The following is a 144179-nucleotide window of genomic DNA, read 5'->3' on the forward strand; positions in this document are numbered from 1 at the left end:
TTCCTGGCCCAGAGGGAGAGGAGTAAGGAAAGGGAGACAGTGTACTGCTGCTGTCATATAAAGACTCCAGAAGTGTAGTTTGGGGAGTTTGGGGGTATTATGCTTTGATTCAATTAAAGAAATGTATGGTCCTCTATGCCTGCAACACATACAAATGTAGATGTATCCATGTGTCAGCCAAAACAACTAAATATTTTTGCTTTATTGCAAAGAGTTAGACGAGAAGATCGGTACTGCTCTCATGTCTGTTGCTATGGGCCCTGAGCCAGGAGTCAATTAGAGTAGCTTAGCATAAAGACTGCAAACAGAGGGGAAACATTGGTCATGAGAAATGTCTATCTATTCCTTTGAACGTGCCATAATCATCATCAGCTTGATGCCATTACACATGCTTCCACAGGGGGAAAGTGTATGCTAAAAATGCATTAAACACATCATTTATTTCTGTGAAAAGAAAGTGAAGGGTTTTAAGTGGTTGCAGGTGCAGAACAGACTGATAAAGTGTGCTGAGGTTAGCTAAACTTATCTGATTCACTCTTCATCATACACACCGGCATATTTGCATTACTTTTCTTACATAAAGCTAATACAAATTCTAAACTCAAATCTTTACCATAATTTATCTTTAACCATAATGCTTGGCCTAACTTAACCATGCATCCAATCATGCGTGGAAAGACATGCACACATGCAGACACACACACAACATGCACCTGTGGGCAATAACTCTACTGTATGTATAGTGGAGGAATCCAAAACTTGGAATTTGTACTTTGGATACAATCGTTGAAATCAGGATTTTAGATGAAAATCAATGATTAAAGGACAGAAAAGCAAATGACGCCAGTTTCCAGCCAAGGAGTCTTAAAAAAAAGTACTTTGGATGATAAATAAATTCTGGGTCTGAAGTGAAAACCTTTTACTTGATTCTGCAATAATCATGAATAATATATCTTTGCTGCATTAATGTACATGTGTGTGAAGCGGTTGCACACAGTAAGCAAACAAGTAGAATAGCTAGCAAGGGGCAAAGTCTGCTTGCAGAAAAACTTCAAAAGGCGTTCTATCTAATCTACAACTTGAACCATGCTAACTGATAGTGGGGACACACAGCTAGCATGTAGAATAGAACAAACTGTCACCGTCTTGAACAGACTTGAAAGTAGTTTCCATCCCATCCCCTCTCATCCATAAACTATCTATTGATCCAAACTGAGACTGCTGAAACCAACATGGTTCAGCCCTAAGAAAAGAGTAACAACAATGCAACAGTTCCATCCAATTGCACTTGGTGGATTAAGATCTGTCCTTCTCTAAACAGTGTCACCGTTTCTTCTTACCTGTAATAGCCACACAATAAATAGTACCTTCATTGCTATTCTTTACACTCAAAATGTATTTAATTCTTGTCTTCAAAGTCTACACACATTGGAAAAGTCAATTATCAACAGCTGTCTGTATATGAGTCCCAGCATAAATTGATAACTGTGGTTAATGTAATCTCTGTAGAGTAGATAAATATATAGAGCACTTCACACTGCCAGTGCATTGCAGACCCACTTAGCTGCATTTTCTATGTAATGTGTATTTAATCCAACCCTCAATCCAATTGCTCATCTCCTTTTACTCATCCAAACCTTTGATCAGTTCTCTGTTGCAATGGATGAAGGTCTGGAGGAAGCAAAAGTGTTCTAATATAGCTCTCATTTATCTTAATCCCTCCAGTGAACGGTTGCTCTCATCAGCTCTTTGATTATTTTAATTATTGGATTTTATAAACTAGAACAGTACTCTGTTGATGCAGATCTCGCCTATGTTAACAAAACTGAAAAATAATTTGTGTATGAGCCCCCTGATTCGGATCCGCTCCAAAATTCAATTGTTTCCCCTTGGCCCATGCTTCACCCTTCCACCAAGTTTTTCTATAATTCCACTGACAAACAGACAAACCGAAAACATATACTCCTTGGCAGAGTAGAAAGACACTTGGTTCTGCTCACCTCCAGCCACAGCCGGGCCACGTGCAGGCGAAGGGCTTCTCCCCTGTGTGCCTCCTCAGATGGGCTTTAAGGTGGCTGCTCTTGGTGTACATCTTATTACAGCCGGGAAAAGAGCACTTGTGCATTTTAATGAGGTCTGCTACTGCACTCTTCTGGTACCTCTGACCTGAAACGAGGACCCCTGCAGTTGAGCCTCCACATAACCCGCCTTCCCCAAGCCCAATGGGTTTTGCAGCAATAGGCACAGGCGCAATCCGTACAAATTTGGGTGAAAAGGTGGTTCCGTTTTTGCTTGAGCTGGTAATGTTTGTTGGGGAAAGCAGCTGAGGCACCAAGGCAAAGGTCTGCCCCTGGATGTTGACCAGGAGTTGGGCGATTTTGATATCTGATGGGGCCTGGTTTGGCTGGGATTGGGTTTTTGGAGACTGGGTTTGCTGGGTGACCGCATCTGATACGGCGGTAGGGTTAGGCTCTTGTTTGATTTGTATGGGCTGGATTTGTAGGATGACAGGCACACTGGAGGCACTGGTACCTTCTGATGAAGTTAGCGGTGAACCACAATCCTCCTGTTTGATCCCATCAACACTACTGGTAGAACTAGCTATACAACTAACATCCACTACTGATGGTGAGCTGTCCATATCAGATGCACATGGTGTATGTTTGGTCTCTGTGTAGGATGACAGTGGAGAATGAGCCACCGGCACAGTCTGATCTGAGTTCTGTGACACTGATACGAGTTCTCCTGCTAATATCCTTGAACTTTTTGCTTCAGCATCTTCTGACATTGACGACATCGCCTCATCGCTCACCTCCTCTTCTTTCTCGATTGCTAACACCATGTTCTCCTCCAGGAATTCCTCAATCTCCTCCAGTGTTGGCTGAAAGAAGAGCGCCGTAGGGTCCTGCAGCTCGTCCAGGAAGACAGGTAACTCGTAACAACCCTCTTTGGCCTGCTGGTGGAGGAGAGTCAGCCGTTGCTCCTTCTTGGACTCCCAGGCCAGGCCCATGGGTAAAAGAGGGGCAGATAGGATGAAGAAGAGGGTGCGGAGGATAGGGATGGAGAAGAAGAGTGAGAGCTGCTGCTGGTACTAGAGCTTAAAGAGGTGGTGAGGGAGGCCTGTGAGAGGAGGAGGTCCAACAGGCTGTCTTGACTCTCCCCCCCTGAGGAGCTACAGCTTCCACAGCTCCTGCTGCTCCTGCTTTCGTAGCTGGAGCCGAGAACGTGCCGCAACGTCAGTGACGAGGACTCTGGGCTGGAGCAGATGGAGGAACGAGGGCTGGAGGAGTCGCTGAGGTCATCCTCAGAGACGTGAGGGGAGGATGAGAGCGTCACCCCTTGGTAAGGGTGGTGGTGGTGATCGTAGATGCACGCGTCGGTTACCATGATGCCCGGCAACGCGCCACCATTGCCGTGGTGACACAGGCTGTTGTAGTCAGACCCCGGGGTGCCGGTATAATACAGGAAGGTCTCCTCACCAAGCGGCAAGTGATCCACCATTCCTGTACGGATAAATGGCAGCTGGTCTCTGCTCTGCTCTGTAGATCAATCTGTTTTTCTGGTGATTGTCTGAATGTTGATAAAAAACTTCTGTATTCTACCTGCAAAAAACAAATGAGTGTATTATTGCAATGGAAGAAATGTGTCTTGGAATTGCATTGAATACCAGCCAAAACAACATTGTTTTTGTAAAAAACGAGGTTTTGACCTAAATGTAACTTTACAGTTAACAGGTTTGTTAACAGCACAGCAACACTCAGTCAGGTTAGTCTGACCTGGGGGTTAATGTTTTACAAGACAATCCCCCAAGTTTATACTGGATCCAAAATAAGTAAACCAGCTGAAAGACTAAAATATATTATTATGATTTGGTCTCTATGTACTACCTGCTGCTGGTTCCAGAGGTCTGCAGCTGATGGCACTTCAAAAGGAAAGTTAACCACGTGAGAAGGAAGTGGAATTTGAAGACTGTGTGTGTGCGTGTAGACGCTGCAGCTGCTGGTTCAGACTTCAAGCTGACCATGTGGAATGAGGGGTTCCCATTTCTCACCACTTAGAACATTAAAACCACATGGTTCTGCTGTCATTTAATGATGTGTTGTATTCCCCTCTAGTGGTTCTCATTACAGTTTATCCTGTTAGAAAACAACAATTGCAATGCTACATATACTCTCAAAAATTAGAATCAAACTATACATTTCACCTAAAAACCTCCTGCAGAGTACCGGTAAGGTAAAGGCAGTGGTTAAAGGGGTGATATTTCATCACAGTCATTCAGTGTAAGATCAGCAGGTTTCAATGTGATGATGAGTGTAGGATTAAGTGTCTATTTATATCCAGCAAACAGCCCACAAACAATGCACCACATTACATTTACATGGATTAAAAAATGCTAGACATTATCAAATGGCCTTAGATGCAATGAGTGGTTTATGATGATTAAACAGGACGATAAAATCCCCTTTAAAACCTTAAAAGGCTGCATATGTGTGTTGCAAGAACATAAAAAAGAGGCTGAAAACAAAATGATTGTGCGCCCTCTTCTGTAAAGCTAAAAAGCTGCCATTTCCAAAGGGAAGCCTGTAGACCTCCAGAGGTCCTCACAGAGATTTTAGGTGGCACAGGGAAAATGACTAGATTAATTGGATTATTATTATTATTATTATTATTATTATTATTATTATTACTTTATTGACTTTGAGTTAGGCTATCACAACCACAGGACCTTTAATACAAATGTTCTGGCACTGCTGTTGTTGATCACCTGATCTAACACCAAAATGTGACTTAAATATGGTTGCTTATGTGATACAATTATATGACATCAGGGGTTGATGTGGTTTACTGCTGCTGAAGTTTGGGAAGAGAGTGTGTTAACACTTGGCCTGGGCAAGTCTTTAAGTCATTTGCCCTATGGTTACCCTGCCGCCGTGAAACATCAAAGAGGCTTTGACAGCATGATGCGCGCCTGGTCTTCACCATGTGTAATCAGTTATGGAGGTTAACTCGCGATTTATGACACGTTTAACACCGTGACAACTAGTCAGAACACAGAAAAAAAAACTATAAGTCCCAATATTAGTTTAACATATTATAGCAAGCAGCAGCAGCATGTTCCATAAAGCATACAGTGTCGCTACAAGCGTGCATATGTACTATAGATTTAAAATGCCTCCTCATTTACTCAGCAGAGTCATGCTGTACTCGACAATGCGAGACAAAAAACACACAAATAAGCAAACTGTATGAAATCACAGCAGCGTTCCCTACTTACACTCACTTGTATATGTGAGGAATCCAACAATCCGCTCCTCTGCGACGTACGCTCTTCTCTTGAAAGTATCTGTCAGTGCGTAATAGTGCGTAATGGCAATGTAACTCCACGACACGGTCTTTGCATTGCTCTACTCCTCCACATTATCTCTCCTCTCTCTCTCTCTCTCTCTCTCTCTCTCTCTCTCTCTCTCTCTCTCTCTCTCTCTCTCTCTCTCTCTCTCTCTCACACACACACACACACGCACACACACTCAAACACACACTATCACTCTCTCTCCAGAGGGCTGGTAGTTCGCTTAACAGTCACATGATCGGAGTTGGGTATATTATACCAGGCAAATTAGGGGGTCGGCTCATGAAGGCTCGCCTGTTTGGCGCGCCGCAATTGGCTCTGGGTAGAGGGAGGCCGGCCTCAGGGTCTGGCGTCAAGGAAAGAGGGAGTAGTTAGAGAGTGTGTGTGTGTGTGTGCGTGCGTGCGTGCGTGCGCGCGTGCGCGTGGGCGACCAGATCATAAAATCACTTTCATCATTACCTGATATTAACTATAGAGGACTTGAATAGGTCATGCAGGATTTTTTTCACATTGTGTTTTACTCTGTATTTACATTTTGTTATTTGTATACTATTCATATTAGAGCCTCCAGTGAGTGTTAAATGTGACTTATTGTAATGTCCTGTGGTATAATATTTTATGTTGCTATTTAAAAAATGAATACAGGCAAAATAATTCACATAACAAAACGACAATATGATGAAATACCAATATAACAAAAAAAACAAAAAAAAACAATTGGACAATAATAAAAGAAAGAAGATCCCATTTCCAGTCTCATTTCATGTTGTATTGCAATTATTTCCTTCCAAAAAAAATTGGCTTTGTTATGTATTTAAGAAAGTTAGCTTCAGTTTTTTAATATAAATACTTTACCTAACAGAATAGTTGTACTTATTAAATGGTGCCAATCTTCATCCAGAACCCAACACGTAATGTTTAAAGGGCCTACGAAATGATAAACATGAATTTCTACTGATGATAGTAAATGCTATTTGTGGTGTAAAATGATATGTTATTTATGACATAATGATCGCAGTATTTAATAAATCATGATTTAGTATGTCGACCACCGATGTTTACATTGTTGCTACCGGAAACACCCAACGCCGTGTTCTGACGTCACAAGTAGAAAATAGTCCACCAGTTGAATACACAGACATACACAGGCAGAAGCGGCAGACGTGGTGATGTCGGACTCTGGCTCGGATATTTCGACAGAATCGAGTGACAGTGAGTCAATAGTCAATAGACTCGTTGCACCTTCAAGAAGAGGTGTTTATTGAAGAGGATGCCGGTGTCGTGGATTTAGATCATGCGGACGAGTTTATCGTGGTGGAAACAGAGCAGCGCGAGACACAGTATTCAAAATGGAGACACAGACGGGAGCGGACAGGCGGATGAACGTGACGGTGATCCTGGATTTGGCAGAGATCCTGTGCGACAACAGAACACAGACAGGTATGTACATTTGACTATAGTTCATAGAACTTGTCCGCAAATTACTCATCCCTAAATATTCAATTACTTCTCTACTTGGACATATCGACGTCTGTAAAGCTTGATAACTTGATTCTGTCTCGAAGTTTCTGCGGTTGAGGTTCTATCGTTGTGTCTGATGTCAAACGTCATATATTACGAGGCTGTATATAAAGCATTAGCTATGAGCTAACAAACAGACCGGAGGACAGCGCTGTTTTATAAAGTATAGTCTGTATACTGACCGTCTCACCTATAGTGCTTACGAGCCTGTTGTCAAACACAGGCATATAAATAGTATGAAATTAAGATGACGTTAATATTGGCCTTTTTTTCTGGATATTGCATATTGTGTACATGTCCTTACCACTCTTCTTTTGTACATTTAGGTGTACATGTGAAAACTGTACAATTATGGAAGCAATTGAAGAGCTGCTGCCAAGAAAAGGATGTCGTGGAGGAATTCAATGAATATGATGGACATGGTGCAAACACTAACCTGCATAACAGATCACCCAGGATTCAAATCAAATTGTCTGGATGTTTGTGTGTTGCAGACAGCCTACCACAGGTATTCAAAGAGAGACAGACAACAAGCAGGTGATCAGCCACGTAATGAGTAAGTTACTTGTGTGGACAAATGTGTAGAGCTCAGAAACTTTGATGTATTTTTGGGAAGTCGAATGGTCAGAATGTTACAGAATACATAGATAAATAAGCAAATAAGGTTGAAGTGATTACAATTGACATAACCATAACGCGTTATATGCTATTTTAATCCAGCTATTATACAATTTTAATTCTGCTATATATTATTTTAATCCTGCTATTTTATCTACTATTTTATACTATTTATTACTATTTTATTTGGTATTTTATCTGCTATTTTATACTATTTTAATTTGGTTATTTTTATAATGGTACTTCAGACTCATTTACATCTACACCTTGATTATTGTACTGTAAATGCTCTTATTCTGTCCTTGTACTAATTGTTATGTTTTTGCTGTGAAGCACTTTGGGCTGCAATTCTTGTATGAAAGGTGCTATACAAATAAAGCTTATTATTATGTATTGTCTTGTATTTTACAGAATGTATCACTATATGGCATACCGCCAGCTGGTGATGTGTTGTTGGGGAATACTTGGTAAGAACCACAGACTGCCATCATGTGCCAAAAGATCTGTGCTACGTTTCCATCTGACAACTACACATCGTTCAAGTATCAGCACTTTATTAGAGTCAATAACAAAACACAATGTCAGTTCAGTGATTGAATCTGCTTCTATACAGCACAACAGCATCCCTCTGGTTTGGTTCTTCCACCGACTGCTGAGTGGAGCTGGGACTTTGAAAGATATATATATATATATATATATATATATATATATATATATATATATATATATATATATATATTATATATATATATTTATATATATATTTATATTTATATATATATATATATATATATATATATATATATATATATATATATATATTATATTTATATTTATATATAAATATATATTATTTATATATACATATACATATACATATACATATATATATATATATATATATATATATATATATATATTATGATGCTGATCTTTGGAACAACCAACTTGGATTGGAACTTGCAGTCCAGCTGACCTGACACGTGGTCGCGCCTGCATGGACTTGTGGTGTGTCCGTGGAGGGGGATCCGTCTGCACAGCAATTCCTTTCTGACATGTCTGAAATGTACAAGACACAACTTTACTAACAAATCATTCAAACCAGCTTGAAATTGTATTGCATGTTTATACATGTCTGCGTGAAGAAAATATCTAATAACATTCATAATAAAACATGTGGTTGAATTGATTGAGAGAGCAATGATATCAAATTAAACAAATATATGAATTATGTACATGCATGTGGTGATTGTATTTTTAACACGTCATGTGCAGGTCTACTAGTACTACAACTGTAATGTACAGATGACGTACAGTCTGTATACTTACTGGTGTACACACAGCTTCCTCCCCAGTGTGGATGTCCAACAGATGGTCGCTGATCGTACAGGTATCCTCAGTTCTGTCAGTGGCTTCATTCACCAATGTTTCAATACCTATGTAATAATAGGGTGATAGTTAAAGGTTAAATAGACTCACGCTTTTACTCAAACTACGGAATAAAATGGGATTTTTGTTTTAGTTTGTGGATTTGTAAATTAAGCCATGGAGCTTTCTTTATACTTAATTAAGCTAATGAAGTGTAATTAGTTAAAGTTATTAATACTACAAACAATAACACAGATATTGGCTAGGGCCTGGTGCAGATAGATAGATTATTCATCCCGAGGGAAATTTAGGAAACATTTACATTAGTTTACATTTGTATGTCAACTCGTTACATACAGTAGGCCTAGACTGATTATGGCTTTATGCTTTAAACAATAAATACAGTAAACAAGTAGCACGGCTTACCTTTGCTCTCCCTTTTGTCGAATGCATTTCGTCGTCTCTTTGGTGGAGGACTCTGCACCGGCGGACATGTTTGAGTCGGCGTGCTGGCTTGTGCTGGCTGGGGTTTCGGTATTATTGTAAGCACAGCATCTTTTAAGCAGCTTTAAATTATTTTTGAATCTCATTTCCTTGGCGAGCATAGTTCGAAACACGATCTCTCAAAGTGCTGCCCACAAATTGTTGGTTTCATCGACGCACTTGTCTTGTCTATAAACGCAACATTTTATCCTCTTTTTGCCACAGAAAGCTATATAGAAAGCTGTAACGCAGACGAACACGGGCGGCGGCTGTATTCTACTTGCGGCGGCTGTATTGTACTTGTGACGTCATCGCCCGAACATTGCTGAAGTGGATGCTCTCAGCGCAGCGATCGATTGTTGTTAGCGGAAGCCATTTTTATGCTGTTATGATCGTGATTTATTACGAATACATCAATATAAAAAAAATATATATGGCATATTTCACAATAGATATGCAACCTCTATCATATACCAAGCCCAATAACACTGACAAAATATCATTTCGTAGGCCCTTTAAGGGGATTGGCTTTAGCCAGTTTAGGATATTGGTCTACAATTTGCAACATATTGTTCAATAGAAAAATAAATGCAAGTGGTCCTCCTCTTAATCAGAAGCTACATAATGATAATTGTTCAATGTTAAACATGTTAAGTTGTTTTTTAGTAGCATTAATCATGTTGATTATCTTCAATTGAAAGATTCTGGAGTGGGAGTAACTTGTTGTTTTTTAGATTGTTCTGAAAAAGTGTGTAAATGTATTTAAGAATGTAATTGATCTTTCCAAAAGGAACAGACTATGAGGGAAAACAGTATAATGTTTCTATAATGTTCTATAATTTTAGTTAATAAGGACAAAAGCGTCAGCTAAATTAACTGTAATGTAATGTAATGTCCTCTGCTGCAGAGAAGGCACACTTGCCTGTTTCAGATGACCATGACTGAATAGGTGACTGAGTGACTGAGAGAAAGAGGGAGCCATTGAGTAGGTAAGTGACTGTGTTTATATGCTGCCTAATAACATCAGTAATAGAAGTTTTGCTTTCACTCCAGCTGGGCAGACCTCATATAAACACCTTCGTTGGGCTGAAGTCACTTTACTGGCTCCAACCTAATTAGATTTTCCTGCGTAGGTTAGATTACCTTTCACTGTGTTTGGATAAATGATCCACTCACAGCCTGCTTGTAAACATTAGGAGAGAGAGGAGAGAACATCAGTGTGTACTTGTATATAGTAGAGACCCAGTGGAAATTATACTGTGAAAAAGGATACACAGTGTCACACTGTGTATCCTGTGTACTATTACTGCTACCTGCTGCTGCTACTGTTACTACTGCTGCTGATGTTACTGCTACTAGTACTGCTACTAATGCTGCTGCTGCTACTGTTACTACTGCTTCAAACTGTACTACTACTACTGCTGCTGCTGCACACTTTACTACTGCTGCTAATACTGTTACTCCTACTGTAACTGTTACTATTGTTGCTGCTGCAATTGTTACTACTGCTGCCACTGCTGATACTGCTACTAATGCCACTGCTAATAATACTACTTCTGCTGCAAACTTTACTACTTTACTACTGCTGCTGCTGCTACTCTTACTATTACTGCTGCAAACTTTACTACTACTACTGCTGCTGGTACTCCTACTGCAACTGTTACTAATACTGCTGCCGCTGCTGCTACTCTTCCTACTACTGCAACTGCCAATACTGTTGCTGCTACTCTTACTACTAATAGTACTGTTGCTGCTACTGATACTATTGCTGCTGCTGCTAGATCATCATATATTTGTAGCTTTGTTGCTGAGAACCACGTATCTCTAATAGGCAACTTTTCATGAGTTTCCCAGAAAAACAGCCCTGTTTTCATTTGTGTGACAATGCATTTTTCAACCAGTCTAAGATTCTTTTGAAAAAGGTTTACATATGAACACATAACACAAAGGAAGACTTTAATATCAGCTCATCAAAAAAATTAAAAATCTACACATCTGGAGTTACAGTACATGGTTATCACTGGATGGGAAGGGGATGCAATATTGTAATCTAAAAAGTAACTAAAGCCGTCAGATAAATGTAGTGGAGTCAAAAGTACAATATATTAATCTGAGTGGAGTATAAGTATAAAGTAGCATAAAATGAAAATACTCATGTAAAGTATTAGTACCTTGAATTTGTATTTAAGTACAGTACAGTACAGTACAGAAGGCCTACTTGAGTAAATGTTACATTCTACCACTGAATATTTCCAAACCTACAGAGACTGCATGCACAACAACTTTTCTGAACAGGCCTTGGGTCTTACATGCTGACTCAGGGTCAGTTTGTGCTCAAAAATAAATAGTTTATACAATGTGTTGTCCAACCACGTCTGTCCTGGGGGGCATTGGTAATGTTGCACATAGCCATACACACAAAAAGTGTTGCAAGTAGTTTGTGTAACAAATAAAAAGGGATCTTTAATTCCAATTTACTCCCCCCCCCAATCCAATGTTGGAAATATGTGGGAGGATGGGGTTTCTGAAGTTATTGAACTGTTCGACAAGCAGTGATAGTGTCACACTGTTGTGGTATACTAGGACACTTAAACAGAAAAGAGCCATTGTTAGTGTTATTGGTAACACCTGTGCTTTTCCTTCTATAACCACTCCAAATGTCTGCTGGGAAAAATAAATGTAAATGCTTATTGTGATTTTATCTGTGATAACATTTTAAGTTAAATGTTTCCCATCTCAACACTTTTGCCTTCCCCACAACTGAAATGGACCACGGCCCATTTACCAAAGTCTCAGCCTGTCTCTGTTGACCTGAACTCTGACAGAGGTCCTTCCTGTAAGGTTGTTGCTTACAGAGAAGCAGGGCAGCTGCTGTTCACTGCATCCAGTCAACACTTTCTTCCGTTTACTTAAACAGATTACATCTTTGCTCATATCAATAGTCAGCTTGTTAAATACATTAGAAAGTACCAGTAATGTGTAAGGCTCTACAGGAGTCTCTGTGACCAATTTAAGATCCCAATATATATATTTTAAGTCTAATTTGATGTTATATTTGAGAAAATGTAGGATTTGTAGTGATTACTCACCAACAGATTCTAATGAATTCCTCAGAGGTTCTTTTCTCTGCCCCACAAAGTAATTGGATTCTGCTGCTCTATTCAAACTCACAAACACCTACACTTGCATATTATGTAAGCCCCAGATGGACCTAATGAGTCAAATTGATTTATTTCCTCTGGTAATGCTTGCAATGCGCCAAAAGTGAAATGGGGAAAATGTGTGCTTCTTGGGTGTATTTTTCAAGGTTGTAACGATGACAGAGGATACCAACAAGCACTGAGAGGGAGATATTGGTAACTACCTTCTAGGCAGTATACATTTATTATAGATTATGGAGAAGGTAATTATCAATAACATGGGACCCAAAATTACATAAAAAAAAATAAACTTAAAAATTGTGAAATGTTTGTGATTTGGGAGATAGTGGCAGCTGTGTCTCTGTGTTCAATAGGAAATCTCCACTCAGGGACAACAGTTTTGTTTACCCATCTAAACTGTAACCAGCTTAAGCCTGCCTCACCATCTGACCCAGACCCCTGCAGTTTTAAACTCTGCCATGTAAACAGGAAGCTGCAGCAGTTCACTGGGTGATTGGAGCAGGACCGAACTTACACTGCTGTGTCAGAGCTGATTACTTACCTTCACCTAGACTCACAAGATGTAGGCTGTGCTTATAAGCATGCCATTGCCTGCCTTATTTAGACGGAATTCTCTTCCCCTTCCGCTATCTGTTTCAAAATCCTTTTCGCTACGTGAATCAACAACTTCCAAGCTAACAACCTACACATTGAAAGTTTGGACAAAGATTTGCATTGTGCCATAGGTAGGCCTGCTTGGTTATTTCAATGAATGGGTTAAATCCATCCATCTTCATAACGTTTTATTGGGCAATTCTTTTGGCAGAGATTTAGTCATTTAAGTGCCAGGGCTCACAACCTCACATGCAAATGTTCCACATTGAACTGTTGGCTATGTGAGACTACCACTCACCTGACAAAATAAAAATCTGTGTCTGGTTTTCTTTTCATGTCCTGATGGCTTGTAAGATGACCAAATCTGGGTTTTGTTAAAAATACATTTCCAAGAAAAGTGTTTTTGTGAATGATTACATGTATTACACAACGCTTCACCCTTTACCTAAAGTTGCTGTTTTTCTCAAGTACCCAACACACACACATACATACATCTATATTCAGACTCCCCTGATACACTCACAGTACCAACAGCACTGTGAAATATTTGTAAAAACCCAGCTTGTGTTTGGGAACAAAGATTCCCTCCGAGAATTACGCAATGAGATTTTGATAAAGCTGCAAAGAACCTCAACCCTGTCACCCCCAGCAACTCATTACCATTACCACCAACACAACACAACACTCACACAAACACACCTCCTGTGTCTAATGCACTAGTTAGACAGCTTAGTTTACTTTTTGCTACACTGGCAGGTCTCATCCTATTTGAGGGATTAAGTGTCCTCGTCTTTTGCCTAGATACTGACTGAATAATTTATACAGAGCATCAGTGCAGCATATGATCTTTGTTCTTTTTATTTGGTATCAGTTTTAAAGAATTGAGTATGCATTTAGCTCTATCAGGATTTTATCTTCTAATATGTGGGTCTTGGTGGAATATGGCACTAGCTGTAGAGTGAAGCAACACATGATACTGTGGTCAGGAGTGAGGTCAGGTATGTTTTAAGGTTAAAGAGTGGGAGAGAGAACTGGAGAGTCAGGTTAATAAACCATGACTCCAGAGACAATGACGCACATGCTATGTAACAGAGTTCACTGTTTCACGCCACATTTATTACGTATATTTAACTGTTCTGACCATACATCCTGCACTTATTTACTCTTCTTCCCTTTTTGTTTGTTTAACCTATGAGAACATGTCCAGGCCAAACCTGCTTTTCAAGGTCGCAAACCATTTCTGTCGTCATCAAATCTCAGGGGTCAAGCGTTTATCGGCAAATGCCTGCCTACGTATGTTTAAACACACACACACGCAAACACACACACACACACACACACACACACACACACACACACACACACACACACACACACACACACACACACGTTTGTGGGAGAAAACCTTTTTGATACTGCAATTTTTTAAACGTTCTGAATTATCTTCTCCACAACAGAATTCCTTCCTATTTTTGATTTTTTTTGTGAATGTTTAATGACATAAAACTGGTGAAATAGGGTGTCATCTCTCTCTGTGTGGGTGTGTTTGATAAATACCCGATGCTAATCAGATTATTCAGAGCAAAATTCCACGGATGTCACCAAAGTATGGAAAATCCCCATAATGTCTGCTATGAGATTAATTTCCCTGCTTTGTTGTCTCTGCTAATACTTTCCACTTACTGGTGGATCAGGTACATTCATTGCATTTCATTTGACTGTACTCCTCAGTCCATGGTGTATTAATGAAGTGAAATAAAGGACTATTAAGTAGCACTAGTAGTTTAGCAAACTAGTTAGTTTCATTTAAATGTTCAGGTAAAATGTTACTTTCAAAAACACCTATATAATTATTACTTGCCATTTCCCTCAGCACCACAGACCTTTGTTGCACCTTAAAGCAGGAGTTTGTCATTTTGAGAAATTTGCTTATTCAGTTTTGAGTTTTGAGTTCTCTCTTTGTCCTGTCCACTAATTATAAAGCTACGGCCAGCAGAATGTTAGCTTAGCGTTGCATAGAAACAGGGGGGAAAAGCTAGCTTGGGTCTGTCCAAAGGAACCAATTTTTTTTTTATCTGCTTATCTGCACCCCTAGTGCTTTTGTTACTTGAGGTAATGGCAGATGTGTTCATTCAATATGACAAACCCTGTCGCCTAAAAAGTTAAGTTTAAAGGGAAACTAATTTTCTTCCGAATTACGATCACATTTATAAACACATGGTTAATGTCGTGAATTGAAACAAAACTACTTGGTTTGGTTTAGGCATCAACAATACTTGGTAAGGTTTAGTAAAACATCATGGTTTGGCTTAAAATAAATATGTTTGTTACCTCGCGTTACTGAAGTAACTTACATACGCTACGTATTTATATACGCAATTTAAAAATAAGTAAAAGTAAGATTTTTGATTCAAATGCGATACAATCAGTGTCCTGTTTGAAAATTCCATGTTTTTCTTACCTATCCACCCCAGGTTGGAAACGAACTTGTGATACGTCAAAATAATCCAGGAGAAAATATGTTTCCCTCAATACGTGATTGACAATGCAGTTTCATTGTATGGGAATCTTTAGAAGACCGTGCTGAAATTACAAATGTATTGCATGAGCAGCTCCAGATATTCAATAGAAGATCGAATTGTATATTGTTAACAGCTCTCCCTGAGAAGCCATGGGCTGAGAGGGTTCATTGTGTCACTATGTCTTAAACGTTAAGGATTGCACGTTTAAAAAGGTCTAAGATCTACTACATTGTAAAAACTAAAATACATTCAGTCATCACCATTGTTTTCCAAAACTACCCAGGTCCCAGATACTGCTGTTTTTCCAGGACAGAGGCTGCAGTGTTTAGCGTTGCTGTCATGGCTACTGCCATGCTCCACAGAGAATATTATGCCTCCAAGTCCTGGGTCTGTAGTCCTAATGCAAACCGTGGAGAACAAAGCTTTGCCTTTATTCAAACTCCAAAACAGGGGTATTATATATCCCCTTCTTTCTCTGTCTGTTCAGAGCTAAAAATGGTTTGCTTCAGTATCTACATGATGGTGGCCAAGTCATGATTTATTGGCTTTAAATTACGTCTCTGCCCATTTACAGATTCCAGTGACGGGAAGAGACTGAGAGATTATGTGATGAGAAGGAAATGTATGTCAATCAAACAGTGGACTGCCTGCTCACATTGAGATAATCAGTTTAAGTTGATTTAAGTGAATTAACTGAAATGAGAAAAGTACAATATGTGAGACGCAATGTCATCCAAGTATGCTGTTAGCATAATTGTAGCTGCGCTGGTGGCAGAGCATACCAGCCATTTAGTGGATGATTTTTGTCCAAACGACCAGCTCACATTACAGTAAGTGAATATAGCAAGGAGGTGCAGTGGAGTGCAGCTGAGTTTGTCATTCAGCGTCATACCACAAACAAACGCATACTCTTCAATGGTATACTATTTATTGCCATTAAAATGTAAACGATTAAAACAACAGTTCCACTTTTTAGGACGTGCATTTTGCATTCATTGCTTTCTTGCAGAGAATTTGATAAAAAGATTGATACAGAGTGTAAAACAATAACTAAACATTTAGCGAGGGCCTAGAGCAGGGGTGCCCAAAAGGTCGATCGCGAGTGTAGTGCGGGTAGATCGCGCACCGTTAAAAATAAAAATATATATATTCCCCCAACGGAACCCAGCGCCACCTGAAATTCAAGTTTTTTGTTTTTTTTCTTGCCTTGCGCATTCACATTCCCTCCTCCGCTCTGTTTTGCTCCTGCACACACCTACAGTCAGAGACAGAACGGATGAAAGGAAAGGAGTGAACTACGCACCAGCACCCCTCCTCCCCCCCCCGTCGCACAAACCTCAGACAGCACCCCCCCCCCCCCGTTGCAGCATTTTTAATACAGGTAGATCACTTTAAAAGTAGTTCACAAGCCAAAAAAGTGTGGGTAACCCTGGCCTAGAGTATTTCTTGCTCAGACGTAGAAGGTTTTTGGAGGTGCTCGTGGGGGGATCTTTTGACTTTAGACAGAGCCAGGCTAGCTGTTTGTCCCTGCTTCTAGTCTTTATGCTAAGCTAAACTAACCAGCTGTAGCTTCAGATTTAGCATACAGACTGTACAATAATGGTATCCATCTTCTCATATAACTCTCTGCAAGAAAGCAAATAAGCGTATTTCTTCAAATGTAAACCTGTTCCTTTAAAAGGCTTCGACCCTCAAGAGAGACATTACATGGGTTTACACAACGTAGAATTGTGCCGACTCTGGCCATGTTTCTCTTTGGTTTATAACTCCGTCCACAGCACCTCTCAGCTGTGACAGCATAACAACAACAAAAAGCTGTTTTGTAAAGCAGGTCAGCAGTGAGGTAAGTGGAAAAACAGAGGACACATTGTTGTTATTGGGAATACTAATGGTACTTTTATTGAGTTTTTTAAAATTCGACACGATTACGTCTCCTTGATTATTTACTCAGCATTTATTTGCAGCGTTACGGCCGAATCTGTCACTTTGAGTTAAGCATGGTCATTCTGTACTCTCGTAACAGATCATATAGCCTTGTTGAGCTACATTTAAATTTGGTTCCAGTTAATGTTGGAGGAAACCACTTTGGAACACGCACAAAACCCTCAATATAATTTGAGAGACCATGAGTTAAAGCAGTTGAAGTGTTGAGCACAATTCTACAGTAGCCTGTCCAACTCCAGTAGCCCTCAAGTGTGCCTCTTTTTTCTTCCTTTTCTTTTTTCAAGCGTTCACTTCTGTTTGCCCAAACTTTCCCTGAGCTAAGACTCTCTGACCTATTAGCCAAAGTCCCACAAAACTGGGTTTGTTCAAGTCCCTTTAAAAAAAAAAAAACACACGTTTTTTCCAGATGTTGTTCCTTGTTTCTTTCCACATTCGCTTATAAAATAAAAAATATAAAAAAAGAACATTCTAATGACATCATAATCAGCATGTTGTTGTCCAGAGCTGCAGGAGAGTGATGTGCTAGTACGTAAATGGAAATAAAATCATTTTTGGTGAACGCACCAACAGGAAAGGCAGTTCAGTCTTTCTGCCGTCTCATTCCACCATGTTTAACATTTCTACTTCCTGAGCTGCTTCTCAGTCTCTCTGAATGAACCCTCCTCCTGTTTGTCTTTGACTCCTGCATGCTTCAAAACACCTCTTTTAGTGGCATGTTTACATCCAGGCAGAGATACTCCTCTGCCTCTTTAAGTCATTATGTTTAATAGGTCTTTACAGCGTGCCCAGCACCGACTGTTCCTCTGTGCAATTAGAGTGATCTGTTTATTCACTTTTTCTCCCCTTTGCTGGTCAGCCTGTTTGGCGACACATGCACATGCTTTTTGTAATATACACATAAAAATACTGTATAACTAACCATTTTCCAAATCAAAAGTTTTTAGATCAGTTTCCTACCCTCCAGACACTCATATTTTTTATTAAGTAATTTAGTATGGCTTGAAAATCAACTTGCAAAAAAGTCCAATTAGGTTGTAATCCAACATTGTCATTATTACAGTAATGTGAGTCGGGACTGAAAACTTTCATTGTTGGTGCTTTCAAGGACAGGCAGATCTCCTTGTGGACAGTTTTCAAAGTCTGTAGATTATCCAAAGTAGACAGGACATTTTGCTTGTTAGATTCATTTTGAGTCTCACAAATACAATTCTTCAACTATTTAACTACCAAAAACAACATTTTAGTCACCCACTGTATTGGGGTGGGGGGCAGACACCTCAGTTATCTCAGAAAGTAGACAAATTAAACCAAAACTATGTGCATCGCCGGTACCGAAAACAGCCTACGCCATTTTCTGACGTCACAAGTAGAACACAGTCCACCAATTGAATACACAGACAGCACGGCAGACGTGGCAATATCGGACTCTGGCTCGGATATTTCAACAGAATCGAGTGACAGTGAGTCGTCAATAGACTCGTTGCACTTTCAAGAAGAGGAGGAGTTTATTGAAGAGAATGCCGGTGTCGTGGAATCAGATCATACGGGCGAGTTTAACGTGATGGAAACAGACCAGTTCGAGCCACAGTATTCAAGCAGCGATGGAGACACAGATGGGAATGAACATGCGGATGATGGCGGTGGCGGAGATGGCGGTGATCCTGGATTTGGCAGAGATCCTGTGCGGCAACAGAACACAGACAGGTATATACATTTCACTATAATAGTAGTCTAGTATTATAGTAAATAGATAATAATAAAATGTAACATTATCCTCGATCGTGAATAGATCGCAAGCTATCCCATATCGAGTCGATAGCTTGGTTTCCTTGAATTGTTATGGAACCCGACTAGATGTCCGCAAATTGCTCGATAGCTAAATATTCAATTATTTCTCAACTTAGACACATCGCCGTCTGTAAAGCTTGATAACTTGATTCTTCCTCAAAGTTTCAGCGGTTGAGAATATATCGTTGTGTCTGATGTCAAACGTTATATATTACGAGGCTGTATATAAAGCATTTGCTATTAGCTAACAAACAGACCTAGAGGACAGCACGGTTTTATAAAGTATAGTCTGCCTACTGACCGTCTCACGGCCGCCTATAGTAGCCGGAACACTTACCCGATTTTCATGGAAGTTACGATGTCGAAACTTTACGAGAATTACGTGAAACGGGTAAAAGTTGCTACTAGATAGATCCGACCTCCATAAGACCATATCAGGCTTATTAGCTGCTTACGAGCCTGTCGTGAACAGGGCCCCAGGCCTATACATAGTATGAAATTAAGATGACGTTAATATTGGCCTTTTTTCTGGATATTGCATACATATCCTTACCATTCTTCTTTGTACAATTAGGTGTACATGTGAAAACTGTACAATTATGGAAGCAATTGAAGATGCCAAGAAAAGGATGTTTTCATCAGGAGGAATTCAATGAATATTAGGGACATGGTGCAAACATAACCTGCATAATAGAGTACTCAGGATTTCAATCAAAGCCTAGCATAATTATTTGAAGAGGGACAGACAGCAAGCAGGTGATCAGCCACGTAATGAGTAAGTTATTTGTGTTCACAAATGTGTAGAGCTCGGAATGTATTTATGGGAAGTCGAATGGTAACAGAATAAATAGATAAATAAGCAAATAAGGTTGAAGCGATTACCATTGACATTTATTATCTTGTATTTTACAGAATGTATCACGCTGTTTTATAAAGTATAGTCTGCCTGCTGACCGTCTCACGGCCGCCTATAGTTACCAGAACACTTACCCGATTTTCAAGGAAGTTACGATGTTGAAAATTTACGAGAATTACATGATTCGCCAGCTGGTGAGATTTTGTTGGGGAATACTTGGTAAGAACCACAGACTGCCCTCATGTGCCATTCAAAAGATCCGGGCTACATTTTCATCTGACAACTACACGTCGTTCAAGTATCCAGCACTTTATTAGAGTCAATATCAAACACAATGTACATATACACACACATATATATATATATATATATATATATATATATATATAGATATATATATATATATATATACATATATATATATATATATATATATATATATATATATATATATACATATATATATATATATATACACATATATATATATATATATATATATATATATATATATATATATATATATATATACATATATATATATATATATATATATATATATATATATATATATATACATATATATATATGTATATATACATATATACATATATATATCTATATATATATATATATATATATATACATATATACATATACATATATATATATACATTGTGTTTTGATATGACTCTAATAAAGTGCTGGATACTTGAACGACGTGTAGTTGTACATATACATATATATATACATATATATATATATATATATATATATATATACATATATATATATACATATACATATATATACATATATATATATATATACATATACACATATACATATATATACATGTATATATTTACATATCTATATATATATATATATATATACATATATAACTGATCTCTACCTCTCTTAAGCCCTAAAGAAAGGGTTTTCATCACACTCTGATTGGCCTAGAGGGGAAATGCATCAAGCTGCTCTAAACTCTAAAGCCAACAGGTGATCTGAATAACCTCCAATCAACTCAGGGGAATCGGGATGTTCCGCCAAAAGGAAAATGGTAATTGCTCTCTTTTCCCTTTTACCAAAGAATGAGGGACAGCTACAGTATAAAGGCTAGAAGCTATTTATTGCTAACAAAGTGACGCCGACAATCCCAAAGCAGCGACTTTACACCTCCAAAATGCAGTAAGATATGAATGAACTGTTAAAGCTAAACCTTAACAGTGTTCGCCAATACTGCAGTTGCTTTACTGATGCTCGCTACTTACAAATGTAATACTTGAGGAGGGGCAGAGCACGTTTAGCATTTCCTGCTCAGGGCGAAAAAGTAGATTTAAGCACTAAAGCTGATTAATTTACCCCAATGTTTTCTTTTTTGATGATTTACACACACAAGTATGTGTATATCCCTTTCCCACTCGTCCGGCTTCTAATAGTGAGCTTCCAACTTTGTGGCAACAGTTTGAAGAAACTACTGTCCCTGTTTGTAGAGGAAAATGCCCCTGTGCAACATAAAGACATGTTTTTATTTTTATTTTACTGGTCAGCTCGAAGCCCTTACTTACCTCAACACCAACATCTTTGTCCTGCCAGAACATAAGTATAGCATCAGGTTAATGACCAAAGTTTTGGAATGAAATACTTATTTCTATTCAGTATTTAATTTCCTTCACTCTCTCTTTACCTGACTGGCTTCTCACTCATTCAACCAATAGAATAATTTCCGTGTTGACAGCTTTGATGGCCTCCACCTCATTTTAACACTGACTTTTCCCTGTGTAAATTCATAGTAAATTCTAAACAGTGTCATGAAGGTGTTGGAGGTTTCCGCTACATTACTGCTTACATTCGTCCTGCTGGCCCACACAGATAAAGCCACTACTACAATTTCAGACTTTGTATCTATAACATTTATATTTGCATTGCTCCTCTCTGTTTCCGTTGTGTGTTGAAAATAAATCCCGACAGATACAAGGGATCGTGATGAATCCATGAGGCAAACATTATGTAAAGTTCTTTGTATGCAAGTGCTTCAATCTGTTTAGTGAATCAACCATTTAAAGCCAGAAACTATTTTTCACGGCAGGAGACTCAGCACTGTGTAGTGTTATAGAATGAATCACTACCAGGAAGAGAACTTTACACCAAACAACAACAAAAACAACACACAATAATCAGATCGTGTCGCTTTATGTTTGATATTACTATAATGCAGTTCATTAGGAGATATGAGTAAACACAAACAAAGTTAAACCTCATATCGGAACACAACGACAGATTTGTCAAAACAGTTAACGGTTTGTTACGGAAGCCCTGAGAGGCAAAATATTCTGGTAATCAATTTCCACGTTTAAAGTCTGATCTAAATTCTGTCCTGTGTTTGAGAACAGAAGGGGAAAAAAAGGTGTACACAGGTTAAATATACACACCTTGTGTTTAGAGTGCCTTGAGAAATTAAATAACGAACACTGAAAATGATGCTGATGAAATAGAAAGTAACTTGATCCTGGCAAAACTTTCTTTTCTACTTGTTCTTAAGTCCAAATCACAGGAGAGAAAACAACTTCGACCAGACTTAAGCAAGTGAGATGGTCATGATCCACTTTCTCTCAGGGCTTTCATAGTTTCATAACTTCTACATTCTTCTAATTGGACATTCATAAAAATGTCAAGATACAATATAGATGTATTATTAGAGACACAAATGTAAAAGGCTCTACTGTAACCAAAGGGATGGTAAACATATTTCATCATGTACTGTATATACAATGAAAATTATCATTTCTTAAACACTATGCGCTGAATATACATATATTCATACAGTCATAAGACAAAGAGACAGACAAAAATGCTCTTGTTGTACAAAATTCACACTAAATGCCATCAGAATACTTTTTGATACCATTGGTGTCTTGCAGAGACCTTATTTCTCTATTTCTTTATGACCCTGGGAACATTCAATATCATTGCAAAATATCAAAAATACATGTCTCTCGATGGGGAAATTCCACTTACTGAATATGTTCTGCAAGACACTGCACACAGCAACTTCTGAAATCTACAAAAGAAAATGTACAGTGACACAAGAAAAATGCATATTATTTCGAGATATATTTCTCTTTTCTTTTTTTTTTGACAATCAGTTGCAATGACACAACAACTACTTGAACGCCGGGAAGGCATTTATTTCTCCACATGCGAAAAACATAACACTTAAACTAATGATCGTACAAGTTTATAAAAATCTATATACTTACACGACACATGAAACAGCATAAACACCCCTCTAAGCCACCGTCGTCACACTGATATTAATAACGAAACGTCTTCAAAAAGTGAAGCCACATTTCACACAAGGACGTACTTGAGTTTGTAGTTCATTATGTCGCTTGAATTCACTGCGCTTACCGTCAGTTATTATCAGTAAGTACAGTTGCATCAGGTCATGTTTCTGTACTATGTGAGTTAGTATACGAATGTACAGTAGTCATGCATATTAAAGATACCCTGCTATACAAACGATGAACACTAGGTGGCAGACTTTGTCCACTTGGTACACAGCTCCAGTCTGCCTGGGAATAAAATGTCAAGTCATGGCAGGGGGAATGAGGGACATGCATAGGGAAGACATTACATGGGGAGTCAGGTATATTGCTTTTTCGGAGAATGTGCATTTATTCTTCATTGAGATTTATTTCCCAAAAAAATATGCATACAAAGACTTCAGAAAAACTCAAAGATTGTCTTCCTCTCTGTTACTCAGCCTTTCATCTGCTGCCTAATCTCCTCTTCCCTTCGTCCATGTCTCTCTCCTGCTCGCTCTTATGACCACATTTATTTTCTTTCCATTCCTCCCGCGCTATCTGACACCTTCATCTCTTTTCCCTTTAACCCCACCTCCTCCCTGTCTCTTCTTTCCATCCTTCCTTCCTTCCTCCTCCTCTGCAGGGCAGCCGGAGAGACTGGCATTTCTCTAACAGCAGGAGGGGAATCTGCACCCAGCCTCGGCCCACGCTGGGCAAAGAGAGGGGGTTGGGGGGCGGTGGGGGTGGCAGACAGAGGTGTGTGTGTGTGTGTGTGTGTGTGTGTGTGTGTGTGTGTGTGTGTGTGTGTGTGTGTGTGTGTGTGTGTGTGTGCGTGTGTGTGTGTGTGTGTGTGTGTGTGCGTGTGTGTGTGTGTGTATGTGTTTCTCTGAGTACTGTGTGAAGGTCTGTGACTGGTAATAATGGCGATGTGACCGAAACCCCCATTTTATTCCCACAAACGCTACGCTCTGTGTAACTTCCACATCAGAATACTGCTCTCGTCACTAACCCATCTGGTTGGATTAAAGCAGGGGATTTCAAAGTCGGACACTGTGGCCCCTCAAACAGAATCGAGAAAAGTATACCCCCAACCCCCTGTAATATTAATGGATTATGTCACTCTTGTTATTATTATTTGCCGGACTTCCATTTGGGGAACAACGAGGCTCTAATGTTAAAAACTAGGCTACAGTTCCTACAATTTGGGGAAACGTATAATGTTGTCACGGAGTCAGTTCACCGTGTGTTACAACTTGAGGCCCGTTTTTGTTTTGCACCTTTATTTGTTCACATTTTGAAAAATTGACACAATTAAAATGATGCCGAATCAGCTGATAGCAGTCCCTGTTTGCAATGTACTCACGGATGTACGGACAACTATTACTAGAGTACTTTGTTACTGAAGAAAACGTATAAACGTGAAGATTCTGAAGTTCTGCAGTTTGTTTTTGATTTGTCACAAATACGCTTTTAATCAAAGTCCATGGAAGTTTAGGTAGGGAGGAGGAAGGGGTGTCTTGACCTATTTAAATTTACGTCCGTACCTTCAATAACGTAACAAAAGTACTTATTTTAAGATTTACTTGATGTTTTCCCATTCAACTCTCCTGCTTCCCCTAGGGAGGGACGCCTTACAGTTTGAAAACCACTGGATTGAACTAAATTGCCTCTATTTCAGTTTCAAGAGATTTGGTACAGCTTGACTGATAATGATGATGGTAAAGTATAAATCACAAACACCTGTCCTCACAGTGGCCAATTACTACAATGGATTACAGTCCAAGCTTGACCAAAAATACCCACAAAGCAAGATACAAGCTGGCGTCTATTGCTCATCAAGAGCTCTGCTTTCATTTGGAGACTAGCTTCAACTTGATTTAGTGTCTTGCCAAATGTGACCACACTTGCTGAGGAAAAGGATAAATGCAAAAAATAAATCTGGTGAGGGGAATTAACAGACAAATTCAAAAAGTCAAGCTGTGAGTGACAGTCAGTGGGAAGCAGGGGGACAGTTGTGGCTCACTCTGACTGCTCTGTAGAGTAATGCTATATAACAGGGTGAGTTAGAGAAGAGAAGATGAAGAACAGCAGCAGGTGAGTCAGGGATGAGCGCCCGCTGCGTCGGTGTGATGTGCCTGTTTGGCTTCACTGGTGATAAGAGAGGAAGAGGGCGAGTCATGGGTCGATCCATCTGCTCCATTTAAAGTGACAAATGACTGTATGGGATGTGAGCGTAGATAAGCAGAGGGAGGGTGTGGGGGCGAGAGTCAGGGTGGAGAGGCAGAGACGAGTGGCCATGGCTATGTTGGGGTCAGATGTGCCGGTGTAGCTCCGGTAGCGGCGAGGAGGAGAGGGCCGGTCGCGGTTCAACTCCTCGGCTCTTCATAAAAGACAGCAGCTGGTCGGGGATCTCGGCGAGGACGTCCTTAGCCAACCGGGCCATGCTGAGGACCTGGTTGCCAGATCTATCGATGTAGTCTCTGAATGGAACAAACTGGAAGAGGGGGGAGTGACAATAGTTTAGACCTTTTGATATTCTTTGTATACAGATGAGGTCATAATGTCAGTTCAATGAGCCCTTTTCATACATAACATCCATTCGTTAACTTATGATATGTAAGTGTTGAGTATGGCTCCATTAATGTGGACTCTTGGAAGTTGAGCCAATAAGCTATAAAAAAGAGATCCAAAAAGAAATCAAATCAGTATGGCTTCACCCAGACGTGACCGGATGGCTACGGAACAATTAAGCACAATGCTCGTGAGACGTTTGGCACCTGGTGCATGCATGAGAGGGAGCAGAGTTGGGAAAGTAATGACATCGAGGAAGAAAAGTGTTTTCTAAATTTCTCACCGGCTGCGTCAGTGATGGATATTTAAACGTGGAAGCTTTAATTAATGACCACCATGAGCGTGAGGGACGCTCGCCCCCTCCTCATCTCACAGTGAATCCACTTAATCATTTTTTCATTAATTTAATCTTTTATTTGAAGGCAATTTGTGTAGCTTTTGTGCATGGATATTGTTCATCCATGCATTTGGCATAAAAAAAGGTGAACTATTTCTTTAACAGACTGACCTGACATAAGAAAGATCTCTTTAACACGTTGGTTGAAATTGTTTGGAGATATATTAAAATACACTTGTTTCCTTCTTTAAGCAAAAGAGATGATTATGAAATCATAAATTCAAGGGTTGCAACTAACCGGTATTATTTTATTTAATGTACAATTTGCCGTTTCATGTGCCGTGTTGGAAGTGTTGTGAGAATCTTGTGACAGCTGAGTAAGATCTTTGGCTTGACTTTTCCGTAAAAAGGTGCACATTTAGACATGAGACCGATATGTAACCTCTATCACATTTTCGCACGAGGCTGAATATCAAAAGATCAAACAATCTATGAACCCTGTCTATTTAGCAGCAACACTATCACCAAAGGAGGATTATTAAAACTATGTGTGTACATTTAGATATGTATACTGCAATTGCAATCAAGACCCACATAACAGTAATAACACATTTTGGTAATAATCCTATAATTAACACACCTCTGTGCTCGGACACAAACTACTCTCTGGTAAATAAAGTGTACATCCAATACATACAAAGCTTTCTTCCTGGTAGTAGGCTGCTAGAATTTTAAGACGACTGTATTTTGAATTCAGTTTAAAATAGGAGATAAATAATAAATGTCCCCGCAGTGAAGGCAGCCATCATCAAAAACAACAGGAATGCATGGAAATGTAAATTGATTTAATTGAATTGATAGATTTTTTGGCTCCGAGTGTAAACATCCTGATTGAATTATTGTCATAATGAGGTTAAAGACAATCCAGGGATTACTGTGAGCATGCAAATGTGATTTCTGCTGTTAGTGAAACTAAGTGGAGGGGCAGCACTGTGAAAATATGATCGCAATATCAATACATCTTGGTGTGGGGTCAGGCTACATATTTCATGCCTTGTTTTTTCATCATTATAATGTTTTACAAAACAGTTGGGCGTGTTCAATAATAGAAAGAAAACAAAGCAATTAAGTCAAAGCGTTTAACTATTTAGGAATATATTAATGACTACTGTTGCTTTAGGCCGCGTAATATGATATTTTTGTTGAAATTACAACAAGACACTCTGTAATTAGCCTCTGCCACTTGGTTATAATTACATTCTTGCTATCTATATACTCACAAGCCTCCTCTCAACTACACACTAGACATTAATCATTGCGTGCGTTTTTCATTGTACCCTATGCTCTGCCAGTTGCCTTCTTTACCACTATACAAAAAGTGCATTGTTATCAGAGGCCATTTTATTTGCTACCTGTTTGTGTTCTCATATCGGGCTTTCTAAAATTTCTATTTACTGTTGCCAGATCTGGTTTTATCAGCCCCTGATGGGGTTGCTGCTCGCTATTTATAAAAACTCTCTCGTTGACTTTAAACATAAAGATGGATGTGGAAGTGCTTTCGAGGGTCTTGGTAAGGAAATGTCTTGTCTCTTTTTTCGCATTATTAACATACAATATTAAGTATATATTACTGTATCAGCTTGTGTTGAAGAGAGTTGAGTAGTGTCACCTGTTTAGTAAAAAATTAAAACATGACCACAGCTGTAAATGTGCAACCCGGTCTCCTAAAAATTCCGGAAACATATTTCCTTTCTGATTACGGTCTCAGTTTTAAACACGTGGTTGTGAATTTGGCTAGGTTTAGTAAAGATCATGGTTTGGGTTAAAATAATTCTGTTTGTTATGTAATTTACGTAGAGTACATAAATGAAGTGTGTAACATAAGTGAAGAACGTAAATAAAGAAAAGTCAAAAGCAACTTTCGGTTTCAGACACAGACAGCGGCCTTCTGGGTAAAAGTCCCGTGTTTGTTTGACCCATCCATCCAAACCAAACAATTAGTTATTAATAGAACAAAACGGATGTAATACAGGAGAGATTATGTTTTGCTTGAAATGTTTTTGACAATGCAGTTTTGTTGTATTGGAATATACAGTTTTGGAGACTTCAAAGTGAGGATGAAGTCTTCAAAGAGCCAACACAGAAGGTTACAAAATTATATTAGTTCGATTCAAAACCTTGTTTTGTAGATACAATTTTTAAAGGAGCTTTACATTTGCAAGATTTGTATTTTATATATTGGGACACAAATGTGTTTTTGAGTAGTGTGTACAATTACAACCAGAATCATGGTATTGTACCTTGTTCAGTGTCCCACCTTAGCTGGCTACTGTAGTGTAGTGTGTGTTTGTTATGAATGCCAGCCGTCCTCCTGCGGGGATAACTCCCCCCATGCAGCTGCTGTTGACATAAACATGCTGAAGTTTAACCTGCAACGTTAAACAGAATTATGGTAAGTACCTGTACAATGTCTCTCTCTGCAAGGCGTCCTCTGGAGGACACTCTCACCTCGTCTCCATCCAGCTCCTCCATAGCTAAAAGGAGAGAAAGCGACAGAGAGAGCGTGACTCAATACTAGATCTACCAAGGAGAGTAGAATGAACGTACAGGATGTTCTTTTGTATTTCTACGACTTAATTGCCAAAGTGGAACACAGCATGGCGAGTAGAAACAGCAGAGCATGGTAAGAACACAGAAAATAATTCTGGCCACTTATGGGGAAAGTGTAGCTACAGCAGGGCTTCCTCTAACATTCTGAGAGGTTTTCTAAAGTAGCACCTGTACACTGTGTATACTGTGTATCCTGCATCTGGAGACACTCTTGCAAAGACACACAACTGCCTGGATGTGCGGCGCTGCCATGGACATTATTTTCCAGCAGTGAGTAAACTGACGACTCCTGATTAAGTGACGTATACAACAATTGATCAACTGTACAATTAACTCAAATAGTGAACGCAATAACAGAAGGAAGTTTGTGTGCAATTTAAAATATTTCCTGTGAATATTGCATCACAGATGAGTTTTCCTGCTATATTTTTAGGAACTTTTAACACAATTCTCTCTCGGTATTGTTATTATATTATTTTAACAATCACACAAACTTAATAGGCTTCTTTTCTGTGACAAATCCGGTGGCCACTTTTCTTTTCTAATGCAGGACGAGGATGTTTAGCAGAGGGAAGGCAGCGAATACAGCAGCTGGTGCTCAGGTCTTCACCATGCCCTGATCCTGTAAGATTTTTTAAAACTGTAAATCTATTGGTAACCACTGTGCTAGGAGATTAAAGACAGAGAAAATAACAAACAGGCAATTAGGCCTGGCATTAAGGTAAACACACACACACACACACACACACACACACACACACACACACACACACAAAGGTGCTATTAAGCCAGTTTGACCTTGTGATCCCCGAACATGGCTGAGTGCCTTAACAACCAATTCATTCAGTTTCTTAAACAAGTGGAAAATGATGGGGCATCCAACACAATGATGAGACGTTAAGTCGTCACACCCTGCTGAGCAGTGACAGACTACACACACACACACACACACACACACACACACACACACACACACACACACACACTCACACAAACAGTCCCCTCAGAAAAGTAATTGATCTGTGGACTGTAAAAGACCGGCACACTTGACTCCATTGACTTTCGGCAGTAACTCTCCCAGGAAGTGGCAGAGCGCACTGGTTTAAATGACGAACACATTTATAATACAGCGGCTAAAGTGGTTTAATGTTTGCTCACAAGAGTCCCATCAAGTCAGCTAAAAGCCAAGGTCAAAGATAAATGCTGCCTTTCATATAAAACATTACACATATTTGTTTTCTTAACAATGTCTAGGTTGTTGAATTGAATTACTTTTAACATTTCGAATGTATTCAGTGCACGAAGCAGCTGCTTCCTGTGTGTCGGCTATCAAATTCACTGGAGAATTTGAGCACGAGTTGCCCCATATTAACATTCAGTTTTTTTGTAAGAATACATGCTATGTGTATTGGTTAGGAACATTAAGGCCTACTCCACATGTACACAGGTATTTTCGTAAACTTTTTCTTTTTCTTTTGGCCTTCGTCCACAACCAAATGTCGTTTTAGGTCACTACAGTAAAACAGAAAAGACTTTAGGTAGAATTCCGGCCACGGTGGAGATTTTCAGAAACTGTGAGTTGATGTGTCGACTCTTGTAATGTCAGAGTGTGTGGCATTATCTTAAATGATGCGCCAAATAACCTTTTTACATGTTTACACATAAATGTATAGTTCCTCTTCCGGTTTACAAAAGAACAGAGGTGTCAGTATGCTGCTACATCCAACACTCCCACAACTCAGACCTTGCCGCCAATGTCGCTGGTGTGTGTGTGTGTGTGTGTGTGAAAATCTGAGAATCTTGATGTGTTAAGGTATTATTGTAGATGCTTGTACAGCTCTTTGGTTGTTTTAAGGCCATTTAAGTTGTTTTTCGGATTAATCTTTGACTGTATAAGACAGGGGTGGGGAACCTTTTTCATGTCAAGGGCCATTTCTTTTTTTTACAACATCCTTCGAGGGCCATATTAATTATTGAACTCATAACCTCTGCAAATCTGTTTTAGGACACAGCCCATTCATTTCACTTTTCTTATATGCTGTGCAAAAAAGCAACTTTTTTATCCATGTATCTTTCTGTTTTATCAGAAATCAGCAATCCTTTATTAGTCCCACAACGGGGAAATGTATCTTGTCACAGCAAAATAACATATGAAGTAAAAAGGCAGTACACAATAATTAAATAGAATAAAAAATAATATAAGTACCAAGAGGTTGATAGAAAATAAAGTAAATAGTGCACATGGCAGTGATAATTGCACAAATGATAAAAAGTGAGTATTGTAAATGGCGGTGATAATTACACAGCAGTGGTGGAATAGTCTGTTCTTGGTGTGGTGGTCTATCTTTCCATGTTTGTATGTTACGCTCTGGAGAGAGCTGCTTGTTGGGCCAAACTCTGCCCAAGACCGTTAACTTTATCCAAACGCACTCGTCCTTTCAGCTCGTGCAGTTTTACATGTTTCGTGTTTCACCGAAAGCCCGTCCGCACAAACTAGGCACACTGGCCTTTTAGTTCCTCAAATAAATAATCGTTCGTCCATTTCTCCTGGAAAGTGCGACATCCCGCATCCACCTTTCTCTGTTTTACACTCGTTATGCTGCGTTCGATGAAGTCAATGACAGTCTCGTTTAATATTGAAGTTTTTTGACATGACGTGACCGCGTGATGGCACGTTCCGCTTGTGTTGTGTTCAAGGACCCTGACCTTGGCCAGGAAAAACAGTCAATCGGCCGTCTATTTTTAAAAAAAATGTATAGTTGATTTTTTCGCGTGTATTTATGAATTACCTTGAAGTCCGGATCAAATGGTTTCGCGGGCCGTATACGGCCCGGAGGCCGGAGGTTCCCCACCCCTGGTATAAGAGATGTTATTCAGGGTTTTATAACTGCATTTCACTTTGATCCTGATTGTGAGGAATATTTTGTGTTCATCTGTTTTATTTACACTTATTAGCTTAAGCCTCTGGCATTTAACACTGCATAAATTAGCCTAGCGGCGAGCAGACTGTTACTTACTCAAAGCTCTTCGACTCTTACTTGGTTTAAATCGCTATATCTCTCCCGACAGAACACCGCGGTTGAAGTTCAGCCTGCATGCATGGTGTTTCAGCCTTAAATTTTGAAACTGAGCAGCTAATATTGGTACAAACACAGTAAAGTATCTCATACTGAGCGGAAATAAAAAGAGTGTACATAATTTAAGTAAATACAATATTTTGTTTCTTTGGGGCGATGATATGGGAGACACTGCTTGAATCTTATTGTGATCCATTAGACTTACTAATCCATTCATTTTCTTCATGTATCAATGTTAATATACATTCTTAACATAAATGGACAATATCATCAACAAGAAAGGTGCAAATTTAAAGGACTGTCAAGTACAAGCAGATGTATCTACGAGGTGTATCTCCGTTCATCAAATGGTATTCCATGTAGATCCCATAGTGCAAAAACATGGCTATCATGATCTTGGTTCTGTTTCCTGTTTTATTTTGAAATTTCACTCCCCCTTGTGTCTTGTCTTGTTTTACTTCCTATCCTTGTGTTTTTTCACGCCCTCTGTGATTGTCAATTTGATCCTCCTGTATCCATTCACCCTGCCCTTGTGTCTTTGCATTTCTCCCCCAGCTGTGTCTCGTCCCCTCGTTTAGTGTCTGTGTGTATATATCCCTGTCTGTCCCAGTGTTCCTGGTCAGTTTGTCATTCATTACACCCTTGTTTCTGGATGTTTTCCTAGTGCCACCTGGTGCCACCTAGTGCCTCCTTGTGTCTCCTCGTAGTGATGGGAAATTAAGCTTTTGTGAATCACTGAACCACTTCAGCCAATTGTTTCGAAAATGGGTTCATTACTCGAAGCTTCAGGTACAGTGACCTCTACTGGCGAAGTGCAAGGCTGCAGTGGATTTAAAGTATCTTTGCCTTGAAAATTCTTTGACGCACACATCTAAGACTGAATATCATGTTCTATTTAAAAATAAAGATTGATATTTATGTGGCCACGTGTTAGATTCGAACCCCGGGCCAATGCGGGTAGCCTTTGAATGAGGGATGCCTGCTCTACGAGCTTCGCCACTGGGTCAGGGCTTAAAAATGTGGGATGTAGATTTGTTTTCTTTACTTGCTCACAAGGAACAGATGATGCTGGCGTGCATACAAATTGTTTCGCTAGTTGGCTGGATGCATAATTATCCAATACAAACGCAATACCAACAACTCAACAGCAACAACGCATACTATGACAACAACCCACAAATTTGTGGTTATAAAGTGTTGAGGCGATCAAATTTAAAACTGTCTCAACCAGTCAGAATCGAAAATAGGCAATGCCAGCGAATCACCTGATTGCACCGCGAACCAGTCCGGTGATTCATTCAGGCAATGAAAGTTACTGCTTCGGACATCATATGTCACGTGATGTGAAGCAAGCTTTGAAGCAGTGGTTCTATGGAATTGTAGTTCTGGGTTTGAAGCACGTATTGAAGCTTCAGTATCCCACTGCCATCACTATCTCCTCGTGTCTTCCTGGTTTGTATTTTCAGTTTACTATTTTACCTTTTGTATTTTGATAGGCTGCCCCTTCTGTTGTTTTGCTTTTTTTGAACCTCACTTTTTGTTAGAATCCTCGTCTGCTGAACTGCATTTGGGTCCTCTCCTAAACCCCATCGTAACAATGGTGCAAACAAATCAATAAATAGATTTTTTTTACACTGGAAAAAGAATACTGACTGTCAACTGTCAATTCAAATATCTTTTTAATGGAAGTGTTCTCTGGACTTGATTTTCAAGATTGGCCATTTTGCTGAAAAGTGAGCCTTTTTCTTTCTATATTATAACTATAATTAGTCTTTGGAAACATGGAATATTGGAACATGGAATATTCTATATATTTCATTATATTTTAGGAAAAAACAGTGGTCCCAAGGGCCCAAAGACTAAATATAATATGTATCTCAGAAACTACAATGAACAGAGTCAAGTATTTGGTATCTTCTAACTCATAATATCTGATATATGCACACATGCGGTGTAAGAAAACATTTAATAAACACAAATTGAGCCTTTTCCCTAATTTATCAAAAAATCACATTTTTTTCATGTGATATAACATGTTGAAGGTTTTACTGTTAGATACTTACTTCGAAGTATTTCCATAATAGATTTCAAGACTTCAGTACACATTTTGTAGCCTTTTTTTCTTGTCATAGTAAAAATAGCACAAATGGGTTAAGGGGCATCTCTGCGCTGTGACACTGATTAAACGTTTTGTCTTCGGTAGATGTGACTCCCCTTCCTCTCCTCATGTCATGTTTACTCAAGTTGACATGGAAAATGATAGACCTGTTACTAAAATGAAACACTCACCATCAAACTCAGCAGGTCCAACACCCACGATAATTATGGACAGGGGGAGTCCTGCTGCCTGTGCCGGAGACAAAAGGAAAGACGAGGAACAGTCAGATCAGCTGATTTACTCGATCCTTTACGATGCATTAAGGCATATATAATAAGCCTGGTGGGAAAAACAGAGCTCTCAAGAGAGTTCTATTATTTTGGTGTAGGTGAACATTATGTTGATTCATTATTTAAATCTGAAAGGTGAGACTATTAACCTGCCCCAATATCCTAAACGTACAGTAATTACCTTTATTTGCCAAACCGTAACTCTCCTTGACACCAAATCAAAAGTTGTGCACCCGGAGAACACTCAGCAAAGAAGAATTGTATCATTAAGAGGATTTAAAGCAATTAGGAGTGAGAAAATAAATAATTTGCTTTCAATATTCTACACTGCCTGACAGAACCGACCTAATTACATCAGACACCTCTCAAATTCTAATTTGACATCTCACTGAAACACTATTGACTTCACCACAAAAGTGAGATCAGTGACAATTAGAGCAAACAATATATTTTCCTCTCCCTGACTTGAATCTTGAAGAGAAAATTTGAGATGTATTTCTACTTATGTGTAAGAGTGTGTGTATGTGTGCGCGAGGTGTGTGTGTTTCTTTACTCACATTGACCACAGCCTCTTTGGTCTGGACCATGTCGGATATCACTCCATCTGTGATCATCAGCAGCACAAAGTACTGAGAGCCATCTGTAATCTCCGCCGCACAGCTGGGGAACGCACGCACGCACACACACACACACACACACACACACACACACACACACACACATACACACACACACACACACACATACACAGGTTAGAGCTAACTTAGAGCTAACATTCTGCCTGTGCACCTGAGTAGCAGACTACTAATGAAAACACGAAGCACACCTGCCTGTTCGTCTCAAACATGACCCTTTGCCCTTACTCAAGTTATGTTTGACTCACCGTCTCTTCTTTTTTCCTTTCTGCTGTCTAGATGCTGAATTATAAATGACTTTGGGAAAATACTCCCATGATGTTCCCATTATTGGAGAGTTAAAAAATATATTACGCAGTATTCATGTTAATAAGCTCAATTTTTCAATACATTCAGTCAATTAAAGTTGATAACATTTTCTAACTAATGTTAGTTGATGTGTTAACAAGCCCCCCTCTGATTTATTTTTAGGCAATATACCTCAAAAGTATGAGTGGCCCAGCCCTTTGTATATTTTTCTGTATGTGGCCCTCAGTGAAAAAAGTTTGGACACCCCTGGTGTAAACCAAACCCTATGGCACGAAATCAGCCGATTCCGTCTGTACTGAGCAGAGGAAACAAAGTGAGATAATGAGTGAAGACCAAAATGCATCACTCACAACTAACTCCACTAAAGTGTGCTGACTTGAAGAAAAAAAGGACACCAGCCGCATGAGGTGGAGCACCAGTGCGCAGAAACCTTTTAGCATGTAGGGCAAACTATATGCATTGTGTTTTCTCCACGGGAAGAGCTACATTTGCATATATCATCATTTATAGTACAAAGGCACATGAATATATTTCACACATGATTTGCAGAAATAAATAGGGAGTCACAATGAAATATGGAAACTCCATTCCAATCCAAATACCATTATAATAACCTAAAAATACATATTTAACTTTGGGATCTCTGGGATTAAATACCTTTGGATTTAAATGTAACCTGAAAACAACATTTTGAATGGATTTGATCTCCTTCCACACACCATGGCCAACCCTTCGTTCTTGGATGCTGTTTCCATGGCAGACAACAGAGTTGTTTACTACCTAAAACTACCTTCAGCAACAGAGAGACCCTTCAAAAATAACAAGCACGGAAACACAGTGCATGAAGAAAACATGTGACCCTGCTGCTTGTTTTTCCACCGCTCTTCATTTCCCTTCGGGCATGGGGTTCGATGAGAAAAACAAATGAATACATCCACATCTCCAAACTCATCTGGCATGATATCAAGCCAGAGCTGATAGTTGGCAGTGTTTCAACACGTATGTGTATGTGTGTCTGTATGAGTGTGGGTGAGTGTGTCCTTCACCTGCTGTTTGTGTATTTATTGCAAGGAGATATAATCTAATACCAGCGACTTAGCTGTTCCACCTGGCTGAGCACGACATTGATCTGTGTGTGTGTGTGTGTGTGTGTGTGTGTGTGTGTTTGTTTGTACAGTTACAAATGTATGTGCATGATTTAAACATCATGTTAGGGTGAGCCTGTGTGTGTGTGTGTGTTAGCACCTATTGCATGTCTTCTTGTGTGTGTGGTTTCCACTTGACATAGTGGTATCTGATAATTCAATGCAGTGAAACTTTGGCTAAACTGTCCAAAGCTGTTCTGGTCTAACATCCTGGTTAATCCATTTTCTACACAACAAAAACATGGAATTACCTGTGGGGGTTTTTCTATTAACCTTTTATCAACCTTTAAACCTGTCATATTTTAGGTCTTTATACATTTTAAAAAGGTGCAAAAATAGACAAAGACATCAATCAGTTAATTCCTTTAACTTGGCATTGGCTCCAATGCTGAATGTCCATAGACTAAAAGAAGAGGATGAGGAATATTAGTGGCTAGTTGTGATTTTTTTGTTCCTTATCTTCCCCTTTCAACCATAATTGAGAAGGTATATCTTGTTTCACATGCACAAGTAGTGCTCCAAACTATGAAGGCCAATACCAATTAAAACTAACCATCATAACATTTCAAAATCATCATGAACTCACAAATGAAAGTGTTTCTGAGCGAAAACAAATACTTTAATTTGGTGTAAGCTTGACCCCAGAGGCTTGATCAATCTCTGTGTTTTATTTAGAATATTATGATTAGGAACTCATCACTGTCATTTATGTGCTAATTCAATGAACCTCACTAAAAATACAGAGGTATGTACCTTTTCATCTTTAAAAATATTAAAGGTTCGCTGTCCACCTTTTTCAAGCAGCTAAGAAAGACCAGATCTATCAATCATCTGGATCAATGGATCATCTTCAGTGTCTCCAGAATCTGTTCTGAATTTGTCAAAACTGTATTTTTGTACTATGCACCCTGAGCCTGGAATAACTTAAAAGGCTTAACTTGGAAACACTACCTTCATACGATGTATTAAAAGTTGTATTGATATAACTCTATGTTAACTGCTCTGCATGTCCATGTTCGGCTGATATCTCTTGTAAATTACATAATGTGTTTCATATGGGAGACACATGGAGTCCAGGTTCATATTACTTAATTTAAGTCTTTGTTTCGCAAAATAATGTCCTCACCCAAAATGCATGGTATCCTTTCAGTCAGCACAAACTCTCATATACTATTTTGTCAATTTAATAAAGAATAAAGCTTCCAGGTGTCATGTCCCGTCAGATTATTTAATGTCATGTATGTATGTTATAGTTTAGTTCATGTTCAGTGTGTAATACCTCACAGGTCAGGTTATGTTAAGTTACAGTCACGCTTGTCTAGTGTCGTCTTGTACTTCCTGTTTTGTTTTGAAACTCACTTTTTCCTCTCGTTCCAGGTCACTTAACTTCCTGCCTTGTGTGTTTTCCCGCTTCTGTGATTGTCTGCTCCGCCCCTGATTGTTGTCACCTGTGTCCCCTTACCTCATGTATAAATTGTCCTGTCTCCCCATTGTCTTGTGCCAGTTCGTCTTGTAAACTTAATCAAGTGTATGTTTCTTGTTAATGGGATTTTGGATTAAAAGATCTTTTGGTTTGAACGTCGCTGTTTGAGTCGAGTATTTTGGATCCTGTGTTTTTTTCGTTCCGTGGTTCGTGACACCAGGAACCTTACATAGAAGAAAAATGTCACAGTTGCCGATAAACACATATTTTGTGATAAGTCAAAACAATTTGAGGTTGTAGAAATGCTTTCTATTTACATGTAAAGGGATTTCATCCCAACTCATTATTGGGATAGTCTATATATGCCCTTGTAAGTCACTGTAAATACTGTATATATGATTGTATGTGACAGAATTATGGTGAGAAATAAATCCTGTGTGAAAGCCCCACATCAACACCTTCCAACTAGTCTCTAACAACATTGTTTTATGATCTAAGAATGTCCAAACCATACAAGGAGAATGTGTCAGCAGGCAGTCATTGATTGGCAGATGTCTGACTGTTTCTCTGAAGCAAACATTAGATTTTAAATGTAAAATTAAATATACAAATAAAACAAATGCAGTCATTTTTCCCTAAAATAATCATTTTTTTATGAAGCCACACTATGATGCATAAACAACTGACAGATAGGATGCTGTAACCTCCATAATCTGGCACATGTTGAATTGCCCCCCACTGTTAATGCTCATAAATCAAATAAAATCTCTAATCGGGTGTAAAAGCTTCTTGTGAGTCATGTCACTAAGCTTTGATCAAGACCTATAAATACAAACAAATTAAATAAAATCCTTCAGGTTTGGTTGAAAGAAAACAAAATGGTATAATTTTACCCGAACTCTAACTAACACACACACACACACATACACACACACACACACACTTTCAAACTTACTTTGCCACTTTGCTGATAACAGGTGCAAAGTTAGTGGGTCCATACAGCTGCACCGTCCTCAGGCTCTGGAAGTATGCCTCCAGAACCCCCTCTATGCCCACACAGTTTGGATTCTCAGCATCACCGCTCTGCAACAAACAGCACACAGCACACAAATAAAGTACACAGAGTACATTCTCACATCCAGTCTACAAACAGTAAGAGCAGAGTGCAATACACAAGGAACATCAATCCACCCAGAGCACATAACTGTCTTCACATTTGACATAGTTCTTCCAATTAAAGATAATTAAACATATCTTAAATATGCTGCTATTATACTTGATAATATATAATCTATCTGCACGTAATGTACCATTATGTGATACACTGTGTACAAGGAAACTGTCCGTGATACAACAAATGTTCCAACACCATAAAAGAGAACCAGGAAACCCAAGAGGCTACTCCCAATTAAATATGGTTCTTCTTAGACTTACAGTTGGAGCAATATCTAATTAAATGTTCTGTGAGCTTACGGCTCTACGGAGGGAAATACAGAAGAATTTATCACACAATTAGCCAGTTCACGGAAGTACAGTAAATTAGTAAATTTACAGTTGTTCATGTAGTGGGTGCAAAACACAGTGTGGGCTCTAGAGGGGTCTGGCAGAGATTTAAGACTCAATTAAACTATAATATTACAGAAGTAAAGTTTTAAAGGTGAAGTTTTAAAAAAGGCTTCTTATTGAAAACTCCACCTTTAAACTTTATTACTGTAACATTATGATTTATTATTGAAGTTCCATAAGGTACAGGGACTCAAGAGACACAGGTCTAAATCAAAGCACCCAAGGCCAAACTAGTGAGTTAGCTTCACTTCAACTTAGCATCCAGCAGGTTTATAACTGGTTGCGCTGATCCCTCAGGAGGAAGTGGAGGGGATGCTGGGAGATTCCCGCTGGCAGGCAGATGAGCCAACTTCTCAACTTGTGCGACCAGCTGTTGCCGCAGTGACAGCTCCTGGTTCAAACCACACCCTGCTTTAGGTGGACTGTGTGTGCTGGCGTCTTGTATGTGTCAATTCATTATGTTTGTGTGTGCGTTCACATTTGTGTCTTACCAGTGGGAAGCCGTGGGAGATTTTTCCGTCAGGGGGCAGTTTAGCTCCGAAACCATAGGCGGGAAAGAGCTTGTCACTGTCGTAGTCCTGGATAATCTCACCTACTGCTTTCAGGGCCATGGCATATGCATTCATCTGGTAGGGACTCATATAGTGAAGGGAGGTGGGCTGGGAGGGGTTACCTTGGAGAAAGAAACACACACACACACACACATAACACAGTGAAGTGACTGATATATTTCTCCAGTCTTCTCTCTGTGTGGTTTTCACCTGCGCAATACAAAGTGCATTATCTCGCCAGTGAAGCACAGGAGATGATTCATACTAAGAAAACACTGTGCGGTTCATATCCTTCTTTCAAACAGGTTTCATAAAAGTTGCGTCTAGAATTTACATTTTCAATTGCTATAGAGACAGGCTATGGCTGTGATGAACTAGTTTTTATACTTGCAGGGAAGGACAATCAAATAGTCATGTAAACAGGATTATTATGGGGAGTTATCAGTTTATGTAATCATGGAAATGTCTTACAAAATTGCTTCAATATTTTAAGCAGTATACTTATTATACACAGTCAAACATAGCCAAATTGGACTTATACCCTTGGGATAAGCAGTTGTGGAGTTATGAAACAAATGCCCTGCTTTAAAGGGAATGAAAGGAGTTGGATGATTTGATCAGTGGCGGGCGGTGCATTTCACACCTAGGCCTTCAGTGATGTCCTACACAGTTCTACCTGAATTATTCCACCTCTTAATACCATCATTATGACGCCATGGCTCTAGAAACTATACATTTAGACAGAAAACCAAGTATAACCGGGCGTTGAATCACCCTAACAACAGTTATATTAATATTTACGAAACATTTAGTTGTAAATAGCAGGCATTCCCAGCAGTACAATGTACAGAGCCTCTCGGAGGCTGTGAGCCGGGGTACCGCTCGAAGTTAGTGACTTGAAAGTGGCGGACAAACCCTTTTCCCGGCTGTGATAGGCTCGCTAGCATCGGGGTTGGCCGTTCTCTTCTCACAATGTCTATCTTTTCTTGAAAATGGCATGGTAATCATATCTGCGACCAAATCGATCTCTTCTTCTCCTTCAGCCATTGTGGGTTGAAAAGCTCGTTCAAGGTTGATAGCTCTGCATAGCTCTGCCTCTCAATAGTGCGTATCCAATCAAAAGACGTGGACGTGCTGACGTTATCGTACGCCTGCTAGCTGGCCCCGGTGTCCCCAACTCGAAATCTGATTGGTCAACGCCACAGTTTTGTCTCCGTTCACTTTAAGCGACAGGCGCCCGCACTGTTGATTCTGAAGGCCTAAGGGCAGATTTCGTGGACCCTGGCAACACATTATGGCTGAAATATGATTGGATAAAAGCTCTAACATAAAGGCCAGCCCTCCAAATCTCGATCTGAGGCTGGCAGCAACGCAACCAAGAGGAAAGCTATGAAATGAAGAGAATAAACTATGGGGAATAATTGAATACTGATATTTGTTGAAAAAAAATATAAAAATTAAATTTATATTCTGATGATGTTTAGGCCAGCAGAGAAGGCTTTGCTGGCCCTGACGGGCCACCACTGGATTTGATTAACCATGAACGAAGCCAGCTCCTAACACACCTACTGATAATGTATTTCCCCTAATCCAATCTAGCGTCCAACTGCGCCACAGGTGTACCCCGCGCCTCCGGATATCAAAACACCAAACACATTCCCCACGCCCTGTGCACCTTGCACGGTCGACCGCACTTCCCATCATGTGGAAAAATTAGCCTAAATGTAACAATCTATTCAAGACAGCTGTGTGCTCGCCATCACGAGTTCAGTGTGTCTGCCATGAGAAGTTAAAAAAGGTCATGTTACATTACGGAGGGGGAAAGGGTCAAGAGCTTTTCACAATGAAGTGCTGTATTTAAAAAAGTTAACTCTTTCCTCAAAATTCAAATTGTGTCATCTTAATAGTTTCAGACAGAGAAAAATACAGTTATGAGAGTACAAGTGATATAAATGAAGGGTACAGTAGCTCAGTGGAGTAAAGACATCTAATACAGGGTTTTTTTTTTCTAATGTGATCTTGGTTGTTTAATGCATTATTGAATTATTATTGAGGGATCATGTACAAATAAAAATAAAAACTACTATCATATTAATGACATATTTAGCTACTAGCTACTTTACTTCTGCAGTGCTTGGGCAGGTAAACACTACAACATTGAAAATCCCCTTTTTTCTTTATGAGCTAGATGAGTAGAACGAGACTAATGAAACTTGTTTGTTTAAGCCAAACAAAAATGTAAAAATTACAAATAAGGAACTGACTTTTAAAAACTATACCAAACTATTCCTCTACTGTTGGTTATGAAAGACACATGAATAATTACTGGAAGCTACAAGGGCTTCTTTTTATGTTGAAATTATGGTTGGGAGATCACATCTGGTCTAACTGTATGTTGACTTAATGGAAGGAAGGCAGAGAAGAGTTATAAAACACACATGTGCACCACAATGAATCAAAAATACATGCCAGACAAAAGGCATGTATCTAAAAACACACCAGTACATGACTTACCATTGGATGCTGTGAAGTCAATAGCCACTGTGAAGTTCAGTTGTGTTCTGTTGCAAAGAAAATGGGAATTAAAAAGATCACACACTTCAGTACTCTTAATACACATCACACATACAGACCGACACAAACAAGTTCAATATAATCAGTTTTCTGGTTCACTGGCTAATTAGTCATTATTCACTGGTATTTATAAATTAGGTTTATCAATGCAAATCCCCCCCCCCCAAAAAAAATAACTTTGCACCTTAAGAGCCAATATGAGTTCAGTGTGATTCAGTCTAGTAACAAAATGGTGGCTATTGACGCTCACCGTGAGAGCGGGCTAGTAATTATTCCACTCACCCTCCTCGGATGAAATCCACAAAGGTATACTCGGACTCCACTTTGAAGGACAGCAGAGTTACCTGGAAAAAATACACACACATACACACACACACACACACACACACACACACACACACAGGAGGGTGGAAAGGGACCGGGGGCCAGGTAGACGAGACGGGGAAGGAAAAAGACAAACAGGTGGCCAGACAGCAACAGAGTCAGTGAGAGAGAATCAGATGTAAGAGGTGATGATACCTATATAAAACAGAAAATGGTACAAGGGAGAGGTAGGTGTACTCACAGTTCCAGAATTGACGTATTTCTTCTTTTTGCCTTTCTTCTTGGGATTTAAAACCTGTCGGTGATGGGGAAAAGTAAGTTAGTGATTGAGAGGGTACTTGTGAAAGCACTTACATTGGAATGATGTTTAATAATGGTCATGAATAATTCGATAGATTCTTAATACCAGAAGGCCATGAATTGAAAATGATGTTTTGTTTAACTGTGCATATATAGAGTCGAAGGTGAAAAGATTCAACCATTTATCCGTCCGTCCATCCATCATGGTCATTACAAATCTGACTAGTGAAGTTTCTCTTCTCCTTTAGAACAGATGATTATTATAGACTTGTATGCTATCTTTAATCATTATGTTGCTGTAGTATTATTAATTGGCTCGCTTGGAGCAAAATATTTCTTTGGACATGAATTAATTTGTATTCCCACAGGAACAGTTTCAATTAAAATCTCCACAGCCTTAAAGACCCTTAACCTAAACAGGGAGCGAGATAGGGGACCTAGAGAGGTGGGGTGTATCCTGACAGATGTCCAAAAAAAACTACATCCTCTTTTGAAAATCTGCAGAAAAGGCATGGTCTTTAATTATCATATTATACCCTTACACAAAAAGTGAGGAGAAAATAACAGTTTGACTGACAAACAGGCCAGGTCACAGATTACTTTATAAACTTCCATTTTATTCAATTTAATTCAAACTTTAAATTTCTCATCCTGTATCGTTACAACAAAAGTAACAAAATCATAAACAATGTAACATTACAGGACCTTCCATTCATGTGATTTTATTTATTTATCTGTGTGCGTTTGTGAAACCATCCATTCCTCCGAAGGTTACATGAATATGGTGTCACCAATATTCTATTACTTTGCTTTATAAAATGTGGGTTGGAGAGTTTTTCAGCCTTTGGAGAGCCAGCCAGCTGGAGTTAAAATATCAAAATCATCTAAATTGGATTTTTCACATTACAAAAGCGGTTAGAAACAACAAGCCATGTCACGTCTCACCTCATAGACATTGAACTGGTTCTGCCCCCGAGACAGCTCTCTGTAGCTGGTGGTGAACTCACCAATGAAGTCATGGCTGCAGACAAACACCCACAGAGACAGGCAAGCATGAACACAGATTTCATAAACAGAGAGAAATTTTGTTTCTGTCAATCTCCCAGTATATGCTTCAGATTTTCACCTACAGAGTATACACAAGGCCTTTCACTTTCTTCTGACATACCACACCAAGTGCTTATCCACAAATGATTTTACCTTCCATCTCGATCCCAGTCATAGACATCTACCTTCACAGTCCTGAAATAGACAGAGAATATCTTATTTCTGAAGGTCTGCTCTGTACCAGATCATCTCCCTTCAATAAAACGAGAACCTGGGAAAAGAGCAATTAAACATTCACCAATTCAATGGTGTTGAAGGGGATTATTGGAGCAGTAGGTACAGGTTGTGTATTGCTTTCAAAGGCATTGTGGGATTCAAGATTAACTTCATGCATAAGAGCGCAAAATCCTCCTTGAAGATCTGCATAGATTTGCCAGAAAAATGGAAATTTAATCTGTACCTGTTCATAGGTTGTTAATCTGCACAATGTTTGTGACGAGTGCTAAATGTTGCATAATTTCGCTCCCGGTGGTTGTGTTCAGACCTTGTGTTATTTGCGAGAATGTGACCACTGGGGAGATGATACAATTTGTGTTCATTCGCCATAAACAGCCGACCCAATGCATAGATTCCAGAGAGCTTTGATTCCAAAGCCATTAGCTGTAAACTAGCTAGTGCTGTGCATTTGTATCCAGCCACATCTCTGACTAAATGCAGAACTCACCAGAAACTCTAGTTCTTCCTATTATTTTCCCACAATCTCTCTCATATGTCTCATCTCATTTGAAACATTTCCAGCTCGCACAGATGTCTCAGTTCAGGCCACATTGGGTGAATGTGGGTATATCTGCACCAACTTCTTTCTACTAACAAGTATCCACAGGTTGAAATGTAGTCACCTATTCCTCAGTGCCCCACTATTGTCCATTTACCAAATACTTACAAGAGTACCAAATAGGTAATAACCTGCAGCTAAACAATTTAACAATGAAACAATAATAGCTTATAACAATAAGATGAATGGATGGATGGATACTTTATACATCCCGAGGGAAATTTAGTATCCAGCAAATGCAATACAATATATACTTGTGTTTTACAACATCCTCCCTAGTTTTGGTCTTTTCATGGTACTTTTGACCAAAAAAGGATAATACGAGCCTTATTCTTTAAGACAGGCCACTCTTTGAGGTATATAGAGTTAACCTCTTAAACAATTAGGATTGCCCATTTGCCCAGGGCTAGTAATTCTAGCAACAATTAAACACAGTTCTTTCCAAAGCTGGTGATGGAAGTAGCGATGGTGGTGGGTAAAGACGATAAAGACAAAGTTCATGAGCTGAAGTGCAAGCGATCATTTAAATTACCCTGGAAAAAGGGGTTTAGTCGGGTGGCCTTATGGGATGTAGGCGAAGCTCCTCATTCATAGTATTTGTTGTTATTTGATAACCACTAATAAATAAAACAATTGAACAAAATATTAATGTTGAACCCAAGTATAATATCATTATAAAAAAAAAAATCTTATGAGGTAATAAGCAAATAATTAGTATTTTCTAAAGATTCAATATTCAGATACACTAAGTCTAAAGGAATGACAAGTCCCTTAAAACCTCCAATCACAAGGAGAAGTAGAGCATAATTGCTTAAATTTTTGTAAAAGTGGCGCTGTATGCATACTGTATGTATCTGGCAGCAAGTGGCTATAGCAGACAGTTCAACTTGAATGTTAAACAGAGTGCTGTGTTGAAACTGAGTCAGTCTCAATAACACCAGTGCTGGTCCCTAGGACACCATGACCGACTGCTGGCATTATTCTGACTGCCCCAGCAACAGGTGACGTCATCCACATAAGAGTCTGCCTGTGCCTTAAGTGTTCCCCTACTTCATCTATTCATAGAACATGATGGAATCTATGAAGCTCATGCAAACAGCGACTAAATACATGTCCATACATGTTTCTTTACTGTCTAAACAGTAATTCAATATTTCACAATGACATTAGGACACATAATAGAGACGTGCAAAATGTTTTTTGACCTGTCAAAGTCGCCATTGCAGAGAGCTCGAACAGGGATGGTGAAGGACTGCCACACCGGGTTCAGTGTGTTCTTGACCACCTCTGTCTTGTGGCAGATGGTGAACCTGCCAGTAAAATAACAGACACAAGGGAGAGCTTGTTGATATCACCTGTGAAGATAATGTCACATCACTTATCTGCAGCTTCATTTGCACGGCTACAAAAGGCGTTGCAGGTTGTTGTGTCTTTATAACTGTTTAAGTATATCTGGGCGACATGATGGAATTGCAGATTTGTATTGCTCTCAGAGTCAGAGAAGAGAAAGGAGGCAATACTCTTAAAGTTCGGGATAAGCCTCAGTGGGTGGTGTCATTTGACTTGGGATCAAATCATACAAGAAAAATGTGATTTGTATAGGAAACAAGTGAAGACCAGATGTTAAATTACCAATGAATCTACAGAGGATGCTGTGCTCTGACCAGCAGTACCTTAATGCTACATGTTATCCACTTGGGGATAAGTGGCTTGTAGCAACAGCCATCTTCATGCAATTAAATCTTATAACAAATTATGCACAAAAAGGGCATTTGGACATTTTTCAGAGATAAATAACATTGTTGGATTGCTTTGAAGGTAAGGAGACATCATATGTTTTTAGGTTTCAGCTTTCTGCAATTCCCTTTGTTATTAATAAAGTACTGATGACTTGTATTTGAACCCCATCTTTAAAAGATTAATAGTCTAAAATGAGTCAAAATGAAAGTTAATGTGGGAATAGACTTTAACAATAACACATTAGAAATCAGAATCACATTTGGCATATTGCACAATTTGTTTTCCTTATAACTGGAGGGTGTGTATACAATGGGAGGAGGACCAGATGTTGGTTTGAAGTGTCTATGAAAAAAAAGAAACAATTGGCAAAAATAGAAAAAGCTCTCCCATTTTACATGCATCCCTTAATTCAGGCTTTAATGTCAGATGTAACAACTGTGGAACATTGAAGCTGTTCATATTTGTTCAGAGCCATTTAGTATAAATAAAGTGGACGTAGCCTTTGGGTCTGAAAAGTGGAGCTAATGTGGAAGATCCTTAAACCTGCATTCTTTCTAATGACCAGCAGGAGGCGAAAAGAAGTCAGATTGTCTATGAGAAAATTACCCTACTTCTCACTTGTATTATTACTAGGGCTGTCGAATTAATTAAAATTATTAACGCAGATTAATCGCGCTCCTAGATGCCCCTGACATTTGGTCCAACATCACGGAGCTCTGACAGCTCCCCCCCTGTTGCACGGAGCTCTCACAGCAAATATTGTTATATGCGATTAATCGCGATGAATTAATCACAAAGCTTGTAATTAATTTGATAATTTTTTTTAATTGCTTGACAGCCCTAATTATTACCTCAGTAAACATTTATCTAATGCAGAGGTCTTCAACGTTTTTCAAGCCAAGGACCCCCAAACTGCTGTAGCATGGGGCAGGGACCCCCTACTGTATATATCGTATAGAAGAAGTTTGAAGAGGTCCGTGCAACTACTAGTTCACTACTCTCCTTTCCTCCGCTCTGTCTCTGAGTGTACGTATGTGTGTCAGGACCAAAGTCCCGACCTTCGCGAAACACAGCGGAGGAGGGGATGTGAATGCGCATAGCAAAAAAAAATGTATCTCCCCCCCAAAAAAAAGAAAAAGAGATTATAAAAAAAGAAATGCTTCATCTACAAACAATTTTGCGACCCCCTGCAGTACCTCCGCGGACCCCCTGGGGGCCGCAGACCCCCAATTGACGACCTATGATCTAATGAGTTTATGGTCTTAATCGCTAGTTTCTAGTCTTCTTCAATACAGCATGATGTTTATTTTGTATATTGTTGTCCCATTTAGAGTAAAACAGACGATAAAGCAGAGTATTATATGGGGCTTAGCATTGCGTATTCCACCCCAGCTCCACCCTTGTGTCCAAATATGGTCACTTTTGGTTACAAAAAAAGGAAGATCCCAAATTGACAAAACGGTAGTCTACAAACCAATGGTTGTCACGGTGACTGCGTCCACTTTTTTTATACAGCCCATGTTCACAGAGCATTATCTGCTCATATCTGGATCATTTATCCGTATTTGTTTACGTCCCTACTAGCAGTTCATGAAAAATATTGCTATAATCTCCTGGACGTAACTGCGGGTAGTAAAAGGTTAAATGCAAAAGGTGAACAGACTCACGTTCCATCCTCATTACTCCGGTAGAAAACCAAGAAAGGGTCCGACTTTCCAAAAAAGTCTTTTTTGTCCAACTTGTTGGCACACAACTGCATGGTAGCAATATCCTGAGAGAGGAAACAAGCAGTGCTAGTTGAACACCAATATAGTCATTCTGATGCAATTTCATTTCTAAATCAGCAATTTGTTATCTTCAGGAATTAATTTCTTGGCGATGAAGGCGTATTTGCCGGAAACGCAACAATCGTGGGACTGAGACTCCCTCTGAATGCAAAGTAATTGCCCGTGTAAAAACTCATGCATAATGTCGGAACAGCTTAATTCCGATGCATACATAGATTGCAATCCAGCGTTTCTTTTAAATGACACACTTTGCTTGTGGGAGAAACTTTATTATGGGCTGTCTGTAATATTGTCAGAGAGGCAAAGCGAATAGCTTCATACAGGTAGTTTTACCAATGCTTAACTACGGCGGAGGACGGACAGACAGACAGACAGACAGACAGACAGACAGACCCTAATGAGGCCATTTAGTGATTGCCTCCAGTAGGAAAGCACCATAGAAAATCTTGTCCTGAGCAAAACCTCTCAGAATAATGATGGTAAAACACAACCAGGATAAGCACATAATGGTCTCTGGAGCACACTCACACAGGACATCCTGTCAGTATCTGACTAGTTGGTAGTAATATATATTATAATATATTATTGTGGCAGGGGAATGGCAGAATTGAAAGAAAAATCTAATAGTTTATATTAGAAAGCCATCTTGAGCATTTATCAGCACTAAATATTTTTACTTGAGGATGCGTGTGTGTGGGGGGGAAATGATTTACAGGTTAAACTGGTGCACATTTGTTATATTTTATGATCTTTAATTGAAAGATTGGCCTTTCCTTGTATTTGTGTGGAGGGGGGGATGATTGTAAGATATTACAACAAGAGTATCAGGGCAAATAGAAAATGCAGACGATATGAGAATTTTCCTACACTTAGTTTGTTTGCATCCCGTGTGTGTGCGTTTGCGCGTGTGCGTGCGTGTACTGACCCTGCAGTTACTGAGCTCCTCTGCTGTAAAGATAATGACTCCACACTTCTTCCCTGGAATCCCACTGGGAGAGAGACAGAGAAAGATTCAGAAAGATTCAGAAAGAGGGTAATTATGGCATCACATAAATAATACAATTACCATGCCGTTCATAGCTACTAGCTGTTATTGTGATAGGTGACAGCCAAGCATGCGGAGTGTCATATTAACAAGAAGAATCTCACATTTGCAGTCCTGCACTTACTTTTCTGAAAATGGGAGACTTTTGGACAAAGTGTGGTCGATTTTATTCTAAGCATTCATTTCCTAACTTTTTTAACATTGACATTTAGCTAAAAAAAGAAAAAGGCACAGCAGTCCAATCCAAGCACCAAATCCTGTAATCTTTTGGACATTTTGCAAACGCCCTTCCGAACACATATCAGGCCTGTTATCTGCTCTCTCACAGTGGATGGAAAGAGCTTTATATACTTCTTAAATTGCTAGCATGTTGATTAGAAATTAAACATCACCTCTTCTACCATAACAGCCTATAAAGCAATAGTTATTTCCTAAAATGACTCACTTTCTTGCAGGGTGTTTGCTCCGAGTGCAAAGTGATTTTTCTTATGGGCACCTCAGTGGTGGTAACAATAGAGGGTCCAGATTTATCCTTTCAATTCAAGATATCAAACCAAAAGCTGAGACTCAAAGTGTTCTGAATGTGGTTTGAAACATGATAGATGATAGAACTAAAGTAATGACCTTCATGACTTTTAAGCATCCAAAGTCAGTACACGGATTCAGTAATGTCAGTTACACACATGTTTTTATCAAAGGTTTGCTTACATTAGCTAAGATTATCCACACTAAAGTAATGGTCAAACCAGACCAAGTAGTTGATATTAGCATACGAACATAAACATTTAGTGATGCTAATTCTACACTCAGAAGAAGATGAAGAGGGCTAAACAAGAGGATGCTAAATAAAAGAGTGCCAGTCAAACGTGAAAACAAACAAAAATCATAATGGAAATATGATATTTATGGGTCTCCTCGTCGCTCCACACAGATGTGATGTTTTCATCTGCTGACACTTTCCATCTTTGGAAACACAGTTACTGACACACTGTGGTACTAGTGAATCAAAGAGAGCCATTGTTAATGTTATCAGTAACATATGTGCTTTTCCTCCTCTCCTCCTGTGAAAAGGCCTATTGCATTAAACCTTCCTAGTGTCGCCTGCGTGCTCCTTGTGTACGAGATACCACCAAGACGGGATCGGTTTAGAAAAGCTCCATAAAAGTGAACAACTCCACAGGGTCCATTAATGACACATAAAGGAGACAATTAAAGCAATTAAATATGTGCTCAAGCGTTCTGAGTTTCACCTCGATTGGAGGTTAAATTAACAACAAATGAAAGGATTTGATGTTAATCAAAAACAAATGGCCTTATGAAGATCCCAGGTAATAAAATGAATAAATAAAAAATAAAAATAAAATATGTTAAATACTTATTTTTATATATTATTATTTTGGAATATGAGAGCATATAACCTTCAAAATCGGAGGAATTACTCTCACACAAGAACAAAAATGTGTGCGTCCCTTCTATCCCACCCTCAGTCTTTTCTTTTATACAATGTAATCAAGTTTAGAGCTTGTAAAGGGTTCCCCCCCTTTCTTTAGTTTCTCTCTAAATTAAACTCCCATTCAATCTAGTCTTGAGATGGAACTGACCGCAGTGAAAGAACAAATCCCTGAACCGTCACAAAAGAGGGAGAAATTGAAGAAAAATAATTGTAGGATGTGTATAAAGTAGACTGAGTGAAAAGAAAAGGAGGAGTAGATTGGGAGTGAGAGAAGAAAAATTAGGGTTAACTTTGTAGCAGTTTCATTACTTCATTGCTGTTTCATCATACTTTCCTGAATCACAAAAGTAGGTTATAAGAGATGAATGTCGAGGAGAATGGAGGAATGAGAAAAGAAAAAAATGACACAATAAGCTGAAAAAAAGAGGGTTGAAAGAAAGATGAGGGGAAGGGAAAGGGAGACACAGTCACACACGCTCGCCCATACAGCACATTTTAATTAAACATTTGATACGTAAGTATTGTGCACATGCATAAACCTTGGCCTGAGATATTGCTAGAGCAAAAATGTGTCCTTAGAAATATAAACACATGGCAAATTACTCCAAAGTTCCTGCTACAGAAAGTGTCTCCATGAGCACATTCTGCCATGATGACACACACACACAGACTCACAAACTGCTGCTGGTAAATATGCGAACCTGTGGACTACTACGCAGTTAGTTCTTTCTACCATCTTTGCACAGGTTTACAATCAATATAATAACTTAGGACAAAGTTTGAAGTACAGAGCATTGCATGATCTTGTACCTGATTATATAACTTCTACTTCAGTGATGTGAAAACTACTGAGCTGGCTCTGGTCCCTGAATGACATCAGTGAGATGTGGCTGAAGGCTGAGAGAAGCTACTAAGTGGACCTTTGAGCTTAGATTAGTTTGTTGCTTAAACATGCATCGCTTTAGGCATTTGAACATATCTCGTGAGGACAGTCACTAGGACAGGAATCTGGACAATGTTAAGCATTTCTAGAGGTAAACCAGCACTGATTAACCCTCAGAGACCCACAAGCTCCAGGTGTGTCATTTTAGGGGGACAGGAGATCTTTAGGGAGAGATAGTCGTAGTTATAAATCTGTAATAAACTTTGGGTTTGGATTAGGCGCCTCTTTAGATTTGAAAGTTTAGAGTGTATAAAGAATTAGAACATCATGATGGAAGTATATTATGGCCATTCCCGTGCTCTATTATGACTCATAAGTTGTCGCAGCAATTTATGTTTGATACCATTTGTTACACAGATTTGGTGGCAAATTTAACCTGTTTTGACTACTCAAGAATTGATTAAAAAAAAACATTGTCTAAAATCTCTCTAATATACCACATTACGACGCCAAGACTTTGAGGAACACCATGAAAAAAAATCCATGCTGTGATATGGTTTTAAAAAAAAATGACATTTGGAAATTCTTGCAAGAATTGTATTTATTTTCAGAATTTGGTTGTCCAGCACTTCTTTTCTGGAAACTGCTCAGAAACCCCCTTACTTTAAATATATGTAGAAAAGCCATACATCCTCTGAATGCACTCAGTCTCTAGTTTGTGGGGGTAAAGTTTCATGAGGCTGGGATTACCCTCGAGCTAACAACAGGTCATATGATATACAGACAGGTCAAAAAATTATCTCACTACAACGAAATGGCTACTATGGGGACTAACATCATCACACCCAAATACATGTGTAATCATTGGATCCACAGGAGTCTCCGCTTTCCAGTCATACCCACTTTATGCAATTTCAACACTGTTTAGGGAACACAGCATGCAAAGATATTAAAATGATCATTTAAAAATAGGCCAAAATAATACATTTATACTGCATGCAAAAAACTGCATGATCTTTGCCCAAAAATGTGATTAGTATAAAGTGGACATTTCTGTAAAGGGGGGACTCGTGAGTAAACATAGAACATATTTTCATTCAGATATCTTGAGGTGAGAGGTCGAGGCACCCCTATGAATATGGCCATGCCAGTTCTTCCCTCGCCAAAATTTTGCCTAACTTTTATTAGAAACCTTCCTGACAAGCTAGCATGACTTGGTGCCAGTGGATTTATTAGGTTTTCCAGGTGTATATGATATCAGTACCTCCACTCTAGCTTTAAAACTGATCCTCTTAAAGACGGTAAAGTAAGCCAGGAATCCTGCGGCTCTCAAGGCCCTGTCACACAGTTCCGTATGGCAGTAACGTATGCTGGCGCATATGAAAATTAGCATATACAACGTATATGAACGTATACAGAGCGAATGGCCAACGAATGTGACAAATGCCTAACAGATGCATAATGCATTCCTAGCATATTCCTTCGCCGTATGGTGGAAACGTATGCTGGTGTAAACGGAATATCTGCAATACGCTGGTGTACTTTGTTGAACGCTGAGGCCATGAAAAGTTTCTTGAGCATGTTCAAAAACGTTTCACGGCCTCAGCGTTCAACATCATACTGCTGCGTATTGCCGATATTCCGTATACACCGGCATACATTTCCGAAAATAGGAACGTATATACGTTGTATATGCTAATTTTCATATGCACCAGCATACGTTTCTGCCATACAGAACTGTGTGACAGGGCCTTCAGAGGGTTAAAAGCAGTTTATTGCAACAGTGCAACAATAACATCAGTCAGCCAGGAGTTTAAGTCATTGAACTCTTTTTCGGTGGGTACAACTATCAGACTCGAGTCTCAAGCTCGAACAACAGAGAAAAACTAGAAGTCTTTGTGCTTTTAAAGATATTGAGAGACATCCATTGTTTCCACAGTTGACAGCTCCAGTGACAGCTAAGTCAAATTGTATGGCACGGTCACAATGCGCTTGGGCCTTGATATCCTCCTCTTCCTTCTTAAACAAACACACACACACACACACACACACACACACACACACACACACACAGAAATTCACATATTTATGTAAAATATTAATATTTGCTATGATTTTAAGGACACAGCACACATTACAAATGGTGCAGAGGATAACATCCCCAATGGTGATTTGTAATCATTTGTAATTGAGTACATTTACTCGAGTACTGTACTATAGTACAATTCTGAGGTACTTTTACTTTACTTAAGTATTTCCATATTATGCTACTTTATACTTTTAGTCCACTACATTTTGGAGGATTTTTTATTTTAATAAACTAATAAATGATATATTAGTATTGGTTTAGCTAGCCTGCAGGATATTGAATAATGTAACTTATCCCCATCCCTACCAGCTGCACCATTAAAGCAATGTACACATTAATGCATTATAAGTCAGGAGTATAATATGTATGAATCTGAAATGTACTTTTACTTTCTATACTTAAGTACATTTTTGATGCTATACCTTTGTATTTATATTTGATTATGAATGCAGGACTTTGATTTGTATTGAGTATTTTTTAATTGAAAGATCTGGATACTTATTCCACAGCTGCTTCAGTTCAGCTTGATTTGAATAATAGAATATGAAATTAAGATTGAATGAAAGTCCTCAGCTTTTGCAATTTTCATTATAATTAAGTATTCTCTTTTATAGCTGCCATTGTTTTTTTGCTTTTCATTTTGTCATTTGTATCTCCTGCACAGTGGTGTCCAAATTTAGCTTTTTGAAAACGGGGGGCATGAGGCAAAGCCAGGAGGCAGGGTCGCTGTCCCCTGACCCTGATGGTTTCAGCTGTGTCCCAGCTCAGTGTCACGATAAAACAGAATGCACAATAAATAAATTCAATAATTTAGCTTTGATACTACAGAAAGACAAAAAGGAGCAGGACAACTGACAATACGGTGAGAGAAAAAGGAAAAAGAAGTGACCATGTGAGGAAAAATGATTGAAGAGAGAAAGAGGGTGAGAGGCAAGAAACAATGTCTGTCAGCCCCTCTCACCTCGTCTTCCATGACGTAGTTTTAAAGTCGATGAATTATCTCGCTCAAACTGCATGCGGGGCTGTAGCAAGCAGCTACAGTGAGAGAATTATTTATGAATTCATCTACACAGTGTGTCCAACTGCATGCCCACCAGCTAGCCCACCGGATACAACAACCGCACATACTCTGGAGTCCGAGTCCTGACTGCTCACTGACTACAGAATAATAATAATGACATGCTGTTCCTCTGATGAATATTAATAGGATTTAGCCTGTTCTGGTTCTCATGATAAATATTAATACAATTTAGCCTGTTCTGGTTCTCATCATAAAATGTACAAGTGGCCACAGAGACTTGTTAGAGCTTAAGATGTATCTATATCGCTATAAGCTTGAAATGTAAAACCGCAAAAAAACAAAAACCGAGTCGATGTTTAGTTAAAAAAAATGTACAATACCTATGCAAAATACCATCAAAGTGAAGCAGCTGTGGGCTATTTAATAAGCTGTAAACAGCTCACAGGGAACACAACAGGCTGAGCTGCCATCTGCTATTATTGAAGTGAAATGAAGGACAGTCTCTTGACAGAGCACTGGTTAACCTTGGGGTCATAGCTTACATTTGGAAAGTTCTCAGAGTGCCATGCATGGGCGTATTGGCCACTTTTTCTTTTCTTCTCTGGGAATCAACCCAATAATAATGTATCTGGCTCGGGTCAGGCTCTGTGACTCTGGCTTTATCAAACATGGATGGCTCAGTGTGCAAATCTTTCATTCTGACCAAACAATGCAGAATTTGATTTCACTGATTAGCCCAACGCGGTCAGAGATGATTTTCTCAGCTAGTTTGAGGATGCAGGAATCGTAGCATTAAGAATCTTCTGAAGTTTTATAAACTGCCTGTTCCTCTCTTTTGGATCTTTCTTATACAGTCCATCTCATTTTACTTTACACTGACGCTGCATCTTAAACAAGTCAGTGGACTCATTATTCTATCACTGCTGACTTGTGTGATATGTACTGTTTGTTCACATCAGAGTTTTTCCTGGTTATTGTATGACAAAAAAACCTTGTATTTAAATTTTATGAAATGGATAAATATTTACGTTTGGCAATATAAAAATTGTGCCGCCACCCTATATGAAGGGCAGATGAGGTTGTTTGGCACTGGACAACTTTAAAAAAGTATGTTTAAGAACCAGGTTAATAAGCAGGAGTAGTGGGATAAAAAAAAAGGTGTCTTTTATTAACAAAACGTTTACTGAGACAAATAGAAAAATTAAACCCAGGAATTTCAATAGAACAACTTTAAACTAAAGAAAAACAAGACCAAACTAAAGAGAACTGCAGCCTCAAAGCAAACTACCACCTCCTTCCTCTCTCCCCTTGTGATGTGCATTTTTACTTTCTCAGCCTAGCTGGAACCTACCACCTTTCCACGTAAGTGTAGGGGGAGCTAAACTGAGAAAGCATCCAAATCACACAGATTTATAAGCATACCATAAACACAAGATCTGTAAATAACTGCTGACATCTCAATGCATCTATGGGAAATCATTACATGCTAATGAACACACAACATATTACAGAATGTAATTTACTGCAGAATTATCTTCCCTATCTTACATCTTAACAGAGCCCAGCCCCTTCCTGCTCAGAGTACATAACAAAGCACACCTGTTTGCACTTTACATGATTGAGCTGCTGATCTACGACAACAAATAAACTGAAACATTGGACTGGAATTATTAATTAAGCAGAACACTGTTAATGTGTGGGGACAGGACTTAGTGGAAAGAAAGTAAGGCAACCTTTTCACAGAAATAATGAACTTTGAACAACACTTTTCTGTACAAAGTTCCAAAGGGTTTCACTGGGGAAATAACACAATTAAAGCAAAAGACAAACGCAAACATCATCAACATTTGACCTAAAAGAAGAGGAGAATATCAAATTGCAAGGATGGAAATGTAAAACCATGCGAAACATATTAAGTATTCTTTCGAAAGGAGCATTATGGAGCAAGGCCAATTAGCGCTTTAAAAGTAATCAGCAGAATTTTAAAATCAACAGGAAGCCTGACAGTAAGTCGGTGTTTTGCACCCTAATTACGTAACTGACCAGACACGTCACCAGATCATCCAAAAGTTAAAAGAAAGCAAATTTCTTTCTTTCTTTAATATTTAGCTAATACCTCCTACATCAAGTTTCTAAAATGTATGGATGGATGAACTTACTGCTACTACCAGTCTCACTAATGAGGCAATAGCTAAAGATCAACTGTCTCACCTTGGATTTCTCCTTCAGTTTATTCCACATTATCCCTGTGCTCACCCCCTAACCACTAAAGTAATTTCTTATACATTGTATTCAGTCAGGCAATTCCCTCTATCATTGTTACTCCCAAATCAGTTAACCTATCTGTTTATTGACCTCTATTTCCAAGGCCCCTCTTGAACCAGTTATAAACTCCTTGTCAGAAAGTATACTCACTATATCCTGATTATCAGATTGTTATTAAATTAAACACATTGTCTTTAAATGTGCCCCCCTCCAAAACCTGTTATTATTTAATGTTTGAAAAAGCACCTAATCTGTTTAAAATAGTATGTTACTAGATTAGGCTTACATGTAACTCTAACATGTAAAGGCAGAATGAGTAGGACTTGTCGGTTTGTGGTTTTTAAAGTTAGCCCCTCCTACCCGGCTCAACGACACCGGAAGAACACGGCCCCGTAACGTCGAGGGTTAGTGTGAACTCGCCAGCGGGTGAACACTTTGTCAGTTGTTTCACGTTTCACCTCGCTTTATTCGCATTTCTTCGACCTGTGTCCACCATTTTTGTAGCTTCCTCTTGAATATGCTAACAATCTGGTACCTAATCGCTACGTTTAATGGAGGTTGATGTCCAGAAACATCCCAAACTCAACAAATAACAAAATCCAGACAGAGAGCAGCAGGGTCTCTGCAGATACAGACACTGCAACAAACTTCTAGTGGGTTATAAGTGATGACTGAGAGGGATTAAGTCCACACTTGTACTCATTGTACCTTTAAAAAAATGAAGTGCGAATCAAAATGGTCTTGAAGGAAAATGAATATGACCTCTGTGGCATCCATGAAAGTCTCATCCCTACAACTATGACTACTATTACTGCAGCACCTCACACCAGTCTCCACATATGGAGCTCTGTTCAATAAGCAGTGTTGCGTTACCCAAACACCTGAGCTGGAACATGCTGTGACAGAAAAGCCAAGTGGAGGGGTGGGAGTGGGACATCACCTGAATCTGAATCTGACATCATGGGTACACAGAGAGTACCATGAGAGCTTCTGCCTGTCACACTGGATATCTGCTCAGAAGAACGTCATCACTGCATATGAAGAACACATGTTTGAGATGTGTTTTACTTTATGAGTCTAGGCGACACGAGCCAAGACACCATGTGATGGACTATGTGGTTTCACTGGCCCTCATTCTTATTTTCTGCGTGCAGCTGTCACGGACCGACATGCACAAACACACAGCTATCACAAATGTCAATCATGACCCCTTTTTATAACATAAAAAAACTAAACTAAAACCAAACTTATCAGAAAAATTAACATTTGAACATCCATCAGCTTGATAAGAACAACCTAAAATGATAGAAACCATTTTTGCGAAAAATGTCTTGACGTGTACTTTGGAGGAGTCGTGCTTTAAGAGCTATACGGCAGCCAGCCACCAGGGGGCGATGAAGATGTTTTGGCTTCACTTTTGAGGAGCTGTCAGCACTAATAGTGTCTATTAAAGTTAGTGTAACATACAGGAGTAATTGATGGCTAGTGTAACAGGATTGCGAGTATGAGACACATAAGGATTAAGGATTCTTAGTATTTCTGGGAGTCTTGCCGAACAGTACTAGTCTAATGCCAGAGCAACAAGCAACAGTCTTCAAGCCTTGACCTCTGGACTTAATGCAGTCTTATGTTTGTGCAAATAAAAATAAAACAAAAAGTCATTGTCAATGGAAGCTTTTTACAGCGCTCCAAGTGTCGACTAATTATGTTTTATTTCACCATTCCAGGTCCCCTTCTCTGTCCCCTGTTCTGCCCATCCAAAAAATGTAAGATTGATGTATTCTTGCAGTTAGCCAGTTCCCAGTGCTGTTTACCGACATAATTAGAAAAACGAGTGCTTGAGCAACACTTTAACTGAGACAATGAAGCTGGCCATTTTGTAGCTTGGTCACTCAGAGTGTGAACGTAGCATGAGGGGTTACGAAGACAACATCCGACTGCGTCATCTTACCCGAGGCGATCTGCAGCTATTCTAGCCTTTGTGTGTGTCCTAAGTCCTAGGACTATTATTGCTAGAGCAGCTTGTGTTGTCGAGCTGTGAATTCACTTGGGAAGGTAAATAAATACCTTGTATTTACTGTTAATAATTGACATAGACATTTATTTCTCATGATGCACTTCATTTTTTCCTGACTCATACACCACAAAACTAGTGTGTGAGAGAGATGAAGGGAGAAAGTCAAGGGACACACGTTGACATATTTATCTGTTTCTGCTGTCAGACGAGTATGAAATTTGAGTGCAGCTCATAAATGCCATGTTGACCAGCAGTCATAACAACTGCTGAGACAAGTTATTATTTAACGATTACGACATTGTCAGACAAAATAAACAAAAATACAGATTAGTGACAGCTGCTGGGATCGGCTATAGTGACGTTTAAGATGAGGGTTAGAAGCAACAAGAGGTTATTATTCAATAAAGCCAATAGGCAACTGTTACCACATCTAGATGAGCTGCATATGCTGAAAAACGATATTTGTTTATAGCTTTTAATTAATTTGTATTTTTATTTGACGATTAAAGTTCAGATAGAGAAACAACTCAACAATATAAAGATAATATTGTATTTGATCATTTAAAAAAGGAGCACAACATACCACACATACCTGAGCAAATAATTAAATAATCAAATACAATTATAAAATTAAATATAAATGTATATTATAAAAGATCCTTTAAAAAAAAAAACTGCCAAATGTATGACCCCACTAGGATGTTTTTGTAGCTCTATTTGCAAAAGCATCTCTCATTTTCATCCAAAAAGTGTATCTCTCTACACCAGATCCTTTGTCGTTTCAACAAGTTGTGTTGCTAACAGATTGGTGTGTTGTCTGTATCTGTGACTGTTATAGAACAACAATGTCACCTTATTTGCCAAGATGCTCAAACCTGGCAAGCATGAAACTAGCTCTAAACTGATTTCTGCTTGCTCAAACATATATTTGGTTTACAAGATAAAGAAACAACTAATTCATGCCAGTTGGAAGATACACAGTTGTAAATCTCTGAGCTGATTCCTGTGATATGTGCTGAAGGTTGATTATTTCAATGAGAGATTAGATCTTAAAAAGAATAGTGGTTAAGGGTGGCATTTCCTCAGACTGAACTCAAAGAGGTGCCTCGGAAGTCTAGCAATTTGACACTGACAAGGATAACTATATTTTATCTTATTTGCAGCAGCGGCAAGATTAAATGTCATATATTAGATTTTCAGACTGATATGGTTTAATATTCCCTAGAGAAGAAGAGCAGCAGCGGCAGCGGCAGAAGTGTTTTGTCTTCCTGCCTGTAGCAGCAGAGCAGGCCAGATGAGATCTGAACCTCCACACCAGATGGCAGGTGACGGTTCTGTGGGACGCAGACCACAGGGGACAGGCAATGACGACGCTGGTGTGTGTGTGTCAGTGTATTGCGTTAGGGAGAGAGACGGATAAATAATCAGAGAAGAAAGAGAGAGAGAGTTTTATTGTAGAAATTGGAATTTTAGTTTGAAAAATAAGCTTTAAACTACACTCATGTCACATAAAAATAATGACCTTTCAAGATCAGTAGGTTTTAACTAGCTTCTATATTAGAAAGCTGTAAGGAAGCAAGATTATTAAAGCTTGAAATCCAGCTCAGCTAACGAAATAACCTTGATAACACATACTCGATAGGCCGAATACGAACTTAATCTAACTTAATCTGGACCCAAAGCAACATTTCAATGCAAGCTGATCAGAACACTTGTAAAAAAGTCACAGGACACATTCAAAACTAGCCATTGCAAATAAGAGTCGAATGTGAAAACTATGAGTTAATGCATGAGCAGACTAAGAAATACTTGCTAATTTTACCTGAGGAAAGCACAACACCAATTTGCTTGATTTGAAAGTAAAGTTCTTATAATATAATTAGGACTGTCGAATTAACGCGTTAATTTCGATTAATTAATCAGAGAAAAAATTACGTGCAAAGAAAATGAACGCAGATTAATCGTGCTCTTAGATGCCCCTTGACTCTTTATGTCACCGGCGCGGCCACAGCAGAAAACGTCAGAGAAAACGGTACTTGGCCGAGTGAATGGACAGTTTACATTTAAAAAACACCCCGATGGAACTGTAGATAGGAGCACCGTTCTGTGCAATTCCTGCAGAAAATAATTTTCGTATCATCGCAGTACTTCTAGCCTCAGATCTCAGATCAAAGCACTTAGCAGCTAGCTCGGAGCGAGCTAGCACCAAGGTGAGCAACCAGCCTCGTCAAAGCACTCTCAATCAGGCGTTCAGAAGCAGAATTAGTAAATCTACCTCTGACAGATTAACCAACTCAATCGAGATGGATTGCAATGGACTGCAGGCCAATTTCGGTGGTAGAGGACAGGAGGTTTTACGGATAGCGTAACATAGTGCAAAAGAAGAGAGCAGCCTTGACATCTGAGAATGTAAACAAGCTAGTTTGTCTCAGTGACTGGCTGAGGGAGAAGTGAGCAGTATTGTGAGGCCAATGTTACACTACATGTTGATAAATGAAACTGTTATGGCCTATGTTGCCATAGGAGACTTTTGCTTGGTTTTTGTTAATTTTGTTTATTGTACAATGAAAGATGTTAGGCTATCTTGTGGCAAACAAGATATTGGATATTGGTATTGAAATGAAAGACATGTTGACCAGTTTATAATGCCTACTCATTGATTCACTCATCTGGAATCTCGTTCACGGCTAATGGTGAGTTCCATTTGTACTGTGAAGATGGAAATTGAAGCTGGGAATGTTGTCACACCTGAGTTGATGGCGTTCAAGTAAAACAAGTCGGAAGAATAAGTTTAGCCAGGCTAGCTTTGGAAGCCATTGTTAGCAATATCGGGGTAAAACAACGCATTTCGCAACATGTCCACAGATGGGTTAGTTCAGGGGTCGGAAACCTATGGCTCTTTCAATAACGCGTTATGGCTCGCAGACAATTTTGAGCTGACATTTTTTAACATGTATTAACAAGTAATAAATAATTATACTGTGTCATTTTAAAGTAAAATATTTAGCAGCGAATTTTGTTTTAGTTCTCCCCTCTCCTTTCCTCCACTCTGTCTCTGACTGTAACTGTGTGCGCAAGTGTGTGTGTGTGGGAGGGCGGAGCCCTGCCCTTCGAGAAACAGCTGAGGAGAAACTGGGCAAAGCAAGCAGTCCAGGGGTGTCAAACTCAATCACAGAGAGGGCCAAAATTAAGGCATCGTTTCGGGGTTGAAGCTAGGAAACTGTGCAGCGCCCACAGAGTCATACTTTGCCTTGAGTGTGGCGTTACACTGGAGGTCAATCAGCTCCATTTAGATATTCACATGTGCTGTTTCCACGTCAACTGCAAACGGATTGCTGAGTAGTTCATGCGCAGTCGGGAACACAGCGGTGGAGATGTTTGTCAGTGTTTGGAAACACGTAGTGACCAAAGTTTCCTTAATGCATCCGAGTCTCCCACAGGCAGCTCAGCTTGGAACGCTCTCACTGCATCATACATGTCTGTGATCACACGGCCCTGAAGCTGGAGGTTTAACAGTGAGATGCTTCGTTATGTCGCACAAACAGGCCAGCTCACATCGTCACTTTTCGTCCCAGAGATCTGTGGTGCCTTTGCTTCCAAAAACGGCCAGATTTCCTCACGCAACTCGAAAAATCTATTCAGCACTTTCCCTCGACCTCCATGTTCAGAATGTATCTCCTCAGGAAAAGACTTACATTGACTCTTATAAAGTTTCCTGTCTGTGTTACGGTGCTTATTACATGTTCCATCTCCAGAGCTTTACAACACAGCACTTCCTGGTGTGTGATCGCACGCTCCGTCTGTCGTCAGTCCCGTCAGTTTGTCCAGGGGCAGTTTCATTTCATTCATACATTTAGATACTTCCTCAAATATATATTTTTCTGTGGTTGTGCCATGCATTGATTTAATTACCAAAACCGGCGGGCCAGTTATGATAGAGAAATTATATTTTCTCGCGGGCCGGATATAATTGTAGCCTTGAGTTTGACACCAGTGCAGTAGACACAGAAACGTGCACATAAATTAGATAAAGACAATGGTAGGGGAAACACTGATACTGCTTTTAGTACTCGGAGACGTGATATACTTAAAACTCAATTTTATTAAATATATGGCTCTCAAGGATAATACATTGAAAAATATTTGGCTTTTATGGCTCTCCCAGCCAAAAAGGTTCCCGACCCCTGGGTTAGTTGGACAATACTGTGTGTATGTCTATTTATTGAGACATAGATAAGACAGAAGTTCTAATAAATAGCATATTTCTACAGCTTTTACACTGGTTGATGCGAGGAGCCGCCATCTTGGATTTTGATGTCAGGGTTGGTGAGGTTTTCCCGACCTTCCGAGTCGGAAATTCAACTTCAGTATGCGTTCCAGTTGAAATTTTCGACTAAGAACTCGGAAATTCTGACTTCCCAGTACGAATGGAACACATGATAAATTCAGAAGCAACTTTCTAACAATGTGTTCCTACCTGTCAGTCTTTATTAGTGTGTGCAACAGGATAAGACGACACCCGCAGATGCCTTCTTCAGCTCAGTAACATGACACTGCCTGCAATCTGCCACTGTTTACTACCTCTCACAGAGCAGAAAATAACTTATTGTGTGTGTAGCTGACAATTCTGTTTTGTGGTACTATGTGTGTGTGTGCTGGTCTTTGTCGATCTGCCAGCAGAAGGCAGCCCACCAACTGCCCCCAATTACACACCCTGCCCTGTGACACATACCGCCCACAGACTGAGCAATGTCTCACGGTGAAAATCCAGACAGGTGTAATTTTGTGACACGGCTGGTTTGCTGTCACACACCCAGCAACCATCCCGGGGGACAGTTTATTTAGTCGACCATCCACGTCATCAATCTACATCTGGGCGACTGGCAGCATGTGGGATTGTTAATAGATCAGCCTCATTTTTTCAGATTACATTTACAAATGGGGGATTTGTCTGGTTTTTGCTTACTTTTTAACTGCAAGTGGTGATGATGTGGTAGGGTAAACAATTATGTCATGCTCAGTACTGCTCTGTTTCCTATATACATTAATTCATACATTATATATACAGCATTTATCTCGAAAAAAATACCTTTGGTATGTGGTCGTATATCCCGCCGAGCTATGCATGTATTTTTTAAAAGGGTGTATTTTGGATCATTGTACTTCTACCGCCTCGGCTAATAGCCCCCATCTGTTACCATAGCAACACACAGGTAAATGGAAAGGAGTGCTTAGTTCGCCACGCAGCATGAAGCCCATTTCTAAAACTGTTGACCTATAAAAAACATACACCCACCAACGTGAGGAGTCTACCGGAGCCATATATGTTTCGGACTCTTTGTGTGTTTAAAGGCAGCAGATGCAGAAAGAAAAATCAATAACTGAAGTTTTTTTATATACAGGGTCTGTGTTGTCTTTGACCAAACTTTTTTATGTGTGTGTGTGTGTGTGTGTGTGTGTGTGTGTGTGTGTGTGTGTGTGTGTGTGTGTGTCTCATGTCTTTTAAATTAAATCACATACTGTGTAGAGAAGAACTCTAGGAAAGTAAAACACATCTGTCTTTTTCTGTCTCTCTCAGGAAATTTGTTCTTCCCTGCATCTATCTTTCTTTTTCTATCGCACCAACTCCCTTTTCCCAACTTCATCATCCTCTCTGCTCTCGCCGCTTCTCTTCCATCGTTTGCACCTTTTCAATCTCCGTCACTTGTTTTGTTTCCTTTTTTGGTGAATTAATTTCCCTTCTCCTGGTCTCCATCCTCCCTCTTTTTCTTTGTCTGATGAGTTTTCTGTCACCCTTTACATACCTCCCCTTTCACTTTTCATCACCCCCTTTACCTCCCTTCATCCTCCCGTGTTTCTCCCCCTTGGGCTTTGCTATGTCTGATCTATCAGAAGCTCCAGACAGCAGGCAACCATCGGAGACACTGACCATATGGGAGGAATAGTGATTGTGCTCTGTTGGTCTCTTATTGTGATGTTTCCTTTTTTATTTTTAGCCTCCTCCCAAAACACTTCTTGTAAAGCTGTTCTCTTCAGCTCCTTTCATTTTGCTTCTCGCTGAATCTTTCAGGCCGTCAAGAGCCAAACGGCTCAGTTGTGGTGGCGAGTGGAGGGGGAGGGGTGGGGCGATTTAGAGGAAGTAGGTATTTCAGCGACAAAGCCACGGACACGTGTATCGAGGGATCATTAGGGATTAATGTAACAGTTGTGTATCTCTGCTGTATTGTTTTGCTTGTTTGGGCTGTTTTTTAAATGCAAAACGTTTGTCTTCAAAGAGAATTGAGGCCATGAGGTATTTTTGACTGGTGTATTTTACGGATTTTTGTATACATGGCATAGAAAATTTGAGAGAAAACGGAGAATTTTGTTAGGATTGTGGGAAATAGAATGGCAGCTTCAGTTAAATATTTGTACAGAATATGCCTTGGTGTTTTAAGTTGTCTTGCATTCTGTTTGTTTGAGTGCAGGTATAATTTATGCACTAATCAATATTTTTAAATACCCAGAGGATCAAATGACTATGCATAACGTTAACCGGGTCGCCCGTAGTGACGAACCAGTTTTAATTCACTCTCACTGCTGTCATCAGCATAGTTTCCAGCTACAGCAGGCAGCTGTCTTCAGTGACAGAGCTCTGATACATCCCACTGTAATCCACCTGCCCAGGACCAAACGTTAGGGACTAGCTGGGAAACATAATGGAGCATTTAGCAGCCATTTTAATCATTTTTGATTTTGGTAGGTGTATTGGCTTTTTAATGGAGTATCATGAGAAGAAAATTCTAGCTTTTCAAATTCCACTTTATTATCTGATGGCAAATACTTGGCACGATTCCATTTCAAAAGACTTAAACTTCATAAAGGTTTATCTCAATGGCTATTTGTTTGGATCTGAATCATGGGACGGATACACAAATTATTTTACGCTTTCGTTAACATTGAGATATAGGGCACGGCCTTGGCGTCCGAGTCTCCTTCTAGTTGGTCGTGAGACATAATAAAGACACGCACACATCACACCACTTTGTTCTCTCCTTGAGGTATCTCTACACCAGGGGTGCCCAAAAGGTCGAGTGTAGTGCGGGTAGATCACGCATTGTTACAAAAAAAAATATATATATATATATTCCCCAACGGAACCCTGCGCTCCCTGAAATTCAAGTTTTTAGTTTTTTTCTTGCCTTGCGCATTCAAATTCCCTCCTCCGCTCTGTTTCACTCCCGCACACACCTACAGAGTGGAGAGGAGTGAACTACGCACTAGCACCCCCCGGTCGCAGCATTTTTTAATACAGGTAGATCACTTGGACCTGGTCATTTTAAAAGTAGCTCACATGCCAAAAAAGTGTGGGCACCCCTGCTCTACACTATAGATCTGCATATTCATTTTACAACACCAACTATGAGGGCAATAGACTTGCGAAACAGCTGATATCATGATCACATACTTGTTGAATTAACAGAAAAAAAGAGCAAATATGATTTAAAAAGTTGGCAAATCCTGTCACATGTTATCCAAATTTGACTTTTTTACTCACTTGTTTATCAAAATGAACTGAGTTGAAATTCCGGTATGCTGCAAGTGCTTTCCTAGAGGCATGTGTTAATTTGATGGATAAATCGGGGTGTTATCTGTACCGTGTTGGAGAATCCTCCTTGTCGGTGTCTTTAAGCTCCATTGTCCCCCATTAATCACAGAATAAGTCATTATAAAAATCCTTCAGACAGAGGTCTTATTGTATGTAACCTTTCGCTTATGTCACTTTTTTCATTCCTCTCCTCAAGGTGAATTCCAATAATAGATAGAGTGAAAATATGATTAATCACATGGAACTAATGGCATGTTTGTGATGAGTGTGAGTAATCGTCCCAGTCTTTAAGAGTCCATGCAATTTAAAAGAAGGGGGCATAAATCTATCAATTGAATCTATGTTGCCAACATTTGTGTGTGTCTGACAGGGTTAAAATAAGACATACTAAGGCTTAAAAATAAATGTTAACTGAGTTTGTTATGCATTGGGTGCCAAATTATTCTCTATCATTTTTCTGTCAGGTTTAGTCGCTATATTTGTATCAGTCATTCCATGTGTCTACAGACACTGGAATCACATTCACTTTGCATTCCAATGATTCCAAAATGTAAAATACTTTATTGCTCCCCCCCCCTCTATCTACACTCGCTTTATGTTTTTTCTCCTCGCCCCTCGCTTGCCAAGCTATGTGGCATTTGGGCCGTCAGACCATAACGGGCGGATTGTTTGGTCTGTCTGAACATGATAAGCTCTCTAAAACATGTCAATAGTGCAACTGGCAGAAGACAGCAGCAGCAGCATAAGGGCCATAAACTGGCCCCAGCCGACTGGACTCATCACCAAGTCCTGCTAAAGTCAGTGGCGGTGATTTATTTACTGTACTACCATTCCAGACAAAAAAACTCTACTTGCTATTGACGGATTTGAATTTGAATTATACAAGTATTTAGGTTTTATAGTCTGCGCTGTCGCTGTTGGTGGAGCTACAACTCCCTGAGCAACGCCAAAGAAGCTTTAGGGATTGAATTAGCTGACTGACAAACACAGCAAATACAAAAGTTAACTTGTGACCTCAAGAGCTTTCAAACTACTTCACGTGGACTTGTGCAGTGGACGTAGTTTGGTCAGTTTTCATGGAGATAACTCGGTTGTCAGTTGAATTATATAATGTTGTTTTACGCGATAACAGAGAGAACTGACAGGTAATAAAACTCTCTATGCTGAGGATAAACATGAGATGTGGTTAAAAAAGCTCTAGTAAAAGCTAGTAAATGGACCTTAGGCCAAGGGTTAAATGATTTTATGTTGTGTCTGGTCAGTTATGTTAACTGTATTTATGTTCATGTTTAGTGTTTAGGTCAGGCTTTTGTTTAGTTTCATGTTAGTCCGTGGTTGTCATGTGAACTTTGTGTAGTTAGATTCACTCATGTCTAGTCTCGTCGTGCACTTCCAGTTTTATTTTATACTTGCCTCTTGTCCCTCTTTCCAGATCCCTTTACTTCCTCCCTTGGTGTGATTGTCTGCCCCGCCCCTGATTGTTTCCACCTGTGCCCTCTCACCTCATGTTTAAATAGTCCTGTCTCCCCTTTGTCTTGTGCCAGTTCGTACTTGTTCAGATGTCGTAAGTCTCGACGCGTGATCAGGTCAGGTTTTTGTCAAGTTTAGCTTTTTCAATGTGCCTCATTATGAGAGTCTTTGTTTTGTATTTAGATTTTGATATCCTCTTAGAGAGTGATCTTTTGTTTAATTCTTTGTTCTCCTCCTCGTGAGTGATCGTTTATTTGATACTTTGATTGTTAGTAAAATCCTCCTTATGAGCGCTATTGTTTAATACTTTTGTTTTCAGTAAAGTATTTCATGTTGTTACTTTACATCCGTCTCGGAGTCGTGCTTTTGAGTTCACCAACCTTGTGACAGAGTTCCTTCACATTTTAGCCTTGTGAGAGGCCATAGGAAATGTTCTTATCTGTCAGTCTACTGGTCCACCATTTTCATCTAAACTGGAATATTTTAACAACTATAGGGGGAATTGCCATCCAATTTTTTGCACACATTCATGGACCATGGAGATTCACGGAGAGGATCACTCCTAATAACTTTGATGATCCCCTGACCTTTCCTCAGCGCCATAAATATGTCAAAATTTCCACTTACCCTGCAACATATCTCAACATCTACAAGATGACCGCCATGAGGTTGATACTTATGGATTTGAGTGAAATGTCTCAACAACTTTTGAATGGTGACAGTCGAGCTTTAACTAAAAGTGCATCAACAGAAAATGAATTGCTATTGTGATAATGTATTCATTGTTTTGTAATGTTTCCAGCAAATATGCAAAACTCTTGCTTCCAAAGTGTGTACTTTCTGCTTTTCACTATTTTATTTAGTTGTATTTGAATCGACACATTGGATTCTGGGAAACTGATGCATGTTTTTTCCCAATTTTTGGTCATTTTATGGACAAAAGTGATTGAGAAAATAAACATTGGTTGCAACCCTAGAGGGGAACGCAAAGAATCCTAACTAACAGTTGTAAAAGGTCTTTCTAAGATAATTTGTGAGCTACGTATTTCTTGCTCACAGTAGCTTACTTGTTTTGGTTACCTTGACAGATTCAGCTAAAGCTCTCTTCAGAAGTGTCACAGGTGGTGGTGACCTGACGGTGCACATCTCAACACCACCCAGAACACTTCAGAGGAAGGCAAAGCTGCAGCTGAAGCTGTCAAGGTAAATGCACTAGAAAGCTAGTCAGTAAGGAGCAATTCTCAAACGAAGCCTTGCTCTTTGACTCAATTCACTATAATTTTACCCAGCCAATTTCATATTTTTTCCTTAGTTTTTTTTTTTTTAGACTTTTACCTTCAATCTCTTACAAATCAGTTCATGCGCCACTCAATACAGCATAAGACAGTTTGTCATTAATATCACAGTCATGAAATACACCAGTATACTGTAAGTGACCATATAATTTTTCACTTAAAGTAACATTTTTGATAAACCTCCTTCCATCAGAATGGGGGTCAGGAATAATTTACTGTAGATCAGTTTCTACTTGCTGCACTAAAATAGCTACAAACTAAGAAGGAAAAAAAACCCAATTAAACCCTGTTTCTATTTTCTCATGCAGACAAACGTGCAGTTATACATCTTATGACGCTCATGCTCTCTATACTTCCCTATGTATGAGCTCCATAACACTGACACGCTGTGTGTCAGTGTTGTACAATATTGTACTTGCAATAAAATGCAATCAAAATCTTGCTTGTGACTTCTCTGACCTCACATCTCTCTGCATGTCTACACTGCTGAAATGCAATCAAAGGTTTTTTTTTTTTTTTTTTCTAAAAATGTATTCATATCTCCCTTTTTGTATTATGTTAAAATTCATTGATTTATACCACCAACATACTAAGAAGAAAATATCAGATTCTGTATTTGTTCCCTCAGAACAAAATACTGTTGCATGGCTGCTAAGCCCCTCAGTTGCTTTTTACAAAAAATAAAGTCATTACTACTTCAACAACAGCTCAGTGTGCGACGATGCAGAAGGCAGATCTGACCTCTCACTCTGATCTGACAATATAATAGATGAAGCTATTTAAACTTGGTGAGTCTATACACATTCATGAGATGACTCGTACGGTGCCGTTTTCCACAGCATCCATAAACTCTCATTTCGGTCATGAATATGATTTTCTTTTTTTTAAAAAAGAGGGCAGAAATTCCTCAAGTCAGGATAGGATGTAACGGGGACTTACGAGAGGGTTCTCTCCAGGTGCCCTCCTGTGGAGCCGATGATTTCTCCAAGGGTACAGAATGTCTGGCCCAGAAAGTCCTTTAGGGGTAAAAAGATGGAAGAGAAAATTAATTGCATGACGGGTCCAGCCAAGTGAGACGTACTGTAATACAACCCTCAGATAACTAAGAATTTAAAGTGTTGCTGGGATCATTCCCCCTCTTCAGACCTTTAAAGGTATCACTTCCTGATGCTTTTTTAATATAAGTGATAAAATCCACAGCACTTCTATGCAAAAATGTATTCTTATAATTATGAGTATGACGTGGTGTTCTACTTTGTCTCTGATGCAGCAGGTGTCTGGAGGTGTTGATCACCTTTGTTGGTAGCACCCGGGCCTTCCTGGCCGCAAAGCCCTCTTTGCTCCTTTACATTATTGTTTTGTTCTCTTTTTACAGCAACATCTCCTCCTCACACTATTCATACACCCTCAACCGCCGATTACTGATGACCACATCTGATCCTTGTCTTAGTCTATTTAGGGTTTATTATGACTCTTTGCTGAATAAATTACTGGTTATTTTCCTTCCGTCTGCATCTCCCTCTGTTTTGTCATGGCTTCAGAGCCAGGTCGTGACACTGAGGTAATATGATGTTTCAGCAGTCTTTAGGCCCTTTTCAGACACGATGGGACATCGGCAACCACTACGCTCTGAAAGTCATTATTTCTAATGGCTCTCTGTTTCACTACGGCTTTTTTGCTGCGTCGAGCAAAGCAAGTGTGCAGGGCTGCGCGCTGAGCGAATACCCGACGATACAAACGAGGCAGCCGGCCTGACAAAGAAGGCAAAATGGAGGAAAAACGAATATTGTGTGTTTCTGAAATCTTTGAACTGCACAACTAAACTTTGCGCTTGTATCGAGACCTCGGGAGGGAAATCCCTGTCTTGGTGACACATTTTCAACCAAGTAGGCATATCAGGTATGTTTTAGCAGGTGGCTTGTAAGATGGCAATGTGTAGCCTATATCTGGGGTTTTCAAAGACTAAGACTATGGGCCGCCCCTCACACAAAGCTTGGAAAAAGGCAGCCCCCTTAGTTTACTTGTTTTGTCTGCTAAATTCCTGAATGCCTATGGGATCATGATTATGTTATTTGATCCTGACACTCATCAATTGAGCCAAGACGGCCTAATATTGATGATTGTCAAAACTACAGATTTTACCAAATACATAAAATTAGGTTTCTGATTTTGGGAAAAACCTTTAACCATATAATCTGGACAGCCTTTAGGCAAATAACGAGGATCTTCCACACTTAGTCTTTTCAGTACCAAATTATCTCATTTTGGTTCCCTCGACAGTGTTTCTATGCTGTAACGTGGTAGAGGGATGGTAACACAAAGAGGGAATTTCGTACAAAAAAAAGACCATAACTTAGAAGATACCCAGAATTTTTAACTTCACTTCTGAAATGTAATTTTAGCTTCAGCTATGTTATCGTACTGAAAGAGAACTGTGGATTTCCTCAGTTTACAGTGAAATCACTTTCAGAAGGGATTTCATGATGTCCAGTATGGACAGGAGGAATAATTGTAGCAAGTACAAACCTGTTCCAATCTTCCTCCTGACTAAGTAAGACAAACTTAAAAGATGTGAACATATCCTTTAATAATGCCCAGCTTGATGCAGCCGCAGTGCGATTCTTAATTTTATGCATCTCTAAGACGACAGTTTGCTCAGTTTGTTAAAGATTCCCATTTATTAGCAGTGCTTAAACCTTTTTGAGTTAATAAGTTAGCAGAGAAGAACCAGTCAAGAAATCTAATGTAGTAATAATGTGATTAGTCACACATTGAACTAATCACATTATTACTACATTAGATTTCTAGGTCTTGCGTGCTTTCATATACAGGGTTACCACTGAAGATAATAGGCTCAACAGCAGTTATGAAAGCCCATAAATTGTAATTGGATATATTAAAGTTATTAAAGTTCAATTGAAGTTTAATCTCATGTTATTAAAAGTGTCACTTTAAATGTAAGTTTTAATTTAACCTTTTATATAAGCATGCATTAACCCAACTGGGTCATGCCCATAAAGTCGTAGCAGGGTGCATTATGCAGGTGCTTGTTGACTGATTATATTTAAAAGCAATACACTGTGCAGAAGGCATGTCCTCATGGTAGAAAATAGAGTGTTTACCTCTTCAATCAGCATTTTCATTGAACAACAGAGTTTGAAGTTAACAACCAGCCTGCACACTACAGAGAAATAACCATATGGCAACAAAGCAGGGAGATGACACGACACAATCAAACTCCTGCAGAGTATTATGTGTTGATGTGTGTCGCGTGTGGGCGAGCAAGTGTAAGTGCGAGTCCCACAAACTGAATCTGTGTGTAGCTCCTGTAAATGCCCCAACGTGTACAATCTGATGTAGTATACTGTGTCAAATGACATCTGCTTTCACTTTGAAGTCGAGTTCTGAGAGTTGCTTTACCTGAGCGAATGATAAAATGCAGACAGACAAAATGAAGAACAAGACTACATGGGAGGCTTTCCGGGTGAGAGCTGTTGGTGTTAGTCTTTGATGAAATGAGATGAAAGAATGGGAGAAAAATACAATAAAATGAAAGTGAATCAAACAGAAAAATCACAAGTCCCTTCAAGGGACACTGAAATATATTGGAAAATAAAAAGTGAAATGAATGGAGGATATAATAATAATACCAGGACTCATGAGAATAACACAATTTGCATATGCACTACTGACCTTCTGCTCTCCCAGGAGTTGATTTGTTAAGAGGAGGGAAAAAAAGCCTTAGTCACAAAACAGATTTAGAGTATACTAAATAGATTTACTCATGCTTTGAGTTTGACATAGCTACTTACGTGTTTGGAAATGTTACAGCTTCTGGAGTCCACATTGTACCTTTAACAAAAATAATAAATTGTGACAATGCATTTAAAGAGATATAGATAGACCCTCTGGTCTTGAAATAAATTAAGCTGTTTACTTCTAAGAGAAACATTTTCCTTGCCTCATTTTTATGTGTTGGGCAGTAACACATTACTGAGTAAAACATCTGTAATTAAATTGCACTTACTAATCCCAGTAATAGTCTATTACTTCAACATGGGCATTGGGAAATTTGCTGACTGAATGGAAGGGTTTGTATAAATATCGTCTCCGTGCGTTCGGTGGATAGACATGTTAGCTTGACTCGGGTTGGAGGTGAGGGGAGTCAACTACTAAAATTCATCTAGCTACAGCTAGCTAGTAATGCTGCATTCAGGAATCACTTTGTTTTGTTTGAGTTGGGGGATGTTCAAGAGTTTTAAAAATGATTGAGTTCTTAGGGGTGTCACTATATTGTTATTGATGCATAAAGGCATGAAAAGCCCCAAAAAATAACTTTAAACACACAAACAGAAGAGACATGCGGGTTTGGAGATTGTTGAAAGACCAGTTTGCTAAAACTGTGTTGAGCAACGCAGCTCATATAACAAGTTATTAGCCTAGTGTTGCTGTTGAGTGATCAGTAGAATAATTCAAGCAATACGTCAACAACCAGCAAAATATGCTTATTTGTTCATTAATTTCAGCTGCGGGGAGAAAGCATTAGCACTTAACTTAGATTAGGAAGCAAGATGTAAAATTACTACCATTAGAGCTGCTGGTAGACATAACTTACATTTTTACCAATGCTAGCAAGTTTCCCCTGCTTCCACTCTATATGCTAACCCAATTGACTCTCAGCTCTAGCTTCATAATTATCACAAAGACATGAGTTTTATCCATCTTCTCATCCAATTCCCACAAAAAGCATATTTCCCAAAACATCCCAAAACATTTTTTTTATAAAAAATATTCTCAGAACTTGTCCAGTACTTTTAATCATTAGCAAACCTTTTCCAATTAAAAATAAATTAAATAAGAGCTAGTGATAGTGTTGTATCATGTATGATATTTTGAAATTCTACTGTAGTATCTGGGTTATTTTGCAAAACTTATTTGCGGATCAAAATAGGGAATTACCTTGCAAAGCAGGAGGAATGCTCTGAGGTATGAATTATTTACAACACCAACAGAACAGAATCATCACAAACAATGTTCCTGTTCCATTTTCATGTTCAAACTGTATACAAGCTCCCGCCCTACAGACCCCAATGAGCAAGAAAAGCACATTGCTGTGCCTTGGTTAAAGCCACAGAGGCATGTAAGTGATCTTTCCTTGTTATTGATTTATGATAACAGGGAGGTGAACTGAACAGAATAGCCAAGCAGGTATTCACACACTAATTTAATCAATGGGGGTATCAAGCAAACTTCGCAAGTGACCTTTTTAAAAATCTCCTTCCATGATTGGACCTCCCAGCATTTAATCTTAGCCGTCATTTGCCTGTTCACTTATCCCAATCGGGCTTTTCATTAAACTGAAGACCTGCAGAGAGAGAATTTATTCAAATGTCATCAAAGGCATTTGCTATTTTTGGTTTGTTACTCTGAACCCACACTGAAGTATTTACATATCAGAATGTATCCAAATTTAGAATGAAATGAATTCAGATTAATTCAGAAAAATAATAATGATATACTGTCAGACTACTTACACATCAAACCTTAGATTTTGTTTCTCTTCAAAGAAGAAATCGAGGACAAACTTCCTGACGAAATCTGGATTCCGAGTGTTATCGATCACCTCAGTCCTTCCAAACTACGAAAATAGAAAGGAAGAGATAATTGGTGCTAATAGCAGAATTGATTCTTGAGCCCACACATGTTGTGATACTCACGCCAAGAAACACACACACACCAGAGAAAGAACTTAATAAAAATTAATGAGATTCAGCAGCAACCCAGATTACCATTGTAATATTTCACACAGGATTGGAATACATAAATATGAATCTCCTTTGCAAAAATATGACCACACTGTATCATACTGAGCTTCATTGTGCTATGTGCTAAGTCTTGTGTCCCCGGAGAAATCAGACAGCTTAATCTGAGCTACATTTGACCGAGGTCCAGCCTCCCTCCTGGGCCAGGCCTTCTCTCCATCTCGCTGACAATCTCACCGGTAATCCCCCCGGTGGACTGCCAGACTCGCTTACGCGGCCTGGCCCGACAGCACCGTGTAATGAGCTATTGATCTTGGCACTGCCTCACTGCAGCCTCAATACCTCGATTCATGTCTTTAGTGCGCAGCGCACATGATCCATGCAATCAACTGCATCCCCAGTCTAGCCATTACCAAGGCTACACAGGGGAGTGTAGTGGACCTCAGAACCTACCTGGTGTATCGAACCAAAAGGAAAATCCTCTGATATTTTCTTATAGTGTTTCTATTTTTGGGTTTATAATCTCACTGAGCGGTTAATGGGAGCTGGGGCATACGTGACGGTTAGGGAATTGCTTTGTAACTGGGGGTGATGCTTTTCATTGTCCTACCTACAGTAAGCAGATCAGTTGGAAAGACAATTATTGGTTTCAGCATTGGCTATGTACATAGGACTGGATCTGTTACTAATACCATGTATTTCTACCCCTTTGAGTTCTTAAGCCAACCTCTGAGAATAAACATTACTCTGAATAATAACAACAGCAGTGCATGAAAGGAGGATTTGTGCTGTTGTTTCCCATGTGTGTATGTTCAGAGTAAATCTGCAGGTCTCTAGCCAGTGTGTTTTATATGACCCTGAAATTAGCACTGTGTTTGTGTTCTACAGCGTGACCTTGGTAGAGCGGACTCAACACCTGAAAAGTACCCAGATTAAGATGTATTTAAGGTCGTTATAATTAAAAAGGTTACTTTGAATGACTTTTTCTTAATATATTAAACATTCATGATTAAGTAAGTATGTGACATCCCATTTTTCCAACTGAGCCTCACCCTCTTCAAACCAGTGAGAATAACACAAACAAAAACACAATCACAGAAATAATGTAATTGAAAATAAACAAATTGTTTGAGATATTAGTTTGTTTATGTAGGGCCCAAATTTTCCATAGAAAAAAGCTGATTTGAGAAAAAGTGTTTTTCAGGTCCTTTATGCAAACGAGATGACCTGGAAATAATCAGACCACAAAGTGTCACGGTGAAAACCCTCCATGCGCCTTAGCAAAAATGTTCCGCTTCAAAAGACTCCTGTCTCAGAAGTTATTCTATTTTGTGGAGCCCTTTATACAAAGGAGGTTAAATAAAAGTTGCTTTTCAACAGAGCTAATAACCTACGATAACTTTCCGAAATGTGGACTCTCCAGCTCTCTATTCTATCAAAGGTTAGCAGTATGAAGATGGTCAATGTCGCAAATGAATGCGTCAAAGTTGTGCAGATTTACTTCATTTACGCAATTGAATGTACTAATTGCGACGATTCCAATAAAGTAAATACATTCAACCATAAAATGTTTTAAAAGTGAGTGTGACCAGGCCTTTATTCTAGTTCTAGAGCATACAGTATGTAGTCCTCCATGGGCCACCATAGAAGATTTGTAGTCTGGATTATATTCATTGCCTGCAGAAAATGGTACCTCCTGCGATCACGACAACCAGCCTCACGCAGCCGGAAGAAAAAACGCAAGTAAACACTCCACAATGGAGAGAGGAAGAGATAGATAGTGATTTAATAAAAAACAAATGGTCCTTGAACGAATTGATTTTTCTTTTTGTCTTGCTAATGAGGAATGCAAATGCTCAAAATGTCCCTCAAAGGACAACATTTCATCCACAAATGATATATTGAGTATTGCCATAATGCAAAAACATTATGTCAAAAGAAAACAAAGGATTTGTCAGGTTTCCATTTAAGCATAATTATCAGTTCATGTTGTGGCTGACAGCGAGATGTTTACTCTGCTGATTGCGATGCAGTTCATGCCGGGTTTTTGATTAAGCCCTGCCACATGGAATAAAGTAGGTGTGAGGTATCCTGAAGTGAGGGGATCAGTGGTGGCAAAGCCGTCACTGACTCAGTGTTGACTTTGAATTTGCAAATGGGTAAATATACCGACTAAAGACAAAATGTCATAGGCAAATAGGATAAGGGAAAATAGGGCTAATAGACGACATGCAAATATGTCTGTGTGCCGAGGAGATATTCAAAGAAGCATTAATGAACAGAAAGTCACATAACCACTCTTTAAAATAAGAGTGACACAGGGCGAGACAGCTAGAAGTCTTGAGGAGCAGACTGTGAATATTTGATGAGACTGAAAAGGGAATCTTCCTTCTTTTTTCTCCCAGCCCTGAGTCATGATATCTAACATCAGAAACCTGATATAACGAGATTCTTTTTATTTATTTATAACCTTACCGTGTACTACTAATTCATCAGCTTGGGTCACGTATGACTCTTTTTTTTCCTGAGTCCGTTTCAGACAGCGGTTACACTTCAGTAGGCAAGTGAAGTTCTCTGAGTTTGCAGTGAGTAGTTGTCTCTGCCCCCCCTCTCCCCCCTCTCTTTCTCTCCCAGCCTTGACTGAAAGTCACTAGCATCATGAAAAATTCTTGAAGTTAATAATTTTGCATTCCCGTAAGACAATATATCTGGCAGGTATACACAAATATTGGATATTGGAGAGGAAGAAGGTTGCTTAACATACCTCCCTCCATTCTTTGGTTCCCACGGCCTGCAAATACAACACGACCACTGGAAGGGAGAGAGGAGAAGAAGCCAGCCGAAGGGGAAGAAAGAAAAGAAGAAAAAAGGAAGAAATTATTTAAGTTTAGTGATTAGCCTGATGGTTGGTTCATGTTGGCACCTGCAGCACCGGACAGATATTAAAACACTCAGGTAAGAAAATCAATGCGACCCACATCCATTTTCATTAGTTCTAGCATCTGAAAGCAAAGTCAATGATTCCATAATAGAAACCATCACATGCTATTGTTAGAATCAGTCGTTGCAGCAAGTGTCCCACAACGACATACAGTGCATACGCTACAAGTGGCAAATCCCAAAACAGCCGTAGTAATTATGACTCGAGCGATGTTATTATACACAAATGCTAAACTTCTACATGAGAGAGCGTTGTTCATTTCCTGACAGTCTAACCACGATATTTCCCTAATTTGTTGTCTTGCTATGATGATGAGTTATTTGAACCCTTATCTCTATTAACAGATATCTGCATATGAATGCAGAATCTGTGGATCAACTGGTAAGATTTTGGCATTGGAATCGTTCTGGTTTCAGTTTGTAGTCTGAATGTATTGACCAATCTTGTTTGAGAAGGCTTTGGTTAATTGCAGGTAAACAGTCAGTGTGGAGAGAAAAATTAATCTCTGAACCCATCTGCTGTCGTCTGTCGTCAAACAGTTTTCTTTAACATTACATCCATTTGTTAGCATGGCCATAGACTCTTAGTGAGTATAAGCTTGAGTTAAAGTAAGGATCCCCAGACTAGCCATTATTTGTGCTTTGCTGTTAACATAGTCCTACCGTGGTTTGTTCACCAAACTTTATATTTTTTTCTTCTGAGGAGAAATTTTGCTTTTGAGAAAAATTGCATAAATATGCAATAAGGCAGAGGCAGCACGTTGATAACCAAGAAATTCATCATGTTGACAAGTTGTGGTTCAAACATATTTAAGTTCTTCCATAAGCAAACAAACAACACCCACTAAAAGGCTCTTGTGGGATGTATTACCAACAAGCCGTTGCTGTTTGTGTCTACACGGGCAAAATGAGACACTGTGCCTCTGTGAAGTTTGGACTTCAGCTCTAATGAACTTCAGGCTGTCTGGACCGGCAGAAAATTAAAACCACATTTTCCCTCCTAATGAGCAATTAACAGAGGGAAAATAACAGAGAAAGGGCAGCAGGCAGCAAACCTTTTGGGCATTGCGTCTTAAGAAGAAAACAATCTTTTCTTTGTCAGAATGTTAACCATACAGGAAGCATACAATACTGCTTAAAAGGGTATTACAAGTTAATCAGTTTGGGAATAACATGTTAGCCTTCAATTAGATTACAAAACACAAAACAATAAAGGCAAACACACTCCAGGGATTAAATCTGCTCGTACCAAAGTCATACGACAATGCTCTCTCTGGCCCAGCAACTGAAATAATGCAGAGAGCGTGTCTCCTTATCAGACATCACAGTCCCAAGACCTTGATTTTTCCCCAAGGTTGCAAAGTAACAGCGCCACAGCCCGACAGTGGGCTCAGACTAATCCGCGTCAAGGCTACATTGGTGTCGGCTGTGTCCTAAGAACCTGACTGATTGCCTGCTTTATGGAAAGTGACTGAGAAAGGAAAGAGCCCATCTGGTCAGCCACGGAGCGGCCAAATCACAAGGTATCGTTGTCTCTCCTATTCCTACTCCAACTACAACTGCTGAAAATAGTCAGGCTGCAGGATGGGTACCCAGGTGACTCTGAACCAGAACGAATCGTAAATGAGCAGAAATATTACTAAATTATCACATGGAGCCACAGCTGAACAATGTACAGTATAGAGTACTGCAGTGGCACAGAAAAACAACGGATCTCTTGCAAAATTGGGTGTGCACAGGCATTTTGAGGCAAGTGGGGCATTTTTTCTTTAAAATGGGCATAACTACTTCCAACTTTAACAAAAGATGTTAACATTCTTTAATGGAGATGAAGTATATAGGAACTACTTCCCTTTGCAGCCTCCCTTAGCTCTTTATGCCTCTGTCACCTCTTTAAAGGGGGCATTGCCACTGTAATGAGCAACATTATATCCTTTGCAAAACCTCCAACTTGCTTCCAGTTAAATATCAAGTAACATAGCTCATTTGCACTGAATAGAACATAAAGCTCCATATTAGAAGAAAAGCTGTAAAAATACTACAATGTCTTACACCTAAAGCTAGCGTGTTGAATGAGTGAGAATGGTTGGTAGTGTGAGTGGGAAGAATGGACCACTATGCAGGCTTTGATTTTCCAGATAAACAAAAATGATTTATACCGGCAACAAAACCAAAAATTATAAACCATTTAGTTTAGTTGATCACTTCGGGTCCTCTACAGACCATTAATGAATAAAAAAACAACTTCCTCCATTTTCCTGGAGAGTGAAAAACACAGACCAACGGGTACGCTTTCTTCCAAAATCTTTTATACCATGTAATCTCCTGTCTGGCAAATCAGGCAGGATCTCTGGAATTAGTACCACTTTGAACCAGGTGGCATCAATCTCCCCTCATTTGGAGCTATTTGGTAGTCAATTGTAGATCTACAAAAGATATTAATAAAATATCCCTGTCAAGAGGCATAATCATGTACATATTGTTAGTGAAATTGATGAACGAGTAAACATTTCCTTCTTTGTAACTGACTAACATTACAGCAGGAAAATAACCAACACAGGCATCTTGATGGGGAAGTGCAGTCCTTCTTCTTAAAAGGTATAATATTTAACATTTCCACATTAAAATGTTGTTGAGTTGCGTCTCATTATTCAAAATATTTCCAACCATTTTCAAACCCAGAAAAATATGTCATTTTGATCCAGGTAACGGTCCGTTTCATTTCGTCGCCTGTAATGGCAATAGAGCCTATGCCCTTTGCACATGTGACAGCGTTGTGGTTGTCGGCCAGAGTTTGTAGCTTGTGGCTCCTCCGTCCTTTGTCCCCCGGGGAAAAACTGATTTTTAATGTGAAACTGATTTATTCTGTGTTTTCACTGGATTTAATCACCGGGTGTGTTAGTTTTGGAGAGGAAAGAGACCTCTGCGAATAATTTGGCTCAGGGTAAAAACCTCATAAACATCAGGATCTTAAGTTACTAGAGAAACAAGCTGAGCAAAACTTAGCATTTAGCTTGCAGCCCCTTCATCCTATGTTCACTGAACTGCATCAGAAAATCAATGGTTTATAATGTGAAAATGCTTTATTCAGTGTTTTTAACCTTGTGTTTTGATTAACAGAAAATTACATATTGTTCAGTCAGACGTGTCAGGAAATTAAAGTCACCTTACAGAAAAGCTGTGTAAGCAGAAAGACTAAACACAAGTGAACAAGCATTTCTCAAACATCACAAATTTGTGCCTCATATAAATGTTGATCAGATGAGCGAGAGGAATGTGCACCTTCCTCTCAGCGTTTATGCCAAAATGTACAAAAGGAAATTACATTTTTGGAGTACAGCCGCCGCAAGTAGAATACAGCCGCCGCCGCCAGTGTTCGTCTGCGTTACAGCCACCGCCAGTGTTCGTCTGCGTTGAAGCGTCCAGCAAAGACTGCTGTCAATTATTACGAGAAAGAACGGACAACAATCGATCGTCAAGGATAATTGTGAAGCGATGTGTTGTATGGAGATGTGGGGCCGTCTCCAAATCTAGCTTTCTGTGGCCAAAAGATGATAAAATGTCGAGTTTATGGACAAGACAAGTACGTCAATGAAACCGACGATTAGTGGGCAGCACTTTGAGAGATCGTGTTTCGTACAAACTATGCTCGCCAAGAAAATGAGATTCAAAAAGAATTTAAAACTGAACGCAGATGCTGCGCCTACAATACTGCCAAGACCCCAGCCAGCACAAGCCAGCACGCCGATTCAAACACGTCCGCCGGTGCAGAGTCCTCCACCAAAGAGACGACGAAATGCATCCGCCAAAAGGGAGAGCAAAGGTAAGCCGTGCTACTTGTTTACTGTATTTATTGTTTCAAGCATAAAGCCATAATCAGTCTAGGCCTACTGTATGTAACGAGTTGACATACAAATGTAAACTAATGTAAATGTTTCCTAAATTTCCTTCGGGATGAATAATCTATCTATCTGCACCAGGCCCTAGCCAATATCTGTGTGTTATTGTTTGTAGTATTAATAACTTTAGCTAATTACACTTCATTAGCTTAATTAAGTATAGATTCAATGTTTATAACAGGCTTCCCCATTTTATTCTGAAGTTTGAGTAAAAGCGTGAGTCTATTTACCTTAACTATCACCCTATTATTACAGAGGTATTGAAACATTGGTGAATGAAGCCACTGACAGAACTGAGGATACCTGTACGATCAGCGACCATCTGTTGGACATCCACACTGGGGAGGAAGCTGTGTGTACACCAGTAAGTATACAGACTGTACGTCATCTGTACATTACAGTTGTAGTACTAGTAGACCTGCACATGACGTGATAAAAATACAATCACCACATGCATGTATATAATTCATATATTTGTGTAATTTGATATCATTGCTCTCTCAATCAATTCAACCACATCTTTTATTATGAATGTTATTAGATATTTTCCTTACGCAGACATGTATAAACATGCAATACAATTTCAAGCTGGTTTGAAAGATTTATTAGTAAAGTTGTGTTTTGTACATTTCAGACATGTGAGAAAGAAATTGCTGTGCAGACGGATCCCCCTCCACGGATACACCACCAGTCCATGCAGGCGCGACCACGTGTCAGGTCAGCTGGACTGCAAGTTCCAATCCAAGTTGGTTGTTCCAAAGGTCAGCATCATAATATATAAATATATATATATATATATATATATATATATATATATATATATATATATATATATTATATTATATTATATTATATTTAATGCTTGATTATAAAAACATATTTTTTGCAGAGTATGTTACTGAACTCTTGACCGAGACTCAATGCTTTGTGCCAAGACAATGTTGATGAGGAACCTTTCGAAGTCCCAGCTCCACTCAGCAGTCGGTGGAAGAACCAAACCAGAGGGATGCTGTTGTGCTGTATAGAAGCAGATTCAATCACTGAACTGACATTGTGTTTTGTTATTGGTTCTAATAAAGTGCTGGATACTTGAACGACGTGTAGTTGTCAGATGGAAATGTAGCACAGATCTTTTGAATGGCACATGATGGCATTCTGTGGTTCTTACCAAGTATTCCCCAACAAAATCTCAGCGGCGGTATGCCACATAGCGATACATTCTGTAACATACAAGTTAATACATGTCAATGGTAATCACTTCAACCTTATTCGCTTATTTATCTATGTATTCTGTAACTTTGCCAGAGTGACCATTCGACTTCCCAAAAATACATCAAAGTTTCTGAGCTCTACACATCTGTGCACACAAGTAACTTACTCATTACGTGGCTGATCACCTGCTTGTTGTCTGTCTCTCTTTGAATACCTGTGGTAGGCTGTCTGCAACACACAAACATCCAGACAATTTGATTTGAATCCTGGGTGATCTGTTATGCAGGTTGTGTTTGCACCATGTCCCTCATATTCATTGAATTCCTCCACGACATCCTTTTCTTGGCAGCAGCTCTTCAATTGCTTCCATAATTGTACAGTTTTCACATGTACACCTAAATGTACAAAAGAAGAGTGGTAAGGACATGTACACAATATGCAATATCCAGAAAAAAGGCCTATATTAACGTCATCTTAATTTCATACTATTTATATGCCTGTGTTTGACAACAGGCTCGTAAGCACTATAGGTGAGACGGTCAGTATACAGACTATACTTTATAAAACAGCGCTGTCCTCCGGTCTGTTTGTTAGCTCATAGCTAATGCTTTATATACAGCCTCGTAATATATGACGTTTGACATCAGACAACGATAGAACCTCAACCGCAGAAACTTCGAGACAGAATCAAGTTATCAAGCTTTACAGACGTCGATATGTCCAAGTAGAGAACTGAATATTTAGGGATGAGCAATTTGCGGACAACTTGTCTGGTTCATAACAATTCTCGCTAGCAAGCTAACGATAGCTATCGATCTATTTACGATCGAGGATAATGTCACGTTTTATTATGATGTATTTACTATATATTGAGAAGTTCTATGAACTATAGTCAAATGTACATACCTGTCTGAGTACTGTTGCCGCACAGGATCTCCGCCAAATCCAGATTCACCGTCACGTTCATCCGCCTGTCCGCTCCAGTCTGTGTCTCCATTTTGAATACTGTGTCTAACGCTGCTCTGTTTCCACCACGTTAAACTCGTCCGCATGATCTAAATCCACGACACCGGCATCCTCTTCAATAAACACCTCTTCTTGAAGGTGCAACGAGTCTATTGACGACTCACTGCGGAGTTGCCAGTTTTGACGGTCTATCCAACACTACAATGGCGAATGTGCTCTTGGACGGGTAGATATGTGGTGGGCTAGTATACAAATAAATAAACTTAAGGTCATTAAAAATATGTTAACATGCATGCTTATGAATATGGAATATGGAAAATAATTTATATCGCTACATTTGAACATTTTAATTGGAGGATACTATGACCAACCTGGCACTTCCTACGTTTCGTTTGCTTGGCTCTGGTCAACTCGTTTCACCATTACATGCTAGTTAGCACGTCTTTCTACAGACGTAAAATGGATCAATTTCTTATTAAAAAGTTGCACACCAGGTGGACAGAAGCAAAGCGTGACAAACGAGGAAAATTAAGATTTGGCTTTGGAGCATGCTGGAGATGTGGTTTGTGGACAGACAACAGCTGCTCCCGTTAAAAAAAGAAAGGTATGAGCCATGCAAAACGAGCATAGTCAATTTCAAGACAAGTGGACAGAGGAATTTTTATTTGTCCTCCTCGAGTCGAACCCTTTGTGCTTAATGTGCAAACAAACCCGCTCTGGTTTCAAGCGAAGTCATTTGGAGCCGCATTTCCAAACGAGGCATCCAAAATTCAACGAAACTTACGCACCTGGAAGAGAAATTAGTAAAATAAAATAAAAACAGAGCAGCTTTCTTCTTCTCTTTCTGGAAAACAAAGGCTCATACACAGGACAACTAATACAGCTGGACTGAGGCATCTTTTGAGATCTCATGGATTTTGGCTCGGGCAAAAAAAACCTTCTCAGACTCAAACATTGTGGCTTCAGCAGAAATATTGTTTGCAGAGTTTGACAACATCATCCCAGTATTAAAATAATCCTGCTTTTATTGAATGTATTGGTTGGCTGCATTGCATATTGTATGTTCTGGGTGGGATGACAGATTAATAAACAAACATGCTTTTTATGACTGGATGTAGCTTTTCATACTTTGCGGTAAAAGTGGCTCTCCTATTGACTTTGCCCTATCAATTTGGCTCTCACGTAAAAAATAGTGAAGACCACTGCTTTAGCGGCTTTTGTGTATTAGACAGGTATTGGTTTTCAAACTTGTGACGTACCTAATCTAGTTTGAATTGCTAATTTGCCCGGGGTAAATTTGAATCTCAGATTTTTAAGGAAGTGTACAGAAATCCTCCAGAGGAAATGTGAAAACACCTCTTTCGTGACAAACTTTGCACAGATACAAGTCAGTAGAGTCTAGGTCAGACATTTTGAATGGATACAAACATAAGGAAAACACATTTTTGGGTAGACGAGATCGTTAATAACTGCAATAACTGAATCATTAATATTTATTAATTTGGTCCAGAGGGACACTTAAGTGAAATAGGACAATGAGGCAGTGTCTCAAACCACTACCATGTCCTTGACTGGACATTATTTCACTGCAATGCACTTTGTCACATCTGATTTATCTTTTTAACAGATTGCTACAGTACGTAAAGAACATGTAATTTCCAGCATGTACATACGTGCAACTACACTATCCCTTCTATATTAAAATGTCCGTCCTCTCAGTGTGTTGAGCGTAATTGAAAATGCCACAGTGTACTTTCAGTCTCATCTGGCTAATGCCGAGCAAGCTGACAGCAACAGTCACCTGTGTGAAAGGTTTTTTTTTTCGACTGGGGATTTCTTGCTGCCCGCCTCTTGGATTTGCACTGCAGGTGAATATAATCAGAGAGTAGGCAGACATAGACAGGATACCACAGGCTTACTTGCAGGCTGGGAGCGCAAGCTGCTCGCTGTCAGGTGAAACAGAGAGGTGGTCGGGTGGCAGGAGGGAGGGGGGTTGGAGCTGGAAAGGGAGGACAGAAGGAGGACAAAATGGAATATTAAAGGGAATGACAGGGAGGGAAGGTGGATTAAGAATGAGAGAAGTTGGGTAGTGTCAGGTAAATTAATCCATATTGGAAAGACTATCGTATGTATTTGTTTACCTCAATCAATATATATATATCTACACTACGAATATGTTTCTCTGCAATTATGTATTTTCTGCACTGAGTGTATTACAAACATAATAGGGGCACTTCCCCTTTAAGAGAACAGGTCAACAAACCATTACTTCCTGACTGCTGACGGAGGAGCGTGTAGGCGCCAAACTGGGACCAATGAGGAGAAGGTCAACGCCTACTCCTTCTATGTAGCCGCATGTTTTACGACTCTCGGGACACACCTGGAGCGGAGCCGTGAGACCGCAACGATGGGGCTCTTGGAGCCATGCGGTCTATGGAAACGGCGACGCGAAATGTGTCCTCAGCTGAGAATATTTTCTATGTTTGACTTATCACGTTAAATAAATATATCGATTGAACTAGAGGATTGCTTATTTTGATTCGACATTTAAGCTCCGAGTTCTTCAGCTTTTTCCTACCCTTTAGTAGGAGAAAGAATAGGTAAAAAATTGATGAACAAAGATCGGCATGAAAGAAGAGGACGTGAAGTAAAGAGATGAGATGGATGGATGACTGTTTGACAAATGGAAGCAGAGTGGAAATCCACTGTCAGGCGGTGACAGATTTCAGCTTGAGAAGAAGGGGTTGGCTGTCAGAAATCTGTCACAGATACACCTCTCACACAGGAATTCCGGTGAGACGGGGTGGGCACACATCACTGCTAATCTATTGATCTGCTGCCAAGAGAGGGATAAGGCAAAAGAGCCGTGAACCTTTGGAGGCCAACTATTGAACCTCAGTGGAGCTGCTAAAGCTGCACAACTAGAAATAACCTGCATTAGATTTTTTCTGTGAAAATCCAAACTTCTTATAAGCCTAAATCACAAAGTGACTGCAATAGCAAAGATAACCCCATCACCTTTACATGAGATGCCACAGATCCCGACCCAAAAGAATAGTACACTCACTATATAATACATATAGCCACCGTGTTGTGGTTGTATGCCTTCGCCAACCAGTCAAGTCGCTTCATCATTTGCCTCTAGGCTTTAATCTGTATACAAACCAATGTATCCTCATACAACGGTTTGTGTGATATCTTACGAAATGTCATTTTTTTAAACATGTTTGTGCGTTCTCCTACGAGTGTGATCAGTGCACCTGTGCAAGCCGCTGCAGAGCAGAACCTGTTTAGGCAACTTACTAACTTACAACTTTTGTAGAGTGACGTACGTAAATAACATAGGAGTTGATCATTCAATAAGTCAACGTTGACTTTTGGTTTCACACGGGACACAAACAGCGTGTGAAAGTCCTGTGTTTATTGAACCATCCACCCAACACCCCCAACCTCCTCCTTATGACGTCTTTATACTACGTCACCTGACTTCCTTAGAGGCAGCCCTGCACGTCTTGTCTCACGATTACGCAGGTTATACAAATTATAGTGCATTACTTTTCGTAGGTACGAACATTGAATGAGAACAGCCTGTATAAACTGACTATTTATTGCAACTCTTTCTAGTCTTTATGCTAGTCAGGCTAATCTTCATGTTCAATGCAACAATGCAACCTGCGAAAAGCAAAATGCAGAACCCGGTTTTATTTCACATTCATTTTATTCATCAATCATCATTTAGTTATTTGTGAAGGGGCCATCTTGAAGACAAAACAAGGTGTTAAGTTGCTCTTTAAAATCTATATACCTGACGCTAAAAGCTAAACATGTAACAGCTGAATGTTTCTTCATCATATTATTGTCACGTGTATATCAACACATTCCTGACCTAAGAAATTATACCTTTTTAAACGAATATGTCCATTAAATGCTGTAGGTGTGAGATGGACGACCATGACTGAATCAGCGGGGGATGTTTACTCTTTCCTCAGATCTCCTTAGGAGACCGGGGGGTAATTAGAGACCAGTGACCTTTATTTAGATGCTTTGGCTCCAGCCTTGCCTTTACTCACCTCCACCACTGAGCCTTTATTGAATTATAATTTACCTGCTTATGGAAGTGGAATTTGTCAGCGTAACATGTATAGGTCGGTATTTCGACCTCGGGAAAGATACTGAGGGCTTACATAACTTCATGTTTATCGCTCCTGATGAGCAGGTGGTAGGTGGCTACCAGTGTATGAGTGTGTGTGAATTGGTGAATGATGATGTGCGTTGTGAAAGCGCTTTAAGTGGTTGCAAAAACTAGAAAAATGCTACATTAATACAGTCCATTTACCATCCATTTAGTGCCATGACAGAAATTCTGCTTAACCTATTGTTTCAAAGCAATTTTCACAAAGTTTATACTCAAATTCTTACAGGAGCAACCCGCACATAGAGAAAATTGCCACAGTTCTGGGAAAGTAATAACTATGACTTGATTCTGAATCACATAAAATCTGCCTAAATCATATAGTTTATATATCAGAATATAGTCTTCCAGATGACTCATTTTGAAAGCCACAGGAGGCAAGAACAAACTCAAAACTAAAACCATACCTGCTGTGCTATAACAAAACATGAACTCCTACCTGATAGTGAGTCACAATCCTAAAGCAGATACAGCTAAATGAATGTACAGGAAGTATCACATAAGTGTATGAAATGTAATGAACATGTCTCACTAATTTCGCAATAAGAGAGGAATATTTACAATTGATTCGATACACATAATTGTATTTTAAATACTCGTGGAATGGTGGGAGCGGGGAGGCCATCTCTCTCTACAGATCTTAATGGAGTGAAACATTCATGCATGTGGATGGAAACTGTCAGTACTCCACTGGCAAATGATGTTACATAAGAGAAGTGGGATGTTTCATATGGGAGCCTGATAGCCGTTCAGATGGTGGTGGATAGAAATACAAGTGTAAGTAGTGTGGAGCACCAGGAGCTGCACAGTGAGAAAGAGAACATGAAGCAGTTAAAAAAGATTGCGTCCATTTTTAATTGTTCTCTCTTAAACTTTCAAGGTTCTAATGAGCCAATGTCACCAGTGATTGTCTTATTACTTTAGAACTGAAATTATATCAATGTAATATCAAGTTTGAATAGGAGTTGGAGCCAGATATTACGCTTTTTGAATTGCAAAAGGGTCACTTCAATCACAGAAAAACAAAGATGAAGTACTGTTAAAGCGATTGGGTATGAGAAGAAAAATATCTCATGAATTCCATTATTTTAATCTGGGTCCAAAAGAATGAATTGTACAGATGAGTCTGTCTCCCAAAATGACAGAACTTTCTCTCCTTCTAGTTCAACCGATGAGGAATTTTACTCGCTCGGAGAAATGCATAAGAGCTGTTTGCATCCCTCCAAGGGCAACGTGAATGTGGTTGAGGTCACAAATGCGTGGAATATGTTAAAAACTCAGGCTGAATAAGACCGGCATGAGTATCCAGCAAGGCAGAGCATGGTGTATTAAAATAGTTTTGTTTCAAAATGAAAACATTTATCATTTAAAAAAGTGACACCTACTCCAAAACCCTGACTGACAGCTTAAATTGGTGCACAGCATGTATGAGTGCTTTGCAAAAGGACTTACATAACTTCAATTTCCATCCTTATTACAAAGAGACCTGTGCAGCCTTATCTTTGATGTGAGTTTGTTTGAGAGGTCTTAAGAAATTAACTGAAACTAAAATCATAGAATAAACATGTAAAACTGCCTCCCCAAATAAAAGGCATGTAAGATGGTTTGGCACTGGAAAACTTTAAAAAGGGATGTTTAAGAACCAGGTCGATAAGCAGGAGTAGTACAAAAAAAATGTGACATTTACTAACAAAAAGTTAACTGACACAAAGGGCAACAATTGAACCTGGGAATTTCAATAAAACTAAATTAAAATGAAGAGAAAAAGAAAGAGAAAGAACACCAAACTAAAGAAAAACTGTAGCCACACACAGCAGGCTGCCACCTCCCCTTATTCCACTGAATTGCATTTTACCTTCTCAGCCTCACCGAGCTGGAACCTACCACCAGTCCACGTAAGTGTAGGGGGAGCTAAACCGAGAAAGCATCCAAATCACACAGAATTATAAGCATACCATTAACACAAGATCTGTAAATTACTGCTGACATCTCATTGTATCTATGAACGATCATTACATGCAACACACAAAATATTACAGAATGTAATTTACTGCAGAACTATCTTCCCTATCTTTGATCTTAACAGAGCCCAGCCCCTCCCTGCTCAGAGCAAATAACGAGGCACACCTGTTTGCACTTTACTTGATTGAGCTGCTGATCTACAACAACATCCCAGACAGAACAACCAAAATCCTATGAACCCATTAAACAAAGAAAACCACACTTATACACTTTAGTTGATAATGTATCAAATAAACATCCATCCATCCATCCATCCATCCATCCATCCATCCATCCATCCATCCATCCATCCATCCATCCATCCATCGTCTACCGCTTATCCGGGGTTGGGTCGCGGGGACAACAGTAAGGAACCCCAAACTTCCCTTCTCCGGGCCACATCCGCCAGCTCCAACTGGGGGAATCCCGAGGTGGTCCCAGGCCAGTGAGGAGAAATAATCTCTCCACCGAGTCCTGGGTCTTCCCCGGGGTCTCTTCCCAGCTTGACGTGCCTGGAACACCTCCCTAGGGAGATGGCTCCTTTCAACGCAAAGGAGCAGCGGCTCTACTCTGAGTCTCTCACGGATGGCTGAGCTTCTCACCCTATCTCTAAGAGAGACGCCAGCCACCCGTCTGAGAAAACCCATTTCGGCCGCTTGTACCTGTGATCTCGTTCTAAACTGAAACATTGAACTGAAATTAATAATCAAGCAGACACAAAACATTGTTGATTTTGGTTGAACGGGGCCAAATAAAAAGGGGGAATGGCAACCGTTTCACAAAACATTTTTTTTCTAACTCTAAAAGACAGATATGGGTGATATCGTCATTTTTGTGTCCCTATCAGAAATAAGAAAAACTAAGACACATTTCTCATTTTAAATTTTTATGACACTCACTTAACACCAAAAGGAACATACACAAATTAAATCATAGACCAGTCATTATTTTTATTACATATAAAGTGACCTTTTATATGTTATTCTTGCTGTATATCACTTGTCCCTGGGCCTGATTTTGGATATTCAAACCTGCTAAGTTTTGAATTTTATATTGACCTAATATTAATTTTATGTAGTACTATTAATTAATACTTTTGAAAACTCATGATTGTGCCATGTAAGAAATTGATTGAAGAGTAAAGTTGATTGAATTGATTGAAAAGTAAAGCACTTTGAAAAAGGTTATTTAAAAAATCCTGAAAATAAATACAATTATACAATAGGCCATCTCTGTGTGTGATATTTCATTGAATAATTTGAAAACACAAGGTATATTAAATATGTTTTTCTTTTAAAACAACTTGTTGTGGTGTGATGGAAATTGTGTTTTCTTCTGACTTTGAAATTGTATATGATTTAAAGAAAGTCAGCATAGCCACTATCAGGAAGTTTTAATACACAGGATGTAGAAATATAAACATATTGAAACATTTCTCTAAAAAGTTCCAGACCAAAATGGGCCGTAGTTAAAGAATCACCCATATACAATAAAAGGCTGAATTTGATCCCTAAAACCTCTATTAATAAAGTAAGGCAGCTGAGAGGCTAAAGCAACACAGTAAAGTTGTGGGCCGTAAAACCAAAGCAAGTTACTGAAAGATGTTAAAACTGCCGATTTGGTGATACATTTCTGTGGGGCACGAGAGACGCTTTTCACTTTACACGTAGTGATATGAGTCATTGTTGATCTAAAAATATTGATTTTGGCAGCTTTAAAAACATTTGCGTTTCTATAAAAAAAATAGCCAGCAACGTTGAGCAGTAAAGGCAAAAAAAGAAGAGACAAAAAACTAGACTCAGTCAGGATCACAGAGTGTAATAGGCAAGACGTAAAGCAAAGAATGAGACAAATACAAGACCAAGAAGGAATTTGAGCTCTGCAATCCTGAATACTGCATGCCAGGAGTTCATGGTCTTTGTAAAGCATATTACATTAAACGTAAAAAGCCAACTGTGTATGTCAAAAGTGAAAACACTTGCAATGCAACCCAGAATGAAAAGTGAGAAGAACTGGAAGCTTTCTTGCTTGCAAAGAGGAAGAGCACTGAACTGGACACACCGTATGACACCTCTCATATGTTTGCCTCTTATCCATCTAAAACTTCAATAACAAATCGCTTCAGCTTCCTAGTTCTTCATTTCAGACACACATTGATTACAAAGGTATCCATCCTCCATGTGTGGGCAGATATCAAGAGGCATCAGGTAATTTGATGGTGGTGTAAAAATAAATAAATAAAATTTACACAATGACCAGGCAACGTGCTACGACATCCCCAAGGACAAACACTGAGTCATCAATAAATTAGATGAGGAGAAGTGCTTCAGAGTCTTTGGTGTCTTGGTACATTCTAGAGCTGCAACACACAACAGCATTCAACAGCAGACACACACACTTTTGGCTCAAAAGGGTTCATGACTGAAACTTTAAAGAATGAAAACATTTCCACCATCACATTCTCACATCACATCACATCACTTGAGGTAGTATCGTCTGAATACCAGTGTGTCGGAGCTTTTGGGTTCTGTCTCTAATTTGCTCTTTCTCAGTTTCTATTTTTGTATGTGTCCCAAATGTGCAATTGTGCGCCTCCATCTTTCATGTCGGTGTTGTTATCTCTCTCATGGTCTCTGCACTGTGGATCTGTCATTGATCACTAACTTTGATCCCCGAGAACCTGACATGATAAAATGCACTCTCATCATTATAGCTTCAGGCACTCACAGAGCTCCTGAGAAGTTCACTGCAAGCAAAGTTTGGAAGAGAGTGAGAATGTGAGATGTGGTCGAAAAAATTAGCAAGTGGACCTTGATTACATTTTTCATTTTCTTTGTCAAAATGTGGTGTTGTTTTAGCCCCTTCATAACAATACTTGAGCATGTCACAACACCCCAGTTGGGCCGAATACTTTGAACACATCATAACCTAGTGGACCACAAATAACACGACAGAATTTAAACAACCTTGAGTTCTGTTATTTGTATAACCTGACTGAAGAATTACAGAAACATTGGACTCAAATGTATGTAACGTCATGCAAAAGCTCAAATCCACAAATTGAGAAACTGGAATAAGAACAAGTCCGTTTCCATCCACCTGTTTCCAATTAGTTAAATAAAAAAATAAAAACATTGCAATATTGGGTTTTTGGGATTAGGATTAGCGCCACCAACTGTTTATCTTGATTTTCGTAACAGTAGTGGATGGAAACACACATTCATTTGCATTTTCTTTTGACAATTTTATGGAAGAAAAGGTGTACTTTGTCAAAATTGTTGTTGATTCATTGTCTATTAACTGAATAATTGATTACCTAATCAAATGTTTTCACTAGAAAGAATCTTTCTAAAAAACCACATCTGAGGTGTGTTCAGGTGAGTCTAATAATGAGGCGTAGTAATTCAATAATGAAATTTGTCATCCACCACGACTTGACTTGAGTGAGTTAGGCACTTTAATGGGTCTTGGTATTGGTGAGAACAGCAGGATGTCATGAGAGCGCTGATGTGTGCAGTTTCACTTTCAGTTAATCAGTTAATTATCTGAGGCGACTTTTTCTCTTTTGTGTGTCTTAACTACCACCTCTCACCCCTTGCAAAGTAGGGTAAAGCTGCCATTTTTGTTACATCCCCTTTCCTACTTTTTTTTTTGTGGCGATAGGGGTTAAGGTTTAGGATTGTAACTTTCATTTGTGGATAATTTATTAATTATTGGCTTGTTATTTTGGGTATGGCTCTACCGGAACATACATTTTAGCTTCTAAATCTGGCAATAAAAGATTAAAATAAAATTGTCTCCTCATATTCCTCATTAAGAAATGATTGACCTCATTATATATTGTGTATTTGTGTTCTCTTTGTCCTGTGAAGTTACTATATTTAGCATTTACACTGCTGCAGTCTACAGGAATTCCTGCCATACAAGTAGCTTTGATGAGGCGTGTATAAGTTGATTAAATTATTTACATGGGAAGAGGGGGAAACAACGACTGATAGAGTATGTCGTATTGTTAATGACTTCCTTTCTGTCATAAACTGCAGTCACATTACTGCCATGGCATTTGCTCCCATGTAACTTTGGTGCCAAGTATCCAACAGCTAAGACTGGACAGTCGTGAAAGCTGGACGCAAACAGCAGGGAGCAGCTGCGGCCACAAACATGTCAGTTAACTGAATGTGTACGGGTAAGTATTCAGATATACGACCACATAAAAATATGTTAAGTGGAGACAATAACAGCAACATTCTGTGATATTGCGTTGGACAGGAAGTGAGAGTTTCTGTTATGTTATGCTAATGACGTTAATGATGTTCAGAAATGTTATTTCAGATAAAGACCTGATCTGCTGCAGCGATGAGACTGTAATTTCCATTTCCACTTAATCTAATTACGCTAGTGAACATGTCATCAGCTAGTAGGTTGTTAAGCCTGTCAGTTTCATTTCAGCTTCCGATGACAGCCTTAGTTAAAGAGGTACTGTGCACTTGTTAGAGCCAATTATATCACATAGCAGCAACAAAGTAATGCAAAATGAGGCACTTTTTATCATTACACGGAAACCTCAGACTCGGAATCTAAAAAGGGGACTGTCAAGTTTAATATAGGAATAGACAGGTTATTTTCTGCCATGCCCTTTTCTCCTAAGATATGGTCTTTGTATGACTTCCCAATCGGTGTTCACAATAACCTTTGGGTGCCCGAGCGCTCAAGCAAGTTCAACTATTGACCCTGTTTTTTTTTTGTGTTTGTTTTTATTCATAAGAGAATATAAGGGAGCTGGTCGCATAAGTGAGTGTCGTCAAGCAGAGCCGTTCCATGCAGTGGACATACGGCATAAGGAAGAGGCTGAGGTCAGGGGTATGTTTGCTAGTTTTCTTAAGAAATTGTAAAGCCAAGTAACATCTTGTAATTTTCTACGTTTAATATGCTACAATATCATATTGTTAAGTAAGAGATAATGTACAGCGAGATGGTCCTTGGCTCACTGTAAATGATCTTGAATCAGATCCCCAAGTGAATATGTTTTAGCAACCACTGGAATGCTAATAGAAATAATAATTAAGTATTGCCTTAATTAGTCTGCGCAAAAAAATGCAGAAAATACAGAAGACATGTGCCTATGCCTGTGCTGTCTGGGTTACTTAGGTTACAACTGGTAATAGTCGCTCTCTTATTTCATTTTCCATAAGTAGTGGGACAGCTCCGAGCATTGTCCCCCACATTAGCTTATGTTGTGGACTGAGGGAAAAGCTTCTGCACCATTTCTCCCTGTCTGTGCTGGTTGGAGCCCAGTAGCTCCTCAGGCATGCACTCACATCTGCGGCCATTCACAGTCGTCGCCACCCGGGCCTCCAGACCAGCCTGGGCCAGGAGTTAGACAGATGTGCTCCCCAGCTGTGATTTGCGTAATTCATTTAAAAGCCAGACTGTGTGGCAGATTTGGGGTAGCATTTGTCTGAGAAAGCTGCACCCTGTGGACACTCAGAGGTACCGCACTTGCTTTTGTGTTCTGAGGCTGCTGGACTTTTAGTGGGCAGAAAGCTTTAGTGTAAGGAGGGCAAAAGTGTTGAAGACCTAACAGTTGTAACGGAGCAGTTTGCATTGTCAGGAGACGAGAAGATGCACTCCCTGTCCCTTTCTTTGCATGTCCTAGAAGCATCTGTGAAGCTAAAATGTATTATTATTTTGTGTTTATGGATTTAGCAGAAGCAGAAGGCAGTTATTCCTTATGACAGTTATTGAGAAGTGCTTCAATTGATCCCTTGTATACAGGCAGTTAAGTTTTATTAGTAATGTTTTACAGTTGCACCTAAGGACATCTTCTGTCCCACTTTCACTCCCTAACAAACACTTTGATAGCCTGCACCATGTTTTTTGTGTTTGTTTAATGCTGTCCAGCTCTTTTGGTATTAAAACAGCCGATCTCAGCTTTTTTTATTCCCTTATTTTTATTTACTGAGAAAGAATTTGCACTTTGAAAAGGAAAATAAATACTTAAAAGCTTCTCTACTTGAGAATTACTGTTGGTGTGACAAGCAGGCGACTTCCTGCAGAGAGATGATTGGCCTTGAAACATCCACAGCATCACTCAGCTATTCACAACCCAGAATCAAGCATCGTGTGGGAGAATGCAGCCCTATTGTCTGTTGCTGTGCATTGACTATAAGACTTTAAAGCATTCGGTGAATTGTTTCTTTCTCTCCCTATTTTCAGGATGTTAAGGGGGTCAGGGTTAATTATTGATTCCTGCAATGTAAGCAGCAAGAATTCTGACGCCCAGGAAATATATGTTGTCATGTTTTAGGGGAGATACTACAGGTGAATAGGGTAAAATGTAACATATACAAAATGAAAAAATGATTTTCTAAACTATATATATATATATATATATATATATATATAGTTTAGAAAAATAATTTTTGTATTACAAGTTTTCAGAAATATTATGTTTACATATGCAAATGAGGAATTATCTTTTTTAATATGTGCTAATTTTCATTCATTTCCAGAACAGAAATGTGAACATTGGAAAAATGCCAGGTTAAAAATTCTTGTTTCATTTTGTGACATATTAAAGTAAAAGATTTTTACAGAGGGAAGTATGGAAATACTGTCAACAGCCATTAATTTTTTTTAATTCTCGCCATGTTTTCAGGAATAAAATGTTGTATAAATCAGGCTCTGAATTATATTTGAACAAACACCTCAGTAAAAAAACGTCAGAGTATAAGATGGGAATGAAACTGGAAAGTTTGGTGTGTGTAAGTGCTGCTAATTTTGAGAAAACGGCCTTTAAAGATACGTAGTGTAAAATCCCATACATGTTCCACGACATGTGAATAGGGTGGATACAGAGTTCTGCATAAGAGACATATCCTTGAGTAAATACAAAGAGTGCGTCCAGCCGCGTGTCTTCATAGAGACGGTACACAAGGTGTGAATGGCCACAGCTTATACACTGAGTGTACCGTTTCAGAGGCAGCTTTTTAACCCTTGCATTGTCTTCCAGCTCTGACATTCTCCTTCACTTAATTCCTTCCCCTGTCATTTTTTTTTTTTTACTACCCTCCAAGCTCAGCCACCCTCACATCATGACCTTTCTTCAACCTTGACTTTTCAGTGCTTCCTTGGTCTTGTCCTTGTTCTTTATTCTCCCCCTTCACTCTTATTATTTTAGCAGCAGAGTTGTTGCCCGTCGATAGCTCTGACCTTCTCGGTCATTTATCAGTGCAAGAGCCAGAGGACACCCCTCATTATATAGTACTGCTTTTCTTGCATGCAAAAAATGCATCTCCCAGTTAAAAAAGAAAATAAATAAAACTGTAAATATTAGAAGATTTCATATTCAAAGTCATAATATTTGATGAAATAAAGCAATATCCTATTAATGGCATCATTTCAGAGTGTAAAGACTTCATACATACCAGGATCTGACTTGGAGAATGTATCCACATCCAGCAGACTCCTGGGGAAACAACAAAAATGCAGGTAAAAATGGATCCTTCCACTTACTTTTCATTTTGAGAAAATGTATTCATTCATTAACATTTCCCAAATTCAGTTTTTATGGGTTTTTTTCTGCTCCCCAGAGTGTTTTGAAAGGTCCCAGCTAAGCCCCTGAAAGTTAGGTCATGTGCAGATTTAAATTGCTCCCCAAGTTATTCTATGAAACTAAATTCTAAAAATACTGTGCTGCCAAAGCCCCAGTAAGCCAAATAAAATAGTGTACACTAGTGTTACTAGTGGAAGGCTGATGAAGATCCTCAGGGAGAGGAAGATGAAGAAGTGATTAATATTAATGTCAATGTTAGCTAGTGGTTGGTGAGCAGTGAAGGAGCTGGGAGGCCTCCAGTCTTTATGTTAAGATAAGATAACCAGCTGCTGGCTGTAGCATTTGTCATTATGTAACTAAAGATCTTACAAAACAAATGAAGACAAAAGGGATGGAAGAATGCCATGAATGTACAATACGCAGTTGTGCCAACCAGCGATAACTCAGACTAATACTTAAATGCAAAATATGTTCTCTCAATCAAAAATAATAACAAAAGAGTTTGGCGGTGTCGTGAAGTAGCGTGGGATCATGGGAGTTTGTCATTGCAGTCAACTTCTATTCCTTCCTTGTTCATCGTTCAGGAGGTTTTTACCGGGAGCCTAATTATTATTAAAAGAGTTTCACGTTAAAAATCCCCTGGCGTACGTAGGGGCTGTGAGCTAACTGCTAACGTTTGCTCAGCTTGTGTTTCTGATAACTCAAGATCCAGACGTCCAATAACTAAAATCCTTCATAAAATATAAAGTTAAAATATAGAGAACAACCAAGATTATTGTAAAAATGTGGCTTTTAACTGGATAAAAAGTATATTTAACACTGAATCCAATGTTTAAATTTACAGGTTTCTTTAAGTTTTATAATTGTTGGAAACATTTGGGACAATGTAAGTAAATAACTCAACAAAAAAAGATAAGATATTTTAAAGCGTAAATGTTACATATTATACTTGTATGCTACCAGCTGCTGACTGTATCATTAGACAATATGTGACTAAAAATCCTACGAAATAATTGAAGGCAGAAGGGATGGAAAAATGCCATGAATTTACAATACACCGCAAAACCAGGGTTAATCATGAATAATTCTTCAGATGTCTGACATGTTTTTCTGGCTGTTTTGAATCCTTCAGGGGGGGGAATTAAAACACAAAGAACTTCATCATCTATCTCCCAGTCTGAGCCCGCTCTCTCTCCCAGGTTTGTGCCGTTGGTGTGTGGCCACTTCCAGTCTGGCTGATCTCAGGAGGGACTATAAGGGAGCAGCTATTCATTATTCATGGTTTGAATTGGGGAGCCAGCGAGCACAGAGCCCGGCAGGCAGGTTGACAGTCGGCAAAAAACCCTGACAGAGTTTTACTGCTCCGTCAGTTAGTCAGCCAGCCGGTCTGACCGTTCAGCTCAAGCAGCCTGCCACCAAACAATACAATCAGGTGTGCTGTTTTAATAAAATACAAAAAGAATCAACCATGCATGTCTGTGATTGTCAATGGTCTTCTACTGGGTTGTTGGCTGGACCTCGAGCACAAGTCAAGACACTGTTTGTGATTTTTTTTAATGGCTTTGGAGGATACTGGACAATTTAACATTCACCTGAGAGCAAAAGGGCGACATCAGGGAGCAAAAGGTCCCACATGAGGGAGAAAGCATAGATAGATAGATAGATAGATAGATAGATAGATAGATAGATAGATAGATAGATAGATAGATAGATAGATAGATAGATAGATAGATAGATAGATAGATAGATAGATAGATAGATAGATAGATAGATAGATAGATAGAGATAGATAGATAGATAGATAGATAATAGATAGATAGATAGATAGATAGATAGATAGATAGATAGATAGATAGATAGATAGATAGAATAGCCTTTATTTTAATATGTTTTTTGTCCAATTGCATTGCCTTTAAAATCTTAAATCTTAAATAAAAATAGTGGGTTTTTTTTAGAGGTGGAGTCAGCCTAGATGTGGATATACATTAGGGAATAACCTCAGAAGGAGGTATCAGATTTAAATAGAAGAAGAGAAAATATCATCCACCACAGACAAACGCACACACGCACACGCACACGCATTAGATAATTAACTTCCATCACTTTGAAGCTGCTTGCTGTGTAAATCTGAATTTCATATCAGGCGTATTTCCGTGAGAGGCAGAATCTTAACGTGGGTCTAAACTGAAATATACATCTGACACATACGTGTATGAGAGTTGGACCTTACCGGCACGAAACGGTAACTTCTATTTTAGTTGCAGGGACTCTGGTGTTGAGAGGGTCGAATTCCCCTATTGATGCCATCATCTCGACTCGTGACGCTAATGAGCATCCGCGAAGAAAAAGAAGAAGAAGAAGAAGAAGAAGAAGAAGAAGAAGAAGAAGAAGAAGAAGAAGAAGAAGAAGAAGAAGAAGAAAAATAAAAAGATCTGATCATTCACAATAGGGTCGTGATTGCAGTAAATCCATTGTCGAAGAATCTTCTTCTGGTGTTTCTCCTATGGAGCAGCGGAGGAGGGAAAGAGAGAGAGCGAGAGAGAGGGGGTAGGGAGAGACGGAGAGGCAGAGAGAGAGAGAGAGAGAGAGAGAGAGAGAGAGAGAGAGAGTGAAAGTTGTGAGGCAGATTTTAAAGTTCATTCATCCGTCATGTGTTCACGGTGCGCTCCCGGTGTCCGTCCGGTGCTGAGGAGGAGGAGGAGAGCGCAGCCAACCGGAGGCACTGGCAACAGCATGGTGCTTTTCTCTCTCCCCTACCTCCCTCTGTCCGTGTGTGTGTGTGTGTGTGTGTGTGTGTGTGTGTGCCATTTATTTCCTTATGATTGTTCATCGAATAATGTTATAATTTCCTGAACATGTAATAGGATTTGCACTTAACCTGATCAAAAATGTAATAAAAGCCAATAGTGTGGCTTTAATGTGGCTGTAATAACTTGACCAAGACTGTCCTGACTGATATTGACATTTTTTACCAATGATGTTAAACCTTTCAGGTGGATCTTTTTTTTTCAAAACTGATGATAATAATTTTGACCGATAATTTGGCCTATTAATGTGTGTAAATAGGCCAATGAATGTTTGTGCAAAGTGTGCAAATGTACAAAATGTATAATACTGTTGGTGTCATGTGACTTTTTTAGACTGATTTCATGTTTGCGAATGTAAACTTCAGGCTTTATGTGGAATTTGAAATCTACAAGAGATGGCAAATGATACGTAGTTATCAGGCTGCCATCCTGATTAGTCGTTGTGTACGATGATCCATTAGAGCAGAGTTGATTAGACTCCATCACGAGATGACAAAAGCTGCACAAGATGGCTACCAAAGTCGATTAAATCTCCATGAAAATGAGAGTCAACAGTGGCTCTTATTAAATGCAGTCTCTGCTTTGCCTCGTCTGATGACATTACTGCATTCAAAGAGGTTTCAGATCCGAGTTTGAAGTGAAGAAAAAAGTGTTAATGCAATGCAATTTCATTCATGCATTCAATCACAATGAGTCAAGTATGTGTTTTGTACCCTCATTATAAAGCGTTACCACACATGCATTGCCAATACATTGTGCAGTGTAAGCCACTGTTTCAATGCACTTAATTTATGAGTAACATCGACAGTATTGTGCAGAGAATAGCTTCAGGAACAATTAATTGTGAAGCTATAATACCTCATTGCTTTAACATATATGGTCACATACATTTCTAACATGCAATATATATAGATAAATTGGTCTAGAAATCTCGAAAATATTTTTTCAAAAACAATATGCTCCAGTTCTTTAAGTATATGTCGAGATACTACTTCCCCCTATTGTCACAACGCTGGATTTGCGTTTCCTGTTTTATTTTGAAATGTTCCCTTCCCCTTGTGTCATGTCTTGTATTACTTCCTGCCCTTGTGTGTTTGCCTTTCTCCCCCAGGTGTGTCTCATTCCCTCATTTAGTGTCTGTGTATATATCCCTGTCTGTCTCAGTGTTCTTTGTTGGTTTGTCATTTTTGTTACTCTCATGTTCTGCTTGTGCTATCCATGTTGCCTTGTGCTTCCCTCGTGAATCTTCGTGCTATCCTGTGTCTAGTTTGTGTTGTTTGACTTTACTTGCCTTGTTTTAGTTTTGATTAGCTTTTGAAAATAAAGCTCTCTTTTGTTTAAACCACCAGTACAAACCGACCAGAAATGGACCCGGCATTGCTTGAGGACAAGGATTTTCTTTGTATTTATGTCGAGTTAATGTCTTATGCGGGAATGGAAGGAAGCTACCTGTAGCAGGGACCAACAGGCCAATTTTTCGACAGGCCTTTCGGAGGCTGAAAGGCCCTGGTTGAGGAGTCTTCTGCACTGAAGAAATCACGGATTTCCTCAACGTCACAGAGCTGCCTGCCAGCTCGCCGGCTTACTATTCCTCCTGTTCCAGCACCTGATCCATTCCTTGGTACTCGCCTGGCCCGGGGAGGACCTCTGTGTGCGCAAAAGGCTTCCAGGTCTCTGAGGAGGAGTTTTGACCGTGCTAGCTACCGTCATTCCGGACAGCCCGTTTCCACTGCCGGGCCGCGACAGCCCTCAGCCCCTGTGCTTCCTGTCCCCCGAGACCCCAGCCCCTGTGCTCCCTCTGTCCCCCTGAGCGACTACGCAGTCGTCCTCCTGAGCGACTACGCAGTCGTCCTCCTGAGCGACTACGCAGTCGTCCTCCCGAGCGACTACTCTGTCGTCCTCCCGTCTGTCGGCCTCCCGAGTGAGCGACTACTGTCGGCCTCCCGAGCGACCGACTACTCTGTCGGCCTCCCCAGCGACTACTCCATCCCGGCCTCCCGAGCGGCCTACTGAGCCATGTTTGCCCCTGATTCCCTCCTCCGGACCCCCTCCACCTGCCCTGCTGACTTTTAATGATTTCTTTGGGACGTCTGAGATCCGTCCCTTTAGAGGGGGGTTTCTGTCACGATGCTGGATTTGCGTTTCCTGTTTTATTTGGAAATGTTTCCTTCCCCTTGTGTCATGTCTTGTATTAATTCCTGCCCTTGTGTTTTTGCCTTTCTCTCCCAGCTGTGTCTCGTTCCCTCATTTAGTGTATATATCCCTGTCTGTCTCAGTGTTCTTTGTCGGTTCGTCATTTTTGTTACTCATGTTCTGCTCGTGCTATCCATGTTGCCTTGTGCTTCCCTTGTGAATCTTCGTGCTATCCTGTGTCAAACCTGGTTCGTGTTGTTTGCCTTGTTTTGGTTTTGATTAGCTTTTGGAAATAAAGCTCTCGTTTAAACCTCATCTTCCTTGCTGCATTTGGGTCCTCCTTATTACAAGACGTAACACCTATAGGTTAAAGAGGTTTTGTTATAAAGCAAGTTAATGTAAAAGACTGTAGTGGAACAACACATTGATTCAGCCGAGGTATTTCACAAGTATTCAAACATAACAAGTCATTAGAAATGAGCAATAAAACATGAAATAGCAAAAACAATTCTCAGTAAACCAGGCAAAGCGGGCCACATGTTTTACTGCAGGTTAAATCATTCTGGAAATTGGATTTATTGTACCACAAATACAATATCTACTCAGGCTGGTCCAGCATTATAAAATAATCTTTTAGACAATCCCCATAAATTGCGTTTATATACTTCTAATTTGTTTTACCAGATATGTTTTGAGATAGACACAGTTGCTGCTCGGAATATGTTCAGTGGCAATGTTTTTTTGAGTGTAGGAAGAGCTACGATCTGGCAACTAAGAACATGTGTGGGTAAGTTTAGGCAACAAAAGCACTTTGGTTAAGGTGCAATCAACCATTGCATTTTAAAAAACGTAACTTCGATCTTTCTCTAACCTTATCTGCAAAATTTAACAGATTCCCTAATTCCCCAAAATCAGCGTTCTTGTTGGATGATATGATTGGTTTAATGAACAATCTCATGCTAACACAAAGGAAACCTGGGCTAGGTAGTTATTCATTTTTAAATATTTAGTTATTATTTTGAAGGGATAGTGCTCGATTATAAGTCCTTGCACCAGAGTTAGCTAGAGGCTGTTTTACCTGTGCAGGTGGACAAAAAACAACCACATAACACACACTACATAAAAGTCCATCAGTGTGAGATAATAATTATAATCAGTATGATAAATGGAATGCATATAAGGTGGTGACTCTAATGTTTGTGGGTATGGAATTTTACTTTAACCCAGAAAGCAGATTTACCAAAGGCTTTCTTTCTTTGTTAGTATAGGCCAGACAAGATTATGAATAATTTGAAACATCAGGCATGCATCACATTAAAATACAACGTTTTTCAGGATATTATAGTGGCGATCATCCCTGGGTTTTTTATCTAATACTTTTATGATTTGTTTATGGAGTAAGTACACAGGCTTCAGTGTAGTCACACTTGCCTGGGACCAGGTTGTTGGTGAAAATCCTAGTGTGTATGAGAAGCTTTGCAGAGGACTGAGACAATCGGTGCCTGATGCTCTAAAAAAAGTATTCAGATTAAGCTTAACATTAATGATAACCCCACTAACTTGTTTTTTGAAAGACAGGTTTGTGTCAATTATTATTGATCCTCGCTGCGAAGTACACGCAAACTGTTTTGCTCTCATTAAGGGTAAAAAGTGAATTGTCTTGGCAATCCGACACCTTGCTCATTGCAGCTGTCAGTTTGGCTGACATTGGTAAAAATCATAGTATCATCTGCATACATTTGAACTAACATCTGGACGTGTATTAATCCATCTGAGGTGTACTGGTTGGTCATGTATAATCTGCTGTGTACACTGTTTGTACTTAATGGGAACTAGGAAGTGACAGAGTACATACACAATAAATAGAGGGCAGTTTAATCTGGCCTTGGCAAAGAACCAATACAAAAGAAGAGATGACATTACCCCTCTGCTTGCATCACTGCACTGGCTTCCAGTATTTTTCAGAAATTATATTAAAGTCATTATGCTATCTACAAAGCCATCTTGGAATACCAAACTCCCTTGGAATTGAAAAGATAAATTTAAAGACCTATATTTCTAACTTGACTGGTATTATTACCTCCGCCCAGGAGGTTATGTTTTTAGTTCAGTCTGTTTGTTTGTCAGCAAGATTACGGAAAACCATACTCGCCCGATTTTCATGAAACTTGGTGGAAGGGTGCAGCATGAGCCACTGAAGAACAAATACAACTTAGGAGTGTATCTGATACATTGCAGAGCATTTTTTACTTTCATAACATTGCAAGATAGAGCATCGTGACCTTCTAGTTTTTAATGTTTTGTTGTATTGTGAGCAAACTTTTTTTGTTTGTTTTCTCTCATTTCTTATTGTTATTTCCTTCTTTTTTATCTGATCTTGTTTTGTTAAGCACTTTTGCCTACATCTTTGCATGAAATGTGCTAAACAAATTGAATTATTATTGTTACAGTACACCACATTTCCAGTGGGTATTATAAGGTTAAGATGAGAACAACAATCAGACTTGTTGCATGTATGTAAAAAGCACTGAAAGCATAAATTCACAGGGAAAAATCACCTGTGGAACCCTGAACAAGAAACAGCATCCCATCTCATAATAACACATGCATCCCTTCTCTCCCGTCTCGCTTCTAAAGGTCCTGTCACACATATCCGTATGACAGAAACGTATGCCTACGCATACGAAATATCGGCAATAGGTTGATATAAATTAAGGGTAAGTATATATAGCTGACATATACATAACAAATTATTATATGTATGTCAAAGATTGATAGCTTATCACTTACTTATTTAAAACGTATCAGAGCATCTAGCCAACGGAGCTGGAAAAGTGCCATTTGGTTGACGTCATGCTGATGCTGGAGAACGGCTAAAATGCTGAACGCTAGCTGTACTGTAGAAACACGTTTAATAAATTACTCCGTCGTCAGGCATAATCTTAACATAGGGTAGGAATAGGTTATCCACTCGTTATCAATAAATTGGCTGTAGGATGATTCATCCATACTTTCAGTTTTTTTCAACACAACGTAATTTCTGTCAAATGTTGTATTTGTACTATGTTTATCCTGTACACACGACATCTATTGCACGTCTGTCCGTCCTGGGAGAGGGATCCCTCCTCAGTTGCTCTCCCTCAGGTTTCTTCCATTTTTTCCCCTTTAATTGTGGGGTTTCTTTTAGGAAGTTTTTCCTTGTGCGATGCGAGGGTCTAAGGACAGAGGGTGTCGTATGCTGTACAGTCTGTAAAGCACAGAGACAAATGTATAATTTGTGATATTGGGCTATATAAATACATTTGATTTGATCTAACGTACCTCTAACATAGTTACGTATTATATTTACGTAGGTAAGTATTTACGTACGTATTCCGTATTCACGTATGTCTAACGTCACGTAACGTCTGCATATCTTATAAAGCACATGTCGGGTACGTCCGGATATTTTGAACATGCTCAAAACATCAGCGTTCAACAACGCACCCCAGCGTAACACCGCCTGCTCTTAACGAATACTACTTATACCTTACCTTATATCAACGTAAACCAGCGCGTTGCCGATATTTTGTATGCGCCATATCTTTGTATATCTTATGCATTAGTTGGGCATTCGTCTGATACATTTTGTATTTGTAAGTGATGCGCTATCAATAGGTTAGACATGTGTATCTGCATACATTCACTTTTCCGATCCGATGAAAAGTTGGACGTATTTGGACTCTGACAAATTTTCGTATGCGCCGGCATACGTTTCTGTCATACGGATATGTGTGACAGGGCCTTAACACCCAAGCTGTGCTTATTGCTCACCTTGTAATAGCAAAAAGCAGCGGTTACATCACATACTGCATACATTAACTGGAGCAGGTAATCAAATAGTTGGGCTCGCACACCCATGGTCAATTAATTGAAGAGAAAAAAACAAGCTGTCATCTGCTAATGAGATGTGTGCGCGTCTAAAAATGGAAGGGCTTCTCTGTAATTTTCCATTAATCAGCTCTCCTGAAAGCATCGTGACAGACTCTTCAAAGCCTCCCACCGTGACCTAATAACAAGAATTACATTTCCCAGCTTCTGTAAAAATAGATGTGTTTTGAAATATTGGATTTTTGGAAAGCAAAGCTACAAAGGTCTTGGAGAATCAGACAAAAGGAAGAAGGAGTGTCTAAATACATTACAATAACAAAAAGGGTTCAAACAAAAGGCAATGTTAATGTTTAGTATAAGACTAAAGGGGATGCTACTCGACCTCCCGTAAAACACATACAGAATGTATCATTACGTTTCCCGTTTAGACGCATCTGTAAGTTGTTTCAGATGTGATGCACAGTGACTGTCTCAGTTCTCCGTTGGCTTTGTTACACACCAAATACATATAGAAGTTATTCTATATGTGTGTGTGTGTGTGTGTGTGTGTGTGTGTGTGTGTGTGTGTGTGTGTGTGTGTGTGTGTGTGTGTTTGTGTGTGTGTGTGCGCGCGCATATCCACTCAATTTTGCAGCTGATCAGACAGAAATTGAAATTTTTCATGGGCTGAACAAAACAGCAGCGAGAGAAATGGGGACTGAGCCAGAAATGGAGGGATGATGGATGCAGAATAGGAGCCAGATGAAGAAAATGTGAGAGACGAAAAAAGGAGAGAATGAAAGTGTAGAGCGAGAGAACTGAGACGAAAGTTTAGTTACTGATCTATATAGAAAGTGGTTGGACAATAAAGCTGTCACTGGCTTGGAAGTGTGTGCGTGTGTGCGTGTGTGTTTATTTGTGCTAATTATTCAAGGAGAAGAAATACTGTTTAGTTTCTATTTCCATTTTCACTGAAGAGCAAAGCAGCCATCTGACAAATAGTGAAAGCCTCCAGCAATAATGTAAACAGAAAAAGAAAAAAAATCTTTATTTGTTGATGTTCTTCAGGTTTTTTTCCTTCCTTATTACATCTGCTGTCCAATCGGCGCTCACTGTGCTCTGAAACCTTCTCAGAGAGAAGTCGTGATAAATACTGAGTCAGTGTAATACATAAAAAGGTTTTTGAAGGAGTATCGGTGAACACTTAAACACAGAGGTATTTATATATTTGTACTTCTTGAAGTACAGAATCCGTCCCAAGCTTGCTTAAGAATATTGTTTTACTTTTTTATCCAATGAGTAAGAAGCTTTATATTAAAATGATTACTACTTCATGACTTGATAACAGTCATACACTGAGTATATAATAGCTTCAAACATATGTGTAATATGCTGAATAACTTATTTATACAGTAGATTGATCAATCAATATTTTTAATTAAAGGTTGTTGTCGGTTATTGGTTCTATATGTATATATACACACACACACACACATTGATACATCTCTGCACATTGGTATGTTACATCAATAGAATAATAAACTAAGGAAATGTATCATGGACACAAAGCATGATGGGATATCAAGCCAATATTATTTTCTATGTCTACTGCATTGGGTTTGATTTATTTTCCTCTTAATTTAAAACAAATATTATATTTTTTCCTTCTTTACTGAAAAATCCATCCTGAATGTGCAGCGTTCAAGTTTCTACATCACACCTGTGTAAACTGCATACTGGACCAGGATTGGCACAAAGTCCTGCTTATACGCACATGTGCATCATTCTGCTCAAACAATAACAATTAGCATGAGGGATTATGTGGAGTGGATTTCATAAACAAGGTACTTTTGATGTCTTTATGATTGGACTTAATTCATAATTCATATGGCTGTCATTTGTCATATGAATACAGGGCAATACTTTTAATGTATGTTAGAGACAATGTTTGTTTCTGTTCCGTAAAATATATGCAAATTAACATATTTAATATTTATTTCATTTAAATCAATTTGCATATTCAAACATGAAATAAATAAAACTTGAAATACAAAAACATAATTGTTTTAATGTAATTAATCAACTGGGTAAGTTTCCTGTAGATATTTATTAGTTTATATTGTTTATCTTATTCATCTGTCATTTCTCCACTAATATACACTATTTCAATGATGTGTGTGCAGACACTACAGACCTGCATGTGTGGCTCCAGTGAACAGCAGTGTGTCTCACTCCGCCACATTCACACTTCTTTCTGATTAGGATATGATGAGCCAGTGTGAGTGTGCAAAAGGAGATGCTTCGCTGTTCTACCCACAAATACGCGCATGCTGATTACAGCAAAGCAAGCAGGAGCACATAATGTACGACTGTGTACGAAAAGACGCAGGCCGCTGTAGAATAAAAAAAACTAAAACAAGTGCATATCCAGGATTTGTGGCAGAAGCTCCAAAAATTAACCATGTGATTCTCCTCAAAATGTTTTTCTCTGAAAGACGAGATGAATGAGCATGGCCTCTGCTTCAGTTGTGTGTTCCTCGCTGTGTGTTCCTCGCTGTGTGTTCCTCCCGTGTCCAACCTTGCAGCATGTTACCATTTCCAATTGGCGGCTCAGATCACAGTTTGAATTGCCTTTGATGATGTGACAGCATATTTGATTCACAAGGCTCGTTGTCCAAATGACCAATGCTCAGCACAAACACCGGCAACATGCAGCCTGTGATCAGCCGGACCGGCATTCTGCAGAACAGCTTGCCACACTTTGAGTTGAAGTGCTCTGAAACAAAGAGCAAGAGAAATATTGAAGCTGTGTTATTATTTTAGGGTCAAGGATCGGAGTGTGATGTGAACTTATATGATCTTGCTGCACGATTGTGTCCACATGTCACTGCTCTTCACTGAAAACTAAGAAGCAGGAGTAAAAACACCCACACAGTGTTATTTCTTTGACGCGTGGAAAATGAGCTTTGGAGCTGAATTTTGTGCTTCAGCTTCCAAAAGCTGAGCTTTGAAAATGACTGACATTATTATGAAGAGCCCGTGCCATAACAAAGTAGTTGTATCTGTATAACGGGGTCTTTTGAAATATAGAGCAGTATGAACTATAACTGAGCAGCTTTGATGAAATGCTCCCTTCTAGTGTTCAGTGCACAACATTGCAACTCAACTATTTTCTATTGAAATGAGTTCAACCTCAAACTTTGGCGTTTACAATATTATGTTGACACATTCACGTGCATTTTCTCACACAGGAGGACATTCATTAGATTTGTTTTGTACTTCTATTCCACTACATCTCAGGGTGAAATATTGTACTTTTTACTCTGACAGCTTTAGTTACTGTTCAGATTACAGTTTTCTTTCCCGACCTCCCCTGTGAAAACCATCTCAAAACGTTCAATTTAAATGTTTGTTATACATTTAAGACTGTTCCTTTACGTGTTGACTGTTTAAAAATCAGAGACAAAGCTACCAACATATCATCTTATAGAATATGATGCATTGCTGTAGATCAGGGGTGGGGAACCTCCGGCCTCCAGGGCCCATGAGACCATTTGATCCGTCCCTTGAGGTAATTCGTAAAACGCACGCAACAAAAATCCACTAGCAAAAAAAACTAGGCGGCAATATTTTAAATGGGCGACTGAATATTTTTTCCTGGCCAAGGTCAGGGTCCTTGAACACAACACGAGCGGAACGTGTCATCACGTGGTCACGTCATGTCAAAAAACTTCAATTTTACACGAGACTGTCATTGACATCAGTGAACGCAGCATGGCGAGTGTAAAACAGAGAAAGGTGAATGCGGGATGTCGCACTTTCAAGAAGAAATAATCTCGAGCGTCATTACTGCACGAAACATGCCGAACTGCACGAGCTGAAAGGACGAGTGCGTTTGGATAAAGTTAACGCTCTTCGGCGGAGTTTGGCCCAACAAGCAACTCTCCAGAGCGTAACATACAAACATGGAAAGATAGAGAGGTAGACCACCACACCAAGAACAGACTATTCCACCACTGCTGTGCAATTATCACTGCCATGTGCAATATTCACTTTATTTTCTATCAACCACTTGGTACTTATGTTATTATTATATTTAATTATTGTGTACTGCCTTTGTACTTCATATGTTCTTTTGCTGTGACAAGATACATTTCCCCGTTGTGGGACTAATAAAGGATTGTTTTCTGATAAAACAGAAATATACATAGATAAAAAAGTTGCTTTTTTGCCCAGCATATAAGAAAAATGAAATGAATGGGCTGTGTCTTAAAAAGGTTTTGCAGAGGTTATGAGTTCAATAATTAGTATGGCCCTCGAAGGATGTTTTTTTTAAAAAATGGCCCTTGATAGGAAAAAGGTTCCCCACCCCTGCTGTAGATTAAACTACCCGACAGGATATAAAGGAGTTAAAAATAAGCACATTAAAACATCTACAGCAGTAAAATGCAACATACACATTAATGCAGAAGTAACTGACAGCATAAGCAAAATGAATACTTTTACTTTTGATACTTTAAGTACATTTTACTGATAAAACACAACCAATTTAGAAGTTTAGTTAAATGTTTTTTGTAGCTATAGGAAACAACACAAAGGTGAAGTATGATATACACAAAGAAATAGATAAACACAAATAAACATGAATAAGATAAGATGAGGAAGCTGGAAACCACATGAGGGGAAATTATGTTTACTTCAAGGACATTTCTTTGTGTATTTGCAGCACATAGATACACATTTACATGTGTCGTGTTTACTGACATCTCCCTATTTCCTAAATGGTCTCGGCCACGTAAGCAGTAATGTGCAGCACATCATTTTGATGGGGAGTGTTTTTCTGAAGACGACGTATGTTTATTTTCTCTTACATGTGTGACTTTAATCTCAGAATGGTCAAGTTTTCTTTCTTGTGAATTCACCACTTCGTCTCAGAGAATATTTGAGTTGTTTTCTTGGAAATGTATGAGTTTCTTTTTTTTTTTACCTACTATAGCGCTAATATGCCGTCGTATTTTTCCCCCTGTGCCGTTGTCATCACATTTTTATTTTACAAAAGCATTACATGAATCTCATGTGGCTGAGATGATACTTTAAGATATTGTGATTCTGTTTACATATATATTTTCTTTTAGTTTAATTTTGACTGCTGACAATGAGGCTGCCGTGTATATCTGCTGTGTGCATTGGTATGTGTGCACGGTGCAGACACAATACAAAGAGAGTGGGGGGTGGCCACAATACTCCCTAACAGGTAAATCCAGCCATGGCATGTCTGATACAAGAAAGGTAATTTGATGACTGAACGGCATCTTGTTGCATTCCGGAAGCTAATAAAAACTCACGTTTGATCTGAGGCTTATTTCTTCTTCATGTAAATATCTTCTACTTGGAGCAGTACAACAACCACACTGTACTGTGGTTGATTTACTGCTCCAAGTAGAAGATATTTACATGACATTTGCAATAAACCAACCACAGTACAGCATGATGATTTGCTGTATGTCTAAGGAAATTTACAACACATGGTTTACAGACAAGAGGATTTGCCAAGTTCCTTAAAACATGCATTCATCCTCCTTTTCAGCAGCACAGACAGCGGACAGTTGTGGAAGGATACGTCTGGTGATAAAGATTTTAGTAGGAATGAATGGGCTTGGGGCTGAGATCTACAGACGGAATGTCATAAAGTATTAAGAGACACACTCACTTTAGGTGTTTTCATGGGATTTAATCACAATAAAAGATTCCCAGCATGGGCCTTATCTATTGGATTCTTGTTTTTAGAAATGTGTAAAGTTTTAACTGCATTGTAGACACCTAATCTCTAAAATGTATCATAATTGGTGACCAACGATGGACTTTTCACATTATACACTCACAGTTCACTGTTTTTCCAACAGATGGCAACCTAAGACAAGATCAGCCCAGAAGTACTGCGTGCTGAGATGTAAACATGCTGGGAAATACATGTCAACCACACATACTGAAAGTTTAAATATATATACATATACATTTATCAATAATTAATACAAAACATGTTAACAAGGAGGGAAAAAAACCACAAACCCACAGTTTTACAGCTGCATGGGGCTGACATCATGTCCTCAAAACAGCTGGCACTGCCTGCCTCTGACACACACACACACACACGAGTGCAGTCATGCAGACATTCACTCCCTCTCAGAAAACACCTCTCATTCCTCAAGAGGCGTCCCCTCTCTGTATACAAGTCTGTGTTCTTCCACTGACATGTCCTCACTTCAGCAGCCACACTGTACCTTTTTACTCTCACTCTGCCAACTTCTGCACACACATGCTCACAAACACAACACTGACACACACAAATCCCTACACACTACATGAACATGTGAAAATACACGTACACAGGAACACACACACACACACACACACACACTGAGCTTGTCAACTCCCCTGCAGCTGCTAACAGATGACAGGAGGCCTTGGGATGAAGAAAGATAGTCCGAGTGCTGTAAAAGGAGAGGTCAAAAATACATGTTTGTTTAGACAGCGTCCAGATGTGCTACGTATGTTCTGAGCGAACCGCTCGGCCAGAAGATACGACAGAAAGAAGTTTGCTTGTGCATTATTAATCAGATTTCTGTATGAATTGTCAAGCATGCGTGCAGAAACTTAAGGGAATGTGCTTTTGTTCCCCTGAGATCTCTGCTGCCTCTTTGTTTGGTCAAACTCACAACTTGCTTGAGGAAGAAATTTGCGGTGTATAGCGATTATCTTACGCAACAGTCTGTATATGTTCCATCTCTCACACGTTCACTCTCTCACTGACCATTGTCTTGGCCTAGTTTTCCATGGCAGATGCGTTTCTCCCCAGAGTGAGTTACATAGCTATTTAATGGACACAGACACAGGCTTCAATAGTTAAGGCAACATCTGGCGTTGAAGAAAAGAGGTCTGATGAATACAGGACACAGGAATGGTGTAGGATGTAGGGCTGTCGCTTAACGGTCTTTATGTGGAAATATTCTGTAGTGTTCACCCATTACATAACGATTACTGTATTCTCCCAGGGAGCCAGATACAGCAGCTCAGTCAGTGGCCCTATGTGTCAAACTATGACGCTCCACGTACCCCTCTGCCGTCAGTTTTGCCTGTGCAAGGCTGCCTCTAGTGGTTATAGTAATTATGACGGGAGTATATTATATATTTATAAAACGGACATGTCAAATCAAGCAACCCGATTGGTTCTTAGCCGTGGTATAATGAGCGTATATCACGGGTAGAATTGTAGTTACTTTTCACAACAAGTCAGTATCCCTCCGTGTCTGAGAAAAAGCTACAACCATTACAGCTGTTAAATTACGTCTGTTAAAAAAAAAACGTACAAAGCTTTACTATGGAGGAGTGGATTGATCAGTGCCTATCTCCAGAGAAAAAAGCCCGTAAAAGACGACATGCAGAGCTACGTGAAGAGCAGGTAAACCAAATATGTTCGTTAGCTGTTAGTGTTGTTGCATAGCAACTACCTCGCACTATGTTTTGTGCAGAAGGCAATAGAGGGACTATTTTATTTTGAACATCATTTTTTAATAATAAAAACTATTTAAATTGGAGTGTGTATTTTTCTTTCATATTGCCACACTTGGTAGCCGTTTTATAAAAGCAATTTGTTGTCGACCACGCCCCTTAACTGTGATATAATGACCATATACCACGGCCTGTCGTGAGCTATTGCTTAATTATACATGTATGTAGCAAACGTAGTTATTTTAACCTAAACCAAGTAATGTTGTTGCCTAAACCTAACCAAGTAGTAACATAACGTACTTAACTTGCATCATGTACGTAACGTAATGTTAACCAAGTGTTGAAGTCTACACTAGTCATTTAAAAATGACGCTAAAAGAGAATCCAGTGCATTAAAAAGGGAGACAAAGTATATATACATTTGAGCTGCTAGAATATTTTAGCAATGCTAGCATCGTGAAGTCATTTTATGTATAAAGCCCAATATCGTACATTTGTGTCAAGGGACTCCCTCTGTCCTTTGTCCCTCACTTTGGCTTAAGGAAAAACTTGAAGAAATGGAAGAAACGTCAGGAAGAGCACCTGAGGAGTGATCCCTCACCCAGGACGGACAGATTAGCAGTTGCACATACACACATGCTAATTGATTTTATATCTATTTGCTTTATTTACCATGTTGATGATTTTAGTATTTCATTAACTGACTGTCATTCAGCGTGTGGAGAATATTTCTACTGCCTCTTTGTCTTTCTGACATGTTCTCCTCTCCATAAAAACTCTCCCTCCTCCACAGTTTTTCACCTTAAGAGCTCTTAATGGCTAAAACGCTTTGTGAATAATTGTTATCTTTACCAGAATCTAGTCTTAACTGTACGGGGAAATTCTTAGAAAATGTCATAATTCTAAGAACTTTCTTAGGAACATTGAAAAAAGCAGGAGTCTACATTAGGCAATATATTACATCCAGCTGGCAGTTAACAGGCATCACAAATGATGAACAAAAACCTCATTGCAACTTCGATGGTCTGGCAAGGAATGAATGAAACTGGGCCGGTGTAAGTAGTGAGAGGCTGATGAGGGAATGAGAAGCAGGTGAGGAGTTGGCCGGGGAAGGTCAAGTAACAGCAGGGCTGATGAGTGAAGTGGGAACAGCTGAGTGGGTGGAGCAGTCAGGTGATGGGGAAAGGAGGGAAAGTCTGACGGACACAAAATAACATTTATTTTTACAATGAACACTTGAAATGATGAAGGCAACTGCAAATAACAAGGTAGTACAACATATAAATCATACTTTGATGTTTAATTTTTACCTCTTTACTGAAGATTTCATTATATACTCACAAGTCCCCGGCTGTGCGCCGCTACGTTGGAGTTCACCCCGGAGGACGAGAGGGTCGCCTCCCTACGCCTTCGGGTTATGGGGAGGAAAACTCTGACTGTTGTTTGTGCCTATGCCCCAAACCGCAGTTCGGAGTATTCGGCCTTCTTGGAGACCCTGAATGGAGTCCTGCAGGGGGCGCCAGTAGGGGACTCCAGTCTTGCTGGGAGTCTTCAACGCACACGTGGGAAATGATGGAGACACCTGGAGAGGCATGATTGGGAGGAGCGACCTCCCTGATCTAAACCTGAATGGTCGTTTGTTGTTGGACTTCTGTGCTACTCATGGAATGGCCATAACATACACCATGTTCGAACATAAGGATGCTCATAAGTGTACGTGGCACCAGAGCACCCTGGGAACATTGAACCTGAGTGGGCGATGTTCAAAACCTCTATTGCTGAAGCTGCGGTGATGAGCTGTCGTCTCAAGGTCTTAGGTGCCGTGGCAGAGGCAAAGCAGCGGGTGTGGGAGAAGTTCGGAGAAGCTATGGAGAAGGACTTTTGGTCGGCACCAAGGTGCTTCTGGAAAACCATCCGGCACCTCAGGAGGGGGAAGCGGGGAACCATCCAAGCTGTATACAGCAAGGTTGGGATCCTGCTGACTTTGACTGAGAAGGTTATCGGGCAATGGAAGGAGCACTTTCAGGAACTCCTGAATCCGACTAACACGCCCTCTATGGTAGAGGCAGATCTGGAAGCTGATGGGGGATCATCGTCAATTTCCCTGACGGAAGTCACTGAGGTAGTCAAACAACTCCACAGTGGCAAAGCCGCAGGGGTTGATGAGATGTCATGAGCCCTCTCCCTGCCTGGTAACACCACTAATTGTTTTCAATTACCTCCACCTGTCTCTGCTCCACCCTCGTTAACTTACCAGCTGCACTGCATTTACTACTCATCATGCCCTGTATAGAAAGCCTTATAGAAAGTTTTTCAGTCCACAATTGTCAGATCATCTGCAAGCCTACATCGGAAATCCTGCCTGCCTGCCTGCCTGCCTACCTGCCTACCTGCCTGCCTACCTGCCTACCTGCCTGCCTACCTGTCTGCTTTCAACTCTGACTCCTGATCTGTGATCTGTTACTACTACTCTGATCTCCAGCCCCGGTAAACCCGACTTGCCTTCCGCCTTACGACTACGAGTTTAGAATATCCCTGAACTGTACTACTGCCGTGCCTCATTCGGCCCTGTTGTGTGTGTGTTTTCAATAAAACCTTGATCTCGAAATTGCGCTCCTGGGTCTGGGTCATGGGTCTGTCTGTCCTGACAGAATGATCTGACCATCATGGACCCAGCGCACGCTCAGACCAGCATGCAGGTAGAGACTGAGATGTCTGTCCTACAGCAACTGGAACGCACTGAGGGAGACATCAATCGGATCCCCCGCGGGAGCGGGATTCTTCTTTGTCGGAAAGAAGGATGGCTCTCTCCGTCCGTGCATCGATTACCGGGGCTTGAACGGCATTACAGTGAAAAATCGTTATCCTCTACCCCTACTCTCCTCTGCCTTTGAACTGCTGCAAGGGGCCACAGTGTTCACCAAGCTAGACCTGCGGAATGCCTACCATCTGGTGCGGATGAGAGAGGGTGACGAGTGGAAGACTGCGTTCAACACTCCAACAGGACACTACGAATATCTCGTCATCCCGTTCGGTCTCACCAATGCCCCGGGAGTGTTCCAGGCGCTGGTAAACGACATCCTCAGAGACATGCTCAATAAGTTTGTTTTCGTTTACCTTGACGACATTTTGATCTTTTCAAAAACTCAGACAGAACACACTCACCATGTCCAGTTGGTGCTACGCCGGTTGCTGGAGAACTCTCTCTTCGTGAAGGCAGAGAAGTGCGAGTTCCACGCCAAGTCTGTCTCATTCCTGGGTTATGTGGTGACCGAAGGCAGCGTTCAAATGGATCCTGCAAAGGTGTCTGCTGTGGTGTCGTGGCCGGTTCCAGAGACCCGTAAGAAACTGCAGCAGTTCCTGGGGTTCGCCAACTTTTATAGGAGATTCATCCGGGGTTACAGCACAGTGGCAGCACCACTCACTGCGCTGACCAGCGTGAAACAGCCGTTTCAGTGGACAGCAGCCGCTGACAAAGCCTTCAAGACCCTCAAAGCTCGTTTCACCTCAGGCCCTATTCTCCAAATGCCTGACGCTGGACAGCAGTTTGTGGTGGAGGTGGATGCTTCGGATGTAGGAGTTGGAGCGGTGCTTTCCCAACGAGCAGCAGAGGATGGCAAGATGCACCCCTGTGCCTTTTACTCCCGTAGACTGACTCCAGCAGAATGCAACTATGACATCGGCAACCGCGAGCTACTGGCCGTCAAGCTCGCCCTCGAGGAGTGGCGCCACTGGTTGGAGGGGTCTAAAGTTCCGTCTTGGTCTGGACAGACCATAAAAACCTGGAGTATATCCAGACAGCCAGGAGGCTGAACTCCCGCCAGCGTCGGTGGTCATTATTCTTCACCCGTTTTAACTTCACGCTCTCCTACCGTCCTGGCTCCCGCAATATCAAGCCCGACGCACTCTCCAGGATGTTTCAGAAGGATGAGGCATCCAATGAGGAGTCGACAACCATCCTCCCAAGCCCCTGTGTTGTTGCTGCCTTGACCTTGGACATTGAGGAGCAGGTCAGAGAAGCCATCCGGAACCAGCCGGGCCCCAGTGCATGCCCCTCTAACCGTCTCTTTGTCCCAGCAGATCTGAGGTCTCAGGTGATTCAGTGGGGGCACGACTCTCGCCTGGCCTGTCACCCCGGAATCACACGCACCCTCCATCTGCTCTCCCAACGTTTCTGGTGGCCGTTGATGAGAAAAGATATCCAGGAGTTTGTTAGAGCTTGCCCCACTTGCAACCAGCACAAGACCCCCAGTCAGGCCCCAGCTGGGTTACTCCAGCCTCTACCAGTGCCCATGCGACCCTGGTCCCATATCTCCCTGGACTTCGTTACGGGCCTTCCGCTATCTGAAGGAAACACTGTCGTCCTCACCATCGTTGACCGCTTCAGTAAAATGACCCACTTCGTGCCCCTCCCAAAGCTGCCAACTGCAAAGGAGACCGCCCGGGTGGTCTTGCAACATGTATTTCGAGTCCATGGTCTGCCCAGGGATATTGTGTCAGACCGAGGCCCTCAATTCTCTGCGGCCTTCTGGAAGGAATTCTGCAACCTTCTTGGGGCCACCGCCAGTCTGTCATCGGGATTCCACCCACAGTTGAATGGTCAAACGGAGCGCATGAACCAGGAGCTGGAGAAGGCACTGAGGTGTGTGACCTCACGCAACCCCCGTGCTTGGGCCCAACATCTTCTCTGGGTAGAATATGCCCACAACTCACTCACCAGTTCTGCCACCGGAGTCTCCCCCTTTCAATGTGTTTATGGATATCAACCACCTCTGTTTTCCAGTCAGGAGGGAGATGCTACCTGTCCCTCTGCGCTCGCCTATGCCCGCCGCTGCCGCCGCACATGGGCCCAGGCTCGCGCCACACTCCTGAAGTCCAGTGCAAGCTATGCTGTCGGAGCTAACCGGAGGAGGATCCCAGCACCAGTTTACCATGTCGGACAGAAGGTCTGGTTGTCGGCTCGAGATATACCACTGCGGGTGGAGTCGCGGAAACTGGCGCCTCGCTTCATTGGACCCTTTCCCATACAGAGGGTCATCAGCCCTACGGCAGTCCGACTACTGCTACCCAAGACCATGAAGGTACATCCCACCTTCCACGTCTCCAAGCTCAGACCTGTACATGAGAGGCCACTGGTCCCAGCAGCACCACCGCCTCCTCCTCCGCGCTTCCTCGACGGTGGCCCCGTCTACACGGTCCGGCTCCAGTGTCTAGTCCTGACCCTGAACCTGGTTCTGAGCTGGGGCCCTCGGATGTCGAGTCTTCTGATGGAGACGGTGCCGCTGAGGATATGGACTCTGACCTCTCAGAGGAATTCTGACCCTCCGCCGGCTACCCCTCCTCCCGCCCGGCTTGGTGGTGTTTCTTGGGGACTTCTGGAGCCGTCCCTTGGGGGGGGGGGGGGGTCCTGTCATGAGCCCTCTCTCTGCCTGGTAACACCACTAATTGTTTTCAATTACCTCCACCTGTCTCTGCTCCACCCTCGTTAACTTACCAGCTGCACTGCATTTACTACTCATCATGCCCTGTATAGAAAGCCCTGTTTTTCAGTCCACACTTGTCAGATCATCTGCAAGCCTACATCGGAAATCCTGCCTGCCTGCCTGCCTGCCTGCCTGCCTGCCTGCCTGCCTGCCTACCTGTCTGCTTTCAACTCTGACTCCTGATCTGTGATCTGTTACTACTACTCTGATCTCCAGCCCCGGTAAACCCGACTTGCCTTCCGCCTTACGACTACGAGTTTAGAATATCCCTGAACTGTACTACTGCCGTGCCTCATTCGGCCCTGTTGTGTGTGTGTGTTTTCAATAAAACCTTGATCTCGAAATTGCGCTCCTGGGTCCTCGTCTGTCTGTCCTGACATGAGATCCGTCCAGAAATGCTAAAGGCTTTGGGTGTTGAGGGGATGTCTTGGTTGACACGCACTATTCAAAAAGGGGGACCACAGAGTGTGTGCCAACTATAGGGGTATCACACTTCTCAGCCTCCCTGGTAAAGTCTACTCCAAGGTACTGGAAAGGAGGGTTCGGCCGATAGTCGAACCTCTGATTGAAGAGGAACAAAGCGGATTCCTGGTCGTGGAACAACGGACCAACTCTTCACTCTCGCAAGGATCCCGACCCCGGGTAAGCGGTAGACGATGGATGGATCTCCGCCCAAAAATATCCTTTTTCATTTGCAATTGTGCATTAATTTCTTCCATTATGTACATCTGTCTGTCTCTTAGTCCATTGTTCCACTGAAGGGGGGTTGATGTCCTGCACCTATACCCAACTGGATGAGCACACTATTCACCTTTTCTGCTCGTAACAGATTCTCATGATAAAGGCAAATATTTCTTAAATTTTAAAAATACATCACATAAAAATAAAATATAAAGAATTCAAAAATGTAATCTATTCACATTCGTATTAACCGTCAGGCAGGAATGGTTCACAGTACGGAAGTATTGTACTTTATTTATCTGACATGTATGGTATCACATTATTTATCTGACAGGTATGGTATCACATTATTTATCTGACAGGTATGGGTACTAGTTACTTTGCAGACTCAGGTTTGACATCCAAAACATATGATACCTTTATAAAATATCATGTATTGTTAATGTGACAATGCTACTTACACATTAATGCATCGCTAATAAAAATACAATAATGCTATATGAGTATACAGTATGGCCCTGACATTATTCTGCACATTAAGTACTTTTACTGTTGATACTTAAAGTACATTTTGCAGATAATACATATGTACATTAAATTACTCCAGATATTGAATGTATGACTTTTACCAATAAGTATTTGTACAAGTACAATTACTCAAGTAAAGATAATGAGATAATATAATAGCTGATATGTATTTAGTGATTAATTCCACTGTGTGTGTTGTGTTGTGTACAAGTGTGTGAGCTTTACAAGAGGATCCAAATCCACAATTTCCCATTTGTCCCAACAGTGTTCACACGTAATGAATTATATATGTAACTAAATACATATACTCAGGTAAATGTATTTGTATTTTGAAGCACTTGTACTTTACTTGAGTATTTCCATTTTACCTCTACTCTACTACATTTGGAAGCCAAGCCAGATTCAGATTCAGATGTCAGATGCATATGGACTTTCATCACAGGTTAATGAAAAATAATCAAAAGTCACTCCCCTGTCCCCCAATCGTCTCTGAGTATCTGACGATATGTCCTCAATTCTCAGTGCCACAGTGTTACGAGCCAGGCAAACATTAATACATTCTTGCTTCTTATCGGGGCAAATGTTCTCCACCATTTTCACAACACAGTCTTTGATAAACGTACCCTCTGTAAAAGGTTGGCCATGTTTAGCTATTAACACTTCGTAGCTTGCTTTGTTGACGTTTTCATTTGACTCACAGGCCCGCATGAAGAATTGCTGGTGTAATGCCAGAGCAGCTTGGAGTTGCTTCACTTTTTCAGTACGGCCACTCCCTGTTAGCTTTTTGTATGCATCAGCATGTTTTTTATGATAGTGTCTCTTTACATTGAATTCCTTCCAACCGTTTCAAATTAGGCAAAAACAATTGCCTCGATTTTCAGTGAAGAAATATTGTAATTCCCATTGTTCCTGAAAGCGGAGGTGTCAACTTTCCTCTTTTTGTTTGCAGTCGCCATGGTAGCAATGCAGCATGTGTAAGGCCCCTTAGAGTGATGCTACTACCACGCAGTGAAAGGAGGGATTGCATTGTAAAGATTTATTCTGTTTGACATGGGGCCATAAATAATACATTATAAGACCGAAGCTTCAGTTGCGGTCTGTGATTGGCCCCCGGGCCGGACTTTGGACTTGCCTGGATTAAGCTATACCTGGCAGGATTTTCTCACCACCTTTACCAGCTGCAACATTGGTAACACTTATACATTAATATGACAATCCAGTGATATAATGCATATTATTCTGATTAATGAGTACTTTTACTTTTGGTACTCATTTGGTTTCATTTAAGTCAGAATAGACTATTTCTACACTGTGGTATTAATACTTTAATAGTAATACTTCTTCCATTACTGCACATTTGAAAGTGCATCATTGCACTCACTATTTAGCAGTAATATAACCGGTCTGCAGGATTTTTGATTGACTCCATCTACTCTTCATCTCACCCAGAAACAGCTTCCTGACTCAGACACGTTTATCCAACAGGGCTCCATGATCTAGCGCGTGTCTGTTTGATAAGCCCTTTTTCCTGGAAACGCTCATTGTTCATCCAAACGTGAGGGAATATGTGTTGATCTAATTTCAAATTCAAGGTGAACAGAGGCGGAGAAGCGCTTTGATGCAAATCCCCCCGAGAACGCGCTCCATCGCTGTCATCTTCCGGGCGGCGCGCAGAGAAACGGGAGGAGGAGGAAGACTGTACGAGAGAGAGAGAGAGAGAGAGAGAGAGAGAGAGAGAGAGAGAGAGAGAGAGAGAGAGAGAGAGAGAGAGAGAGAGATACTGGATAAAGGCTACGACAAAAAAGCATGATGATAATGGAGTCGAGGCGGTGGAGGATGTCGGATTTACGAGAAAGGACTGTTGAAATTTGACAGAGGGCTCGTGTAGAAACCTGTTCTCGGTGTTTTTCTTTTCATTCTGTTTCATTTCCACATGCTGCGTGGACATTGAGGGCGAGCAGAGGAAAGGGGAGCACCCCACGGATGCCTCGGAAGGTAAAAAAACGGGCTCCACCGCTGGCGCTATACACAGGCAACGAGGCGCATCTCATCTCACAGATGGTAATAATGGACATCCCGAAGAAAGCTCTGCACTGATGGATGAGGATGAAACACAGATTTAACCTCCAGCCCCGACCACTGTGAAAGAAAGAAAATCCTGTTTTGATGGATTTTTTTTAATCATTCATGGTGTAGCCCCAAGGAAACGAGCCTTAGACAGCAATGTTGAATCACTGGTCTTGGTAAATTATTCATTAGCGGTGTAGGTAGGCTATGATTTCCTATTGCTTCAATGTAGCATTTCCCCCTCACTAATTTTTACAATGTTAAGTCTTGTGATATCACACACATATTTGCAGGTTACATTTTTTTATCGGGTGGTTATGTAGGCCCATTTAATAGCCTTTAACAGCCACAAGAAATAGCCAAAGTGGGGTAATTTAAGCACAAGAAATATTTGATATAGAGAAGGGAAACATATCTGGGTAGTGAGGGATGTCTGGGCCATTTCTAAAGGTTTTCTTGTAAGAGTGTACAGAGTAGGAGGAGGACGGGGTGGAAAGAGAGATATAAGGAGACAAAAACAAAACACCAAACATGTTGCCTTCCCAAGAAGCCTCCAAGATCTACCATGACAATTATATGCGCAACTCCCGGGCCATCGGGGTGCTGTGGGCCATCTTCACCATCTGCTTTGCCATCGTGAACGTGGTGGTGTTCATCCAGCCCTACTGGATCGGCGACAGTGTCAACACGCCGCAGGCCGGCTACTTCGGCCTCTTCCACTACTGCATTGGCACGGGTCCGTCGCCCAACCGCGAGTTCACCTGTGTGGGCAGCTTCTCCGACTTCAGCTCCATCCCGTCCGGAGCGTTCAAGGTGGCCTCGGTGTTCGTGCTGCTGTCCATGGTGCTGACCCTCAGCTGCATCGCCTGCATGACACTCTTCTTCTTCTGCAACACCTGCACCGTTTACAAGACCTGCGCCTGGATGCAGCTGCTGTGCGGTAGGCACTCTCAACATTACTATAATTTAGAGTAGAGGCTGCACTTCTTCTTTACCGTCACACAGATGCAAAGAAAACTTAGCAAAACTCAATTGACCACTCTGCTCTAAATGCAAGAATGTCCACCGTGCCGGAGTGTTGTTGTTGCATGTGTTGTATTTTAAAAATGCATTATTAATAAATGCATGCATTAGTTTACATTCTAAGGTATGTGAGATAAGACAATAAATGACCCTAATATAAATTCCAAAATGCCACACTGTTCTTAGAAAAACTGCAAAACTGCAAATTCCCACGTGAAGACTAGAGTAGTGACATCATGAAACATCATTACGGACTCCTGAGGTCAGTATGCCGAGGACCGCCGGCTCACGTTCTCATAGAAACATCCTCTCATGCTGACTTTCGGGGGTTGAAATAGGCAGAAAGCTGTTTGGGCAGAAGCTCCATTGTCTGGAATCAACACGCTGTGGTCCAAGAGGGTAAAGGCCGTGCTCTGTTGCAGTTAATCAGGATTATGTGCAGCTGTTCCTGCAACAACAGGACTGAGACAGCAGGAATACATTTAACGATTGCACTGAGAGCAATAACAGACCCGCAGCTCCCCTTGTTACCGGTGATACTGCGAGAATACACCGCTGCATCCGCACAGCAGCAGGATCGTAGCTTTATGCTGATTAAATGAAAATGCAATTCATTCATCCATATCAGCTCATCGTATAGTTTACGAGGCAGTGTAGTGTGATGTGATGCAAGGGGTTTACATCAGGCCGGATCGCTAGTTCTTTTTTCAGGGATGATTCCAAATCAATTGGATTACTGTGTTCATGATGCCGATGTTTTGTCTCCGGCTCTTGAGGGTAGATTACAGTGCTACCTTCATGGGCAACTGGATAGCGTTAGTAATGGAGAGCTGGGGGGTTTGTAACATTTACAAATGGATGGTTCACTTTACATTTGTGCAGGTGGCAGAGCTAAGACTCCCTTTGGAGATGACGTTGAATTAGAAGCGTTGGATTTTGTGAACACTTTATTGACAGGATGACACTTTAAGGATTAGTTTGTAACTAGTGTCACTATAAATTAGTATGTATCAAATGTAGGTTTTTATTTTGTTATTAAAAGTCAATTTTCAAAAGTTATGCTGTCCATTATTGGTTAAACTACATATATTGTTTTAATAACCAATCCTTTGTTAGGGGTAAAATATTGTCAGCAAATGGCAAACATGGCCATCACAATATTCACTTTACTATAACAGGGGCTGAAGAAAACCAGCAAATATTGACATTTGAAATCACATTTATTTTCCATTTTTGCTTGAAAAATGACCTAAGCAATAAATAAATTATTTCTGCTCTACTTTCCTGACTTTTTAACAGTTGTATTTTACTAACAGGATAAAAGTCTGACACTCAAATTGACTGATTATCCTGGATCGTGGACTGATTTATTGCTACTGTCTTTTTCAATTTCTGCCGATCTTCAGTGCTGGTGTTTTTTTTATTACACAATGTAAGATTGTTGTGTGAGAGAAAATAAACTCAAATAAATGTAATCTATGGTGATTAGATGTCACAAGGCCAAGTGAGTAGAATGACCGTGTCAGCGAGACTTAACCTTTGAGTAGCGAGAGCGGCGCATATCTCTCAGAAGGTGCTAAAAAATCATCATCTCTCTCCTACGCACATTTCTAGCGAGCCTCCTGTGTACATCAGACTTCTTTATAAACTGATCAATGTGATAAATAGGCCAGGCAGAATAGCGTGGGAGCCCGTTTTCTGTACAGAAACAGTCAACATACTGAATGAGAGGGAGGGAGAAAGGAAGTCAGAGAGAGATCAGCACTTTTTTTTCCCCTTCTGTATTGTTCTGTTCCTCATCTGCCCACTCTGTCCCCTGTTCTGCCGAGTGTGTTGAAAATGTTTGGTGCTCTACAATCAGTAATAATCAGACAGAATAGCAGAGGTACACATTTTAATCTCTTTATTTAAATCTTCATGACTTAACAGGAATTGAACCCAGGTCTTTCCACAAAACCATTAATCAAGCAAGACATTTATAAAAAGCAGTGGTGGAAGGAACATTCAGTAAAGTAGCCAAACTGCAACGTACAACTTTTCCATTGCAAATAAAAACCCTGCAGTGAAGATCCTACTTAAAAGGTATATTATGTAAGTTTTCCATATTAAAATGTTTTTAAAAAAGCACGTTGAGTTGTGTACTTACATCATGCCAAATGGAAATATTCATGTACGTTGGTTAAGGACTTATTTTATAACCTTTATTTTACAAGGATATGTCTCATTGAGATTCTTGTTCAAGAGAGTCCTGGCCAAGATAGGCAGCAGCACAGTTACAGACAAATCAAAACAGTCACAACATAATGTTACTACTCAGACACAGGGAAGGAAGACTCAATTGCACGACTCCAGACACAAAGGTAGTGTAGAATAAACAAAACTTTACTTCCATAAATCAAAACAACAACTGAAAACGCTCACTAGGAGGATAAACAAAACTATCGGATAAGCACACTTCATGGATCGCTGGTACGTGCATAGGCTCTTACAAGGATATGACAAGACGAACTGGCACATGACAAGGGGAGACAGGACAATTTATACAAGAGGTGAGTGGGAACAGGTGGAAACATTCAGGGGCGGGGCAGACACTGACGATGGAGGGAAACCACACAAGGACAGGAAGTAACGGGATCTAGGTTGAGAAACAAGAGGTAGGTACAAAATAAAACAGGAAGTGACAAGACCACATGAAAAACTCAACAAATTCGACGAGTCATGACACATAATCACAATTATAATATTAATTAAAGCATTTACAGACACAGTGTCCTGCTTCAATGTCGTTCAGAGTCGCTTTAAGTCTGTTTAGAGAGACCAGCTCTCTGAGTTTCAGCTCATTCTGCAGCTGGTTCCAAGTATCCGGAGCTGCATAACTAAACACCCTTTTCCCCAGTTCAGTAGACTTTTGGGACAGTTAAAAAAAACAAGTCCTCAGAGCAAAGCCGATACGATCCACTACATTTCCGATTAATGTAGATCCTTAAGTAAGGAGGAAGAACACCAAGAATAGCCTTATAAATAAGGATGTGCCAGTGTTTCAGTGACTTGTACTTTACTTAAGAACAGTTACTTGCGTAAACATACTTAGTTACTTTCCACTCCTGGTAAAAAAGTGTTATAAACCTGGAGCAGCTCCTTGTGTTAAACCTCACCAGTGCACTGTTGCCTCTCACGGTGATGAATGTGAGAATTAAAAATATACGTGATGATGATAAATATGAAGCATACGTGATGAGGAATGTTGCATTGATCAATAAAATGCCTGTGAATGCGATGACTCCGTTGAATCACACCAGAATCCCCACATTCCCACCCCCCAACACCATCTGCTGGAGAAGGTTTTTTTTAATTTATGCTTCTAAAGGGTAGGAAAAAGCTGAAGAACTCGGAGCTTGAATGTCGAATCAAAACAGCAATCTCCTGATGTAATCTATATATTTATTTAACGCAATAAGTCAAACAAAGAAAATATTCTCAGCTGAGGACACATTTCGCGTCGCCGTTTCCATAGACCGCATGGCTCCAAGAGCCCCATCGTTGCGGTCTCACGGCTCCGCTCCAGGTGTCCAAACATTTGAAAATTCGCATCTAATACATGGAGTAGGCGTTGACCTTCTCCTCATTGGTCCCAGTTTGGCGCCTACACGCTCCTCCGTCAGCAGTCCGGAAGTGATGGTTTGTTGACCTGTTACTCTTAAAGGGGAAGTGCCCCTATTATGTTTGTAATACATAGTTGTGCAGAAAATACATAATTGTGCAGAAAATACATAGTTGTGCAGAAAATACATAATAGTGCAGAAACATATTCGTAGTGTCGTAATACATATTGATTGAGGTAGGACAAATACATGTGATAGTCTTTCCAGTGTGGATTAATGAAGATCAGGATTAATTTACCTGACAATTCCCCCTTTACACACCATTTATGGTGTGTATAATCTCCAGTAAATATAAGGCACCGAGTGGTGTACAAATTCATCATATGGTATACAAGAATACATTCATAGTGCACTTGTTTTTATTCCAGTCATAAAAATACCTTCTGTATAAAACCAAAGAACTTCATTTGTTATTCCAGCATAAAGACAATTAGCTTCAGTATAATAAAAAACACTTCCAGTAAAAGACAGTAAATATTAGTAAACTTTTAATGTCTGTATAAGATTGTAATATCTGTATACGACTGAGAGACTGTAACTACAATAAAGTCAGTGGCTTCGGTATGGCAGCAAAGAACACTATGTAGAGTTATTCACACAAAATCATCTTCCTCCTGGCTGTCGTGTTCCAGCTCTATATCATAGTCTATGAGTACCCCACTGTTTGATGCTGGCTCTTTGCTGAGTCGGTCAAGTCCTTTCAAAGCTCTGGTAAAGGATCCATCAGGGGCTGTGTTATTTGGGATGAAAGTACAACACAGAGCCAAACAATTTGCAGACACCCCCTTTTTCAGCTAGCACCATGTCTAATGCAATTCCGTTCTGTAATCAGGCTAGTTCTATCAAATTGCATAAATCTATGGAGAGGGGCTGATACTCGTGTACATTTGTTTTGTGATTGTGGAATCAATCAATCTAGTCATGCGGCTTCTAATTTATGGTATATAACAACATCCACATACAGTAAGTATTTAGAATCAGAATAATCTTTCTTGTCATGTAGGTTTTCACCTACAAAGAATTTGCTCTGGGTTAGCGGGTACATGAATATAAAAAATGCATAAATATTTACAAAATATAAATCGGTGGAGATAATGTACAAATTAATATTGATATAGCTATTAATGCTGAAGATACCAGTGACATGAGAACTCTCCATCTCCCGGACCGTCTTTCCATAGCATCACCAGACTAATTCTCTACCCCTGAATTCTCTGCTAATTCTTTATATAATGTTGTCAATCTTTGTAAGGCTCTAGTAACTGATCTCTCTGAAACAGTATTATTTGATATAATTGTGCAACAGGATGATCCAACATGGCACACACACACCTCCTTTCTCTGCTAGGAGCACGTCTAAAGACATTCTATCATGTCAATAAGCTGGAAGCTGCTTGTTGTTCAGCTTGTCCCTTAACGGCATCCCTTGTAATAATTAATAAACCTCTGTTAGATGCAATGAATGTAATTAGTCCACATTCTTATTAGTAGTTGCCCATCATAAAAACAATGAGTCAAAACCTGCTCCAATTTGATCTCTGGCACTCCCCAGGGGGACTCCTACTGCATCTCTTGTATGCTGTGGAGCTGAAGCTCTCCCCAGGTGCTGTGTTTCTCTTCAGCCGAGTTCAAGCTCACAAGAGTTTGACCTGTTGTGGGCCAAACATAGAAACACTCGACCAGTGTCATCAATGCACATATTTCAGTCTTGTGCTATTGGTTCTGTGAGTTGGAAATCTCTTAATGAGATTTTTGCAAATTGGGCTGAGTGGTTCTGTTACACTGTGCATCATTGTTAACAGACAGGTTTACTCTGTTATTGGTCCGAGTATTACTGGGACTGGGCTTAAAGCAAAGAGGGGCCTGACTGGTACACACACACACACACACACACACTATATATTTACTGAGCTAGTGGTATACAGTTTACAGTCAAGCCACATATTCTTCTCCACATATCCTGTCTCCCTGCTATTCTATTTCTTACTGTAGTAACTTGATATCCTTTCCTACTGACTGCTTGGAGATTGCAGTCTTCTTGTTTTCTACCTTTATCCTAAAGTGTCCTTGTGGACCTGCTCCTAAAACCTCTGCTGCCTAAAACAAACCGTCTCTAATCTCTGGGATGCGATGAAACGATGGTGAGGAATAATGGATCACAATCATTTATTTTCTTACATGTCACTCCTCTCCGTGGCGCGGATGTGCTCCTCTGCCCACCTGATCTGTTCTGCATCTTGTTAAGGGAGAGGGACAGGTTATTACGTCACAGAAATCAAATTTAACGTGGTTGTGCAGTCTCAGGTGTACAGGGCTATACTCACCCTCCTGTGATGACTGACCCCCATTTCACAGTCCCCTTCTAAAACTTCGGGTTGTTGAATCTTCACTGATGGTGAGACAAGCGCCCCTATGGGTACCACCTCCCTGTGTAGTCAGACTTCACCACGAAGAGGTCCAGTTTCTGCTTCATGGAGTCAGTGTCTCTCACAGGAGTGGTGATATATTTATGTGTCACCAGGATATATTTGCTCTTATTCTGTCTAATGTTTTATGTTTTTGCAGTGCAAGTACTTTGACCTGCAATTCTTACATAAAGCTTATTATCATTATTATTATTATTATTATCATCCTTTACACACATTACCTTATTTTACAGTTAATTTAGCGGTAAACACTTTAGCTACTGTCATAGCGTCTACTGTATGTGTTGGAAATACTTCAGCTCATTTTATACACGTCTATAATCGTTAAACTATATTTATTTCCTTCATATTTATTTAGTTCAGAATATCAGTTTCAGCACATCTGCATGGATTTTATTGGAGTCGGCATTCGGCCTTTGAATCAAATGCTATGAATATACTCTTATTAATATAATACTCAATATAATACTCCCCCTTTTGAGACATGGTCAAATACCGTGTCTCAATACACATTTATATATGTTCTTGGTAGTACTAAGTTCTTCTCTGGTCAAGTGTTCTTTCGTCAGTCGTCTCTGTCTTGTATGTAATTATTCTTAGTCCAAACGGCTTGTTCTTACTTTAGAGCTGCATTCTGCATCTCTTTCAATATCTCTGTCTTGTGTTCTGGTGTGTTTGTCTTCTCATTTACATATTGTTGTCTACTGAAACTGGATCAGTTCTTATCATATGTGTTGTGCCTTTATATAAAGCAATATACTTTGGTAGCTGTACTGCCTTCAATAAGTCTTCTATTAGAGTGAGTAATATGTTTGTTAGTCAATGTTACCATACCTTTATGCTGTACTTGTTGAGCAAACACATGTTGAACATGCATAGTTACTGTCTGTGTAGATATTTACAACTTTGTCTTTCTTTTATCTGCATGTCTCTGTCAATGCTATCAGTTCTGCTGCTCTGCTGACAGATGATTGGGTAGAGCTTCTGCTTTTAATACGTCGGTCTGTGTCACTACAGAAATCTTGTCACATTCGGATCCTCTAGGTTACTTTACATGATCCGTTAACAAACATTTCTATCTCTGGTTCCTCTTAGGGAATGTCAGTCAAGTCTGGTCTTGGTGAAGTTCCTTGTCCGTCTCTGTCGTTCAGTCATGTGATTCTCCGTCCTCAGCTGTTGGAAATAATGTAGATGGATCAAAGTTGTACATTATTCTATAGTCAGATGCGGTTGTGAAAACAAAACTGACACTGCATGTGTCACTGTTAAAGTCAATGGCCTGAATATCACTTGATGCAGAGGCCTGACCTGCCATTGAAGCTGCAGTTACTGCTCATGTGCAGTCAGGCATCGCCTTATCTACTGGGTCTAGTTGTGAAGAGTAGTGAACCACTGGTCTACTCTTATCTCCATGGTTCTGTGTTAATACTAATGTCATGAAGTCTGCTGTTTAAATAAAAGGCTTCTTATAGTCTGGTATTTCTAAAGCAGATGAGTTTACCAAAACTTTATTTTCTTAAATAATTTGTCAGCTGTTTCATTCCCTATTATCTTACAAACTCTCTTCAACATATTTCTTCCTCATGACATTTACGATCGGACCCTCAGGAGCTTCTAGCTCCCTACACTGTTTAGACTAAACTCTCAGAAGATTCTATCTCCCTACTATTCGTCTGTCGACGATTATAGTCTTTCACAAAATGTCATGAGGTTTGAATATTTTTGGGAGAGGTGGGAACGGACAGCCATCCAAGAGGAAATCACGCCGGCCTTTTACAGAGGGATACAAAGAAGCCGTGACCGTGTGTGTTAAATGAGTTATGCTGACACTTCTTGACTAAAGTCTTTTATTATTATTTATTATTCTGAACGTAATCTATCATTAGCTGGTATTTTGCGGCTCTGTTCTGTTCTAATCATTTCTGTCTGCTCCAGAATTACACAAAAAGTCTACATATCTGTCATCCACACACTTATTAAACATGTTTTCTCAAAAACATATAAGAGACAGTTTTCTACACTTTACAATTCAGCCTCCTTTAATTGACTATGATAGTGTGTGTGAATGCAGATATACAACCTGGTTCCGGAAGTGTGGATCCCCGTTGCTGGGGAGTCATGTTCTCTTGTCAGTCCTTTTTCTCACGTCAGTCCTTTTTCTCACGTCCGGTCTACAGTCTGGGGTTCTGGTTTCACCTTTTTCTTCTCTTTAGCTTTCCTCAATTCAATTGGATTTTAATTGTAATTTACCAATTTGTCTGCTGGTGCACGGTTTTAAATTTAGGTGCGCTTTAATTGCCGTCCTACAGGAGGTGGAGGTGTTTAAATTTTGTAAAGTTTCTATAAACTTTTAGTTGTAGTCTCAATTTTGTCCACCAGAGGCATTTAGCTATCAACCGGATGTGGGTTTTTTAAATTCCCACCGGATGAAGAGAAAATGGAGGTTTCTTTGTTCTAAATTTTCTCTCCTTCCAGTTTGGAGAAAACTCGCATTTTTGGTTTTAATCACTCGGTTACTACATCACTTATGCATTTTATTTCCACCCAAAACTGCTCCAGCATAAGACTCAAGGTTTGGTTTATCACAATTTACTCTCACATGCCTCGTAACATCACATCATAGGCGGAATTAGCGACCCAGCATCACGTGGCCACCGTTAGCTGGTCCTAATCTCTGAGGCCTTTCACAAAAACGTCTCCTTCTTTCACAGTTTTCCAACTTAAAACTACTTCACATACACTCCACGGTTCTCTTTGATTTCACAACCGTCTACCAGTCAGTTAGAACAGTTTTCACCCAGTTCTACAAACTCCAATGCATTAGCTAAATATCAGCGCTAGCTTAGCCTCGCCTTAGGCCTGCTTTAGTCACACTTTACTCACAACAATACACAAATCTTTACATGTTTTACACTATGCTTGCCGCAAAGAAGATGATATACAACATCTGAGACTATGAGGCGATCGTCATCGGTTCTCACGTAATTCAGGATTATAATCACTATCCTTCTTTGGTGAACAACACTAGCCTCTAATGCTAGGCTTCCCAGAAGTCTTTCAATTAAACTATACCTATCTGCCTTCCAAAGGACTTTTTTAACATTAAACTAACTAAGCTTTCTTAGCTACCTTCCAAAGGTGTTTTCGTATTAAACTACATTCAATGCAAGCTTACCATAAGCTTTATCCGGTACCAGCCCGGACACCCCCAGGGATTTGGTTGAATAAATATAAGTTCTCCTAGAACTCTAACCAGACAATGCTGGAGCTCTCCAAAAGCTTTTCATACATATCGTTAACATCATTAATATCTTCGATGCTTGCTCTTATCGCTTGTATTTCAACATTCAGGATTGCTTTTTATCGTTTAACAGCAGTTGTATTAGCTATGACCGTCGAACATTGTTGCTGGCATTCATTAATAAGTTTTCCTAGTCTACCTGCAGTGAATATTTGTTTTTAACCGGTGTTCACCCTCACCTGATCTTTTGCACGTGCAATGAATACCAGTCAACGATACTCGGCGATCGTTCTTCACTTCTCCTTTCGGGATGCCCACCCAGGGACGCCAATTAAAGGGTAGGAAAAAGCTGAAGAACTCGGAGCTTGAATGTCGAATCAAAACAGCAATCTCCTGATGTAATCTATATATTTATTTAACGCAATAAGTCAAACAAAGAAAATATTCTCAGCTGAGGACACATTTCGCGTCGCCGTTTCCATAGACCGCATGGCTCCAAGAGCCCCATCGTTGCGGTCTCACGGCTCCGCTCCAGGTGTCCAAACATTTGAAAATTCGCATCTAATACATGGAGTAGGCGTTGACCTTCTCCTCATTGGTCCCAGTTTGGCGCCTACACGCTCCTCCGTTAGCAGTCCGGAAGTGATGGTTTGTTGACCTGTTACTCTTAAAAGGGGAAGTGCCCCTATTATGTTTGTAATACATAGTTGTGCAGAAAATACATAATTGTGCAGAAAATACATAGTTGTGCAGAAAATACATAATAGTGCAAAATCAAATCAAATCAAATCAAATTTATTTGTATAGCCCAATATCACAAATTATACATTTGTCTCAGTGTGCTTTACAGACTGTACAGGTTACAACATCCTCTGTCCTTAGACCCTCGCATCGCACAAGGAAAAACTTCCTAAAAGAAACCCCAAAATTAAAGGGGAAAAAATGGAAGAAACCTCAGGGAGAGCAACTGAGGAGGGATCCCTCTCCCAGGACGGACAGACGTGCAATAGATGTCGTGTGTACAGGATAAACAACATAGTACAAATACAACATTTGACAGAAATTATGTTGTGTTGGAAAAAAAAAGAAATAGAAAGTTTGGATGAATCCAGGAAAATGTCAATAAGGCTTCCCGGTGTCCAGCAGGACCAGGTCAGCAGGCGCTGTCACGATTCATGATCCTGACGTAAACTTTATCAGTGGCAACCTGCCACATGAGAGACAGACACTCCGGGGATGATACCCCGGATGGTGAGTTAGTAACATACATTTACATAAATGCATACAGATAGAGAGGGAGAAGAAGAGAGGGAGAAGAAGAGAGAGGGAGAGAAGGAAGAGAGCAGGGAGGTGTCCCCCGGCAGTCTAAGCCTATAGCAGCATAACTAGGGGCTGATCCAGGGCAAACCTGAGCCAGCCCTAACTATAAGCTTTATCAAAAAGGAAAGTCTTTAGCCTACTCTTAAATGTGGAGAGTGTGTCTGCCTCCCGAACACAAACTGGAAGCTGGTTCCACTGGAGAGGAGCTTGATAGCTGAAGGCTCTGGCTCCCATTGTACTCTTAGAGACTCTAGGAACCACAAGTAACCCTGCAGTCTGGGAGCGTAATGCTCTAGTTGGTTTATAAGGTACTATGAGATCTTTAAGATATGCTGGAGCCTGACCATTAATTGATTTGTAAGTCAGGAGAAGGATTTTGAATTCTATTCTGTATTTTACCGGGAGCCAGTGCAGAGCAGCTAATACAGGAGTAATATGATCCCATTTCCTTGTTCTAGTCAATACACGTGCCGCTGCATTTTGGATCAACTGAAGAGTCTTAACCGACTTTTTTGGACAACCTGATAACAATGAGTTGCAGTAATCCAGCCTTGAAGTAACAAATGCATGGACTAGTTTTTCTGCATCATTTTGAGACAGGATGTGTCTTATTTTTGCAATGTTACGTAGATGAAAGAAGGCAGTCCTTGAGATTTGTTTTATGTGGGAGTTAAACGACAGATCTTGATCAAAGATGACGCCAAGATTCCTTACAGTGGTGCTGGAGGCCAAGTTAATGCCATCCAGAGCTTCTATGTCATTAGAAAATGCGTTTCGGAGGCGTTTAGGGCCAAGTATAATAACTTCAGTTTTGTCTGTGTTTAACATCAAAAAGTTGCTAGACATCCAAGTTTTTATGTCCTTAAGGCATGCTTGAAGTTTAGCCAATTGATTGGTTTCATCTGGTTTAATTGATAGATATAATTGGGTATCATCCGCATAACAATGAAAGTTTATAGAGTGGTTCCTTATAATATTGCCCAAAGGAAGCATATATAAGGTGAATAGAATCGGTCCAAGTACAGAACCCTGCGGAACTCCAAGACTGACTTTGGCTGTCATGGAGGATTTATCGTTAACAAGTACAAATTGAGATCGCTCAGATAAATAGTGCAGAAACATATTCGTAGTGTCGTAATACATATTGATTGAGGTAGGACAAATACATGTGATAGTCTTTCCAGTGTGGATTAATGAAGATCAGGATTAATTTACCTGACACTTCATTTACAACCTTTTTTTTCTTCTTTTGAATCAGCTTGTGATGACGAATCTAATTTCATTATTTTCATAATTTTCATTTATTGTCAGGGTCAACACAATATCTGTAAATCATAAAAACCTCATGAATAGGAAACATCTTGGAACTTCATCTCATTCTCAGCATATATTAAATAAGCTTTATTCACTCCTACCAAGCGTAAGAAGATATTTACAATACCAACTTTTTTTTAAATCAGTAAAATTTTAGAAAATCAACAAACAGGTGCTTTTGATTAAGAATGTTTTGGCTTCCCACATTCTCAGTGCTAAAAGTAAATAAATAAACCACTTATTTTTATCCACGTTCCCCCTAATTGGTGAGCACATGCCAGAGTTTGTGAAACTTCACAAGGTTTTAATGCCCTTCCAGTGGATGTGTGTGATGTGTGGCGGAGGTAGGTTGTCTACTGGGCTTGGCAGACTGCCTAATGCTGCTCACCACCTTGGAGATGATAGTTTAATCATCCACTCTGCCCTGCTGGGTGTAGCAGCAGGTCTCCTGGCACTGCACAGTGACGGAGTGCACCCCAGCTAATACTGTAAGGGCCAATTTGAGCTGCTGGTGGTCTATAGGCCAAATGGACCAAAAGTGTAAAAAAGAGAACAGTTTTGGCTCTGATCATGACGGACTGCTACTGCAACAGAAGGGTTTAACACATATGTGCGCCCAATGAAAATGCATTATCCACTCACCCTTGAGTCAACTGAAAGTATAGTGAAGTTTGAACCTTCACATTGGACAGTAATTGTACTGGCAGAGTTACATGCACGTTTCCTCCAATTGGAGACTCTGCAATAATCACGACAACAAATCCTTCCTGTGGTGAACCAATCCTTCCTCATTCTCAACGTGTCATGTACGGAGGATTGGTCAGGACCCCTTGACATTTTAACACACTGGGTACCGCTACTATCTAAATTATGTTTTAAACACGTGGTTACCGTTTTGAATGAAAAACAAAAAATACCTGGTTATGTTTAGCAAATAAAACTACTCGGTAAGTTTCAGGAAAACATTGTGGTTTGGGTTCAAATAGGAATGTTTTTTACGTAAGTAACTTTCCGTACGTAAGTTAAGTTAACATTGACTGTTGGTTTCACACAAGAGAGCGCTGTGTTAGTTTGACCTGTTCATCCACCCTATCCTCCTCCCTATGCAGACTTTGTCGCTCTTTACTACGTCACCTAAGTTCCAGAGCGCTTGCTGAACTAATGGTGACTTATAGGTTTAGGTCAGGGGTGTCCAAACTACGGCCCGCGGCACATTCTAAAAGTCTAATGGAATATGGCCCAGATAGAAACTTGCGCTTGAATGTATTGTACGTCTTTGTTCTAACACAGAAACACAGTTTTGACTTGTCAGCTAACTTAAAACATCAAGTGTCAGATAAAGTTTGTGCTTTAGATTTTTACTCGATTGTATGTGATGAGAGCACAGATGTGACAGACACCGCACAGCTGTTCACTTTATTGCAGGGAGTTGACGATAACTTTTGCGTTACGGAAGAGCTGCTTGGTCTTAGGAGTCTAAAGGGCACAACATAATTCGAGCACAGAGAATTTCAAGCTTTCCTGTCTGATGTCGATGCTGAATACGAGAACGTACTCCACAGTTCTGATGTGCGCTGGCTGAGTCGTGGCTCCGTGCTGCAGCGGTTTTATTCCCTGAGATCAGAAATCGATCTGTTTTTGAAAGAGAAGGACCGACCTCTTTATGAGCTGAGTGACCCTCCATGTTTGGCAGGCCTGGCATTTCTGATCTTACTGGTCATGTCAACACTGAACAAGAGCCGACTGCGCACATGAAAGCATTCTGTGTGAAGCTCCGTCTCCTTGAGGCACAACTACACAACGTCAATGTTGCACACTTCCCCAAGCTGCCCGAAATCAAATGTGCTTTTCCAAAGGCCAACCTTTCTGATAACAAGGGGAAATATGTGTCTGTGATCACGTCTCTCATGACAGGATTCAGTCAGCACTTCCAAGATTTTTCTATCATTGAGAAAGAAATCGAGCTGATCAATGCAGAAGAAGTTTAAGAGAGTCTGCAACTAGAACTTATATAATAATAATTATATATACGATAATTCCCTGAAGAATCAACATCAGCTTCTCTCCCTCCCCGACTTCTACCGGAGCTTAGAAAAGTTTCCAGTGATGAGACGCCACGCACAAAGAATGATGAGTCTGTTCAGCTCATATGTGAGCAAACATTTTCTGTTAACTCTGAAAAAAAGCAGATTGAGAACCAAAATGAGCGACAGCATCTCTGTGATGTCCTTCGTATCTTAACCACCAAACTTACTCCTGACCTGCAGCATCCTTCAGTCCAAAGCATCACTGCTCCCACTGAGTGCAACGCTGTTCCCATTATAGGAGAGTTAAAACATATATTACACAGTATTCATGTTAATAAGCTCAATTTTTCAATAAATTCAGTCAAATAAAGTTGATAACATTTTCTAACTAACGTCTTACAAAATAAATGAAACCTCATTAATAGAAAGCTGTGATGGAGGCTGCCCCTCCAGTGGGGGGCCGTCAGGGCCAGCAATGCCTTCTCTGCTGGCCTAAACATCATCAGAATATAAATTACATTTTTTCCCACAAATATGCATTAAATTATTCCCCGTAGTCTATTCTCTTCATTTCATAGCTTTCCTCTTGGTTGCGCTGCTTCTAGCCTCAGATCGAGATTTGGAGGTCTGGCCTTTATGTTAGAGCTTTTATCCAATCATATTTCAGCCATGATGTGTTGCCAGGGTCCACGAAATCTGCCCTTAGGCCTTCAGAATCAACAGTGCGGGCACCTGTAGCTTAAAGTGAACGGAGACAAAACTGTGGCGTTAACCAATCAGATTTCGAGTTGGCGACATTGGGGCCAGCTAGGAAGGCGTACGATAACGTCAGCACGTCCACGTCTTTTGATTGGATACACACTATTGAGAGGCAGAGCTATGCAGAGCTAGCAACTGAACTTGAACAAGCTAGTTTGTGTAGATTCCTACAAGCTGTTTTTTCAACCCACAATGGCTGAAGGAGGAGAAGATATCGATTTGGTCGCAGATATCATTACAACACCATTTTCAAGACGAACTTCTCAAGAAAAGCTAGATATCGTTAGAAGAGAAAGGCCAACTCCGACGCTAGCGAGTCTATCCCTGTGTCCACTGATTCTGCCGAGCGGTCATTCTCGGCCTTAAAGCGAATTAAAACTTATGGCAGAAATGCTACTGGACAGACTCGGCTTTCAGCATTAGCCTCCATGTCTATAGAAAAGGACTTATTGGTGGAACTGAAATGCACAGATGAACTGTACAACAGAGTCATTGAAGTATTCTTGAGGAAAGAAAGGAGGATGGATTTTATGTTCAAATAATCAGTTGTTTTGGTGAGTAACAAGCATTTTGTTTTTTGACAAATATATAAAATGTTTGATGCTTCTGCAAGAGATGTAGAGATGTGTGTGGCGCACTGGCTCAGCTGTGCAGTACAAGTACTCAAGGAGACTTGTTGAATTGTTTTGGTTTAACCTTTATCAAAGTGGACATTCAAGGCTAGAAATACACTTTCACCACTGTCGCAAATATATCTTCATGAACAAATGCAAATTATTTGTTTGTTTTCTTTTATTTTCAGTCTGTCTTTATTCTTTATCATCACGTTTCTTAAATGAAACTGCTTTAGGTGTGACAATGCACTGTTTAGTGAACACACTTGTTAAAGCTCACATACTTTTAGTGGACTTAATAAAACTTTGTAGACTAATCCCTTAAAAGCGCCTTTTATTTTTAAGTGTTGACAGTATCCTAGCGATCTTAAAGCTGGTAGTTTAACACTCTTAATTGTACATGCGGATTTATTGATTATAAATGCTTCGGAAATATTAATATAACTCTGTTGTACTTGACTATGTTAAGGTGATGCAACGCCCGGTTATACTGCGTTTCTGTCTAAATGTATAGTTTCTAGAGCCATGGCGTCATAATGATGGTATTAAGAGGTGGAATAATTCAGGTAGGACTGTGTATGACATCACTGAAGGCCTAGGTGTGAAATGCACGGCCAGCCACTGCTCAAAAGTATGAGTGGCCCAGCCCTTCGTATATTTTTCTTTATGTGGCCCTCAGTGAAAAAGGTTTGGACACCCCTGGTTTAGGTAAATAAAAGATGAGAGAGAAAAAATTGAACCAAAGCCAAAACCCTGGGATGCAGACCTCTTCGCAGAGCAGAGTGTCACAGTGTGTCTTGGCTTCTATAAACTGAAAATGGGCCAAAGTTGGTCCATCACTTGAAATGCACTCATAACTCTTGGCCATAAAGAGTGACAGTATTTATTAAAATGCCTCAAAGAAGCAATATCGACCTGGATATCTGTGGGACGGCAGCGTAGAGTCAAGGAAGAGTCTGCAAAAAATACCAAGCCACCAGCAGAAATATATACACGCATGCTGCACTGCTCCTGCATTGCTGTTAGAAATACAAGAGGAATTGATTGCAAAGCTCTACAGCAGGAGGCTGTATCGCAAAGCAAGATTTGTGGGTTTCCACTTATGGGTCTGACTCAGGTTTTCTGTTGTCACAAAGCCGGCTCACTAACTGGGCAATTGCACTGCGAAGAATAACTTCCAAGGAGAGAAAGTGTGTCATTATCACCGTATTAAAATCATTAGCGCGTCTTACCTCGATAGACAGTATGCAACCCTGTCTCCCAAAAACGATGTTCCCATTCAACTAAAATGCAGTTTAGTTCAGTTTACAGTTTGATTAGAAACGTATTTGTGATATATCAAAAACAAACGTAATCCAGGAGAAAATCCATTTTTCTCAAAACATAATTGACAATACATTTCCGTAGACCAGGCTGCTATATGACAGCCAGTTTATAGACCCCCCCTTCCAGTGTTGCCGTCAGGAACAGCTATAAGCTGCTATAAACACTTTTGAAGTGTTTTGAGTGCAGTTTCCCTGCAGCTATCATTGTTTCATTTCACTGCATATTTAGTATTCAAATCAAGGTCAGAATAACATTTCTTGTAATTATTTGTATAACTTCTGACCTAGACGATAACCAGCCTGATGACACCAGTTAACCAGCATCACCAATGTTCGCCTCAGTGAAGCCATGTAGCTCAAAGAGTGACAGACTAAGTCTAACTAGTTTTGTGATACAGGCCGCAGGACAACAAGGATGAAGCAGCAACAATAGCCACTGAAATTATCAAAAGTTTAATATAAGTATGTTTCAAAGCGGACGAACAAATGTTAAATAGCAGTTATTATAGTATAGTATTAAGTTATTTAGTAGGGGACAATAATGAGGTCAGCAGTCGTAAGGAACAAACGTGAGAAAGGTTTGGGCCATTTGCGAATTAGCAGTGACCTGCTAACAGCGTAGGAAGTAACACATGTGAGACGCATTACGAAATTAAACTACAAAATAAATAGAATTGTAATCCGTTACAGTTATTAATGACCATTGAGGGTAGGATGGCTGACAAGGAACTGTCTCTATGTGAAGCCAGGCTCCATTTGAGCATTTGTCTTTGATTGGCTGTCTTGGTTTCTTGTCTGTCAATCAAATCAATTGCTCTAAGAAACCTGGAATTTCAACAATGTTTTCCTTCTGAAATCAGAAAAAAAGCTATAACATTACTGTATAGTGTAAAGTTTGTTTACCAGCACTTACAATAGTATCAAGTTGCCAGTTGCCCAATTTAAAACATCTATCAAAAGTAATAAGTTACATTAATTTGATGAAGTCATAAAATAGTTATAATACGTATTACATGTCTAACAGGGCAACTAGTAATCTAAAAGCTATTACATTTCAAAAGTCACCTTCCCAACACTGCCTGCTAATAGTGACTTTCCTCCAATCATCCCTAAGTTGTGTCACACCTCAATGGGAAAGTGAATAATATGCTCACATTACACTTAGAATCGAGACTAAGCAGCTTTTTTTCTCTCACACCTTTGCTTGGATTTATATTAATTTAAAGGAAAATGCTCCCTGGGTAAAACTGCAAGAACTTTAGTTTATATTCACCATTTTTGAACAAAGATGAATTTAGTGCAAGAGACCCTTCTTACAGAGACAGAGAGGTCTGTTTTGGTCCGTCTCCTCTCCTATCTGTCTCCAGTTCGTATCGCTTTCATTCCATCCCTCTAGCAGAGATGAGGCACTATATGAAAGCCCAGTAGCCCACAAGCCATTACAACTTGATGTCTCTCTTTCTCCTCTCTATCGGCTCAGGCTTCTTTCACTCCTTTACATCTTTCCCTGTCTGTTGCAATATTAAACAGAACTAAGGAGGACATGGGCCGTGGCTCAGGGGAGGAGCCGTCCTGGGAGAAACAACCTGTCAGTGACTGTTCGGTCTGAGTGTGTGTGTGTGTGTGTGTGTGTGTGTGTGTGTGTGTGTGTGTGTGTGTGTGTGTGTGTGTGTGTGTGGGTAAATGCAAGCAAGAAAGGAAAAAAAGATGTAAGTCGAGTTGGAGGAATAAAAAGCGTGAATTAAAAATGATCCACTGGGTTAGGATAAAGGTTTCAGAGGCATACAAGCAAACTGTACACAGCCGCCATACAAAGAGCAACATTATCATTCATTTGGACTCACTTTAGACTTTTTTGCAACCTGACAAATGCATGTGAAATATTCATTCTATTTTAGCTCTGTTTTTGGTCTCCACCAACTCCTGAGGGAAATATCTGGATCTTTAGCTGATAAATGCTCCACTGTGTTCACCAGCTAGTTGGTAACTCTTTTTGTCTGTTGTTTGGTGCTTGGCCAGTGTTAACAAGAGCCTGTTATGCAATTTGGTTAGCAGTTAGTAATTGCAATAGACTTCTTTTTTCTATCCAGGGATATAGTGATAGTCAGTTGCACAGACGCCTTAAGAAATACTTTTTTGTTTGGTACATTATTGCATTGCAAGGCCTTTTGTTTCTCGTTGGTAAAATCGTAGTAAATGCCAGTAACTGGGTGTGTAGTGATCTTGATGTGAGTGTATTATGAATAATTCAGATTTGGATGCTGCAGACTGCAGACAAATCTCTTCCGTGTAATCTGGAGAGACTCTGCGGTTCGTACGGACCATCTGTCCCTATAAATATACTGATACCTTACGAGAGAAATATCAGAAACTCACTGCTGAGTAGCTACCAAAGAAAGATGTTATGATATGATACACTAAAGATAACGCTGGGTATACCATACGGGAGAGCAAAATCATAAATCACTAAATTAATATTTTAAAGGGGACATATTACGTCGATTTTAAGGTTCATACTTGTATTTTGGGTTGCTACTAGAACATGTTTAAAAGCTTTAATGTTCAAAAAACACTTTACTTTTCTCTTACTGTCTGTCTGAATATATACCTGTACTCACGCACCTGTCTCTTTAAGCTCTATAAAGTAAATTGTAATATGTTCCTTTAAGTCTTATTACATGCCACAATGTAGTATATTAAGTATAACAGTATTTTAAGCTCATTGTAAGTTACTAAACTGTGCCGTTCTTAGTCCCTACAGAGTCTTGCAAGGAATATTTTAAGTTATATTATACAGACACACAAAGAGAGAATCACAGACACACACAGAGAGAGAGAGAGAGAGAGAGAGAGAGAGAGAGAGAGAGAGAGAGAGAGAGACACAGACACAGAGAGAGAGAGAGAGAGAGAGAGAGAGAGAGAGAGAGAGACACACACAGACACAGAGAGAGAGAGAGAGAGACAGACAGACACACACACACACAGAGAGAGAGAGAGAGAGACAGACACACACACAC

The 144179-nt window shown here is 39.9% G+C and overlaps 3 protein-coding genes and 1 long non-coding RNA gene across 4 annotated transcripts in view; 2 read left to right on the plus strand and 2 right to left on the minus strand.

The window, feature by feature from the left end:
• Positions 1–5446, minus strand: part of LOC115011234 (Krueppel-like factor 15) — a 12242-nt gene extending 6796 nt beyond the window's left edge. The window contains 3 exon segments of the mRNA XM_029436300.1: positions 2001–3028; positions 3031–3602; positions 5282–5446. Of these exon segments, the coding sequence (XP_029292160.1) occupies positions 2001–3028; positions 3031–3501 (1499 nt within the window). The 5' untranslated portion in view covers positions 3502–3602; positions 5282–5446.
• A 16945-nt stretch (positions 5447–22391) lies between these two features.
• On the minus strand, positions 22392–100951 carry LOC115011041 (copine-9-like). The gene is made up of 20 exons (XM_029435971.1): positions 100625–100951; positions 98267–98307; positions 78394–78440; positions 75402–75505; positions 73680–73719; positions 70807–70886; positions 49667–49730; positions 48622–48725; positions 46420–46524; positions 44533–44574; positions 44278–44353; positions 43274–43327; positions 42991–43052; positions 42649–42695; positions 40075–40256; positions 38973–39100; positions 35063–35165; positions 34407–34464; positions 28891–28964; positions 22392–26016 (listed from the first exon to the last, which is right to left on the minus strand). Exons 1-20 carry the CDS (start codon positions 100702–100704, stop codon positions 25834–25836), a joined length of 1674 nt encoding a protein of 557 aa, XP_029291831.1. The 5' UTR covers positions 100705–100951; the 3' UTR covers positions 22392–25833.
• On the plus strand, positions 68649–69571 carry LOC115011043 (uncharacterized). The gene is made up of 2 exons (XR_003832550.1): positions 68649–68688; positions 69069–69571. It is a non-coding gene; the product is annotated as an uncharacterized LOC115011043 (long non-coding RNA).
• A 22145-nt stretch (positions 100952–123096) lies between the features above and the next one.
• The window catches only part of lhfpl4a (LHFPL tetraspan subfamily member 4a), a 48173-nt gene continuing 27090 nt past the window's right edge, over positions 123097–144179 (plus strand). The window contains exon 1 of the mRNA XM_029436454.1: positions 123097–124391. Within this exon, the coding sequence (XP_029292314.1) occupies positions 123983–124391 (409 nt within the window). The 5' untranslated portion in view covers positions 123097–123982. The remainder of the gene's footprint in view (positions 124392–144179) is intronic.

This window comes from Cottoperca gobio, chromosome 7 (genome assembly GCF_900634415.1).
Source record: "Cottoperca gobio chromosome 7, fCotGob3.1, whole genome shotgun sequence".
In the NCBI taxonomy this organism is placed as follows: Eukaryota; Metazoa; Chordata; class Actinopteri; order Perciformes; family Bovichtidae; genus Cottoperca; species Cottoperca gobio.

Excerpts from the sequence above, each read along its gene's own strand:
- LOC115011041 (XM_029435971.1), bottom strand. The coding sequence starts at position 100,704 with ATGATGGCATCAATAGGGGAATTCGACCCTCTCAACACCAGAGTCCCT. Across the intron at positions 73,720-75,401 it reads CAAAATCTAAGGTTTGATGT|GTACAATGTGGACTCCAGAA; the intron begins GTAAGTAGTCTG and ends TTTTTGTTAAAG. Across the intron at positions 39,101-40,074 it reads TCTCCCACGGCTTCCCACTG|AGCGGTGATGCTGAGAATCC; the intron begins GTAAGACACAAA and ends TGTTTGTTGCAG.